General features: G+C 31.6%; 1 protein-coding gene and 1 pseudogene across 2 annotated transcripts; one reads left to right on the top strand and one right to left on the bottom strand.

Annotated features, from left to right (window-relative positions):
* Window positions 1-7,104: 7,104 nt before the first annotated feature.
* On the bottom strand, window positions 7,105-113,085 carry LOC118198613 (ATP-binding cassette sub-family C member 8-like). Of its 2 annotated transcripts, XM_085822328.1 has the most exons (32): window positions 112,318-113,085; window positions 102,688-102,870; window positions 102,280-102,336; window positions 90,847-91,047; window positions 82,770-82,919; window positions 81,983-82,126; window positions 81,520-81,654; window positions 74,768-74,930; window positions 64,231-64,271; window positions 58,901-59,038; window positions 58,559-58,684; window positions 58,146-58,344; window positions 53,343-53,448; window positions 50,235-50,330; window positions 45,774-45,939; window positions 43,981-44,118; window positions 41,308-41,508; window positions 40,822-41,146; window positions 40,253-40,518; window positions 38,731-38,891; window positions 36,027-36,096; window positions 33,671-33,828; window positions 33,198-33,290; window positions 30,300-30,402; window positions 25,324-25,437; window positions 21,426-21,552; window positions 19,003-19,124; window positions 17,363-17,550; window positions 14,250-14,353; window positions 11,515-11,564; window positions 10,864-11,010; window positions 7,105-9,218 (listed from the first exon to the last, which is right to left on the bottom strand). In XM_085822328.1, exons 1-32 carry the CDS (start codon window positions 112,876-112,878, stop codon window positions 9,072-9,074), a joined length of 4,980 nt encoding a protein of 1,659 aa, XP_085678454.1. In that variant the 5' UTR covers window positions 112,879-113,085; the 3' UTR covers window positions 7,105-9,071. The 2 variants fall into 2 exon arrangements, with proteins under 2 accessions (XP_085678454.1, XP_085678459.1); XM_085822333.1 differs by lacking the exons at window positions 7,105-9,218; window positions 10,864-11,010; window positions 11,515-11,564; ... (1 more) ...; window positions 17,363-17,550; window positions 19,003-19,124 and adding an exon at window positions 19,147-19,876.
* LOC146999348 (uncharacterized) lies at window positions 92,424-93,305 on the top strand (annotated as a pseudogene).
* Window positions 113,086-144,179: the final 31,094 nt, after the last annotated feature.

Below are 144,179 nucleotides of genomic sequence, written 5' to 3' on the forward strand. Positions count from 1 at the left end.
TCACCCCCCAAAAAATATATCCAGTATGTTTTCCATTTGCCTATATGGAAATCTAATACATACATATCATGTCTACAGATGTTCTTGTTTTACTTTTATTTTCACAACTGCTTGTTGTAGACAGCAGACAGTAGTTTGTACTTGCAGCTATAAAGATGTATTAAATGACACAAATATTCATGTTTTAGCATTTTTAAATTGTAAAAATCAGGTTTATAAATATGGCAAAATCCAGCTTTTTGTATGATCTCTTAGTTCTTTAATTATATTACATAAAACGAAAAAAAGTTTGACATCCATGCAATAAAATTGGTTGAAATATATAATTTCAAAATTTGTGATGTTGCTGCCTTTTTCAAGGGGAAAGTTAAAAAATAAATTGGAATATTTCAAGGTGGAACTTTTTTTGTTTAATAGCATTCAGTAATATTCTTTCATAACTTATTTCGGTATAACAGGCTTTAATTTATAATTTTGTTACATAGAGTACACCAAAAGAATTTTCACACATGTAAGATTTTAGGTGTTAAAAATATATCATTTCTGTGCAGTTTTGTTACTTTAGAAAAAAAGTACTCTAGAAATAGTTTAATTTATGAAAATAACACTTTGAGTTGGCTGCGTACCAATACTGAAGAGCAGTTGTTTTCTAAAACCCACAGTTATGATTATCTTCTTGAAAAAAAAAAATATAAATATTGATCGATACTCTGTTAATATCAGAAACTTTCTAAACTGATCTTTCATTTTAAAAATGTACAGATACAAATATTTCACTTTTCAAAATTGTGTATGACTCCCGAGTATGATCCCAAACTTTAAATATCTCATTAAAATTTTATTACACAGGAGTCAAACCTTTTGTGTGTAATTTTTTAGAATAGGCATAAACTTTCATTAGATATAATTATAGAGATTGAGGGGCTGTATAGGAAGTGTAATTTGTATGACATTGATTTTTAAAATTTAAAAATGCCATGGATATTTTATTTATTTAAAGCATTTTTCTCCCTATATGTCTGTGACCAAGAGTTATGAAAAAGCTGGTCGTCCAAAGACTTCCATGTACACTGCGAAAAAAAAAAGGGGACAGTTCTATTTCCCGTTCTACTAGGCCGATTGATGAAATTCAACTTGTGCTTTTCATGTCTCAAAAGCGCAACCTAGGATATGTATTAGATTTATATGTAGCATTGTTCTAATATAAGTATTTTGACATAAAATTGGACCTTTTCTGAAATGACATGCCATTTTATTTCCATACAGTCAAAAGTCGTTAATCCGGACTCGTCAAGACTTCGGCGATTCCGAATTATCGATTTTTCCGGATTATAGATCATCAGTTTAAATCTGGTAAGATAGCATGCAGAAATTATAAAATTAAAAATATGAAACCGTAATTTATGAAATAAAGAACAATAATGATCTAAAGGGTATCAAAATTTACAAAAAAAAAAAAAAAAAAAAAAAAAAAAAAGCTTAATATTTATTTGTTTACTTTATTAAACATTTCTTTCAATGTAAGTTGCTTCGTTTTTTATGTGATAATACATTCCCTTTAATTCTATAAACAGACATAATTTCTTGTTCAGTTACAAAGTTCCGCTGTTCAAGTCCTATAATTGCTGTGTCTACCGACTAATTTGTCAATTGAAATTTTTTCGTTTTCAATAACCTCTGTCACTTTCTTCGCTATCGGAAGCAAATTATAATGACGAGGAATTTGATTTAAATCATATCAAAGACGGAGTACATCGAGATGAAATACTACATTTAGTAAGGAATTATAAGCCAAATAAAAACATCTGCCCTGAAGATAAGGATAGTGCTGAAAGATCAACTTCCAATTCATTGCACGCTGTGGCGTTCAAGATAAACAAAGTTTAGATAAACAAAGTATATGCCTTCAATTCCACTTTTTGTTTAATGAACTTTGAAACATACTTTCGCTTTGTAGATCCTTTACATATTAATAAATATATATCAGAAATTCTATTTGACATAATCGAAAGTTCAAGCTTACTTTTATAAAATTGCTCTAACAGTCTGCAAAAAATAATAAGCCGGATCCAATTCGAAGATTAAGGAACTACGCAATCTGCAACATTAACTGAAATAGATAATTAGATAATTTTAGCTTAGCTTATGCCGTCCGTTATACATTAAACGTGCACTCGTAAACGTATTTTGCGCACGCACACAAGCATATTCGCAGCCGTAAAGGTCTTACGTGCATGCGTCAAAGCGACGCATGCGCAGAAAGTTTGTAGCTTCGAGGTCCGGATTATAGATCATTCCAGATTATGGGTGTCCGAATTAACGACTTTTGACTGTATTTCGATTCTACGACTCAAATTCTGCCAAATTGGCAAGTTTTGTAAAAATATCGCGCAAGTAGTTTTTAAAAAATTAGCTCTCAAAATTTTAGTTCCTTAATGTTAATTGAATTTGGTATATATTTATTAATATCTCCTTTTTTCAGAATTCCAAATAAAATCATAAAAACCCATTTTTTATGATTTATTTTTAAAATTTGTATTTTTAAATATTTTTATAAATTTTTTGAAAAAAGTTTTGAATTATAGCGTATAAAATGTTTACCATCATCTTAAAATAGATGTATTTCTAAGTATACCTGAAGAAAATTAGAGTTCTTTATTCAAAATTTCCTAGCATATATATATGAATTTACATATTGGCACTTCTTAAAATTTGGCATATTTGTTATAAGCGATAATAACGGCAAATGTACTTTACGCACTTTGTTAAAATTATTTGAAATAATGAAGAATTTCTGATACACAGTTCTGCGCGCTAGACATAAAAAGGTTTTTCTTTTCCCCTAGAGGGTTGTCATCGCTCGCTTTTAAATCGTTGAATTTGTTAATAAAAAATTCATTAAAGTTTTACAAAATATGAAATAGATAAAAAAACAAATTCCAATGCCCATATTCGGGTGGAAACGTACATTATTCAAAATTGGATGGCTCTAGGTGCAGTTGTTTTATCAGAATGCACAAAACACATATACATTTATGCAGATTCTTCATTTTTTAATTTGTTTAAATATAATACAGGGCGATAATATTTGGTGGCAACAATTTGAAAAGTGAATCGGACATTTATAGCGAACCAACGCAAAATGCCAAAACGAAAAAATAGTCCTTCAGGGAAAATTGCCTCTTTGGACTAAAAAGAAGAATATACCTTATCCAATTCCTTAACTGTTTTGTGAGTTTATATAGTAGGTTGTCCAGCATGTGTCCTGCTGGCTTAGCCTGACTTACCAGAAATTTTTATCTAGCCTACTGACGTTCAAAATCTAAAAAAAGTCAGAGACTTAACAAACAAACAAAACAAAAGTCTGATGTGCTGAGCACATTACCTCTCACCATTTTCATGTTTTAAATAGCAAGGAAGTTTAAGTAAAATATCACATCTGGTTAATTATTTGTGAAAACAATCTAATTTGTTGCTGCAATAGAAAGGTCTGTAATACAAAATTTTGGATTTTATTTTATTTGATATAATTGGCCATTTGGTTTTTCTAAATTTATGCCAATATAAAAAATGTTTTCCCTTTCATTTTTTAAAATCAAAAATTGTATTTAAATGGTAGGTTGAATAGCATATAATTTAATTGGTTTTTAATTTAAGAAAGTTAAGTATTTGTAATATATTTAAAATAGTTACTTTGAAATAATCATCATAATTTAATTTTTTTCTATATTTCCATAATATGTGAAAAAATCTAAATTTATTTTAATTTGTATATATATCCTCTGCTATATTTAGGCATCAGTAAACAATGTTCCTTCAAATGCAACGGTATTGTTTGGTTTATTTAATTACGGCAATGCCTCGAGGGATATCTGTCTAAGGGGAGGGATGCCTTTGTGTAGGACTTTCTAAAGCAAACTGTATACATGTTACACATGGGCAAAACCATGAAAACGCCCATGCAGCCAGCCCGTTTGTGGGATTTGAACCTTAAACCAAATTAGCAATGTTCAGCAACTTTACCACTTAGCCGCTAATATGTTATGTTGATTGCTGCAGAACTGTTATAGTCTTCATGTAAAGTACCACAACTGACTTTTATTAAAAACTGTTATAGGCTTCAAATACCACTTCTGGTTATGCAGTGTAACCCAAAATCTAATCAACTCCTTTATATGAGTGCTGAAAGTTGAAATATGAAAATAGAAATTTTGGAAGTTTGATATAAGATTTATTGTGGACCAAAATATCTTTACACAGATAGATGGACATCATTGTAAAAATAGTAAAAACATGTGTAAAAATAGTAAAAACATTCCTAATTCATGCTTATTCACTGAAAACTCGCTATCAAATTTTTGGACCGAAAACATGACCTCTCTTACCCGTTTATTTAGATGTTATTCTATTATGCTTTAAGGGAGATAAAAAGGTGCCTTAAAGCAGGAATTTGAATTATATTCACTATTTCATTATTATATTATATTCATTATTTATTTCATTACAAAAAATTGATTGACAGCTTCTCTAGCATATCTTTCTAGTCTAAATGTGAAACTGGAAACAAGATATCAACTTTTTAGTAACTGTATCAGTGTGACCAATTATTTATGCAGAAATAATTATTATAAATTAAGTTTTCTATTTGACTGTTCCCTAAAAAAAGAGCCATCTAAAACAGTGAAAAAAATAATGAATAAAGATGTGCACGTTTTAGAATACATGAAGGTACAGTTAAATTTCTTTAAATGCATCTGGGATTGTTTTCGCTTATGTGTTACAGATGGAACTAAGCTAAAGTGACAAGAAAAAAACTTTTAGAAAAACAGATTCTAAGCCAAACATATCAGAAAACAGCTTGATTAATTTGAAAATTATAATTAATCATTTGATTAATTTCACTGTTTAGTTCACATATATTGCTGTTAATAGCTGTTTGTTTTTAAGGATGGCAATAATAAAAATAAAAGCAAGGTCTTTTCTCTTAAGTATGAAATTCAAGTTACATTTAGTAAGTTGGGAAATAAAGCAATAAAATTGAAATCATGAATACTGTTAAGATGGTTACTTCGTATGTATTTTTACTTCTTGTAGCATCATCATCGTAAAAATTATTTATTTTCACTTTTTGCATAGTTTTAATACATAAAGTTTAAATAATTGTATTAGTATCCATGCTTTATTTTAGAAATATTTATTAAAATACACTAATATAAATTAAGGAAAATTCTTAATAAATTAAAAAAAAGAGTGACATTTATAAACTTTATATAACAGGAAAAATTATATTTGTGTTTTTATTAAAGCAATAAAAATATTATAGATTGATAAATGTAGACAATATGTCTTTAGTTTCAAATTATTATTTTAAATGAGTAAGTTTAGTTTGTTAAATTATAATAATTTGCAGAGCTAGAAGACATTATATATAGATAAAATGAAAGCGAGGAAAATTAAATTTTTTACAGGTACCAGGTTGATATGAGGAAGTTAGTCTACATGTTGCTGTTATTCATTTATATTAGAAGTGGAAAAACAGGTTTTAGAAAATAAAGCAGAATAATTATTAATCTTTTTTGGATGCAGATTGTTTTTCTGTTTATTTATTTTCTGTTTGTTTATTTTTTGAGCTCCCAAAGCTATTTTTTTCAGCAGTTCTTTTCAAAAGAAGGTACTAAATTCGCTTTTCTAAATTTCCAGCTCGATTTGATTTTGAAGGGGGGGGGAGAAGGATTGTAGAAATAATATGAAGAAATATAATGTATAGGAAAAAAATTAATCTTAAAAAATGTTGAAGCATTATTAAATTACAGTTCATTCTTGTAATTACACAAAATGTTGCTAAGATTAATCAAATCTAAATGACAAACACAAAAATTAAAAATATTTATATTACATCAATATTATTTTTACATAAATTGTATAAAAATATTCAGAGCACCAAGATTTTTTAACTATCATGAACCATTAGTTAAAAATAAAAATCTAGTATATAAATATTGATTTTAAAGTATAAATAGGAACATGGTATACATTACATTCTATTCTATAGAATATTTCATGGAGTAATTAAAATTAATTCCATAAATAATAAAAATTCATAAAAATAAAAAACACTTGCAATCAACTGACATATTTAAATAAATAATGTCATATACGAAATAAAAGTTTAACGAATTTTCATGTGTGCAGGCATATCTTTAGATCATTAAACTAAAATGAACTCCATTAATTCAATCATGGAAAATTTACACATCCGAGTCATTTGTACAAGAAATAACAATCTTTTTGTTATTTCTTGTACAAATGACTCATTTGGCTGTAAATAACAAAACAACATTTGCATATACAGGAGTGCAAATTTCTATGACTGAAAATGCTTCATATACTTCAAAAGAATCTGCTAATGCTGCTGCAATTTCACACACTTCAAAAGAAATACCTCAAAGGAATCTGTAAACGATATATAAAGATATATAATCTTGTGCTGGATACTCAATGCTATTCTCATTCAGTTATGATAGGATTTCCCAAGTTGCTTATGTTTAGTCATTTGCTTATGATTGTATTTTTCTTCATATTAACAGTACAACTAAATACACCACCACGTTTTAAATAAAAGCCACCATATGAACTAATATTATATTTTACCACATGGTATATTGCACAAGCTATATACAAACTGCAATCATATTTTTCTCAAAAATTATTTTTCGAGACACATGCATGCACTGCTACTATTGATACCTTGATTTTGGGGAATTTTAATCAGCACAGAATATTCCATAGCTGAACAGTATTTTTTTTTTTTCCCTTCTAAAATTATTTAACAAAAATAACAATTTTTATATAGCTTTAGGCACTTGCATCAGTTTATGATTTACATAAATCACAAAGCCATAATCATGAGTAGTGAGTGCTAAAGTGTTTATTTTATTAAATCATGGCTCAAGAAATATGAGCAAACTGGTTCCACCATATATGTGAAACAAGTGAGATAGCCATGCTTTTGGCAAAGCAAAGTAAATGCACAAGCCATTATATATGAGACAGAATTGCAAGAATTTAAAGGTTATTACAAGAGGAACTGGATACAGTAGGATGGTGCCATATGTCCATATATGGCAAAACAAAGAAAATGTGCAAGTTGTTAGACATAAGGCAAAGCTGCAAAAATTTGAAGGCTATGACAAGAGGACTTGAATGCAGCAGAGTGCTTATATTTCAAACATGTTCATAGGTTAAAGAAATATTCCTCAGTAACCTGATTTCTTGTAGAGGTGGCAACATATGGCCTCCTAGGACTATGGATCTTATCCCCACCATCATCTTTCTAAGAGGGCTATCTTTAAAATCATGTATACGAAAATCAAGTGACCAGTTGAATAACTCGACTGAAACAAATTTTCATGATATGATAGCCACAATTCTGTGGGCCATGTGTCAGTTGTTTTTTAAAACTTAGTTGCAAAAGTGCCTAAGATGTGAAGGAGAATATCAATGATATTATTTTTAAAAAATAAATTACCAGATATATTTACTGTTAAGTAAAAGCTTATAAGACACCTTAACTATATTTATTTACAAACATCCAAACATTTATAACCCACACTGTATTATGTAGTAATATTTGAACATGTTTAACATGCTTCAGGTTGGGAGCAATTGATGAATATTTTTATTACACCTTAAAAACAAGTTATTCATATTGAACCTTGTTTTCATACAATAAAGTACTCATGGTTTTTATTACCGGGGGGGGGGCATAATAAAAATTTTAGAAAACTACTAACTTTAATTCATATAAGAAATAGTAAATTATTTATGATGATGTAACTCATTTTATTTTAAAAAGATGCTTTAAAAAGATGCATAAAAAAGTAATAGAAGTACTGAACACTCTTTTGGAATGTGCAATAATGTGAAAAGCAATAATGTAAGGTTTATGTAAAATCATTTGGTAATGGCGACATACTAGAAATAACATACTCTAATATGCAAAGTGAAAAATCTAAACTAGAAAGTAAAGAAACTATTGACAACCTTGGAAACTAAATGTTCACTGAAAAAAATGCTATTAAGTGGACTGATATTGTTCTGTCTGGCAGAAAAATATACTGATATATCTGAAAACATGTTAGTAAGATTGAATCCAGCATTAATGTTGTATTACTTGCAGTAAAATTGTTAGCAATGAACATTTTAAAAGCAATAATTTATGAAACTTCGATAAAAAATAGTTATGCCTAAACATGACAGAAAATATTGAAAGAGACACAGGCACAAATCTAATGCATCAAATATGCAAGGTTTTCATATATAATAAAAACAGTATCAACTTTTTCTATTCAGTGAATAATTTTTTAATAAAACACATCTGAAAGCATTTTTAATATAAATAATGTTAAATAATTTTAAAAGCATATTTATTTTGCATCTTTTACAGAAGATATTTGTTAGAATATACTTGCACTGAATTAACATAAATATGCATGAAATACTCTCTGAATAATAAAAATAGAAAAATAAATATATTTTTCTCCATAATTTATATACAGAGTAAATGACACGTATTTGTTATGAAAATACAAACTCTTAAGAAAAGAAAAATTAATCTCAGATGCACAGCATCAAATTTCATACAATGTATTAAAAACAGATTTTGAATTTTTTTTTTTTTTTTTTTCCTGTGGCCATTATTTTCTAATTCATTTAAAACTCACACACACATATACCTGTATAGTATGCATGTTTATAGTAAATGCATATCACTAGTTATTTACAGTGATTTTAATATACCTTCATCTATATACATTTTCTTTGAACTAAGACAATGCCTATTTTGATATTTTATGCTAGAATTTGCAAAAAACATTGATGCCTGGTACAAGATTTAATTAAAAATCTTAATGAAAGCTGTTAAAATTTGCATTTCTTTGCCATAGTTGCACTTTGATAGTTATATATAGCCACTAATGGATTAAATAGATCAAAAGAAATTCAGATGAAAAAGAAAAAAACTGATTTAAATGAATGATTGTAAAGTTCTGTACATACATTAAAGAAAACCTTCAATGTTGTTGATGGCTAGCTTTAATGAGAGAAGCAAAAATACTGCCTTTCATTTCCTGTAGTTCTTTGGGACTTCCTACTTCTGCTATACGACCTGCATCCAGCACCACCACTTTATCAAAATCCAAAATACTCTGAACTCGATGCTGAAAATGAATATTAATACTTATAATTTTTAACATGTTACATTAATACTACTGCTTTTGATGGTATATATAACTAAACATAAAGATGAAATAAAATATTCAACTCTGAAACACTAAAAACTGTAATTCTCGAATATTTTATTTTTTAAATTTAATTAATAATTTTAAAAAAATTAATTTAATTTAATAGGCTATTTCTCGTATAGCCTATTAAATCATGCAGATTTTTTCTCCATTTCATTTAAACTTATTTCCTCGAATTTCATTAGAGATATATTTCTCATTCAATCATTTCAGTTCTCATATTGCAGCAAGGCAAAATTACATAAAAACTCTAAGCATCTTCATTAAAACTGTAAAATACAGAAAAACCTAACACAACAAATTGCATGCAGATTAACTAAAGGCATTAAAAACCTTAACTGGAACATAAGAACAACGTAATTCTATCACTTTTAAAGCAAAAAATGCACAATTTACCACCATATAAGAATTAAAATACTGGCCTCACCAAGGCGGGTTAAATGTGTATATATATATATAATAACATGACTTAGAGTAAGCTTCAATAGATTGATGATGGTTGATTCTCTGTGCTGGGGAGACTTTACTGCATAGTTAGAAAGATGACACTTGGCGTGGCTGAATCAAATATAACTTATGGATATGAACTAATTATCAAAAGCATATTTTACATCATACATGATCATAGGCACAACACGCACTCCACAATTTTATACAGAGTATCACATTTTAGATAATGGCATAGTTAATAGCACAATAAAGCAAACGAAGTGCAGCAGCATCTTGACTGCAGGAGAACTGAGGCTAAAAGTGCACAATATATATATGGAGGCTGATCAAGAGAAGGTTTTGGTTTAGTTTAGAAAGGTTTCAATTCGAAATTTTGAGTTCATGTTCGAGTTAGCTATGTTATCAGCATTATGCAAGCCATGCAAGATGGACTGATCTTAAAATGACGCAGTTTAGAAAAGTTATTATTACGATTTTTAGAATAGAGAGGAGGAATTATGGGGTTACCACTAGTTTAAATTATAATTTTGGCTTATTTATTTTTTATCTTACATATTCCCGGCCATGTCTGGCCACAAGTCATTTCTTCGAGTATCATGTTTCTAACTATGCAGTAAAGTCTTCTCATGATGTAATGCAGAGAACCATTGTCAATCTGTTGCAGCTTACTCCAAGTCTTCTTATTACACCACACACATATATGTATGTATGTATGTTTGGTAGGGCCAATTTCAATGAAAAAGGAAGGTCCATGCATGTTACAGCAGTCCCATATACAAAATTTCAACTTCTACGGCTACTTGTTATGGTGTTGTGCGAGATGTAGACATGTGTACGTACAGACATCACAAAAAAAATTTCTTCTGAATCCATTTTAAATCAACATGCCATTTTGGAAAAAGGGGTCCTTTATTAAAAGGGGTCATATGTACAGATGTCATGCAGAAATATCATTAAAATGCATTCAAGAGCAGTCAGTTTTATTGAAATATGATACCCAAAATTTTTCACGATAACAATACTTTCTTTACTTTGTACAAGGAAATAAAAATGGGAGATCATATTTAAAACAAAAAATTTGGAAAGTACCACAAATATATTAAATACTCACAGCTATGGAAATAACAGTACAATCCCTGTAGTATAATGCAACAACATTTTGAAGTATACTGTCAGTCTCTGGATCTAGAGAAGAAGTTGCTTCATCCATTACAAGGACTTTGGATTTTCTTATTAGTGCTCTTGCTAAGCAAAATAGCTAGAAAAAAATCAGAAATTAAAATTACCCACATTTGTTGCTACTGGATATTTGCTAGTAACAATTAAGTAGTATTATATTCCCAAATTGAGGGGTATAAACTAGAGGAATTGAATAACTATTGAAAAAACATCCAATACACAAGGAATTCCAGTGGGTATTTTCTTTATCCTACTGAAATATATCCTATTTACTACCCTACTAGAATTTCATTTTACAACATTAAGAAAACCACAACTATGTTCTATTCTAATTAAATTAATTATCTAATTTTTAAGGACATACACATGTGCTGCAAATGGAATAAACTACTTTTTTATTATCTGCGATTCTCTTAGTATTAAAACAGATTAATAAACAATAACATAAATACTATAAAAATCCACTTCTTTAACAAAGTATTCTTTCCCATAGTGAATCAATTAAAAAAAATACACCAAATCTTTAAAACCAACAAATTATTCAATAAATATTAAAGGTATAAAGCATTAATTCTTTAATTACCTGATGCTGACCTGTGCTCATATTAGATCCTTCATCTGATACATGTGCATCTGTCAACAAAAAAAGAAAGAAACTGAATGAAAGAAAATTATCAAGAACTGAGAACAAACTACATTGTTTGCCAAAGGAAAGAGAAAATTGTATCAGTTGTGTATGTCAGTGAGGTAATTATTCAAAATTTGCATACTAAATAAATAAATACTATTAAGTTTTTTATTTTTAGCCCAAAGGGGCAATTTTGCCCAGGAGGACTATTAATTTTGTTTTGGCATTTTGCTTTGAAAACTTAAATGCATTAAACACTTTTCAAATTGTTTCCAGCGAATATTATCACCCTGTATTATATTTAAACAAATGAAATAATGAAGAATCTGCATAAATGTATGTATGTTTCTCTCGTTTTGATAAAACAACGGTACTTAGAGACATCAAATTTTGAATAACATATTCTTCCACCTGAATATGGGTATCTGGAAGCCCAAATTTGGAAATTGTTTTATTATCTATTTCCTATTTTATAAAACTTTAACAAATTTGTGATTAACAAACTCAGCGATTTCACAGCAAGCAACACTGTACAAACAACACTACAACACAACATTTTGGCAACACTGTATGGGGGGGCATTTTTAACTCCAGCACAAGAGACTGTATATCAGAAATTCTAAAGATATGCTCTTTTTAAATTATTTTCCGATATTGCTGTTGAATTGAATTTTATGGTTTAAGTGTGAAGAACATGATATTTAATAAATAAAGTTAACACATGAAATGCTAAAAAAAAGCCCCTGTGGGCATGATATAAAATCTGAAAATTTTCAGGCCCCCCCTTTTTTTTAAAAAATATTTTTCAGGCTTTTTGCTTTTGTTTTTAACTTTACTGTAGGAAATCATTTATAACAGTTGACGAAACTTTTATATTTTGTTTTTAGCTGAATATTTATATAGTTGAAAAATATTTTAGATACTATTTTAAGTATCTAAAATATTCAGACAGATGCAGAAATTAGGTATGTGCTAAAGAATAAAACCAAGTTATATTAAAAATCCACTTTTGAAATTTTTCCACTTAATTTATATATGCAAAAATTTCCACGAAGTGACAATTTTCCCTACAGATCTTAAAATATGGAATCCATCAAGTAATTTTAAAATTAATATTTTTTTTTAAGATTTGCTGTTTTTGTCAAATCCATTGTTTGAATTTGAACCACTGTATTTCATCACGCTTTAAATATGATTATAGAAATAAATGATCAAAAAGATGAACGATTTGCTCTATATTTTGAGGAGAATTATATTATCAAAATTTGCACTTTCTTAATATAGGAGCTCAATTAACTCAAAATGATAATTCAAAAAATATTTGCATTTTTTTTTTTTTTTTTTTTTTTTTTTTTTTTACATTTTAAAAAGCATTATTCAATACTACTTGTCATAATGTGGCTGATCGTTATAACTTATGAACTACTGTTAGGAAAAGTAATAGTTCACAACACTAGATAATGACCTTGTGGTCCTACATTCAAAATATTAATTATATTTTTACTTCGTAAGTTCATAAGGTAAATATTTCAAAATGATCTAGCAAATTTATCAAATATTTATGGCACAAAAAATACAATTCCTGTTTGACTTTTATTTTCTTCATATTTAATTTTGTAACTGTTCAGATTGTGACTGAATTAATTGTAACAGAATATTAACTAAAAATATAAGTTTGAATAAGGAGAATTAGAATTTGTCTCACATGTGTGTTTTACTTCTATACTATTTTTAAAAAATATTTGACTCTACACACAACTTAAACTAATAAAATACTTAATAAAAAAGAAAAGAGACTAATAATTTTCTGTTCAATTTTGTTCTAGCAATTTCCTGTAACACCCTAACAATTTTCTGTTCAATTTTATTTTAATTTTCTGTAACAACGTGTTCAAATTTTATTTTCTTCATATTTAATTTTGTAACCGCTCAGACTGTGATTGAATTAACAGTAACTGCATATTAACTTAAAAAAAAAAAAAAAAGTTTGAATGAAGAGAGTTAGAACTTGTCTCGCAAATGATTTTTGCTTGTATTCAGTTTTTAAAAAGTATTTGAGTCTACATGCAACTTAAACTAATGTAAACTAATAAAATAACTTTAAAAAAGTGATCTAACGCTACTTTCAATACCAACCTAAATTTCTTCTTTCTTAGCTGTGTTCACAAGCTGTAGTTTTAACACTGTTCAGTAAGCAAACGTAAAAGGAATGTTTTTTCTCACTGTAGAATGAATACAAAACTAAAAGCTTTTATCAATGCAAGTATGTATAAAAGAAAGCCCAATGAAATTTTTTATCCAACATTTTTCATTAGCTATCGATAAATATAGATCATTATTACATTATTTGACTAGAATATTTCCTTAGTAAATCGACATTTACAATTTTTTTAAGTTTAACTACATAAAATTGATTTGTGATTTTCTTTTAAAGTTATTCATGAAATATTTTAAATAAACCAGAATAGAGGGATTATGAAATCATTTGGTGATTAGATATAAACTCATCAGCATATCCATATTTCTTGAATTCGATTACTTAAGGATTTGAAGAAAAGCTAGTGAATATAACTCATTTGGCATGCTATCAAATTTTAAATAAAGATCATATAAAAAGAAATTTTATTAAAAAATGAAAAGAATATAGGTATATTATTACATCTAGGTAGGAAATAAGAATAAAAAAATACCTAAACCTCCAGGCAATGCAGCAATAATATGCTTCAACTGAGCTGCTTCAAGAACTTGCCAAAGTTCTTCATCCGAATATTCTTTCCCGGGGTCTAAATTCTCTCTGAAAATAGTGTAAACTGTTAAAAATTAATACACATTTAATATTATTTAAATAATGTTCACAATATATAATATATGTTCAGGAAAACATGAATTATTTTGGAAATTGCCACTTTATCAATCGTTAAAATTAACATAGGATGATGATTATGTCTAGAAAACTTTTTCACAAGCACCCCCCCTACAGGCCTTAGCTGTCTCAACCACACACTCCTTCCAACATCTTTTATCTGCATCAACTCCTACCCAATTTTTAATTTTCAAAGGATTTAAGTCTTTTTTAGTGTCATCTAATCATCTAGTTGTGGTCTTCTTTTAATTTAGGATCCATCAGGTTTTTTGAATGTCAAAATCTTAGCAGAGTTATCTTTTGGGCTTCTCCAGACATGGCTCAGCCATCTTAATCTAATATTATTATGTATTACTTGTGTTACTTGTGGTTGCCTATAAAGCCTGTGCAGTTCAAAGTTACATCTTGTCCTCCAATGTTCTTCCCGTATTGAGCTAAAAATTGCTCAGAACATTTTTTCTAGAGGTCCAAATTTAACAGTTACCAAATAAAATGATTACATTGGCTATTTAGATGATTCTAATCTTTATGGCTTTCTAAAATTTTAAGAAAACTCTCTTAATAAGACTCACACATTCCTTTACCACAAAGCCTCATCTCTGCTATTAATTCTTTTTAAGCTCTAGCATTACCAAATCAAGTAACAGCTGAAGTTTTACAGCTGAAGTAATTTCATGTCATTTCAGTTTGATTTTTAAAGGCTCATTTCTCAAAATTCTATGCACATTCCACAACCATATGACAATGTTGCACTCTAAGTACCTGTTTATTTCTATTTGTCTATGGGTAATAGTTGATGAAAATGATAATAAATTATTATTATTATTATGAAGCATTCATTAAAAAAGTTTGATAAATAAGAAACATAGAAATAAAATAGAAAGAATATTGTGTGATTCATATTTAATACTCCTTTTTCAAATACAAAATCTTTTTCAGAATGATTTGAGACTAATAATAACATAGACTACACATTTTCAGGTAGGATGGGTTTTTCACACCACTAAGAAACACACAGAATCAAAGTATCTGTATGTCTGGATGAATGAGCAGCTGAAAATCTGCAAGCTTACATAGAATTAGCAACATATCTGTAGAAAGAGTCACATAAGCCAATGGTCATACCAGATAATTATCATACAGATAATTAAAATAACTGTATCAAATTTCTACATCTTTGAATTTAAGCTGCACTTCTTATTTACATTTTTAAACACATAAAAGTAGGATGAAGCTTGAATATGAAGAAGCTTTGAAATATATTAGCTTGCTTGTTAGATTTATATTACTACATTTTAAGTAATTAAAGATATTTCTTATTTTTTAATACCTTGAATATGAAGAAGCTTTGAAATAAATTAGCTTGCTTGTTAGATTTATATTACTACATTTTAAGTAATTAAAGATATTTCTTATTTTTTAATACCTATAATTTTTCAATACCTAAAACCTTTTTATTGGAGAAGTCAAACAACAAGAATCAGTGTAATGCCTGTAAATTTTGGAGGACTAGTTTCAATGGTTTAAACACAGAATCATCTTCTTCAGCTACCCAAGTGCAAATGAACGAGAATGCATTTATTCAGCATGTTATTTTAACATAAAACCCTCTTCACTTTTTTTTTATTATTTTTGCAGTTTCCAAATTTAAACATCCACTGGATGAGGGGGAATTTGAGTATGGCTATTTATTCTAATTTCAAAATCTTACTTCATCTTAAATTCAAACCAATTTCTTATGAATAGTTTCGTGACAAAAAGAGACAAGATATTTACCTATAATCTTAACTGTGACTTTTGTTAAGAAAAAAATCTATTTTTAACTATTGTTCTAATCATGCATTCAAATGTGCTGTGAATTCAATGTGATGCTATTACATGGCCCATTATTTTACAGTTATGTTACATTTATGATGATTTAATTATAACGGATTAACATTTCTTTACAGTGAAATAAACATGAAAACAGATACTAATTCAGAAGTCAAACAACAAAAATCAGCGTTAATTTACAAAATTTTCACAGGACTAGTTTCGATGGTTTTACCGAACCATCATCTTCAGCTGCAAAACCGCAAATGAACAAGATAGGAAATAATGTTTAGATAAGATAAGAAAGCCTGGACAAGAATAAGCAAGTGGCGCCATCTGTTGGCGAAACCAGAACTAAAACATAATTTCTCTAAAAGCTATAAAGTCGCATATATTTTGCAGAAATTTAACTTTTGGGTTGTTTACTCTCCCATCAATAAAATTCCAACTTCTATACTCAAGGACCCCATTCCGGATATGAATTCCTGGGGTATTTATAGGATTCCTTGCCAGTGCGGTTTAATTTACATTGGCCAAACTAAGAGAGCCTTAAAATTTCGCGTCAAAGAATATGAGGCATATGTTAGAAAAAAGGAAACACAGAAGTCTTCTGTTGCTCAACATTGTTGGTCCGAAAATCACACTTTCAATTTTTCTGCTGCCAAAATTGTTCAAAAAACATCTTCCATTGGAGAACTGGATTTTCTAGAGGCATTTCACATTCATAAAAATCTTTCTGTTCTAGTTAACGATCCTAATTCCAATCCAACTTTGCCTTCGGCTTTTAGAGAAATTATGTTTTAGTTCTGGTTTCGCCAACAGATGGCGCCACTTGCTTATTCTTGTCCAGGCTTTCTTATCTTATCTAAACATTATTTCCTATCTTGTTCATTTGCGGTTTTGCAGCTGAAGATGATGGTTCGGTAAAACCATCGAAACTAGTCCTGTGAAAATTTTGTAAATTAACGCTGATTTTTGTTGTTTGACTTCTGAATTAGTATTTATTCGGCGTGTTATTGTGTCTTAATTATGAAAACAGATAACTAAATTTTTCAAAATTGGAAACAGAAAATATATATTTTAAATATTCAATAACATAAAATAAATCTGCTTAAAAATGAGGTTTACCGAACAGTTCCAGAAAATATAATGGCTTCTTGGGGTATAATCGAAAGTCGAGATCTAAGAGTTTCAAGCGGTACCTTCATGATATCAATGCCATCAATCTCAATTTTCCCTCCAGAAATATTAACCATTCGAAATAATGCCATAATGAGAGATGACTTCCCACTTCCAGTTCTTCCACAAATGCCGACCTAGACATTATATAGATTAAAGTTTAGCACTGAATTTTAAAAGAATAATATGATAACTAAGATTATGAAATTATAAAGAGACAACAAACAAAATTTTTAACAAATTAACCTTTTAACCAATTTCCGTGCAGATGCTTCAAATACACCTTATTTTCATTTCAGTGGAGGATAAATAGGTCGAATAAGATATTTAAAAAACAAGCCAAAACTTTGAATGGAGCATATATTTATATATTATATGTTTGCCTCAGAAAAATAGCATGTTTTCACACAGAATGGAAGACAAAAATTAGAAATCTTCTATGGCATCTATGCAAAATGAAGATGGCCCTGCTGAACATATAATTCAACGCATAATTCTTTTTACACCCTTGTACAAAGTAAAAGAAGTATTGTAATCGTGAAAAAATTTGGGTATCATATTTCAACGAAAATATCCAGCATGATCGCTCTCAAATCCATTTTGATACTTTTTTGCATGATCTTAATATGTGACATAGAAAAAAGGATTCTTTTCCAAAACGGATTTAAAAATTCCTTTTCAAAAGGGACTTTTTTGTGATGTCTGTACATACGTATATATATATATGCATGTATCTCACATAACTCAAAAATGATTAGCCATAGAATATTGAAATTTTTGTATATGGGACTGTTATAATATCTAGTTGTGCACCTCTCTTTTTTATTGCAATTAGCAGTACCAAACATATATAGTAATAAATATATATAGTCCAAAGTGCTTACCCAGTCGCACTCATTGGTCACAGACATATACTTCAAATCACAAAAGTATGTTAAATGAAGAAAATATTTATATTTTGGAAATGCCAAATTAAAATAATAATAATAATAATTAATTTTTGACAAATAACAAAATTTAACTTTTAATGTGGTCTCCCAGTTCATATACTTATATTTGGGAACATTTTATGCTCATTATGAAAAAATAAAATTATAAAATGTTCGACTCTGTATGACAAGAATTAATTGGGATATTTAATTTCAAAGTTCGCAATTTTTGATGTCATTTTTGTCTTGCCTTGAGGGACCTGTTATTCAAGTTAGAATAATTCAAGGAAAAAATTTTAAATGAAGTGTAACAAAAAATATATATAATTTAATAGATTGTAAAAAGGAAGTCATGTGGCATCCACATTAGATTTTTTACTTTAATAAAAATTGATTAAAACGATATGAAATCACAGTTATGCAAACAAAATAAAATAATATCTAAGGTTTAATGATATTAATCAACAAATTCAAGTAGCAATTTTTTCACATCTCCTTCATCTCTTCAAAATTATTCATTGTAACTATCAAATATTATAATCATATAATTATTATCTAATGAGTCATCATTAAATATTAATCTGTGAATTTTAAAGGATGTAAAATTCAGATTTATTTAATGAATACACTCATTATATTTTAATTAAATTATGCACATACCTTTTCACCTGGCTTTATGGTAAGTGTTATATTCTTCAGTACAGGGTCACTATTAGCATCGTATTTCATAGTGACATTCTGAAATGAAATTGTTCCTTTACTTGGCCACTTAGCATGAAGACCTAAAAGGCATCAGGATATATATACACAGTTGTGATTAAAATAATATTCCTGCATAAATTCTGCATAAATTATCAAATACCATTCCTTAGACACAAAATAACTATAAGTGCAAAACATTTGTGCAATAATTATTTTATTAATATTTAGCATTGACCTTTATGAATTGTTTACACTCTGTCATGGTAACTGGAATATGAAACTTTTCAAAAGACCTTTGTCATCTGTTAATTATCATAAATGCAGTTGCGTACTTAAAACCCAGGCTTGAGACTTTCTGTTCCATTTATATGTCTCACATTTATTGTATTCAATCTCACTTTTTTTATTTGGCAAAAATATCAATTCTCATTAATAAAATTTTAAAATACATTTAGAAATATTGAGAACTAAAACAGAATGTTATAAACTGACAGAAAAAATTAAAAAAGTAATTTAGCTTTCTTTTCAAAATCACATAATTTTTAAAATTTCCACCTCTAGAATAGGAGATATTTTAAATAAAAAAAAAAAATCCAAACATTGGCAGATGTATAATCAGGGACTCCTCATGTGGCATATATGTCTATAGTATATCAATCCACTGTTTCAATCAGTCAAAGTCTGCACTCTAGGAAGACCCCCAGCTTTTGATGTATCTTGCAGGAACTGCCTTGCATTCATCCTGCACTGAGTCTGACCATTGCTTGAGAGGCTTGTCTGGGGTTGTCTAGTTCTTCTCAGAGGTGCCCAGTTGCATTTTAACATCAGGGCTCTGTGAAGATTAATCCAGTTAATAAATATCAGCTTCTTCAGGTCACGAAAACACAACTTATACTCTATAAATAATGTTAATTTTACTCCACCAGTCCATAACCTTAGCTGTCCATAATCGCTGTGCATTAAAACTGCTTATCTACAATAATCATCATCTTGATGGAGAAAAAATCATTCCCAACTGTTCCTAGAGGGTTTAGTGCACAGCTATGAAGAATATATACATCCTAATGTTATTTTTCTGGCCATAAGAACAAAAGAATCCAGAACAACCACAAGAAATAATCTCATGATGTCTTCACCATTAAACTTGACAGTACACACAATACACATGGATATGAAGCATTTGCTAAACCTAACTACATCTATATGTTTGTTAGATCCTGTAGCAAGACTATTTACTCCAAAGAATTTGAACCACCACTCTATCATGAACGGTAATGCTCTACACCATAGCAATTGATACCTGGCATAGGCTGCTCTTGTTCTGAGCATGTTAGGTGGTCATACAACATTGGAAACCCATGTTTTTCAGTTCCTGGTGAACAATCCTGGTGCTAGCAGTGACATCACAAGCACTGAAGATGATTATTGCCATAGGGAACATATCACTTTTCTTCACTGCCTTTTCAGGGTTGGATTGCAGTTGTCATTAAATTTATACCACCTATGACATCATTTGCCTACCATTACATTTTGTAATGACATCACTCATAGTTGATTTAAATACATGTAGCAAGGTCCAAATTCACTGGCATTCATAGAACCAATGATCATGGCATGCTTAAAATCATTTAGCTCTTTTGACTTACTGCATACCTACTGTACATATATGACCTAGTAGCAGTACTTTTACCTCATTTGATGACATTTCAGACCATGATAACTACCATATTTACTTCTCTGGAGCACAGTTCAGGTAATGTTTATTTTAATAGCATACTCTCATAAATAACAGATTTTTTCCTTCTAATGTCCACTAATACTTTTCAAACACTTCTGTAAAACCAATTCTTGGATGCAAGTCTGTGAACATGAGCTAATATTAGAATATAACTGCTTGAACATTCCTTGTTTTCAACTAAAGAAAACAAGCATTAAAGGCCTTGTTAAACAAGTTACCTAAGGATTTCAAAGTTATTTATACAGCACACACTGATCACATTGTAATTAAGTTTTTTTAAATATCTATCAACAGTTAACCCATCAACAGTTTTATAATAATAGCAAGCCCCACACTAGTCAAGAACTAAAAATTTTAATACAGAATTTACAAACTTTGTTGAAAAAATTATAGAGGTTATTTTATTTCTGCTAAATTTCTCTAAATAAAGAGGAAATGTAGTTCAGGTTCTTTTAAAATATTAATTTCAGAAAAAAAAAGCTTATAAAAAAACAGAAAGGCAAGGTTATGTGCATTGTATAAAATAATAATTTTGCATAACACACAAGATTTTTTAACACTGAAATACTTTCTTAGATAAAATGAAGCATTATTTCTGTAAGTTTAAATGTTACAGAGGAAAACTGAAAATTACTAATATTACCTGACAAATTATTCACAGCTCCATTTTCAATAGGAAGTTTAGAATAATTTCGCACACGTTCCACTGCACTCATATACATTTCTGTGCTTGCTAAATTCCTTACAACCCAATTCAAATAGACTGGAACCTTTAAAAAAAAAGTCTTACACTAAATTTACAAAAATAAACTGCAGATTATTAATTTCAGTATTCATAAGAAACAATAAAACAGCTTTATGTAATGCAATTAAAATGCTTTGTTGTAAATCCTGCACTCATAACAATATTAAAAATAAACTGCTGCATATAAATATATTTATAACTGTAAAAAATGTTTCCTATAATACCCTCAGCCTTCAAGTTTTATATCAAGTCTTCAGCACACTGACTGATGAGGGTTATACACTGCAAGTCTACATAAATCACACTACAAGTCTACATAAATCAGACTAGGCATAACAGTTTCATGTGATTGACAGTATATTAAGGTTCTCTTATAATGGGTGTTCATAAGATTTATTGCCCAGGGGTGGAAATAATGAAAATATGTATTACAACATCAGGTGCTTTAAGTGCATCATTATTAGTTCTTGATCTTTAACCCTTTGACTACTAACAGGACATATAATGTACTTAAAAGGTACTTAGAATCTTCTGAATGTTGGCTTGTTTGTAAAAAAAAAAAAAAAAAAAAAAAAAAAAAAAAAAACCAAATGCTAAATTTATGACACAATTTGTTTACTTGGATAGAAAATGGGGTAATTTTTTTTTAAATTTATAATCAAAGAGTTAAATATAGACAACATTTTGAGAAAATACTGCAGCAGCACTCAGATTCTGTTCAGCAAGACAAAAACCAGTTCAAGGAACAAAATGTAACATTGCTCATAAAGGTTGATCACATCATTAGTGCTTGAGTAGAACTAGAGAAAGGCAATTCTAGTTTTTTAAGAGAAATGCGATAGGCATTTGTGCATATGGGGTTTTACAACTGATAGTCTTCCCTATACCCACTACTCATAAAGAATAGTGTGGTTTTCCCCATGTGAAATGTGTATACAAGTCAGTTTCCCATAGAAAGTCCTTCACAAAGGGATCCCTCACCTTAAGCAGATAGCTCTTGAGGCTTTGCTGTAACCTCACAACACCAATAATACTCACCATAAGGAATACTTACTTAAAAATATGCCATTTGGTGTATGAAAGTCTTGAAAAAGGTGTTGATCTGGTTAGTCAAAGTTCTCATTAGATCAAGCAAATGGCCATGTGCATGTACAGTGTTGATCTGGTTAGTCAAAGTTCTCATTACATCAAGCAAATGGCCATGTGCATGTATGGTATCAACTTACGCGCAAAACGTCTTACTGTATTGTCTATGGAAAGTAACTGGAGTAATAAAAGAAACTTCTATCTGCTGCCAGAAAATCTATCAAAAAGCATTCTATGAACGCATAAAATCTTGTAATCTGTTTCTCAACCTTTCAATGCACCACGAATGTGGTCTGAGTAATATTTTGATAGTACAAACTCAGACCTTTGCATCTTTTGAATACATCGTGTCATTACTCAGATCTCTGTATCTTCAGACAAGCATAAAACTATATAGACATGACATAAAACATAAGACAAATGAGCCATATTTTCCAGAATAAGATATCATTGAACATACAATGAATTAAAATGAATGAAGAAACAGTCTGTTGGCATCAGGTATACAGAACAGTCCACAAATTTCTTATAGTCTTAACCCAAATAAGCATTTTTAGAATGTTCTAGAATGTCATCCGTGAGAAATAAGGCTAATAATAAGCTCTCCTACTCCATGGATTAGTTTTTGTGAATGTAAGGCTATAGGCTTTTCCTGCTGCCTCAGTAGCTTAGCCAGAGCTTTTGCCACATGCAGCAATCTGTTTCTCAACCTTTCAATGCACCACGAATGTCAGAATGACTGAAAGAGAAATAATTAAAAACTGTGTGTTTCCTTTTGAAATAAAACTTTAATTACAAGATTTTATGCGTTCATAGAATGCTATTTGATAGATTTTCTGGCAGCAGATAGAAGTTTCTTTTATTACTCCAGTTACTTTTCCATAGACAATAGACTTCTTGAGCATAAGTTCTTCATTATTTAATATTAAATGTTTCTTAACCAATTTGCATTCAAAAAATTCCCCTCATAAGATGTAACATAAGGTCATCCCAAAAGTCCTGCCATTTTCCAAATTGAAGCACATTTTCTTCTAATTTTTTTGCTACTATTCATACAGACTGGCCTTGATTAAAGTGGATGTTTAAATATGGTCCTTTTCCCACCCACTGCATAATTCTAGCACCTGCTGCAGCATAAAATGCCAAAAATGGAGAATTCAAAAGTTCATTTGTGTCATGTTATACTGTTTTATTTCAAAAAAAAAAAAAAAAAAAAAAAAAAAAAGCTAGCCTAGCTAGACTGCTTTTGTAAATTTTAAAATTAGACAGCTGTAAATTTTGTGCTACATATGGAAAATGTGCTATCTTTGATGACACAATTCAAAGGTAGTTTGACACTGGACTTGTTCTAGACAGCTATCAAAATTACTAATGAAAATCCACATTATACATTTCAGGAATTATCAGAATAAATATTCCAAAAAGTATAATACATTATCATTTGAAACAGATTGTGTATGTAAGCTCCTACGATATATGGGTACCTATACAACCATACCTCAATACATTTAACACAGCAGAATACGTTTGCTCAATTTTTAACATGTGATTCTGTCAAGAGAGAAGAGAAACATGACAGTAAAAAACAAAATTTCAAAATAACAACCTTATATTTGGTATAAATTTTAATCAAAACTCTATCAGTTTCAAAGGCATGATCCTCTGCTGACAAAAAAATAAAGAAGCTCCTTTTTTGAAATGATTCATTACCGGATATGAGAAGTGATTACTATACAATAATGCTATGAGAAAATGATCATGGGGTAATCCAAAAGAATCTCCTTTAGTAATGTCAAAAGAAGGATGTATCCCAAAAGCGTAATGCTGTATATATGACAGAACTACAAAAGAATTACATACTAAGAATTGTTACCTCCAAATCAGACAATAAATTCAAAAAGATAATGTTCCCAAGTGGCACTTATGAAAGCAGAAATCAAAGGAAAGCATTTAGAACTGAATAAACTTTGAGGTATTGTCTTCTACAGTTACAATGCTTCACATTTTGAAGAATATCAGAGAAAAACCTACTGAATAAGATATTTTGTGTCACCCCCTTCCCGAACATTCACTTCACCAGACCCTCTTGGATTTTCACCTCTTCATGTTACTACAAAATTCTCTGAAGGGTCTGGAGTTCACTCCTTTGGAGATTGTAAAACAGCATGTTGATAACTTCTTTATGAATAAACCTAATAAGATCGTTTTGCAGGAGAGAGGGCAAAAAGTCATAGAATAAAATGTTGCTTATGCAATTTAATGAAAGTTTCCTGTGTTTTTATACTGTTTCATTTGCATTTATCACAAAAAACTAAAGAACTTTACAAATGACTCAATATGTTTAACATGAAAAATGTCTTTTCCCTCTACCCTGCTCTAGCTGTGCTACTGTACTACTGTAAGGGAAAATAAGATAACAAAAACATAATATTACTATAAATACTATGAATAAGTGAATTTGAATTTGAAGCAAAATAAAATTAGCTTTCAATATAATGATCTCCGACATTTGAAATAAACAGAACCTTAGGAAGTGGTAGCAAGGGGAAAAAAATGGATTTAATACACTCCCATCTGCTGGATACTTTTTGCAGTGATTGTTGTAATAGAACAGAGACTAAGTAAGTTATTATTATAACAAGTACAAATTGTATTTATATTTTAAATCTTAATTCATTTATTTAAAATATATAAAGAAAATTATACGTACCAAAAGTGTGTAAGTCATAGACATTCCAACAAATGCCTCAGAAGCATGACCATAAATTGATGCTAACATAGAGGATAAAGTTGCGACAAAAAGAATAAAACCTCCCAAATAATCCTAAAATCAAATTTTTCTGATATCAGTAAGTAAATTTTCATAATTGATTTTATTAGTTATATAACAAAGCTTTCTCCTTTATTAAAAGATTAAAAATAAAAACAATAACATTACTACTAATTCTTTCATACTAAATCCTTTTTGATACAAAATTACGTACAATATAGAAAGCTACTGCTACTAATTTTAAATCTAACAAATGAAGCATATCAAAGAAATCTAACCGTATAAATTAAAAATATTATTTTCTCAACAATAACATATTCCCTCTACCTATCCATATTACAAAAGCAATAACATGACTGACATTTATTAAAGAATGCTACTTATCTTACTCTTATTCATTATACATGATCATTTCTGCTAGTTTTTAATGCATCTGATTTCGGTTTGGATGTATATTGGAAGAAAAGAAATCAAGGTACAAAATGAGAGAGTCATTTTTTAATTAAAATCAAGAAAATACCACTCATTCATGACATTTTGAGGAACTTTGAAATTTCAGGGCTAAACCCATAACGCTCGGAGGGTTAAACACTGCAAAAAGCATTGAAAAATACATTTATTGCTGCTAAAATAAGTATTTTACCTTTCTTCTACTTAAGTTAGTGTTCAAAAAAGCAAAATGAAATTCCTTTTTCATATTAAAGGAATGAAATGCATATAAAATAAATATAAATAGATTGCTAAAATGTACAATACATACTCAGTAAAACTGTAATCACAATAATCTTGATGCTACTAATGTATTTTATACTTATATATTAAAATAGATTATATAAACCATAATAAATTATGGTTTATATAAAATTATATAAACCATAATTTATTATGGTTTCATTAAATATCCCTATGAACTCAATATCCACAGAGAAAATATAAATATGAGTGAAACATGTAAGTGAAGACACATAAATATGAGTGAAAGTTAAAAAATAACTGCACTTTCACTTCACTAGTAAAAACTAACTGCACTTTTTACTTTCACTATAACACTTCTTGAAGTTTATCTCATTGTCTTCTGCCCATGTTCACTACCAACTGGCTTATATATAAGCCATATGGCTTGTTCTAACAGACCGATGACTCAATGAAGCTGTGACTCAGTTTTGATTAAAGGAACCCTGAATTCTCATACTGGAATCAATTTTGGTTACTATACAAAAATATACTATCAACCTATGGGAGATGGTTCCTTTTTATGTATAGGTAGTGAGCATGTTAAAGTTGATGGTATTGTGATCATGTGATCGCAATTTGACCTGGATTCTGTTGCTTCTGTGCCACCACAAACACAGCCACTCTGCTACTAGTGTGTATCACACAGAAACAAAGAGCAATTATCCAATTTCTCTCATTCTAAGGTCTATCAAGGGCTGAAATTCATCAGAGATGTTTAACATAATATAGAAATAGTACTGCATAGAAATGTGTGTGAGTGGATCAAGAAACTTTAATGTCAGACAAACATGATGCACAAAGATGGAGCGGAAGACTCATCAAACTCCACCACTGATGAAAAGAGTCAGCAAGCTGGAGAGATAGTGCTGGTGAACTGGCAAGTTACCATTGATGATATAGTGTGTTCTTTATAGATTAGTCATGGTTCTGCCTATCAAATCATCCAAGATAAGCTCAGCTTCCCTAAAATTTGTGTCAGATGGCAGCAAAGCTTATCACAGAGCATAAGTGCAAGACCTTTGCCAGATCATTGAAAACGTTAACTATTTGGAGTTTGAGGAGCTGTAGCCCTGATTATAATCTAGATTTCATCTCTTCCCACCATATCATCTCTTTGGACTGGTCAAAGATGCTTATGAGGTCAATTATTTTCCACTGATAATATTCTAGATGAGGAAAGTGATGCATGAATAGTTGCACAACCACTCAAATATCCTTTTCTTGCAAGGTATATGCCAGCTTGTGGACCACTGGAACAAATGCATTGAAAAGAAAGGAGACTGTGAAAAAAACGATGCACTTGCTCAACATCTTTGTGCAAATGAACTAGAAAAACAATAGTTGTAATTTTTGATTTTCACTCATACTTTTGATGTAAATCTTTTAAAATACTGAATAATCTTTTATTTCTTCTGAAAACGGAAAATTTATGGCTAGTCTAAATTATAACTATTCAGCTAGACATGAACTGTCATTGTATTATTCAGTTTCCTTTTACACATCTGATTATTAAAAAAAGTTTTAATGCAATACTTTTTCAAGAGATTATCAAATCAATAATAAATGTTTCTTTAATATTTGGTTGTTAATTTGTGCATATAGTGCATATCAGTTTAATACAATTTAAATGCAGGAGAAGTCAAAATTTTACAGGAAGGGAAAAGTCACTGCTAAAAAAAAACTTGCAATTTATGTCATAATGAAAGCATAGTGAAAGTACAAAGGCTTAAAATTTCAAATGGAATAAATACAAGCTTTTAAATGATGTAATGAAAGGATATTATTTTTATAGAATTTTATATTTATGATAATAATTTTTGTATTTTATAATGACAATTTTATAATTAATGCTTATTTACTTTTGTAATCAGCAGAAATCAGCAGAAACATTAAATTTATAATAATGAGCAAATTTTATGCATTACATTTTATAAAATTTTAATACTCAATCCTTCAGAAAGTTATCAAGATCCTGAATTGTATATACACTCTTGATTGTTTTTAAACATAAAGTTTTAATATATATGGAGATACCTGAATCTCATCATATATATTTCATAATTTTATGATCAACAAAATATATCCAAACAAGCATTTTTATAAATTATGAAGACTGTATGAAAAGTACTGAAACTAGTACAGTCAAAAGTCTTTAATCCGGACGTCCATAATCCGGAATGATCTATAATCCAGACCTCAAAGCTACAAACTTTCTGCGCATGCGTGAATGCATAATGCATTGACACATGCGCATAATACCTTTACGCATGCGCGTTTAATGTATAACGGACGGTATAAGCTAAGATAAAATTATCTAATTATCTATTTCAGTTAATGTTGCAGATTGCATTGTTCCTTAATCTTCTAATTGGATCTGGCTTATTACGTTTTGCAGACTGTTAGAGCAATTTTATAAAAGTAAGCTTGAACTTTCGATTATGTCAAAAAGAATTTCTGATTCTGGAGCTGCCAAAGGACCTACAAAGTGAAAGCATGTTACGATGTCCATCAAACAAAAAGTGAAATTGCTGCAAAAAATGGATAAAGGCATATCCTTTGTTTCTCTAACCATTCCGAAATCTGTTTATCAATTTCACGTTGCTCTCCAGGGGGGGGGGAAGATGTCGCGGCACGCAATGAACTGGAAGTTGATCTGTCAGCACTATCCTTATCTTCAGGGCAGATGTTTTTATTTTATTCAGCTTATAATTCCTTAGTAAATGTAGTATTTCATCTCGACGTACTCCATCTTTGATATGATTTAAATCAAATTCCTCATCATTATAAATATCACGAATACCATCAAATAGTTTTCTGGTTGCAATATTCTAATTTCGACTATGCGTAATGTATGCTTTACGCATGCGCACGTTGAAAGAAATGTTTAATAAAGTAAACAAATAAATATTAAGCTTTTTTTTGTTTTGTTTTTGTAAATTTTGATACCCTTTAGATAATAACTGCTCTTTATTTAATAAATTACAGTTTCATATTTTTAATTTTATAATTTCTGCATGCCATCTTACCAGATTTAAATTGATGATCTATAATCCAGAATCGCCGAAGTCCCGACGAGTCCGGATTAAAGACTTTTGACCGTATAAATGCAGTTTTAGAAAAACTTTTTGAAAGATTAAAAGTATATGAATAATAATTCACTGCAGTTATAAAGATTGTGCCTTATTTATTCACAATTCAAAAGAACAGAGAACAATGAAAATCAAGTTCATTCAATATTTCTTATGATTAATAAATAATACTAACAGACCAAATTACCAATACATCATATGTATAAAAAACATTAATATGAATAACACCATTTCAGTTGCGGAAATTATATAAGTTTAAATAAGATAATTTTACTGGTACTTACTTCCCGGTACTTTCTTCATCCACGGTTTCATCTATAGCAGAACTACCCATTTTTGGCATACTTTTTAATACACACATGACAATAATAATATTTAAGTGCATACAAATTTATATGCTTTATATTTAATAGTTACTTTACTATATAGTATCCTCTGGCAGTACAAATGTAAATAATGACTTTAATAAAATAAAGACTTTTGTGTTTTTTCCCTAATAAATGTTTTTTTATTGTTATTATTTATGTATAGGAAAGTACCTAAGAGACATAAAAAGAGCCAAACATATGTTTCTTGCCAATTCACAGAGTTGGCTACTTTTTATCTAGGTACAGACAATTGCAAAATACAGTTTTTCCTTATTTTTAAAAAATGATAATAAAATTGATAAATTTATGCTTAAATGCTTATTTGACAACTGATAAAAGTAATTATTTTACAATATTAAAATTATCCAATTTTAATTACTTTTTTTTTCAAGCTCTGGAAATCATAAATAATTCAGCATTTGTCAATAATAGTTTTATACATCATGTTTTATTTATAGTTTGTACAATCAAACAATAAACACAAATAATAATAAACACAAATAAATATATTTCTAATGTTTATCTAAGCATTAATATATAAAAACAAGTAACGTTAAAAAATTATCTTTTACATACTGCATCTCTAATGATTCTACACATTGGGGGAAAACTAACAGGATCATTATGTGAAGAAAGAATGAAAACTTTTTAAAAAGCCTAACAGAAATTTTGTACTTATAAAAAATTTAATACAATACTAACAAATTGTTTAAGGTATACATACAAGTGAAATGCCCAACCAGCAGTTTGCACAATTGACTAAAATAAATGCAGCATTATTGACATCTATACATGTCATAATCATCTCTGTAAAGCGATTTTCTGCTCTGCAAAAGAATAAATGTATAAACTGAAATGAAAACAACCACACTAATTCATAAAGAAAAAAAAATACTAAATAAAACATTACCTGGAAAATCAAGATATATTTAATCAGTTTATTTAAACAAAGAATATGTATTTCCTAAATACAGAAATATGATAAAAAATACATATACAAAATCTGAAAGTGTTCATAATGGTCAACCAAAAGGGATCACTGAAAGTTTAAAATGGTTTATCAGTTGAGGTTAGTAACAGAGCTGACCCAAGTGGAATATTAAAACATTTTGTACGATATCAGATTAATTACACTTAGAGTAACATGGGAATTTTATATATTGGATTGGCAAGAAAGTAATTTTGGTTTGCACAAATAAATAGCATTGTGTTTGTTTTATTATTCTTCTGTCAATCTTATAATTTATTTTTTATTTATTTATTTATTTATTTATTATTATTATTATTATTATTATTTGCTTTCCAGATTTGGCAGTTGACACTTTTTAGTTGCTACAGAAACAAATTCACTGTATTTTTGTTTACAACTGTTAATTTGCATTTTAGTAGGGCACTCATAGATTAGGCTTTTCATACTGACCTACAGTAAAAAGTCCAAACACAAGAGATCCGGTGATCTTGGTGGCCGAGCTATGGGACCATCTAGACCAAGCCATCACCCTGGAAATTTCATGGTTCGTATAACCATCCATCTTCTCAACAATCCACAGTACAAAAATGCCATTAGGTGCGAGGACCTACCCTTTTATAATATTTACAATGCCAGCTAGCAGCATGCAATTAGCCTAAACTTTCTATGATGAATATTGTTTGCATAGCTGCTTCTATCACCCCATAAAGTTTTGCCCACTTTTTTTCAGATTCATCCTATATATGAACTATATATATCCAAATGGTAAATACATAATGAAGTAAGTCATTGTCAGTGACCTTTTTCAGTAGGCCACTATATCAATAATTCTGGTAAATCTCGAGGTGAGGAGACACATACATAGTATTTTTGGCATTCCACAGAAGAAACAAAATTTACAAGTTTCAGCAGACTAGATGACCACTTACAAAATGTCACATCACCAGCAGTGCCGAGATCATGTATTAGATATTTTTAATTAGGGTACAATGAAAGGTTGCACATGTGCCATCCCTAATGAAGAATTAAGATAATCCATTAAGGTCATAAAGCCCTCACAGGAGATTTTCTGTAACATGATTACCATTTGAGTATATGATGCACAAAAGACAATTTACAAACTGAAGACTAAAAAATATTGACATTACAATATTTTGCCTGCTCTTAGATGCATTAATTGTTTTTCAATAGGGAATTATTATTGCATTATGTTAACTATGAAAAATAATGTTATGCCTTTTTAGTCATCCTTAGCATCAAATTAAAACCAATATCATATTAAAATTACAGATAATTTAAAAATCGCATTACAGATATTGTTACGAAATGTACAGGCACGGTAAGATGGCCTCCCCGCAAAGCAGTTTTAGGGTTGCCATAAAATGACAAAGGAAAACAGGGTTGCTACATTTGGTGAGAAATTGCCCATTTGGCAACAAAATCGTCGATATACCATGGACGGATGGAGAACATTCTGGAACGAATTCTTACCGGTTTAGCTCAGAATGTTCTCGAACACAAGCAAAAAGCTATATAAACCTTGCTGGTCTGCAGTCAATTAGGGTGTGTCTCGTCTAGCGAGCTGATGGTCAGTCATTGAGCGAGTGTCTCGAAGTCTAGCGCCAAGTTGATTGGTTGTCGAGTGCATCGAGAGAGTCTTTTAGTGTATCGCGAATTAGTGCATTGTCGAGTTTTGTCTTAGACTGTGCTGAGTTGAGAGCTATACTCTTGTGTATCATCGAGTGCATTGCGAGTTGTGGCATGGAGAGTCTCGAGAGTACGTGGAGTTCCGAGAACGACCAAGCAGAGTCAGGAGCTGTATTCTGGTGCTTTGCAGTGAAGCTGTCTCCACCGTTATTGCCTGACAGTGTGAAGGCTGTATCGCTGAACGTGTCAGCATGTTTATAACAGTTCAATGACTATAAAAGTGCTTTTGAAGCTATCTGATTAATATTGGTAAATAAAGTGCGTTTTGATACTTCATCATCAAGTGTCATCATTATTCACTGCAAATCCATACAAACCCCGTATGTACGAACGTGAAGGAAGAAAATAACGTAACAATTGCTGTCAGAAGTAAGAAAGAACGCAACAATATTATGTACGGTAAAATTCACATGCAATAATCATAAAATGAACATTTTATCAAATAAAAGTTAAAAAATCTAAAAAATAGTCAAATAAAGATGAACTCAGTATATTAAAGTTTTTAATTTTTGGTTAGTGTGACATACCAAATGTTGACCATGGTGACCATAAGATGATACCATACAGTGGAGCTTGTATGGTATCATAATGATGACAGAGGACATATAAGCAGTAATCAGTTGTTTTCTAAATACAGTACATTAACATAGGAAAGGTTCCTTATTGTGCACATCAAAAATAAATACAAAATGTTTGATGCTCCTCAGATGGAAATTCAACAAAACACATTCAAAATAACAATTTTAAAATGTTAGAATTTTTTAAAAGCTAATGTCAGTCAGAATTACAAAAACATAATTCTGAACCTACTGTTAAAAGTAGAAATACGAATTAAGGATGATTAAAATAAAATTTAAAAACAAAATAAAAAATTAAAAGTTTATTTAAAACATAATTTTTAGACTTCTGCAAAATAAAAGCAATTGATAACAAAAGTGCACAAACCTAAATGCTCTAATAGTTGATAGTCCAGACACAGTTTCCGAAAAATGAGAATAAACTGGAGATTTTGTAATGCAATCCAACCTCTGAAGTTCTCTATTAGAAAAACAATTTCCTTAAGCACATATTTTCAAAAAAATTTGGAGAACTCTCACAATTAATATTTAAAATAAATACTGAATTCCTCACACTTTTTTCGTCACACACAAGTACAAGAGGTAATGTTTGTTAATAGGCAAGTCATAAAATGTTTTCTTAATATGTTACATAACACCTTCTACATTTAGTACATACTGTCATCTCTATTTGGCTTCCTTTTCAAATTATCATGATTATTTGCTTTTGCTTTAAATTTAGGTAATCTTGCTTTATTTAGAAAGCAAAAGGTAAAGAACAAGAATTTAAGCATTGTTCCGACTATAACTTCATTAGTTTAGCTTAAAAATTGCCAAAATCATATATAGAAATAGTCTCACCTTGATGTAAAACGGAAAAAGTGCTGCAGGAAATAATAAATAGCAGCAACAGGTACAACAACAACGATAAAGTATGGTGTGACAATCATGTCCACAACAATGGCAGACAGGCAAAGTAATATAAATCTCAACAAAATTGGTAATGTTACAGGAAGTTTCTGGAAATAAATAAATAAAAATATCAGTGAGAGTGAAATGAGATTCTTCCCATACTAAAATACAATATTAAAAAAAAAGGCATTTTAAAATTTAATATCATGATTTTTGAATAGGCATGTATCTAAAACAAAATGACATAAGAGCATATCCATGAATAAAAAAATAATATTATTGCATTATATTGCTTTACATGCATTACTAGCTACCCCTGAAATCTGGCATACAAGTTCTGAATGAAAATAAAACTAATGTATCAACTTTAATAAATACTAAAGATTTATTCTGTTTCAATTATCTTTTCCCTTGTTTCACTACCTACTTTTATCATTGGCTTGTTAATGCACTTTCAGAAATATTTACACAGACATTTGGAACATTTTATTTTAAAGAAAAGTACCATAAAATTAAAAAAATCTTACCTCCTTTCAGTCTCCCTGAGAGTTTTTATGTTACTACCACTCTATACTGAATCATTTTGAATCGGTAATTATTAAATACATTTGCTTCCCATCAAGTTTTAAATCTACATGTTCAACTTTATAATTCCTTTATGCTACAAAATCTGAAGCCCCATTTATTTTTTATTTATTTATTTATTTATTTATTTATTTTTAAGATACGATTAGTATATTCTTTAGTTATACACTATCTGGCCAAAAGTATACAGGCAGCCATTTAAAGAAGTGGATCTCGCAGGTGACATAATTTGATGTATAATCAAAAGCTATGCAGTGGTTTGTTGCTACATAGTGGTATATGTTGGTAGTAGTTTATCAGGTCATATTTATGCGCTTGTGAGACAATCAGTAAGTCAAAGGAGCTTAGTGACTTTAATTGTAGCAATATAGTAGGATGCCACCTTTGTGGGAAATTAGTTCATGAAATTTCAGACATTCTACAGGAATAAAAATCCGTTGTGGGTGATGTAATCATGAAGTAATAATGTTGAGACAGTGAAACTACAGAAAAACGAAGAGGCATGCCAAAAAAAATTAGTCATAGAACTCTGAAAAGGTTAGTGAAACAAATTCACAAGTCTTTGTTGGTTGAAATCACTCAGGAGTTCCAAAGTCCATCAGGAACTGGTGCTACCAGCTAAACTGTTCATCCAGAGTTAAAAACAACCTGGGATTTCATGGTCATTCAGCCATTCACAAGCCGACTATCACTCCCCAGAATGTGAAGCATCAATTGCAGTGCTGTGGAGCTCATCGTCATTGGACTGTGGAGATATGGAAAAATGTTCTTTGAAGTAACGGATCTCACTTTACAATCCGACAGTCTGATGGGCATGTCTGGGTTTGGCAGATACCCAGTGAGTGCTTTTTAAGTGACTGCATTGTGCTGACTGTAAAGTTTGGTGTTGACAGCATCATGATGTGGGGGTAATTTTCATGGTTTGGGCTGGGTCTGTTAGTTCCTGTGGTTGGAAACATGAACTTTGAAATGTACATAGACATTATGGACAAGGTTCGTTTCCCAACTCTATGACAATATTCCAAGGAAGGCCCATTTCTCTTCCAGCAGGATAACTGGTCCGTTCACATATCGAGATTTGTGCAGCCATGGATTGACAAAATGTGTATTCAAAACTTAGACCGGCCTTCTCAGAGGCCCCGATATAAATCTCATAGAAACCCTTTGGTATGAATTAGAATGCAGATTATGTAGGTAGCCAAATTGACCATCTTCACTGCAAGCACTCACTTCAGCTAACCGGAAGTCAATTATGGTCACCTATCAAAAACTAGTGGAAAGTCTCCCCAGACATGTGCAGGCTGTCAACAATACAAAAGGGAGACCAGCATCATATTAGTATATGCCTCATGACTCTCCGAGTCCATACCACTGGGTGTTCGGATACTTTGAGCTAGATAGTGTATAAAGAGTACATATACTATATTAATCTTCTAAAGTTAGCAGAAACAGCAGAAATCTATGTTTCATAATTCTTATTACATTATCAATTGAATTGAAATGAGCTTCCTTTTACTGAAATTAATACCAAATTCATGTTAAATCTCATAAGTTACATACATTATTAACTTTTTAATTGCAGTATTGTAATTATATAAAATTTTACTTAATAAATTTTGTTTAAGTACATAAATCAGAGTTAAGCAAATTACATCACAAATTTTTAATAATGATATGTTCTTAAATAATAGATGTTTAAAACTATAAATATATATTAAACCTTATCAATAGTGCTCATATCAGAAGAAAACCTATTAATAACTCGGCCAACAGGAGTAGTATCAAAAAACCTAGAATTAAAAATAGGGATAGTTAAAAAATGCTGCATTACATAACATATTTATATCATAAAATGAATTAAAAACAGATCACAATCTTTTCACTATATTTGCAAACAAAGAAAAATATTATTTTGCTTTTTTAAATACTAGTTAATGGAAATACATTTTTAGTGAAAATAAAATGCAGAACATAAAAAGGAAGACTAAATAATATGCAAGTTGTCAACCAAGATATGATACAGAAATTCACTGAGAGGTAACATGCAAACAATCATGGCTCATTTGTGATTTCATAGACAGACTATACTGTACACAGAGTCAAAAAGAAAAACACAGTTCTATATCTTCAGTTCTTCTAAGCAGAAGTATTTTGACACAAAATTGAATGGTTTCTGAAATGACATAAGGATTTTTTTTTATTATTATTATTTTTATTTTTTGATCCTTCTCCTTAAATTATGCCAAAGTGCCAAGTTTTGTAAAAATTCCTTGGATAGTTCTTCTAAAAAACATTCTCAAAATTTTATCTCCCCAATGTTAACTGAATTCGGTATATATTTATTAATACCTATTTTTCATTAATCTTACTTGATTCCTTCCTTCAGAATTCTATCCAAATGAAGTTCATACATTTTTTATGATATATCTTTAAAATTTGTATTTTTAAGTAATTTTTATAAAATTTTCAACAAAATTTTGAATTATAACCTATAAAATTCTTGTCATCTCCTTAAAGTAGCTATATTTCTAGGCCCACCTGCAAGAAATTAGAGTATTTTATTCAAAATTTTCCATTTTATGTATTGGTGTGTTTTGAAATTTGGCATATTTGTTATATTCAATAACAACACCAAATACGGTTTATTCATTTTTTCATAATCTTCAATGAATTGCAACAGTTATTTTGAAACTTAAATAACCAAATAAACTTTTACTGAGGATCATTCATCAAAAATTTCTTTATTTTCAATTTTATTAATATTGCCCTATATATGCATTCAATACTTCTTTGTACGTCAAACAATATGTAAAAAATATAAATGAAACATGCTGTATTCTACTACAGAAATGTTTAACAGTGGCAAAATTTACTAGATTGTAAGATTTTTATCTTCTTTTCTGTGTGTAGCAAAGGCAACAAATAAAAATGATTTTGAAGATGATTTATGTCCAAAGATATTTCCTGGCATTTATCACATAGTAAATTTATTAAACAAACTCTTATTTATGTTTGAAAGAGCCCTTAATTATCATTTAATTATCATCAAAGATGCTTTTTTCCAAAGCAAAATATATTATTATGTAAACATACAATTTAGAATAAACACAGTTTTAAAAGTTAAACTATTATTGTTACATTTTTTTGTTACATTAGAATTGGTTTAGGATCTTCTGTAAAATAAGTTAAAAAATTTAAAAGGTTTTCCTTTTCTGTGGACACACTGCTAATTTTATATCAATCAAAATTTTAAATTAAAACTTCTAATATTTCTGTTACCTCTGCCCAAAAGTACACATTAAGTAAATACATCTGCAATTCAACCATTGGCACTGTATCTATCACACTCTTCCCAACTGGATAACTACACTAGGCTTTGATGAGTTACTGTTTTTCTTAGTTTAGAAATTGCACATTAATTAGGTTAGTTGGTTATTTAAATATAGTAAAGTACATGGAGGCTATCTTCCTAAGGCAAGGAATGCCTTCATGAAGGATTTTTCTATGGAAAAGTGGCACCTATTCACATTGCACATGGAGAAAATCCCGAAAATCATGCAGATAATAATTAGCAAACACACTGAATTGGAATGCAGTAACACAGTTGGAATTTCCTCTGCAGGAAATTTGCTATAAAACGTTCTCTAAAAACAAATGACTGATTATAAATAATTGATATCACATTGTACAGAACAAAAAAACAATTTATTTGCCTTCATATCTTTCACATAAAGCTGACATAATCTTGTTTGATTCTATGTTTCGCTTTTAAACGTAATATGGTATAAATAGGTACATTAAAATGCTGAAAAATAATTATTATTTAAAAAACAAAACTACGAGCTGAATCAATTAAAAGAATGAATGAAATATATATATATAAAAGAATTTCAATCTACGCTATTGTAAAATTTTTTCATTATCATAAAATTTGACTTTCTTGTGGACTGCAATGAACACAAGAGGTAGAAACACAAATTTTGCAAAATGTTAATAACTACAGGTAAAACAACTTTTTAAATGATTTGCTTTGTCATATTGATAAACAATCCACTTTTATAACATGTAAAATAAATAATATTAAGGAAAATTACATAAACATGATTAAATTTTAAGTAAAAAACTACACAAAGTAACTTTATATAATATTAAACATATATATATATGAGTGAATTTTTCATTATACAAAGTACAAGAAAAGCTTATAACGACTCTGCATTCTTAAAAAAATAATTTCTTGATGTGAAAACACTATGATGGAAATGGATTCAATACGGTTTCATCAGTAAGATACATTTTACACTACTCATGGTAATGGAATGGTTACTACAATAAGTGTTCATTACAGTCACCATCAAATATATTAACATTTAAATTTAAGACTGACTGCATGAATGATCAACTAACAAGAGTCATGTACTTACTTTAAAGGGCACTGAACGACATTGAACAGCATATTATCATGCAGCACTCTAACAGCTTTCAAAGATGTAAGTTGAGCTGCTAAATTTGTTACAAATGCTAATACAATACTTGCAGCAGACAATACAGCATAAATTTCTATGTAATAATGTATTTCTTCCATCTGAAAGTAAACAAATATTAAAATACAGAAGGTACACTTTATACAATGACTTTATAACAAGCTTCTTATAATATTAAAATTTCTTCATAAACGTTTAAACATTTTGTAAACAAAGAAAGTTAACATTTATGGGTCATATGCTAAGAAATTCGAGAAAGAAAAATTGGATCAAATAAGCAGTTACTGGTATTGCCCAGCAAAAGGGAAAACAATAAAGACTTAAAAAGTAACTATCTCTTTTATTAAAGAAGTTTTTCTAAACTGCTCACTCCACTAAAATCAGTTGAAGACCATGATATTATTTAATGACATCTTGAAACGATTTAGTGATGAAAATCTCTTATAAATCCAAAAGGTCATTTTTCTAGTTTGATGGCTAATTTAAAAATTTTTATTTAAGAATTTATATAAGCTAGCAGAGCTTATAAAAATGCGAATATCCACTTGATCAACTTAGAATTGGGTTACTGGCACTGAAGATGTAAAAAAAAAAAAAAAAAAAAAAAAAAAAAATTTTAATGGAAAACCTCATTAAATTAACTTACAGGCAGAATATAATTCAGTACAAGGGATTAAAAAAATAAAACATAACAACATTAATGAAAATAATTTATGAAGACATAATGTAAAAAAAAAGAACTGCTTTAAAGAAAAAAACATACATCAACATCATTAAATAGTGAAATTTTAAAGAAATGCATACATTCAAAGCTATAATATTTAATTTGCAATATAATTTTATATTTTCTGTCTTTTAGATGGCAATACCTATTTTCTTTAGATTAAACCTACAAGAAAAATTGTGAATATTTTCCTATTTTCATTACAGAAGTAAATAAGTAAATGATAATTTTTTCAAATTGGAAATCTTAAGCTTAATATGTACCAAAAAAAATCAGAAATACTCATTTCTTTCCAGAATATTCTAGATCTCTGTTTAATAGACGATTTGCATGTTAATATTAAGAGTCATTTGCAATCATTTTAATTTTGCAGTTTTTCTAAAAACTGGAAAAGACGTATGGGTTGCAGAAGAACTTTAAATTCAATAACTCACATATTGTAATCAGAATTTTTTCCTAATTTTTAATTTATAATTACAAAATTACAAAAACAGGGAAAAAAATTATGTTAAATGTTTAGAATAGAATAATTTCATACACTAGTGACAATGATTTATGAAAGTAAATATTTAAAATAATAAGCATTTACAATTCTAAGTAAAAGCATAAATACATAATACTTTAGGCTCTTCTACTCCAAAATGAAAATACAGATTTCATTTTCTATGTAAATTACAATCGTAAAAATCTGCAATTTTATTAAAAATGGTTTTAGTAAAATTATGATCAACCTATAACCTTAGCATCATCCATGAAATCATCTTCCTCCAGGTCATCTTCATCAACTGATGATTCAGACCATGCAGAAAGCCAAAAATCTGTACCCATCTTCATAGCTTGAGTGATAACAATCAAGAAAATAACAAGCAGAGAAAGTGCCAAGGTGCAGGCTCTCATATAGGTCAGATAAACTTGTTTGGAGATTTTGCCTTTCTCTCTTTCTTCCTCTTTTATGAGTTTTCCATCAGGCAGCTGAACTTGTTCACAAGCCCGAGCAATTTTATCTGCAAAAATAATATTTTAAATACAATTTTCATAGATATATTGTCTGGCTGTTTCCATATAGTGTCTGTTACATACTATATGATTTTCTTGAGCATTAAAAAAGCCATACATAGGAATAAATATAGCTAATTAATACTGCTTATCAAATTTAATACATGTTAATCCTAAAGTTAGATTGCCTTCAACAATTTATGAATAGAAAAACACCCAACAAATAGTTGTGATAGTATAAAGACGAGGTCAGGGAAATCAACTAAAAATATAAAAATGAAATAGTTTAATTACGCATAAATAATCCTCACCATCTGTTTCCTCATCAAATTCATCTTCATCTTCCTCTTCTATGAGATCATCTGTACGAGTTGAAATTCGAGAATTCAGTCTTGACGGTGGACATTTCCAAGAACGTCTAACCACACTAGCTGAACTAGCACTAGATCGTGACCGCAGACTTTCAACTGATTTCATACGATTAAGGAGTTTGTGACCAGTATCTGGGTCATCAGGGTCAGCAATTGGAGGCAGAGGATCATCATGATCACCCCAATCATGGCAGGGGAGGGGACTAGATGGATCATGAGACATTTGTCGACTTAGGGACACCATCCTTGCACGAGGTTTAATGTCCTAAAATAATAATAATCCATTTTTTTATAATTAATTAAATAATTACAGAAATTATGATAATTAAAAAATCTTAAAAGCTCCTTTTTCATCAATTGAAAATTGGCTGAGCCATTTACTTTATATTTAAAATAAGAAAAAAGTATGTACATGCAATATTTTACCTGAGTAGAGACGGTACGGTACAGAGTTTGTCTTGACAGCAATCGGACAAGCTTATGTCTTTCTCTGGAAGTTCCATCGGCAACATTTTCAGTAACAGGTTTTCTAGGTCTTCTCAAATTAAAATTTAAATCTTTTAAAGATGCTTGCAGTTCTTTAGGTGGTCCTTGCTTTTTAATACTTCCATTTTCCATCAGTATTACCTATAAAAATAAAACTTCATTTTATTTACATTATATTATGCTTTGCTCAGAAAAATTATTTGATAACAATTTGAAACTGCAATTGAACATCACTATAATAAACTTTAAGGGATCAAAAGTTTGATTTACTGTATCTGGTCTGATAACCCCGCTGGGGTTGCAAATACTGGCTTAGTATTATACTATTCTGACTTTGCAGCTCATAGGTATAAAATACAGAGAACTTGTTCCTAGTGCCAAAAGGGCAGCCTATACTGTCCCAGAGGGTAGTGTCACAATATATTCAAGTGGGTAGCATGGTGGCCAGACTGAGGTTCACTAAATAGCCACCTCATCCTTCATAGTCTCAGTGCCCCAAAGACTGGTAACTCTGAAGAGGCAGCTCAGCATTGGGTGACAAGACAGAGTTCAAAAGTTTAAAAATCCTTCAGTGGCTTGCAGTGGCCTCCCATAGGCATTGTGGAAATAAAGACTTTTATTACCTTCTCTAGAGGTCTCTTTGACTTGACAACCCATCTCCTGCTTAATACAGAGACAAGGTGTAGTGCTTTTAATTAAGGCAGAACACACAAATATTTTGATTGATTGATATCTGATAAGAAAAAAGATGAATCACCTCACAAAATAATGCAAAAACTGGTTTATGAATATCATAGAAAAATTGAATAACACTGTCATATCTCTCATAAGATATTAGGCCCACCAGTGGCCGAGCGGTAAAGTCACTGAACCCTGGTAGTTCGGTCCGAGGTTTGAATCCCACGAATGGGCTGGCTGCATGGGCGTTTTCGTGGTTTTCCCCATGTGTAATGTGTATATGATCCAATTTTCCTTAGAAAGTCCTCCACAAAGGCATCCTTCCCCTTAGGCAGATAGCCCTAGTGTGCTTTGCTATAATTAAATAAATCAAACCAAACTCAAAAGATATTAATTGCAACTTTAAAAAATATTCATTACAGCTATTATGATGTGCAATTATTTAATTTCTTTTTTGTTGTATTGCAGTTTTATCATATGTTAACAGTTTTACACAAAAAGTTTTTTAGCATTAAAAATCATGGTTTAGATCCATTCCTCTAATTAAACATTTTCATCTAAAATACTCATTTACAACTATCAATAAGCATCAACTTTGAGCACTGTCTGAGAGCTCAGTCAAGGAACTGATTCAAGCTCTTTTTCTCAATGAACCAATGGTTCTTTGGTTCAATATGTCACACAATAGGATCTCCCCACAGAGATTGGTGTATAGCTTGCTACAGTTACATAAAATAACATAAAAGTCTTGGAAATTGGACAGGACCTAATTGTTCATTTGTTTGTAAAAGCCACATTCATGACAGCAGGGTTTAATTGTAATTAATTTACGACGTCTAGAGAGTTCAACAAATTCAGAACACTATGATCATGTATTAAAGGCTAAAATAATGAAAAATATTCATATAATGAACACGATTATCAAATTTACCAACTCTAATGCTAAATATAATTTTTAATCAGAGGAAAAAAAAGCAGCTTGAAAATGGCTCTAGTCTATTCATTTCATTCTTGATATTTTAAATTCTTTATCATAGAAGTAATTTGCATAACTTAGTATGAAAATTATTAGCACTTTTATAGCTAACTGCATTTTTTGTCACATGCTTTTGAAAACACGATTTTATAAGTAAAAATCACATTCATTTAAAAGCAAGTGTTTTCTTAAAGTTTAAAAGCAAGTGCAAACTGTTTCAAATCATACATAAAAATTAAATAAAAACATAATAATCCATACATTTCAAAAAATAAAAATGCAGTTCATATGAAAGACTTTAAACAACTCACAGGATAGATCTTAAAAACTTTCCTTCTGATTCTGAAACTGAATTCTTCCAGTTAGTTGAAAAATATTTCATTACAGTACTTATAACTAAAGTGTTTATTCTGGAATATACTGCATTCAACCACTAACTGAAAAATGTAAATTAAATTTGAAGAGTAAACGACAATGTAATATGTAGAAAAGCTGTGTTTGATTGCCTTTGAAATCAACAGTATTTTTAAGCATAAATGAATAGCATTCTTGCTAATTTTTAAGTAGCATAATATTCTGATACAGAGTAAAAAAAAACATAAAACACAAAACCATTTCAAAATCCAAAGCTGGTATAAACACAAAAAAGCTATCTGATAACATGTATTCAATGCTTAATTGAATTATACACAGATTAATGGGACATCCTTTCCTCAAAACAAATAAACAAAATATCCTATTACATTTATCCTTGAATACTCATTTTCACCTGAATTCATATAACTAGCTAAACAAATAAAATATAGTTTACAATAATGAACTTACTGAAGCAATCAGAACTACCAAAATTATTACAATAATAAACTATCAATAGAAAGTTCTTAGACATTTATTTTTTGTTATGAATAGGAAAATAAGATTATAAGAAAAGAGTATATGAGAAATATAAAAACACTTACTTTAGTTGCAGATGACAAAAATTCTAATTTGTGGGTGACTAATATCACTGTTCGATGCCTTCTGAGCAGAAGAGTTTTAATACCATGTTCAAAAACATATGCTCCAACATGAGCATCCAAAGCAGATAAGGGATCATCCTAAAACATCAGAAAAATTTTCCTCAGTAACATTTCAACAGTACATGTAATTTAAAACAGTTGTTTATTTCATATGCTTTCTAATTCAAGTAATTCAAATTTCACAGAAACTTTCTTATTCTTAAAATAGAAAAGATAAAATAGTTTAAAAAAATCAGAAATTTTCAAGGATATGCAATTTATCATTTTTATATATTTCATGTAATATTATATACAATTTATTTATATTTTTATTTTAAAATGCCCCAAACAGTGCTTTCCAGACTATAAACAAACTATATACAGTGTTAATTGTGCTCAAACTATGGCTAATAAATAAAAAGGCCTCAGCACAAGAATTTAAATCATATGGCACATGAAAATGTAGAGAATGAGGTATTAAATTTGAAGTAGCTTTCATCCAGTTTTGAATTAATCATATTTTTGTCTGAAAATATAAAATGCAATGACTGAAAATCTTTCTTACTCAGACAATCATGCTATTAATTTTAATTTTTTATTTCTTTTACAGTCAACTCACAATTAACAGAGGGCATATTAACTGGGCCAGTCTAAAAAGAAATTAAGTTTGTTTATTGCAGAATAATGGAAACTTAATAATAATAATGGTAGAAAATAATTCAGGCATTCGAGCGATCTGCCAATGTCTGGACAGTCGGGCATTTTGGGAGACTTCGATGCGAAAGAGTTAAATTATTAAGGTTAAGTCAGTAGGAAGAAATGGACTGTTTTTTTAGTTTATATACTTCAGGTTTTCTGTTATTTCGCATCAAATATAATATAGTTGGTATTCATAAATACAAATCTGATTGTTTAATCAAGCATAAGATTTGAATGTTTTGTAATCATCATGTCTGCCATGAAACAAGCATCCTTTAAATTATGAGTATGTCATCAACTTTAGATGAAAAATAGGGAAAAGATGCCTGATGCTTTTAAGAATAGATCTCTGAAGTTCCATTTATTAAATTTAGGATTAATGCTTGATATTTATCTTTTTGGAAAGCAACAAGGATAAATTATTGATTTCATATCGTAATAATATATTTCAAGTTTTGATTAGGAAAGTTACACTAGTAGTCTAATCACTAAATATTATATAAAACTGTAGTATGTTACTCCAATAATTTCGAAGTCACCTCCTATTGTCTCCAAGTTCAATGAAATTCAATAGTCAACTAACTGTACATGAATAATGAATTTATGAAGTCCAAAAATTCAAATTAAAAATTTGCAAAGTAAAAATTTTTCTGAGAATTAATCTTATTTAAAACAAAAATAGTCAGTAAAATACGTTATTCTGACTTTCAAAATTTACACTGCTTGCATTTATATCACAGTAAAAAAGGAAAATGCACAGTAAAATTATTCCTGTTTTTTTTTTTAAATTAATAACTTGGTACAGAATCAGATGTCCAAAATGCCAGGATAATATTATCAAGCATAATATTGATGAATATATGAGATGATATCTTACAAAAGCTTAATATAAAAAGTTTATAACTGTTGTAAAAAATTATTTAAAAAATAAATAAGATAAAAATTTTCAGAAATGTAGTTTTCAGATAACATTTAACAGTTTATGCCATTTTAATTCAATAAGGAAATGGAACGTAAGAGACACGATTGCATAATACAGTATAAGATCTATGTACCAGTATTACAAGACGAGCAGGAGAGTAAAATGCCCTCGCCAGTGCAATTCTTTGCTTTTGACCACCACTCAAATTCAGACCTCTTTCGCCAATTTCAGTGAGATCTCGAGCAGGTAAAAGATCAATATCTGGCTGTAAGGCACATGCTTGAACTACTTGATGATACCTATCACATTCAAAATACATGTAATTTAAAATATGATACAAAAATTTTAAAATTTATTAGAACATTATTCATCATACAAAAATCAGAATAGAACTTATTATTACTAACATAGTTACTAATCATCACAGAAATAATTTCGAGTGATGTATTTTAAAATTCAGTATTACTAATATTTTAATTAAAAAATTTTTAAAGATATACCTCAATAGAAGTATGAGGCGAGAATTTTTTACTGATGTCTTCATTTTTTCAGTTTAAGATTCTTTTACCAAAATAGCAAAGCATTTATTAAAAAAAAGTATCTTTATAAAATACAAAACAATGATAAACAATTATTTCAAAAAAAGGATAAATTAATTTTTTTAAATTTTACTTTCTACTGTTAAATATTCAACTGCATTGCAAACTGCTATGTTTTGTTACAAGATCAGCAGAAAGCATTTCATATTTAAAAGGCAGGCAATTTTTAAGTAAATTTACATATTTATGTACTCATTACAAAAAAAGAAATTTTGAAAGCATGCACACAAACATAGAAAGATTAAAAAGAATGTAAGAATTACTTTGCAATGGTGTTAGAAATCAAGGGGGGGAACAATAAATTCAGCAAGTAGTAGTCAATTTCTAGGCCCTTAATTAAATTTTGTCTCAGGGCTGGTAGCTTCACAAAATGTTATGTTTTGTAAATACAGTAGAATCCCTTTCAACCGACAGTAATGGGACCACACCAATTCCCGATAAAAGATTTTTCAGGATAATTGAATATTTATTCCTAGAACTTAACTGTTCATATTTTGTGATGCCATATTACAGCATGCAAAGTCCGTAAAGTTTTAATCTGTTGTGCCAAAATTAAATAAATAATATCGAAAATCACGCAGATTATTTAAAATTAAAACACATATCATGACTTTATATTTTAGATAAGAAAAGTTTCACACATTTTAAAACTACTATATTTATTGTCAAAGAAAGTTATTTGATAATAAATATGGCATCTTAAAATTTCATGGTATAAAGACATGCAACTTTGGGTGTTAGTCTGCTTGCAAGATTGTCAATACAATTTTAAAAATTCGTTGTGTATAAAACAAAACTTTATAACATCATACACCAACACAGATGAACATATCTCAACAAATCCTATGAAAATCTGAAGTCCTTCAGCAGCTTCTAATAACATCGCTTTCTTGCTCTGCATGCTGGGCTATATCTGCATCCTCCCCCTCCTCATCTTTCTTATTTCTCAGTACAAGTGCAATTATTTTGTCATCATCTTGAGAGTGATGGAAGCATAATTGTCCAAAATCCCTCCAAAAACTTGCACCACCTCTTCAAAAAGACTAATATTCTCCAAATATGTAACTAAATCCAAGTTACTGGATGTGCTTTGAAATCAAGAGAATCTTTGTCATTTGACTGATCATTTACCAGCATGATTACTGGCCACAATTTACACTAACAACGACGTAAAGTAACATATTTTATATCTTCCAAGGTTAGTCAAATGTAATATGCAATATGCATCAAAGGCAATATGGTGTCTTTCAGTGTGAAGTTTCTGAAAGTCATAGACACTAGCTTCAACTTTCACACACTGATGCATAAAAAGGATCAACAGTTCCTTTAGATAATGGATCATTCATTGGATGTTAGGTTATTATTCATTGGTGGGCTAGTTAGATTGAGTATCAGAAACATAACACATATGTTTTCCAAATTTAAGCATTCAGATTGTTAGTCCGTTACACAATTTTTTTTAAAAAATCTCATCGACTGTTTAAATTTATACTTTCAAAAGCGTCATTATTTTGATACTGCCAGTTAACTGGGTGCCAATTACGAGGGATTTTACAGTGTTTAGGAATACAGTATTCTGGAAAAATAAATACTGTTTATTTCAAGAATCATGTGGTATTAATTTAAAAAAAAATTCAAAAACAATAATCCAGGTATATATATATATATATTAATTGGTTAATGATAATTAATTTTGTTAACCCAGCCTCATAGAAAGACCTTAATGGTCCACATGCAGTCTGACAGCCACAAACTGGTCTCATAGAAATGAATAATAAAACCTAATATTTTGAATAAAAAAGCATGAAGTCTAAAATAGTCAACATAATTAAAAAAAGGACATATTAGGTAGAGATGTAAAGATAAAACATAAATAACCAAATAAGCTAATTCAGTGAACTGAAAAAAAATAATTATAAGCAATTTTCTTAATTGACAAATTTGGAATAAGTGATCTGTTTGGATAAAATTTTTTCCACCACCACAAAAGACATTAGTCAAAATAATTCAAAATCTAGTTTGTGATCTAGTTTTGAAAGAAATCAGGTGATCTTTTGTGTTAAGAAAAATTTAAGTGTAGCTAATATAGAACAAGTTAAAGATAAAAACTGATAAGATTAGTCTACTTATGATCAGACTAACGAAAACTGGATCAACAACAACAAAAAAATGTAAATATATAAATAATAATATATCAATATATAATGTTAAAGCCTATTTTATAAAAATAATAATATATTGGTACTAGTTGATTTTCATGGTTCCTGCAATAAACCATCAGATTGTGTAAAAGAAAGGTAACCAAACAAAGGGCAACCATAAATACTTTCACTTTTGACTTTTATTTGCCAAAACTGATGAAAAATGATAATAAACAATAAATAAGACAATAATAAATGATACAAAATTCAGTACAATAATATATTTGAAATAAATCCAACAATAAATAATAAATAAAATAACAAGTCACTGAAATAAATGCAATAATATAATCAAAATTCATGAGAGTTTGTTCACGTGGGTAAAAAACAATGCTGGCAGGGTACTTTCACAACAACAGATACCTGGTGAGTAATGCTGTGAAAGTGGTAATGGCTTTCTTGCACAGGTTCCAAATCCGGAAGCAAGCACACTGATATCAACGATTGTAGACTACATAGTAGGTCTACAATATATTCAGATTTATGATGAGCCTATAAAACAGACAATCTTGAAAAGGCTAATTACAGTCATTTAACTGTGAATCACATATTTAATTTTATTGATCCACCAATGGATTCTTACACTCAAAACATACAAAGACTGCATGGATCTAGTAAATGGTGAAATAAAAAGGAAAAGGGTACAGATTAACATCGTCTGATATATATCATGAAGATATGGCAGCCACAAATTATATGCAAGTAGTTTAAACTTGGTGATAATCTTGGTGCTTTTATGATAATAAAGGCCATGAAAATCAAGTAGTACCAATATATTTATATAGTAAATATAATTTTTATAGAATAAATGTATGGCCATGTTGTGCTGATTCATCTAATTTATCTAACAATCAATTTTATTTTAAAACAACTTTCCTTTTATTCTCCTTCAACTCACACTTTCTTGCCAGAGAATATAAATAAGCTAGTATGCCTATATTCAAAACAAGGAGAAAGCAGTAGTATTTAAGAGAAGGTTTTGGAAGGTGTTTTGAGACTGTGTTATGGCAGCTTAAAGATCATGTTGTTATCTTTGATTTAATAGCCATTAGTTTTCTGTGATGTTAAGCATTTCTAACCATAAGGTTTGTTTAACCAACTTTTAGAAGTTAGAGCCTGCCTGCATGTTAAGGAACCTGTCAAAGGCCATTACAATAATTTAATTATCTTTCATTTGACGTTACTTATTACGTTTTGAATTAAGCCAAAAGTGTTGGCTTCTGTACCATCAGTTGGTGCCATCTGTGAAATTTATATTGTGTTAACAAACGGTTCTTTACACTCTTTTATGGACTTTGCAATATTTAAGACTTGAGTAATAATTCTTCACACAGTCTGCCAGCTCTCATTAGTTTATGTTTGCAAAGAATATGAGATGCTATAATCTTTTAACCTACTCATTCAGTAGAAAGTGTATGAAATCCAATATGAAGCTGCATTAAGTAAATATAGTGAAACTTTTCATGGTGACTACTAAGACACTTCTGAAAGTAATCAGTACTTCCACTAACAAAAACAAACATAGTGTTTAATGACTCTCTAAGCCAAACTTCCTTCTAAAAAGTCTAAAATCAGCTGGAATCACCAATGGTTCATCTCTTAGAATAGGTTCATGAAATTAAGTATTTATCCTTAATACAGAAATTAGACAAAAATAAATAAATAAATAAATAAAATACAAGACTAAATTAAAAATAATTAAAATTTCTATACAAAAACAATTTAGGTAGATATAGTTATTTTTAATAAATCTGTGTCATTTTTAAATGACACACAGTTACATAAAATGATTACCGTCTTCCATCGTATGGTTGTCCAAATAAGATGTTTTCTTTTAAGGTTGCATTGATAAGCCAAGGTTTCTGTGGTACATAAGCTACTTGCGGTGAACTGTAAATTAAAATTAATTCAACATGACGTTTTGATTATATTTATTATAGGCATGAAAGCAACTGAGATTTTTATTTAATTATGGGTAAAACTATTTTCAGTATATTAATTAGATATTTAGTGAATTGCATGGCTTACTAATATACTGAAAAATATCCAAATGCAATTAAATATATCCTTAAAAATTAACATAAATAATAGCATTAACAGAGAGAACAAGCACTAAAATAGCCATCAAGTCAATGAAAAGTATTAGCATTTTCATAAAGTCTTCATACCAGTATTTTATCATTGTAAGAAAGAAGAATTTCTTATTCTAAATTTCAAACAGCTAATTTTTCATCATATATGGCTAGTTGCCAAGGAAAGCTGATTTTATCAATTCTTCTAACATATTCATCAACTGTACACTTTTAGCTTTTTTTAACATGTTGATTGCCATAGAACTTTTTATGATTCTAGTCTAAAAAGCCATTTACAGAGTATTCCACCTACTGAAAAAAAAATCTGCATCTGATAAAGCCCTGCAGAGTTTGTACCAAAGCTAAAAAATGCCATGAAACACAAATCTGAAAGAGTACAATCTTTCACTTTGCATGAAAGATTGTTTTAAAAATTATCACAAACCATAAAAATGTTATTCCGCTCGAATAAACTTTTTCTTTTTGAAAAAACTTTGTATAATTGTATTTTCTGATCATTTAAGCCAAACCTGGCTTTTTCTTCACTTTCCTGAGGCCATCTATTCATACTTACACTGTTATACTACTCCTTTCCTCATAGCTGCAGGAGACCACTGGGTGAGCAGCTTTGCCGCCATGAAGACTTTCAGCTTTATTGCTCACTCAGTGGGACCTCATCTTGGGTTTAAAAACTCAAGTGAATGGGCTGGGTCTATGGTTAGTTTTCGTGATTTGCATCCCATTTAATGCCAATATGAACTAGTGTCTCTTAGAAAGTCCTCCATGAAGTCATTCTTCCCATTAGGCAGATAGCCCTAATGAGCTTTGCCATATTTAAATACCACCACCACCTTCATATAACTACAGTTGAAAACTCAAAAAGCACAATTTCTGAGCAAAACAAGCAGTAATATCTAAGAGTTAGAAAATTGCTTTTTCTAGTTCCTGTTTACAGTACACATTCAAGAGTTTAAAGAACAGAGGCGTAGCTAGAGATTTCAGCACCCGGAGACAACTGAAGATTTTGTGTCCCCTTCTGTGTGCCAAGAATGGAAAACATTTCATTCTACAATTTCTTAATTACAATTTGGCGCCCTGTCGATGCTGCGCCAGAGGACAGATGTCCCCCATTGCGCCCCCTAGCTATGCCACTGTTGAATATTTTCTCATGCAAGCAGAAAAGATGATACTTAATTTGAATGAACTAGATAACTTGAGTCTAAAGAGTACAGATTTTGCAAAGGTACAATATTGATTAGGTAATTAAAAACACACCTTTCAAGAAATTAGCATCTTGGCCATATTGCACTAATAATGTAACACCTTATGAATGTATAATATGTAAAACGTAAACCTCTTTTCAAGCATGTACTCTTTTGTGCCTTGTAAATTTATAATTTCACACAGAAAATAATAACATGATACAAAGTGAATTCCTCATTAATATATTGTAAATTATGCAAATATTTGTGATTATTTGCATATAATTTTGTTTTCATGTGATTTGTATTGTTATGCATTTGTTTATTTTATCTATTTACTTACTAATTTAATCAGTGTATTTTGTACAGTAATTTCACTAAACGTGCATTTTATTTAATTTTGCTTTTAACACCTTTTTATCATGTATGCATGTGCTTAATTTACTCATTATTTTGTAAAACGCTTTGTTCTGAGTTAAATGAAATTGGAATTATAAAGGATAATTTAAGTAGAATAGGAAATGTGGACACCCTAAAAAAGAGACATTATTGGCATCTGACTAACTTCTTGATTTTGCAATCCAGACTTTGAGGATTGTTTTTGATTCTGATATTTATTTCAATATTCAGGCATTTACTTGTATTTATTTCAATGCTCCTCGTAATTTATTCCAATCTGTCACATATTTTAGTCTTTATACACATTATTGTTCTTATGCTTAAACAAAGTTTATAAACTATCAATTAGCTCTAGATGAGAGAAATTCACGTTATTAAGTTTGTCCCTTTAGCTTTACCTAAGTAAACTTAAAATCTTTACATGCAGGGTGATCCAAAAATTGTGCATATTAAATTTACAAAAATGTAGAAATTATTTCAATGAATGACATACCTATATTGTTACAAGTAATTTACCACTTAAAATTTCAGCTGCAGTTTATGCTGTTAACTTTAAAAACTGTTTGATGCAAGACCAAGATGAATTTTGATGATTAAGCATTTCTTCCTAATTAAAAAATCAGACTGTGATGTGATTTCTCTCATTCTATTTGTTGGCAAATGTACCATTTTAATCCTATTTAATCCCTTTTATCTGGCTTTAGAAGAGATAAGGTGCCTCTTAATTTTTATGGTGAATGCTTCCAGTTTCTCAAATCAGATTATCAAGTAATATATTGCTGTCTTGCTAAGTTCATGAACATTTTAAAAGGTTTTTTTATATGATTTAACAACATTTCTATACAAATGCATTGCAAAGTAATGCTCAATCATAAAAATTCATCTTAGGAAAACTCATTTTCCATCTTGACATCAAACAAATGGTTTTTAAAGCTAACAAGCACAAATTGCAAATGAAATTTCAAGCAATATATTACTTGTAACAGTATAAGGATGTTATCCAGTGAAATGATTTGCCATTAATATCTATTTTGGGGTTTCCACAATTTTTGAAAGTTTGATGAGTGCAACTTTTGAATCACTAATACAAATACACATACATACCCCTACAAAACAACAAAATTTATATTAAAAAAAAAACTGAATTTTTGAAAATTAAGAATTATTTTTACTTTATAAAATATATTTTTAATTGGAAAAAAGTGGGATTTAAATGGCTCATAACAAACCTATTCCAGGAAACTGATCCACTTATTACATGAAGCTCACCAAGAATGGCAGATAAAAATGAAGACTTTCCACTACCTATGGCACCAACAACCATAGTTAGTCTCCCTGCAATAAAATAAAAGAATTGGAAAGGTTTTAAAGATTTAAAAAAATATGCATTGCTAAGTTTCCTAAAATTTAATAAAATATACTAAAAGCAATATTCAGCTCCCGCAAAAATTTAAAATTTTACGACAAAGAAATTTGTAAGTCATATTCTAGCATTAATTGTTCTTTTTCAAAAGATTTTGAAGGACTCAGGGGGGGGGAAACAAAACATGGGAAAAGAGAAATTTTTAAAATACTCACCAGATCCATCTTTTCAGTTTTAATAAACTTGCACTCAGTCATAAGCAAATATATAAATAACATAATTAATATTTCAGCTGTAGAAATCAGGTATTTCAGAGTACAGAAGTTTAAGTAAAGATTTTTAGTTTTAATTGTATACCCAAAGTATATTTATAGCATTAAAAATACTAGAATAAACCAATGCAAATACATCCTTTATCTGAAAAGTTTCAGAACAAAGGTCATAAAAAATATAAAATTACATTTACCAAGTAATGATCCTAGCTGCTATCACAGCAGTCCTCTTGTCTATCTATAAATCTTTGCGTAAAATCATATGACACATATCAAGATTCAAATTCAGCTCTTCTAATATCATATGCACAGTTACATGACAGTCTTCTTGCAATAACTGCCTTACATGCTCCACATCTGCATTGGTATGTGCTGTAGACAGGCAACCAGTTCTGGGATCATCTTGTACTGAATCTCTGCCTTCATGAAACCTTTTGTGCCACTCGAAAACATGACTTCTTGAAAGTGCTTCGCCTGCATATGCTTTCTTAATCATGTTCCATGTTTCACTAGGAGTTTTCTTGAAGGCTTAGCACATAACTTAATGTTCCCTCCTTACTCACAATCAGAATCCATTGTATCACCTTAACGAATGCGAGAACAATCTGAAACATTGTGTTGCTAAGCACAACCCTGCCCCCTAGTAAGTTTGTGCAGAAACATGGCCAAGGTCATGTCAAGTAAGAATACATACCAGATAACATAAAAACAACATTAGTTACTTTTTAGTCCTGCAAACTCAGAAATAATAATAAATAAAAAAAATGTCTAGAACTTTTCTAACAAAGAATTCAGTCACATATCAGAATTTATCATTTCAATAAGAATAGTTTTAACACATTCATCATTTGACATTTTTGTTCCTGAATCAAATCTTATAAATAATGTTATTTATTCTCACATCTATTGTTCCCTGAACTATCATGATGTTAAAAATCATATTCCCAGTGCAATATTCATTTCAATTCAAAAATTATTTGCAGCAAAACATTATTTCCACTACCTTCTCCCTGAATTATAAGCTTGGCAATATAGTAATGCAGCAAGACTCAGTACATGCCCTCATTTCTCCCTCTGTATTGCTGGCTTAAATAATGAAAGATATCCTTTTCTGAGAGGAAGGGGCTTTTGCAATTTCTATTGAAGATACTGAAGCATACTAGTTTCAGAGATTTTCAAAGGAGTAGCTTCAAAACAGAACCTTTTTCTTCAGCTTCGGTCAATAACTGGAGCTGAAGGATTTTATGTATGCGAAATGCCTCTAAGAAACACAGTTCCCAATGGTTTGCCAAGAAGTTCTTTTTGAATAACTTTGCCTGCCGAGAAATGGAAAATGTAATTTTTTGACCAACAACATTGGATAATATCAGATTTATGTGTTTCTTTTTTCCTAAAACAAGTCTCATGCTTCTTAGTGCAAAATTCAAAGCACTCTCAGTCTGATCAATGTATATTAAGCTCCATCAGCAAGTAATACTATACATACCCCAAGATTTAATATCTGAATGGGGTCTTAAAGAATGGAACTCAAATTTTGTTTGTAGAATTTGCTCTCATCTTCTAGGTAACAATCCTCTTGAAATCTTGATAGTCTGGAAAGACAGAATAAGAGTCTCTTCCCCACTTTACAGAGTTTCTGCATCAAAACTGGGATGCGTCAAACCTAACAACAGGGTTTTAATAACTAACATGCCAAAATCCCAACTGACTGGCAGCTCTGTTGTTGATGTAAAAGTTTATTCCTGATTGTTTTCGTGAGTTTGAGTATTAGGTTTTGGTTTGGATCTGCAAAAAACATGATGAAGAAGATGAAATTTAAAATGAACAAGATATAATGCTAAGTTTCAGCAAGATCTAGAAAGGTTTAACAAAAGATTAAAATGTTTGCCCAAAGCTGAAGGGAAGTAGATGGTGAAAACATTTTAATTCTTAGAAAGTTATATTTTTAGTTGAAGCAAAATTTTGCAAAAAAGCAAATTTTTTTTTAATTCTACATAAATAGCAATAAAATTTTTATTAAAAATATAAATCTATGTACAACCCAAAATCAAAAATATTATTTTAATTTAATGCAACTTTAATTTAATTAATTTCTTTGTCGTCATTGCTCAGTATAATCAACCGAGAGCGTTTTTTCGGTGGAATGAGATCGCTTTCACTTTCAGAATATTTTCTTCATTTAAAGTTCTGACACCTTTTTCTTTTCTATCTTTTTTTCTTTTCTTTATATATACATATATATATATATATATAGGTTTTACTGGGCAATTTTTTCCACCACACACAGTTTTGTCGGCATTGATAACTTAATCTGCTGTGTATCCCTGTTCTTCTATAATATTTTGAATTTTTTCAGGAACCATCCTTAGCAGCTTCAAAATCAGCTGATGCAGATTCTCTTTGAATTCTTATGCTGTGAATGACAAAACGCTTTTTGAAATTTTCGAAGCAACTTTTACTTGCCACAAAATCTGGGTTGACATCATCTTTACAGTGCTTGTAAATTTCGAGTGCTTTTTGTTTAATGATATTACCATTCAACGGATTTCTTTTTGACAACTGTCATCAATCCAAATGCCGAGTGCCTTTTCTATCTTCTCAATTATTGGCGCCTGCAGGCGAGATGCATGTTTTGCGGATGTCAAAAATCCTGCAGCAACTGCACTTCTTATTTCATTTTTTATTCCATTAATAGTCCATTCTTTCTTTCTTTCATTAATACTCCAGACTGTTGCTTCATTCAAATTAAGATGTTTTCCAATGTGAGATGTCTTTTCTCCTTTTAAAAGACGACCCAAGATTTGCATCTTTACTTCTAAAGAAATAAATTTTCTCTTAAACATTCTTTTTTTATCTTTATCGGACATATTTTGGGACATAATGCAAAAAAGTTATTCTTTAACACACTGTGGCTCCATGCAGACTGATGACCAGTGGCATGAGACGCTTTTATTTTCAGGCCACGTAGATGAGGATTACAATTTTGGAAGCCGAACGTTCAAGTTGTACGTTTTGGAGCCCTCATTGTGACCTCGTGTCGTTCATCTTCTGCGATAGTGAGGTTCCGTCATTGTTATCTGATGGCTTTGGTCTTTTGTGACTGGTTAGTTAGTATTTCTGTTGTGCTATACTTTGACAGTCATGGAAGGAAACGATTTTCACTTGTTATTGGTTAAAAATTTAATGGTCAGTCTCCACTATGTGGCTCATCTTCCTTAGGATTTTTGTTTTTATCGTAACCGGATCTTGGAAGACGACTGGCAAGACTTACAAAACAAGGATTCTTATGTGTTAACTTTTAAAAGGTTGACAATTTTTGAAAGGTTTACTTAAAAAGACGGGAAATAGGAATGTTACTTCCACTCCCTTCAATTGCCATTTCAGTGTGAAACTCTACTACTTTCCACATGTTACGAATCTTGTTACTTTTACATCTACTGTATGCTTGTCAGGTGATATCATCTATATCTTCTGTTCAATCTTCACAAGGAACTGACAGAAACAAACATGCAATCGAAAATCAACATCTCTTTTATCCCGGGATAGCGTATTTATGCAAATACCCATCACACGCAAGCTGCAAGTTTGCCTGAGCCGACAATGACTATCCCCACACCCTGAGGGTGAGAAAGCAGAATTTCTCTGATTGATATTTGAGTCAGAGCCTTTTTTTTTTTTTTTTTTTTTTTTTTAAATACCCTACAGATCTGGCCTATATTTTGGCCACCATCTTCTTATGTTGGTGCTTTGCTCAATATGGAAAAACCTTGTGCGAAGTTCCTTAAATTTCTTGGAATTTCCTGGCGAATTTTCTTATCATGTTAGAGCAAAACCATGCTGTAGGAGGGTTCTCGCAATTTATGATTCATGTTATAGGGAAACCGTGTTACAGGATACCGTGTTGTAAGAGGGCTACCTGTATATTAACCAAGTCTATTCATGTTGAAATCAGTAACAGTTAGTTATTTAGAATATTCTACTTATGTAAAAAGTGACATAATTTCCTGGCTTAATCATTTTTTTTTTTTTGGTATTAATGCTCACCCTACCCCAATTCATCTTGTTGAAAAATAATAGATTCAAGGTATTTTATTAATAAATAAATAACAATAAAACAGCTTGGAAAAAGCTTCTATTTAGCTAATCTTTTATCATTTATGATTACTGATCACATAAATGATTTAATGCAGATAAAAAGGTATTTATAGCAGTTAATATTTTAAAGGTAAACATTGAAACACTTGGTGTTTAACACATGAGTAACCTCTCTCTCTCTCTCTATATATATATATATATATTCGAAGAACTTAACATGGATATTTTAATGTTTCCTTCTAGTATAAGTATATTTAAAGTTTTGAAACCTTAAATATATATATACACAAATAGGAACATACCAGTTGGAATTTGAGCATCAATGTCTCTCAGCGTGGGTGTATTGTAAGCTATGTCGTAAGCAAAGTAGCCTTTCTTTATGGTTAGAAGAGTATTTTCTTCAGTGGGAGAATAATTATAAAATTCGGGAAGAAACACTCCATCACCTTCTTCTGAACCAGATAAGCCTCTGCTTTCAAATGAGCTTTCTTTCACATGCAACTGAAGAAATTAAATATCATGTTGTTACACGTGCAAATAAAAATTTTAAAACAATTTTCATATGTAATTAAAATGTACAAGAAGTTAATGCCAACAAATCCTTAACATTTAAAAATAAAATCAGAATGTAATAAATAAACAGCATTAAAAGTTTTTGAATAAAAAAAATGAAGGAAATTGTTCAATATTTATGAACAAGAATTTTTAATCTTACCAAAACACTTCCACTCTCAGGAATAAATTCAACTCGAGCTTCAGGTACATCTGAATCATCTCTCCAAGGAAGTGATAAATCAACTTCTGGAAGCATTAAAAAATCAACAAGACGTCTTGTGCTCACCTGTACAGGAAAATATTAACAAAGTTTATAATGTATGGAAAGAAAAAAATAAATAAAAAAACCTTTATTCATGGCTTATATAAAGAAATATACGGTACAGTGCATAACAATATGTCAACTTTTCTAATTGTAAAAAAAACAAAATCTGGAGAACTTTAAACTGAATACAGAAATATAATTTATGAAAGCTATTAGAGCAAAATATATTTTCCTCACCACAGCATTTATAACCATAGGTATCACAAAAGGAATTATGTACAAAGGCACAGTCAGTTGGTTAAACAATGCTAAACCAGTGAACACATCCGATGGAGCTAAGGGCCTACCTTCAATTTTTGAAAACAGAGAAAATGTCTGAAAATGAAAAATTATGCATAATTAAGAAAAATATAACTGATATAGATAACAGTAAATGTTACTTCATGTTGTTATTGTAACAGTTGTCAGGTAATAAGAAGCTTAAAAGACTCACATTTTTTTACATTAATTCATAATTAGATTTACACAGAGAATGTACCTGTACTTCAGGAACTGCAGTATACCTAAGCCAAAGCTCAACCAAGAAATTTTAACACCACAGGCAAATCTCAAAATTACCGTATATTCTGGCATATAAAGCACAGTTTTAATACAAAAAATAAGATCGAAATTTACAGGTGTGCATTATACATTGGATATAAAAAGCATAGATTTAAAAATAAGGAAAAGATGAGCATACAAAAATTATATTTCTACATGAATCTTAATGCTGTTTGTTTAAAATAAATGACATACCTCATAAACTTGGAAAATTTCTGTTTATCTGATAACATGAAAAGTTTGTCATAGTCGTCTTCCATTGTATCTCCAGGTACATCATTGAATTCTATTTTTTCTTCACTATCACTATTATTCTGGTCCATAAATAAATAATCATTTTCCATTCCATATACATTGATATATACATAGATATACTATATTCTTAACGACTTGAATTATATCGGATTTAATTTTATTCCATGCTTTTATTATGCACTCACACACTATTTCCAGGCTGAATGACACATTTGGCCTCCTTTTCCGTCCTTGCCTTCGATGTTCCTTTAAAAATCATGGTTTCAGATGACTACAGAAAAATAAAATATCTAGCTGCTGATTCCATGAATTCAGGTTGGAAGTGCATTTTTACCTCAAATAATGTCTCCCTTTTCTTGAAACACTAGAATAACATTCTAGTACACACCTGCATTGAACACAATGAACTCTCTTTGCAGAATTATTTACTTCCTCAAGCATTTTCCTGACACACATATTGTTCTCCTTACCACTTTGTCAATTCAGTACACCATTGTATGAAAGCTCGGGAAAAATCTTTGAATGAATGACTTCCAAAAATAACAACATCACACATGTATCTTTCAAGGTTTCTTTGCAAAGAAAAAGGTACACATTAAATACAAAAATATACCTAAAAACTAAAAAATGCAGTTTGAAATTACTGGTGCGTGTTATACGCTGGAATCTATGGTATATGCCCGAAATACTTTTCATAACATTTGTATTAGCATTTGCCATTGGGTTGTTTGTAGAGCCTTAACACATTTTTTTCTGTTTTTCAAAGGCCATTTGTTATATAAACCACGACCAATCAATGATATATTGTTCAATTACTTCTTTTTAATTTTTAAGGAGCTTTATAATTCTTCATTCATAGAAAGACCTGTCTATACCAGTGAAAAATCGAGCAAGGTGCCCTTTTACAGCCTCATCTGAACTGAATGTTATATATACCACGCAAGGAATTGTAAAAGAGAGTGAAGCAAGTATGATGGTGCAAGGTCAGGCAAATATGATGTGTCAACACATCTCCATTCAGTTTCCAATAACTTTCAACTGGTCACCAAACTTTTGTGTGGTCTTGCATTGTTCTGACAGAACACTCCTTTACGATTAATAGGCTCTGGACATCTCCAGATGATACATTCATTCAAGCTATCTAATTGCCGACATCACATTAAAACAGATTGATTGGCTTTTTGGGAAAAGCTTGAAAAATGAAATACCTAATGCATTGCAGTTCATTTAGCTGGCTGGTGAACCTAAAATTCACTAAACCTTCAACAAACATCATCTGCAGTCTTTCATGCAATGTGTAATGTGGGTTTGACATGTCATATAATGTGGGTTTGAGTCAATGTCTTTATCATTAGTAATCTTGGTATCGTTCCCTATCTGATAAGCAAAAGATCAAAAGCACCAACATGAAATTTTGTAAATCATCACTAGCACTAACGTTCTTTTAGTGCATTGTCACTGGAAACTTTAGGTAATTTTTTATGAGCATGATGTGTGCTCTTCCTTTCATGGAAGAGAAAAGTATAATATGCTGAAAATCCAAAATTTGTTCTGTGAATTCTCGAAACCTCAACAAAATTATTCAATTTTTTTTTAAAGAAAGAAGCTAGTGTTGTCAGTTATCAAATGGTATATCAATAACATAGATGCAAATGACTCCAGTATTTCTGAAAATGAACTAGTCCCATCTATTGTAAAAATACATCAGATCTTTTTGAACAATGCAATTTTAATTCTGTGCCTCATTTTTTTTTTTTTTTTTTTTTTTTTTTTTTTTTTTTTTTTTTACCTAAGGTAAGAACTTGCTAATGCCATCTTTAGCATAGCTCTGTTACAGAATCAATATGGCATAATCATTTAAAAAGAAACCAAATAATAGATAGAAAGGAAATATTGCCATTATAGTAAAATCCCAGTTCACTAGTACCCATGATCAATGCAAAAGTCTCTAACACATCTTTCAAATAGTACATCATCCATAAATGAAATATAAATTCTCAATTATACTCATAAAATTTTACTTGCTTAAACTTTAAGAAGTAGAACATTTAATTATTTTATAACAGATCTTAATTTCCAAAATTAGAAATGCCTGAGCCCTATAAAAGGCCATTATAAAAAGTTGAACAAAACAAATTAATAAAAAAAAATAAATAAAAATAATCAAAATCAAATAAAACACGAAGAGATAACTCAAAACTTCATAAGTTAAGTAATGACAAATAGTTAAATAACTAATTAAATCATCTTATTGTCTCATCTTATTTAAGGCTAAAGATGCTAGACATTTATATTTCAAAATTGAATAAATCCGACAAGTAAATATTCTTATATATGTAAGGATACAACAGAAGACACTTAAAAAAATACTTTTAGGATAAAATAGGAAATTTAAAAAATCTAAGGTGCTTTATTATATGATATTTTCTGAAGGTAATTTGTTCTTTACTACTTGATTTTTCTTCTATGTAGAAATTACTGTAACATTCTTTAGGTTATTTTACTATGAAGAACAGAAAAATTTCAGTATTCACATAATTTTCTAACATAAACTGTATTTTATTTTTTCTTTTCTAATTTAGTTCACTTTTCTTCATCCCAGTCCTCCTTTTTTTAAATATATAATTTTGTTTCTGTCACACTCTTATGCTATGCTTCAAAAATCTTGAAATGCAAAATAAAAAACAATAATGTAAATAATAAAAAGTACAATTACTCATTTAAAGGAGAAATTTTCCATTAACATAAACCTGAAATACACTACCCAACATTGAAAATGCTATACCAAGAAGCAGTGGCCCCCAAATCATGCAAATTTCAGGTCCCCTGGCCACCGTTCTGCCCTGATCTCTCACATATCAAACCAATTTGAAGACCCTGTCAATATCATGTTCAGGAGACGAACTGTGGCAAGTAGTTCACAGGGAATGGAGACCCATTCCTCAAGATACCATCTGTAGTCTCACTGATTCTGTACCTAGAAGTGTTGCTTCACTATCACAGTCCAAGGTAGTCCTATAACCTACAAAGCCAATTTACTGTTTTATGAATTTCTAACACATGTAGAAACTGGCACAACTTTTATGTATTCAATGTATATATTTTGCATTACATGGCAATCTACTTAAGATTATTGTAACTTTGCTTGATATGGAGCACAATCTTATGTATCCTATGTAGCAATTTATGCAAGATGTCATTGTCAGGTCGTCAGGTGAGGTTGTCATTGTCAGGTCATTGTTGTTGTTGTAAAATAATACAGAGAATGCAGAGTGATTATAGGAATCCACCAAATGGCAGACCAAGAAACATAGAAGTATGGCTTGCCATCAATTGGATTCATACCTAGTGAAATTCATGTGTAGGCATCATGTTGCCCATGATAATACCTTTAAATAATTATTAGTAGAAACGGCTGAAATAAGACTACTAAAAACATATGAAAAAAATAAATTATTCTAATATGCATATACCGGGTGGCATGTATTGTATCTGCCAATTTGAATTGTCAGTACTGTTACATGTACATGTATGGGCTGTTTAGCAATGGCCAGTGCAGCTGCTTCTTGCAGCATTGGAAGTTTCTCTGTGTCATAGACACTGAGAAAGTTTTGCAGCAAAACAGTAATGACAGCAAGAGCTATGAATGAGAAAGTCTGTGGATACAATTTAGTTCCAACAGGATGGTGGTGCAATGCCAAGCATAAGTATGGCAGCATTGCAATACACATTCCCAAATTATCTGATTTTCTGCTTTGGTGATTTGATCAGGTATCCTGCTCCACAAATTCTAAGCTACCTCCTCTGAGGATTATATAAAAGAAAGTGTATTGGCAAATTATTATCATTTTCATAAAATTCACAATGATAACAATAATGAAATTCATAATGATAACAATAATGAAATTCATAATGATAACAATAATGAAATTCATAATGATAACAATAATGAAATAATGAAAATGAACATTTTCATTATTTCATTATTGTTATCATTTTCATAAACTAATTTTCTGTAACTTTCCTGATTAAGAACAATTACTGTCATTTGGTCTTTCACCCACTACCCTATTGTGGTGGCACCTCATTGTTTTTTACACTGATCAGGCATCATCCTGTTCAGTTTTACCTTAAGTCAGAAGCCTGGTCAGAGGTACATAACAGAGCCAACTGAGCTGACAAAGTTCTCATTCTGTATTATGCATATCATTTTGAAATAAAGATCACTTATTGTTCATCATTGCTGTCTCTCTCTGTTTTCCGAGTTTCATCACTTTCTAACCACTCCTTCCCGGTATTGCATTTTTTCAATGTCAGGTAGTGTAAAACAAAATGCTGATAGCAGTTGTATAGTTAAAATTAAAAATTCTGGTAGATTTCTGAGCTTTTAAGTTTGAAGGAATGAAATATATATTCTTCAGTGTAAACAATTGTTTCTTTATTTTTCAAAGTTAAAAAATGTATCTAATATATCAAATTTATCTAATAATTCATAGCATTGTTTGAAATATTTAGAACTAGTGCTCCCTAAAGATGCAGCACATAGTATTATTTATATGCATTACAACATATGGATGTTTCAAGCTTTAATGCTATTCTGAAAGCCCTAAAAAGAATACACAGAATGCGAATTGTTGGAATTTTCCTAGCTTCAGTTCAGCTGCTAAAATTCCAAATTTCTTAAATTGGAAATTATAAAATAATATACATACCACCAAAGTAACAATAATGGATGAAGTCTGTGTGATAAATGCTGAAAAATATTACAAATAATTATAAATGAAGCAAAAGAAATATTGTGAATTAGATGTATAAGTATTTAATATAAAATAATAAATTACAAAAAAAAAATTCAGTATAACTTTTAAAATGCTGCAGCACTTTGAAGAAAAAAAATGCCTTATGATGTGACACAAAAATTCCAAACATGAATCACTGAAAAAGATGAAATATATTATTTGCTACTTAAGCTACAGATAAGCAATTTTTTTTAAAAATTATTGTTATTCCCATTTCTTTATTATAAAAAGGGTTTAAAATCTTCAAAATTCTGTATTTAAATTTTTATCAAAAAAGTATTTTTACATTATCATTAAAAGTACTTCATTTTCATAACGGCTTTACGATATAGAAAAAATAGCATTGGTACAATTTGGGCTTAAAATATATGCGAGACTTGTTGCCAAATGGTATAAAAAGCCATATAAACAAAATTTACCAAATGGTGACTGATGAAAAATTTCTAATCTGCATGTAGGTTTTTTTAAATGAAATCTTTTGCTAGTAAATTAATAATTTGTTAATGCTAAAATTTTCAATATGATTACTTTTTTCAATTTGCTTTTATCCAAATCCAGAATGATTATGGAGATCCAAGAAATGACAGAACAAGAAATATAAGGCTATGGCTCACCATCACCTGGATTCCTACCTAATTGAATTCATGTTCAGGTATTATGTTGGCGATGATGATATCATTGTCATACCCAGAATGCAGAGTGATTATAGGAATCCACAAAATGGCAGACCAAGAAACATAGAAGTATGGCTTGCCATCAATTGGATTCATACCTAGTGAAATTCATGTGTAGGCATCATGTTGCCCATGATAATACCTTTGAATCATTATTAGTAGAAACTGCTGAAATAAGGCCACTAAAAACATATGAAAAAAATTAATTATTCTAATATGCATATACCGGGTGGCACATATTGTATCTGCCAATTTAAATTGTCAGTACTATTACATGTACATGTATGGGCTGTTTAGCAATGGCCAGTGCAGCTGCTTCTTGCAGCATTGGAAGTTTCTCTGTGTCATAGACACTGAGAAAGTTTTGCAGCAAAACAGTAATGACAGCAAGAGCTATGAATGAGAAAGCCTGTGGATACAATTTAGTTCCAACAGGATGGTGGTGCAATGCCAAGCATAAGTATGGCTGCATTGCAATACACATTCCCAAATTATCTGATTTTCTGCTTTGGTGATTTGATCAAGTATCCTGCTCCACAAATTCTAAGCTACCTCCTCTGAGGATTATATAAAAGAAAGTGTATTGGCAAATTATTTTCAGAAAATTGACAAAGACTAACTACCCTGAGATAATCACCAGGATACCCCCACAGAAACCTTCTACATCATCTTAAACAATGCATCCAAACAGAAGAAGCATATATTTATATACATACAGAAGTTATAAACTGTAAAAATACTGAAGAAATTGCTTTTGAATAGGAAACAATGAATAGAATACTAGAAAGTGTATGTGAATTTTTTTTTCTTATTTCACTAATGTTGTTTTTTTTTATCTCTGCAATGCCACTCTAAAAAACAAAATTCCAAAAATTGCATTCTGAGGGGAGGGGGAACAACTAATGCTGGTTTTATGTGCAACATTAATTTTTTTAAGTTCATCATTTACTTAAAATAATTTTAAAAGAACTAAAACAATTCATATATGCTGAGTCTTCATATTTAAAAAAGTCAAATAATTATACAGGCCTTCGAAATTAAATTCAGAAGCAAATAATTTCATGATTAAAGACTGTTATACGACTTAAATCTTAAATCTGGTTATTATTGGATCATACAAAAAGTCCTGCAGTTTTTTGATAAATAAATACCAATGAAGCAGTACAAAAACACCAGAAACTTTCCTTCAGTCATATAAGCACCATTTTATTCTATGACTTTTTGCCATCTTTCAGCCAGCTAGAAAATTCCTTTTTAAAAAAGGTCATAAAAGCTTACTCATAAAGAAGTTTTTGCTGCTGTTTGACAGTCTACAAATACAAGGAGTCAAATTATAATGAATATGGGAAGTGACGCAAGACATCCAAGCCTTATTCAGTTCATTTTATATGATAATCATCGAAATGCAGAACCCAGCATTACATAATGGAAGACACGTCTATAACTGGTCAGTTTTGGGCATGCTGCTCTGATTTCTGCTTATGGAACTACCTTTTCGGAACATTATTTTCTGAACTTATTGCCTTATTTGGTGGCATAGTGTGCAATTTCTTTATAATCCCCCCATGCCCAAAGTGTTACTTTTTTGGGATTGCAGTGCTGCTCTCGATGTTACAAAAGGAGTTCATTTGGCTTAACCCATGATCTTTCTCTTGGACCATTATAGTATAGTATTCACTTCCCATCTTTAGTAATAAGCTGTATCAAAAAAGGAGCTTCGTTATTTTTGTTCAGCAAAGAAACATATGCTAAAACTCCAGGAAGCATATTCAGCTCTGCTAAAGTATGGGATACCTACACATCATAACAGCTTACGTAAACATCTTCAAATGATCATGTACTGTACATTTGGGAATATTTATTCTATCTGATAGTTCCATAACTATATACCTTGAATTTTCAATGACAGCTTCTTTTAATAGACCCTTGTTTAAAAGGATGGCCGTGTAGAGCAGGCATCTTTTTTAATGTTGAAATTTCCATGACTGAACATCTCAAATTGCTTTTGAATTCAGAAACTGCACTTTTCCCATATATAGCACAAATTTTATGATTAGTCTACTAACATTTTTTTGTAATAAAAGAGCATATTATGATGAAAATGAGCTTTAAGACTCTCTATTCTTAGTACAGCAATGAAACATGCGAGAATAATTCAAGCATTTGTTATGCCACAAAATATAATAGAATTATTATGCAGTATGAGCAAGGAAGACTATATTTTTTTTTTCCTCTTTGAGAACATACAGACTCCCCGTGCACCACATATGTACAACACGGGGCTTACAGAAGTAAGTTTACTAAAGCATTAAAAGTTACATGCATAAATAAAACATTAAAAGTTACATGCATAAATAAAGCAAACAAAAGCAGAGAACAGCAGTCTGGACTTCACGAAAACAGATAAGTTCACTGGCCAAATCACTCCGAACATTTTCAAATCGTTCTGTAAGCATAATCTAGGGCCATCAAATGTAGGGCATGAGAAAATCAAATGTTCCACATCCTGAGGAACTCTTTTTGGTCATTCACATAAATTGTTTGATCGTAGATTAAAACAAAACAGGTAACTTGCAAATTTACCATGACCAGATAAAAACTGAGACACTTTAAAATTTAACGAGAGGAAAGACTCGGAATTCAGTTTATGGTAAATAGAAGGAAGGAACTTTTTGGTGATTTCAGCATTACAAGATGAAATGTATTCCTCATTCCACATAGCTAAAAGCTTTTTATAATGAAAGGACTTCCAATAATTCTTTGGAATGCTAATATTGATATCAATGGGTAAATTTAAGGCATCTTTAGCTAAGAAATCAGCTCTTTCATTTCCATAGAAACCATGATGAGCAAACACATAAGCAAAGCAGATATCAATACCTCTAATTCTAAGTGAACTAACAGTTACTAGGGTTTCGATAACTAATTTATTGCAGCTGGTAATACTGTTCAAAAGTTGAAGAGAAAAAAGAGAATCAGAACAATTAAGGTACTTTGAGGATGTTATATGGTAGGAAGACGACCATAGTTAAACACCTGCTTCAATCAAATTCACTCCTTATAAGCAATAAGAGAATAATTAGAAGCAAATTCAATTCAGTTTGAAAAACTGCAGAACTTTCAGGATGATCCAATATAAATTCACAAGAAATTTTCCAATAATAGTTGCAATTATGATTTTGCAACTATTAATAATAGCAAAATCTTAAATGTTGTAGGGATTTATATTTAGTTTTACTAATAATTTAAATTTTAGTTCAGACTTTCCTATAAGCCTTCATTCCCCTAAGTGTCAGTGCCAGAATAGTTAAATTTGGTAGCGTGCATGACGAGAATGCAAATTCTACCTTGAGGAGAAAAGTTTAAATACTGAGGTTTTAGAAGGGAATTGAGAGAGTTGGGCTCGAGCAGCCGTCTCTGCCGTAGGTACAATCACTGATTGCTGGTTTAAGTGGCTAAAATGCATTTATCTGCTGCCATTAGTTATAGAGAAGGTCGAAAGTCGGTATCTCGCCGAGCCCTTTAGATTAGTTTAGCACTTGTTAAACATTTCAACTTTTGATTTTCAAATTATCTGCTATTCAGTTACCGCCCAAGTGGAGGCAAAGTTTGTTAGCGTCAAGTTGACGCCGTGTAAATTTTAAAGAGTTAATAAAGGGTTTGAACCCTTTCTTCTGTGCAGTTTCCTGTTACTCCTGTATCCAGCTAGAGGTTAAAGCACCTGGACACTACATCTGGCGCCCGAACTTATACGAACCAGAAAAAAATGGCCAACGAAGAAGTATCTCCTGAAGACTCAGAAGTAATAGATCCAATGATGACCTCCCATTTAGATTGATTTGGCTTCCTAATACAGACGATGAGGGCAGCAATTAAACCAACAGTGGTATTTGATGGCAAGAACTCCGTAACTTCATTTTTCGAAGCCCTCGAGACGCACTTCCTATTATATCCAGTACCAGAAAGGCAGAAAGTAGCTATTGCTTCAAGTGCTCTCCGAGAACAGGTAGAAGCTTGCTGGAAAGCCACTGGGAAATTCCTACTTGGCGAAGTTGGATCACTCACCTATACCTTCAACAATTTCAAAGAGGCACTCCTAAAAGCATTCCCAATAGTTAAAGATCGTGCCAAGCTTGAAGCAGAATTATATATCTTCTATCAACAGAGGTTTGATGAATTAACCGAATTTATCCTGCGAAAAGTCAAGCTTGTGAATATGCTATATGGTAGGAAACCTGACAATGAAATTATCGAAATCATACTGCCAAGATTATTACCCTCCATTCAAAACTTTGTGGAACTCAGTAATCAAGCCGTCAACGAACAACAATGATAAGGATGACGCCAAAATCCGCCAGCGTAACCAGAAAACAGCAAGACAGAAAACGCCTTTAAACAAATAGAGGGGTTTGAGAATTTGAGGGTTCAAACTCCTGAAGCATCAAAAAATCCCTCTAAAGTGTATATGAATACTGTGGTAATGAAAAATTCTCAATTGCCTGTAATACAGGTCCTTTTAAATAATGTTCCTGTCGAAGCACTCCTGGATACCGGTGCAGAAGGAAATTTTCTAAATCAAAACTTTTATTATAAATATTTTAGAAAAGTTAGATTATTTAAAAATAATACGATGGAAATAATAACCGCTCAAGGGAAAGTATGCAAATGTATCGGCAAACTGTCGCTTAATGTGCAAGTTAAGGATGAAAACCTTAAACTATTATTTTACGTAGTGAAATACTTGCAAAACTAGTCATTCTAGGAACACAATGCCTTAGGGCCGCAAATGCGAGAATTGATTTTTCAGCTAATTCATTTACGTTTGATATGGATTTAATGGTGGTGAAAGCTGCTGAGAAGATTCCAGAAATTGACCTATAGCATTTAAAGGAAGATGAAAATGCCAAGCTGCAAGAATTGGTAAGTGAGTTTTCATCATTATTTTCTGATAAGCCTGGGAATACACAGACAGTAACTCATTCTATTGAATTAAAATATAATGAACCTTGTAAAGCCAAACTGTACAGGTATGACAAAGAGAAAGAGGCTATCATTGAGAAACAAGAGATGTTAAAAAATAAAATTATAACCCCCATAAATAGTGAATATGCAAGCCCTGTTGTGCTCTGCAGGAAAAAGAACAATTTACCCGCTACGGATCCCAAAGCATATTGCTTTGCTATAGATTAACTAAATTTCTCAATAGTTTAAAAAACTCTCAAAAAACTCAATAGTTTAACTAAATTTCCGGTGTATCCTTTACCCGTGATTGAGGAGATTATTAGGAAAATAAAATCTACAAAATTTATGACTACTCTTGATCTCACTTGCAGTTATTTTCAAATTGCCATGAAACTAGAAGATGTAAATAAAACTGCTTTTAACATTAAAACAGGCACTTATGCGTTTCTATGTATGCCTTTCGGACTATGCGGGGCACCTTCAACTTTTCAACATGCCATGGATATCATTTTAAGTCCTGTTCTTGAGAAATCCACTTTAATTTATTTAGATGATATCATCATAACTAGCAGTACTATTGAAGAACATATAAAAGACCTTCACGAAGTTTTCTCATTATTGAAAGAAGTGGGATTAACTGTAAATGCATCAAAATGTAAATTTGCAACCAAAGAATTAAAATATCTAGGTTACAAATTTTCAGCTAAAGGCATTGAGACTGAGGATTCCAAAATTAAAAATTACCCTCCGCCAAATACGGCGAAGAAGCTGTCATCTTTTCTTGGACTATGTTCTTATTATCGTACATTTATTCAAAACTTTGCTAACATTGTTGAACCTTTACTAGTGTTAAAATGAAAAAAATCGAAGTTTATTTGGACAGCTGAGGCAAACACAGTCTTCGAACAATTGAAAGCAGCTTTAATTAATGCCCCGGTATTAAAGTTTCCGGAGGGAGATGATAATTTAGAGATTGCAGCCGACGCTTTAGATTATGCCGTGGGTACAGTGCTAATGCAAAATCAGCATCCCCTAGCATTTTTTAGTAAAACTTTAAATACCACACAGAGAAATTATACGCCGACCGAACGAGAAGCCATTAGCCGTGTTAATGGCAGTTCAGAAGTTTCGGGTATATTTCGGAAAAGCGCCCGTCACTGTGCATTCAGACCATGCTGCCGTAGGTGACTATATTCAGGAAGGAATTTAACTCCTAGACTAATTAGATGGACCTTAAAGTTGAAAGAATACAACTTAATTATTAAGCATACACCAGGTAAAGAAAACACTGTGACCGATGCACTATCAAGAATCAAGATGGATGACAATGGGGATCAAGTAGAATGCGCAATTTTAACATCTAAAGTTTTAGATTCCCAAGAAACTATCCTTTCTGAATTGAGGAAGGATCCGAAATTCGGTAACATCTATGCTTATTTAAAGGATCCAGATAACTTTGAACATCCAGACCTTGCTGCAATTAGAAACAGAGCTCAAAATTATGAGATTGTAGACAACTTATTGTTTTATACTAGGTCTACAAATGAAAACTTTGAATATAGGCCAGTCATCCCAGCTGCCCTACGGCTAAGCATTCTGAAAGAGTTGCGCGACATCCCGACAGCTGGACACCTCGGTGTAAGGAAAACGGTGCATAGAGTACGCGAGACAGTGTATTTTCCGCAACTACAGAAAATAGTAACTGCTTACGTGAGGTCATGTAAATTATGTCAGCTAGTTAATGATGTTAATTATAGCCCAGCCGGATACTTAAATAGTATTTGCGTGACTTTTCCTAATGAAATTTTGGGAATAGATCTTCTTGGACCCTTTCCCCAAAGCGAGTTAAATAAAAATTGATATCTTTTAGTAATTGCTGACCATTTCTCTAAATGGATAGAAATTGTTCTGTTAAAGTTTTTGCACAGGTATATCTTAAAATATGGTGCACCGTTAAAAAGTAATAAGTGACAATGGTAGGCAGTTTGTAAGTCAAATTTTTGAGGACTTATGTAAAGGACTGGACATACAGCATATGAAAATGGTCCCTTACAGGCCACAATCTAACATCGTTGAAAGAATGAATAAGAATATAGTTAAAATAATTAGAAGCTATGTTAAAAACTATCACAAGCGCTGGGATAGCTATATCGACTAGTTAGCATATGCTTTGAGAACGGCCAAGCATGACACAATGGGAAATTGCCCGCTGAATTATTTTTGGGTAGAAAGATTCTAACCCCACTCGATAAATTATTTTTCGTCCAAGAAATGGAACCTGAATTTCAGCAGGCGAATATCCAAAAACTAATTGATGAAGCATTGAAAAATTCAGATGTAGCAAGAGAGCGGTAAAAAGTATATTACGATAGTAAACGCCATGAAGCAGATTTCAAAGTGGGGGATAAGGTTCTAAAAAGAAAATTCACCCTCTCTAGTGCTCCAGAAAATTTTGTGTTAAAGTTTGCACGTAAGTTTGAAGGTCCGTATATAGTGCAACAGATTGTCAGAGCAGTCATTTATATCACTTTAGATTCGGGGGAAAGAATAAAGGCCAAACCGGATCAATTTAAAAAATATTATGACCGGAAAGATTTTGATGTATTAAATAGTTTTTTTGAAGGCTTACGAGACAGAAGAGGTGGCAGTAACAACAGCAGTTCCAGTTCCAGCAGCGATTCCACTCCGAGAAAAAGAGGAGAACAGAGGAAATAAGGCCGGAAGCAACTCAAAGTGTGCCACAGAAAAGAACCCCAAGACAGATGGAAGCTCCAGTGAGAAAGAAAGTTAAGAATACAGAGTCTGCCTGAAGAACGGTCCCAGCCAAGAACAAGGATAGCTGTGCCAGGACAAGGTCTCGCAGCTGACAACAACGGAAGACAGCAAAGTCGTGGTTTACTGAAAGATCGACAAGACCATCTATGGGTAGAATAAGGAGACCTGCCATGGCGCAAGGCTCGCAACACAGTCCGAAGCAACCAAGAATGTCCATGCAACAGTCTTCTACAAAGTATGCTCCAAGGATCAACTTTCCTGTTAATAAACGAAAAAACCAAGAGCCCTCAACAGTTCAGTTCAAAAAGCGGATGTATAGAGGAGAAAAAAGAAAGGATCAACCCCAGCCACTGGAGAGAAAACAAAGAATACAGATTGCAAGTGTGAGCAAATCTACTTGGAATCAATTATATAATAAACACATGATGGAGTACCAGTCAACAAAACACAAAAGATAAGTGAATTTTCAATAAATCCTATCTGTTGGTAAAATTACATGTTAATCTTTTAGTACGGAGTTTTTATGTTCAAGTTAATTGCCTCAGTGAAAGACTAAAGTTAGTTTAAGTTTTGTTTGTCGAAAGACTATTTTAGAAACGCCAAAAGTTCTGGCCATATACAAGCAACTTCGTATTTTTACTTCTTAATGAAAATTTGTTTTAGGTTCGCCCTTCTGGCGAGAAGAAAGAAGTCATGTAACATTTTTTTTTTCCCTCTCGTTTTATTCTCTAGTATGCTAAAAGTATGTGATTGTAAAAATGTGAAAATATCTATTGTGCTAAGGTGAAGTACTGTAAATGCATTTTAAATTCTAAAGGAATTAGAATAATTATGTAGTGTGAAAAGTTAATGAAAGAAAATCCAGGAAATTAGTCAAATTAAATCGTACGTTTCTGAGTGAAAGCTTGCATGTTTCAAGAGCCAGAAGAATAAGCTAAAATTAAGCATGAAGGTGGACGAATACTTGCGTTCCTTGAAAAACCCCAATGTTCGGTAAAATTAAGAAAATTACATTAAAGTCTAAAGAGTTAGAAACTCGAGAAAAAGTTAAATGCTTGTAAATGCAAAAGTGTTCTTTATTGTGTGTTTAGAAACATGTATTTATAGTTATTCCTTCTAGGAGAAGTTTCAGTACCGTAATGAGCAAGAACTATGTAGTCTACAACGAAAGGAAAACACATTATTTGTATTGTAATTTAAATTAAAGTTCAGTTCTTGTATGTAAGCGAGGCTCAGGGTTGTTTTTCTGGAATTTAAAAGTTTGTATCAGGTCTTTAAGGACCTTTATCCAAGTCTGCTAAATTCTGGCATCGGCAACTGTAGGGATTTATATTTAGTTTTACTAATAATTTTAATTTTGGTTCAGACTTTTCTATAAGTCTTCATTCCCCTAAGTGTCAGTGCCAGAATAGTTAAATTTGGTAGCGCGTGTGAGGAGAATGCAAATTCTACCTTAAGGAGAAAAGTTTAAATACCGAGGTTTTAGAAGAGAAGTGAGAGAGTTGGGCTCAAGCTCTGCCGTAGGTACAATCGCTGATTGCTGGTTTAAATGGCTAAAATGCATTTATCTGCTGCCACTAGTTATAGAGGAGGTCGAAGGTTGGTATCTCGCCGAGCCCTGTAGATTAGTTTAGCACTTGTTTAACATTTCAACTTTTGATTTTCAAATTATCTGCTATTCAGTTACCGCCCAAGTGGAGGCGAAGTTTGTTAGTGTCAAGTTGACGCCATGTAAAGTTTAAAGAGTTAATAAAGGGTTTGAACACTTTCTTCTGTGTAGTTTCCTGTTACTTCTGTATCCAGCTAGAGGTTAAAGCACCTGGACACTACAATGTAATTCTTAATATTTTAATGCGGTAAATTTCCCAATATATCTCAGTTTTATACATACAATAGAAAAATTGTTGCCAGGTAAAAATATGTAACAAAACTGAAAATATTTTAATTGATGAGATACTTCCAAAGTGGATATATTTCAAGAATTAATAAAAATAAATCAAAATTTTTTGGTGAGAAATTCAGAATGGAATACAACTCACTATTAAATGCAACACAAATAGCATCACTGCGTAATATTTTCAACTCCTTGTCACGAATCTTTTTAACTAAATTTGCATAGGTTTTCTCCCATCCATAGAGTTTCAAAAGTTTAATCCCTTGTAGAAGTTCTGTTGTTTTTTTCAGTCGATCATCTGAGACATCCTACATAAAAGGATTATTTGTAAAAGATGTAACAATTTAAAATAAAAATTAAGAGCATCCATCAATAAATGATTAAAAATCAACCTTAAGAATTAATTTCAAATTAAAAAACTCAGTGAATTTCACAGCATGAATGACATGCCTTTGTACCTTCATATTTGGGTGTGTTATATTACTAACATCTTAAAATTTTAAGTTCAGACAGTAATATTAAGTCTCTAAATGAAGGACTGAATTATTTTATTCAGCATTATAATTTAATTTGGATTTAAAAAAATCACAGGATAGAACAAAAATATAATTAATTATCAATTAATGCAGTTTTGCATTAAAATCCTGATACATCATGTTTAATGTTAGATACATAATGAAGTTTTTATGAAATGTTTCAACTATTGCATTATGCTGCCATGCACTTATTTCTCCTGTGTTAAGGGTTGCTGCTATAGAAAACTTAAGTAGTACCTTTTACTTATCTCCCACAAAGTCTCACAAATAGCAAGCTCTCAAAAGTACTTAGTTGTTCTCAGTAAAGGACAAGATGTTTACTTATCTTTAAAATTAAAACAGTCCGTAACAAACTGATTAAAGCAACAAATGCATTTCTAAATAATTTAAATATTTTTCATTTTTTAATAATAATCTAATTTAATCAGTTTAAAACACATCTAACTTATGATATATCTGACTGATAATTTTTATGAAAACCAGCAGCAATAATATAAATTCTAGTAAAGCAGCAGTATTACTGTAAATTATAGTTTCTAAGACCACATATTACATACATTAGCACAAATTCTTGTTATTTAGACCATATGATAATCACAAAAGTAAATGCTCTCTCTTTCTTGTCAATTACATTTACTAAAAACACCATAAGATTACAACTTAATATGAATAATTATCAGATTTACAAAGATGATAATTATTAGACTTGCAAAATTATGTAAAATCCTAACACATTTTTTAATTGCTTCTAAATGGTTGAAATGAATTTTTGCTCGAGTACTCAGCAATAAGTAATCAAACACAAGAAAAGAATGGATTCTAAAAATCAATATTCATTTCAATTCTAATAACGTAACATTTTTAGCTTTTTTGCAAATAATATATTTTGGAATTAGATATGGAAATTGAACCCAAATTTTCTTACTCAAGTTTGAGATACAGAATACAATCCAGTGTATAAATGTATGAGTATTTGTAAGGATGAATAGTACAAAGAAGTAGAAATAGTAAGACTGAAGGAAGGAAAAGCTTCTCAGCAAATGTGAACAGAAGAAAGCTATAAAGAATAAGAAATACAGATATTGTAAATTAAAAGGCAGAAATTAAAATTACTATGACAGATGAGAAGAAATTTCAATACACAGATGTATCATACAAGTTATCAGTTTTATGATTCAGATTATTCTCTGGTCTTTTTCAAGGAGCAGCAAGAGAATTAGCAAGAGAGCTGCATTTTTGAATTACATCTGGATGAATTGCAAAATGAATAATAATCAAATAATTAAACTGAAAATGGATTTTTCTTTAAAAATTAAATTAAGGGAATTAAAAAAAAACATTCATCAAAATAAAGCCTGCCTTAATATAACTCTTAAAGGAAATATGCATGTTACAGTTTACAATAAATTTCAATTTAAGTACATACTGTGTTTCTCTGAAAATAAGACCCAGTATTACATTAATGTTTGCTGCAGTGATTTTTTCAGGCAATATCTTATTTTCTATGCACAATATTTAACATTTGTTCATATTCAGGAAACACACTTCTTCGGGTTCAAGAAATACTGGACATAGGGAAATCGATGACTATTCACATTCAACTATACTCACATTCAAAAAACATTAAAATTGAATAAATCATTTACTCTAATACAGTTATGTTCTTCTGGAATATCATCATCCAAGCTCCAATCACGAGTTCAGGCCTGAATTTTTTGTGACTTCATTTCATACAAGACCATTGGCCCTAGCCTCTCATGTTGAACAACAAAGCTCTCCTCAAACAAGCTCTTGCACATATAGTCTGCTCATAGAGCACTAGCAACACAGCCATCCATTATTTTACCCCATGTATTCTTTAACCAAGTCGCAATTTCTTGTAGCTTAGGCTTCAAAAAGCTTCCTCGTTGATTTCTCTCTATTCTATTTTCAATGTAGTCATTGATTTTCATGCACAGATGGTCTTATGGCTTATTTATTGCAATATCAAGAGTTTGGAGATATGCATTCATTCCTGCAGGAATCATTGTTTGATCAATTCTTTTTTCTGCAAGGAAGTTCTTCATGGTTTTAGTGCAGTAAGTGCAGTCAAAATCCCACACTAGCATACCTTTTTGGCCACCTTGCATGCAAAACAAGTGGTAAAAATAAATCAACCCGCTCTCTCATTGCTACTTGTGTGCACCCAGCCTTTTCAGGCTAAAACTCACAAAGACCTAAAACACATTCGAATTATTTTCTAGCCTTATAGATGATTAAAGGCAGGGTTTCTTTTCTATCAAGAAGAATTGCCAAAATACATGTAAAGTGTGCACTTTCATAACTAGTGGAAGGAATGTATATATCAGAGGCACTCCTCTGATCTAGCTTGAGACCCTTGACCCCAAAACACTGCAGTTTCATCCATAGAAATCACACTCGTGAGTATGTACATGGAGAAGTTGATGCCATCAGTGAAAAATTGAATGCAAGTGCACGTTTAATCATTTCAATTTAGAGTCAGTTCATACCACTGTGCCATCCATCCAGTGTTGAGATGCTTTGAATTCCAATTCAGGAAACAATGATTGGCGACTTGATCTACACACACATTTCTTGGCATTTCCCTCGCAGACCTGTTGACTGAGGTTATTGCCCTGTGATCGCCGTTTTTGGACCACTTGTAGATCCAATTTCTTCTCTTTGCAAAAAGCTGTAAGAATTTTATCTCTGGAGTCTGCCACAATTTCTTTCTTGAACTCAACAGAATAGCTTTTTCTTTTTACACTCATTTTTATCCGAGCATCAAACTTTAAATTTATTATTAAATCAAATGCTAAACGTCCACCACTGATGCGATATATTAAATACTGAAAAATCTAATTCATTGCAATCACGTCCATTTGCTTCGAATGTGCATGTGTGTTGCATCTGCACTCGGTCATTCAGCAATAAGGTAGCTGTTTGGCTACCGAGTAATCTGGCAGACGATCTTTAAGGGTTTATATTAGAAGTGCCCTGAAAAATAATGGTGGAGCTTATTTTTTATTAGGTATAATTTTCGAGGAAGCACTGTAGTAATAAGACTAAATATATGGAGAAAGACAATTTAAATTTAATTTTAATTTTGAATCAAAACGAAGAATTCTTTGGAGAAATTTTAATGAAAGTTTTTTTATGTATTTCATAATATATACATGGAACACTAAAAAGGTAAAAATATCCATGTAATTAATTAGAAGAGCAACTATAAAAACCAAAATTGCTAAAGCAATGCAAGCATGCCAAAAAAATAAATAAATAAATAAATAAAAATAAAAAATCAATATTAAAAAAAAGCAATTATTGGCAAAAAGAAAATAATGAGCTTAGCATTAGAATAAAAAATATAGTGGTGGAAAAAATGCTTAGAAATAACCAGTAAATATTCAAAAATTAAATTCAAATTTCATTAATTATGCAGCTCACAACTTTTGTATTCTGATTATTGGTGAAAAAAAATTGCATTCTGACTTTATGAAAAGGACTAATTAAAGTCAGCTTTTTTCCATGCTATCAACAATAATTTGTTTTATTTTCTCTTTATATTTTTAAAATTTAAATACGCTAATACTAATTATTATGATTTTCATAATTTAAACTCATTTTCCTAGAAGATTCAATCTTAACTTTTTTATTAATTACAAAAAATATTACTTTTTATTTTTAAAGGGATAATCAATGTTAATAATTGAATTTAAACATATATATATATATATAACAGCAGATGTACTTAAAAACTTTATTTGCAAATTAATAAAAAAAGACTATTTTTGAAAATTTCAGAATGATCCAAACAGTAATCTCCATTTATAGCTCTTAAGTTATTATTTTGTTTCACAAAATTATTATATTTATAGTTCATGTGACAGTTATAAAGAAAATTTTAAAAAAATACTTTCTGAATGCAGAATTAAAAAATCCAAAATGATATACAAATTTTAAAAAAGAAGAAGATTATGTAAAAAAAAATGCACTACAATTCTTTGAGTTTAATGTATAGAATAGATCAAATTAATATACATGTATCATACTTAAGCAAAAGTCATTACTAATTATTCAAGCAATTCAGAACTCATATGTATTCTATATTTATAAATTATCTGTGAAACAGTCTATTGTATTTACAGATCCATTGTATTTTCTATTATATTCTATAATAATTTTAAACATAAATAAAATAAAATTGATAAATAATTTCAAACATAAAATTAAAATTTTAAACAACCACTTATTTAAGCCTTTGAAAAATACAACTTTTTTCGACTAGTAATAATGATACTATTTTATGCTCATATTATTTTTCAGGGTTCCTACACATTTCTGCGCATGGAGACTAAATATAATTTTTATTTGAGTTATGAATTTTTAATTTGAATACCTGAATTTGAATACAAAAGCAAACTGATTTTTGCTTTTGTAATAGCATTCTAAAAATAAAACAGATCTGTAAGTAGACTGCATTATTATAAAAAATAATCTAACAGTGAACATAATTATAAAACAAACTTGAGAATAAACCTGACTTTGTAAAATCCGTAAAGTTATGCTAGCTGTAAGCAATAAAGTTTTACATTAATTTTTACATTTTTGTGTTTATATTGTGTTCACAGTAAGGATTGATGAAAGGCAATAACTTACTTTAAGATGCAAAGATAACTTTTAAGGGTCAGCGATTAGTTACAAATAATTAGATTAGGTAGATAGATATTCTTAGTCATTATAAATCTACATGGTCACTATGAAATTTTACTTATTTTATTTTTAAAAAAATATTGATTACGAGAGCACTATTAAAATTGCCATTGAAAAACATTTTTTAGTTTAAAACACATATAATTTATGGCATTAAAATGAATATTAGGATAATTATACATTGAAAGTTATAAAATATTTATGTTTTGCCGCAGCAACAAACAAAATATTTATGTGTCTTTTTAATTTGAAAACATAACACATTTTAACTTCACACTAAAGATTTCTGTTATTCTAAAAAACTGCATGTACAGTCAGGGCCGATACTACAGCCAGTGTGGCAGAATTTTTATAATTTAGTGAAGCACTGAGCAACAAAATCTAGAGATGGCAAAACTTTTAGAATTTAGGGCAGGCCCTGGGCAGTAGAATTTAGGGGCGGCAAAAGTTTTAGAATTCAAGGAGACAGTAGGCAGCAGAATTTAGGACCCACAAAAATTGCATCAGGTGCGAAAATGCCCAACACCAACCTTGTGCATGATGCATTGAGACATAAGAGATGAATCTTTTAAATTGTCAGTTTTCAATTTCTTTACTAATAGAAAAGTTCCTTTCTGTAGATATTAAGAGATATCAGGATCATGTTAAGAGATTTTAGGATTAGAAGTAGGAAATTCAAATAATTGTTTTCATTGTTCTACAAAAGGTTCTCCAAAAGTGAGAAATTCATCACAAACTTCCTGTTAAATACATCCATTACATGCTAATACCATGAAGACATTTTTCATTTTGTCACATTTTTTTTTTTTTTTTTTTTTTTTTTTTTTTTTTTTGTAATCTTCTGGAGTTGTAGGTCTATAAATCTTGCCTTCAAATCATTCTAAGCCTTCTGAAGTGCAAGGCCTAAAATCCGAAAGAAATATTTACCAATTTTTGTAACAGTAAAAAAATAAAAGTTGTTTGGAAAAAAGAAATCAAAGAAAAGTGTAAAATGAATTTTATAGAAAAAACTGATACACATTGTGAGAATTCAGAGATAATTACATGAGAAGAAGCTCTTACCATGAAAAAAATATAAAGAAGGCTTTTTAAAATATAATTACAATAGCTATTTTGGCTTTTGCTAATATAGCTATGTGCTTTAAAATATAATTATAAATGCTAATTTTGCTTTTGCTAATATAGCTGTTTCGGAAATTATGCTTTAAGCATTTATTATCTCATTCATTCTTCAGATTCAAAATATTCTAATAATAAGTGATCAAAATGGAAAGTAGTGTCACTTTAAAATGCGAATCCACAATCAAAATGGCAGTCTTAAAAAACACATAAAAATGTAAGATAATTAAAATTAAGAGCCCCCTACCAATTTTGTCCAAAATTGAAGAATCAAAAATCGTTTTTAAGGCTCAAAAATCATCCCCCCCCCAAAAAAAAATCATTTGTGCTACATGAACATTTTTTCAAGGACTTTAAAGGAATGTACAATCCCTGTTTTTATAGAAATATAAAAAGCTTCCTAAAACACATGCACCATAATTTATTTAATTTAAAAAAACAAGCTAATTTTTTATTAAAACAGCATTTAACTGAACTACATTGCAAACTTTTACATACAATACACAGTATAAAAGGGAAAAATACTTACTAATGCTTTTTCCTGAATTCGTGATAAAAGTGTACAAATATAGTACTGAATAGGAACAAGAAATATCACAGTAGCAGAACCTATTAAGGCACTGTAACCAAGCTGCACATATAAAAGAATTAACAGCAAGATAATCTGAAAAAATGGTAAATTTTTATTTTAATTAAAACCAAAAAACAAAAATAGTCATCTGACACAGCAACTACAGTCTATTTATGTTTGTAAACATTTATTTCTAGAACAAACATTTACACTTGTAAACATTTATTTCTAGAACAAATGTTTACATTTGTAAACATTTATTTCTAGAACAAGAAATTACAAATATTTTAAGGACAGAAACTGAATTCAGAAACCCATAAAATCAGAAATATTAAGATGTTAATAGTTGGTATGCCAAGTGGTTCATGAAGTAACAATAAATAAAATAGACCACTTCAGTTTAAAATGCTTAAAATCCTACCTTGAATGGAACAGCCCAAAGATAATGCCCCATTGAAAACACCATCATCACATTAAAAGCATCAACAGACATATGATTCACAACAGCTCCTGTATCCAATCCAGCAGATGAACTCATTTTCAAGGCTTTTTTATATACAAGGCACTAGCAGTACATTAAAAAAAAAAAATTATTAATGTTACAAAATAAGTACATAAATATTGTATATATTTATTGCATGTAAAGTCAGACTTTAAAAATTAAAACAATAGATATAAACATACATATATATCTTTGCAGCTATACTATGTCATTACTTTTTGTAATTCAATCTTGATGACTCAAAAAATATTGATGTGGCAACCCAGCAATGTGCATCCTCTTCCCCCACACAAATTAATTTTATAAGCCATACAAAGAAGTTGTGGTGTCCACATTAGATTTTTGTTTTTTTACTAGAAACAAATTTCTGTGTATATGAGCAGAACAAAAGTGTGCACGTGTAGTATCGAAAAAGAAGAATGAGATAAAAGTAAGCAGCACTAAATACATTATTTAACTACACATAAAGATCCCAAAGAAACATTTCTCTGCAAAGTTGCCAATGAGTAACAACTTTTTGGTGGCAGCATGGACAAAATATAGAACCAGAATCAGAAATAATATCAAAAAATTCTTTAATATTTTTATTATTTTTTATATAATTATTTTTTCCATTTAAAATTTGCCACTTACATGCATAGTTTATTGAAATAAAAGTTCTTTTGTATAACAGCTGGTCAATTTTTAAGCACAAAATATATGTTACCTGCAGTGCTGTTCTTAAATGTGTCCCTTCTGCAATTGCCAAATGATTGAAATTATTGGAGAAGGTACTCTGCATGAAAGTTGATATAAGAACAACAACTGACATAACAAAGCCATTTTGTAGAAACTCCCAAGATGTAGGATAATATGGCTAAAAGAAAAAAGTTTAAATCTTTTTAAAAATTAATATTGAAGAAGAAATAATTGAGGTAAAAAATTTAAACTTTTTTGCTACTTAAGGTAATTTTTACAAATACAGGAAAATATAAAACCTTTCACAGAAATATTCATAGAATACTCTTTATGCATTCTCACATTACAAATGCTTTAAACTTCTATACCTATACATGGGTATGAAACCAATCATTTACATAGAAATAAGATAATCAACTAACAGATATTGTTGATTTCATTTTCTGCTATTACTATTCATATTTTTTAAATCACAATAATTAAACAAAAAGTATTTTCACTGAAAGCAAAATAATAACAAAAAGTTATAAATATTGTAAATAATCTCTTTTTGTAAGACATTAACTACAAGGGTTGGAACTTTAATAGTGGCAACACAGCTGAAAAAACGCTACGCAACAAAACCAAAGAATATCACATATACCACACGTGAACTACATACCTTGTGGTGATGACGATAAGGAGCGCGCCTTGCGCCCTCCGATAAATGTGGCAACCCTAGAGAAGTTTCTTACGAGTAGCGAGGAGAGTGAAACAGGCCGGCTGTCGGGGAGTGTGCGCGAAGTTCCGAAATAAAGCTTAATTTTTATTGTGCACTATGTCTTGTTAATATTTATATTATGTAGTAAGAAGAACATAATCTGTGATATGGAATGCGATTGGATTGGTGGTAAAACATATAGGTAACAATATGATATGGAAATCATCATAACAGGAAGTCACCATAATGGTAACCCGGACTGTGTTAAATCAGGCCGTATGAACAGTTCTCAAGCACTTTCGGTTTTGACTACAAGCCATCACTCAAGATCTCCAAACCAGAAGTAATGGATTACATTGGTTTTCATCCTCCGAATCACAGATGCGTAGTAATTATAGATCATTTTATAATTCTGTTTTCTACTTATCATTTAATTTTATTTTCTTTAGTTACATTTTTGCTTTTATTTTGGCTTAAAAACCTTGCACAATGTCTGATGTTCATGCCGACCAAATTCCGGTTTATAACCAATCAGACCCATCTTTATAGTTTATTATGTGTGAAAGTACCTTTACTCTTGCCACCCCCAAACCTATCACAGAATCCATTACTAAATACAATTATGTAGTTGCTCATCTTCCTCCAGATATTGCATCATTAGTGCTGGATTTACTTATGAAACCAGACCCTATTGATCCATATACAAAGCTCAAAACTGAGTTAATAAATCGTTCAGGAGAATCTTCTCAGCAAGAAATTCACCAATTATTATCTGGAGAGGAATTAGGTTCTCGAAAACCTTCCGATTTGCTTAGAAATATGAAACGTCGAGCAGAATCTTTAAATGTTCCTGATAACTTAATGTTAGAATTATTTCTTCAACGTTTGCCTTCGACTGTTCAGTCTATTTTGGCAGCGGTTTCCAATTTAACTGTAGATAAAGCTGCAGAAATTGCCAACAGAATTTTAGAAGTAAATCCAACCCCAGGGACTTGTGCCGTTTCTCGCACAGTCGATCAGTCTTTTGAGGATAAATTATTTAAACAAATAGAAAAATTAAACAAACATATTGATCGCATTTCTCTTTCTCGTGGTCGCTCGCCAAATCGCGGAGATTGTAATATGGAAAGAAGCAATTCCAAAAGGAGAGATTATTCTGTTTGCTGGTATCATAGACATTTTGGGAAAAAGTGTAGAGAAGACAAATGTACAAAACCTTGTTCATGGCAGAGAAACGAAACCAGCAAAGAATAGAGGCGACTTATTCTTTGCCTCAAGTTTCCCGTCGCCTGTTCGTTCGTGACAGTAGAACAAACCTTTCATTCTTGGTCGATACATGACGTGTCCTTACTTCCAACAAATAATTCTCAAAAACGAAATTCTCCCCAACAAACACTTTTCACTGCTAATTCTTCCACTATTCATGTTTATGGTCAAAAAACACTTTCTTTGGATTTCAAATTAAGACGACAGTTTACATGGACTTTTCTTATAGCAAATGTTAGTACACCCATTCTTGGAGCAGATTTTCTCCATTTCTTTGAATTGGTGCCTGATCTCAGAAACAAATGTCTCAAAGATTTAAAAACGCAGTTTAAAACCATCGGCTGCATGAAAAATGCAAGCATTTATTCAGTAGAAACTGTATTTAGTGATACATCATATCACAAAATTTTAAAAGAATTTCCTTCAATTACTAGATTACCAGATCCTAACCAACCTGTTAAACACAACACCGTTCTTTATATCATAACTAAAGGTCCACCTGTGGTTGTAAAACCTCGTCGGTTAGCTCCAGATCGCTTAAAAATAGCAAAACAAGAATTTCAAACTATGATGCAATTGGGGCATTTGAGACCTTCGAGCAGCAATTATACATCTCCACTTCACATGGTTCCAAAAAAGGGAAGTCTAGAATGGAGACTTGTAGGAGATTATCGAGCATTGAACGCTCAAACAATAAAAGACAAATACCCTATTCTATGCTTAGCCGATTTTACTGCTGCATTGCACGGTACTAAAATTTTTAGTCATGTTGACCTGATTAAGGCATACCATCAAATACCAATTAACCCAGCCGACATCCACAAAACCACCATATGCACACCATTCGGTTTATTCGAAAGTACCCGTATGCAATTCGGCTTATGCAATGCATCCGCGACTTTTCAACGTTTTATAGATGAAGTCACACGAGATTTAGAAGGTGTTTACGCTTTCGTCGATGACTTGCTCATAGCCTCTAAAGATTCTGAAGAACATAGCAGGCATTTGAAAGCTTTATTTTCCAAACTTCAGGAATATGGACTTTGCATAAATGTTTCAAAATGCACCTTTGGTCAAATGTCTATTTATTTCTTAGGTTTTCACCTTAGTGAAAATGGAATTGAACCTCTTCCTGACAAAGTCAAATGTATTTTAGATTTTCCTCAACCTACCACTCTCGCTCAGCTTCGCCAAATTTTAGGCATGTTTAACTTTTACAGATGTTTCATACCTAAAGCAGCACATATTCTTTCTCCTTTAATAAAATTGTTAGAAGGCTATATTAATAAAAAGAAATCTCGTTCTCGTGTTCAGGATTCATCCCCACAATTAAAATGGAACAAGAATGCTGAACAAGCCTTTATTGCTGCCAAAAATGCCATTGCTCAGGCTACCCTATTGAGACACCCTATTCCCGGAGCCCAGCTAAGCATCTGGGTAGATGCCTCAGACGTCGCAATAGGCGGCACACTTATGCAGTTGTCTCAACAAACATGGGAACCTATAGCATTTTTCTCTATGAAACTCAATAAAAGTCAACAGAAATGGTCCGCGTACGATAGGGAATTATTTTCAATTTATTCTGCAATTAAGAAATTCCAACACATGTTAGAGGGCAGAAATTTTATAATTTATACGGATCAAAAACCGTTAATATACGCTTTTAAACAGAACCCTCATAAATGTTCACCTCGACAAATGCGCCATTTAGATTTTATTTCTCAGTACTCTACTGATAATAGGCATGTGCAAGGTTCAAAAAACATCATTGCTGACGCTCTTTCAAGAATCGAAATTGATTCTATAACAAAATCTCCATTTTTGGATTTCAAAAAATTTGCGGAAGCTCAACGGCATGATCCGGAGGTACAAGACCTTCTCAAAAACAATACATCATCTTTGAAACTGGAATTTAAACCGTGCCAGTATTCTGATGGTAATATTCTTTGTGACACATCAACGAATGTTTCTCAACCATTTGTTCCGAATTCCTTTCGCAGACTCATCTTTAATCATCTGCATAATCTGTCACATCCAGGAATTGCAGCTACTATGAAGCTTATTTGTTCTCGTTATGTATGGCCCGATATGAAACGTCATATCAAAAATTGGGTGAAATCCTGTGAATCTTGCCAAAAATCGAAAATTACTAGGCATACTAAAGCACCACTGGGCACATTCTCTCTTCCTGATGCACGTTTTTCAGAAATCCATATGGATATCATTGGACCATTACCTCCATCAGAAGGCAATGTGTACCTTTTGACTCTCATAGATAGATTCTCCAGATGGCCTGAAGCCATTCCCATCCCGGATATGAAAACAGAAACCATTTGCAGAGCCATCTTCAACTGTTGGATATCTCGTTTTGGCTGCCCATTGATCATAACAACAGACCAAGGTTCTCAAATGAGATCCGCACTTTTTGAAGAATTTACGCGCATTTTGGGTACGAACAGAATCACAACAACAGCCTATCATCCAATGTCTAACGGCATCGTTGAACGATTTCATCGACATTTAAAATCTTCTCTGAAGGCTCGCGAGACCAATAACTGGACTGAAACACTACCAGTTGTTATGCTTGGTATTTGAACAGCCGTAAAGGAGGATCTACAGTCATCTTGTGCTGAACTGGTGTACGGCACAACTCTCAAGCTGCCTAGTGATATGATAACGTCATCTAAGATATCTCCGTATGACACTCAATTTATAACAAATCTTCGGCATAGAATGCAACAATCAAATCCAATAGCAACATCTGCACATTGCCAAGAAAAGTGCTATGTAAGTGCTACCTTAAAGTCGTGTACGCATGTATACTTACGTGTCGATCGAGTAAAGCCACCTCTGTGCCAACCATATACAGGTCCGCATAAAGTCCTTTCTAGAACGAACAAAACTTTCACAATTGATATTAACGGTCTGAAATCTACTGTGTCTGTAGACCGTGTGAAACCAGCTTATTTGCTTTCGGACTCTAATTTACCTGAACTGAAAACAAATAAAGACTTAAAGACAGTTCAGCAGAATAAATCTGCAAACGAACTCTCTAAGACACAAACTGTCACCAGATCGGGAAGACATGTTCACTTCCCTAAGAAACTTGCTTCTTACATAACAATTTAAAAACTTTTTTTTTAAATTCATATCGTAACATATTTTTTGTTATTTCATGTTTATTATATGTGTCATTACTTTGTTATATATTGAACTGCATTTTGATCTTTTCTAATTTTGTAATCATGAAAAAAAAAAATACCCGACAGTACGGATCCTCTGAGATAATTTCATAACCTGATGTCGTTCCTTTGAATAGTCATCAAAGGAACTGGGGGGGAACTCTGTGGTGATGGCGATAAGGAGCGCGCTTTGCGCCCTCTGATAAGTGTGGCAACCGTAGAGGAGAAGTTTCTTGTGAGTAGCAAGGGGAGTGAAACAGGCCGGCTGTTGGGGAGTGTGTGTGAAGTTCCGAAATAAAGCTTAATTTTTATTGTGCACTATGTCTTTATATTATGTAGTAAGAAGAACATAATCTGTGATATGGAATGTGAGTATTGGTGGTAAAACATATAGGTAACAATATGATATGGAAATCACTATAACAGGAAGTCACCATAACCTACCTTACCTCTCAGCAAAAAGACTCGTCCTGCCTACGTCACGCGCATGCGGAGTGACGCGAAGAACGAATCCTTGTATTAGCTCGCGGTCTAAAGTAAGTGTTGTCAGGATGTTTTCAAAACAAGAACAACGATGTTGGATAAAAATTGAATGTGCCAGAGGTCGTACAACACGACAGTGTCATCAAGGGCTTCAAGAGACTTGTGGGGAATCTGCATTGCCTTACAGAACCGTAGCAAGATGGGTGAAAGCATTCAGTGAAGGATGCCAAAACGTGGCAGACATGCTGCAGCCAGGTCGTCCGAGTGTCAGCGATGCAGACATGCAAGCTGTTGCCGCACTAATGGACAGTGATCGCCGCCAAACGATTCGTCAGCTGGCCGGACAAACAGGATTAGCGCATACGACTGTGCTGCACATTCTGAAGGAACGCCTGTCCATGAGAAAAATTGCTTCACGATGGGTTCCATATCAATTGACGGAAATGCAGAAATGGCTATGATACGATGCTGCCCGAACACACCTGGAGCGCTATGAGCGCGAAGGAGATGCTTTTTTACACCGTATCATTACGCTGGATGAGACTTGAGCCCGATCGTACCAGCCAGAACTGAAATGCCAATCAAACGAATGGCGTCATCACGGGTAACCACGACGTTTGAAATTTCCTCAGAACCCCAGCAATGTGAAAGTTATGGTGATTCTCGTGTACGACTGTGATGGTGTCATCCTAACGCATACCGGCCGCATGCAGCGCAAGCTGTGACTGATTTGTTCAAGCGATGGGCTTTGAAGTGCTTTACCATCCACCATACTCCCCAGATCTAAGCCCTTGTGACTATGACTTAATTCCTAAGATGAAGGAACCACTTCGTGCCACTCGATTCCAAACTGTTCCTGAGATTCTTGCGGCAATAGACCAGTCCATTCAAACTATCAACAAAACAGGCGCTGCTACAGGTATTCTGCGACTTCCACATCGTTGGAAACGGGTTGTACACAATGCTGGCGACTATATTGAAGGACAGTAAAACATGGTGACATGAATCACTTTTGTATTCTTGTAAATAAATAGTTGCCACTATTAAAGTTCCAACCCTCATATTTTCTAAATAACTAAACATTAAAAAAAAATAAGGCACTTACATAATAGTGTAGCCACCTTAATGCAATTTGGCAAAATTTACAGAAGGGGAAAAAATTATCTTTTTGTTGTAAAAATTATTTATTACATACATATTATTAAAAAATTACCTTTTTGTTGTAAAAATTATTGATTACACACATATCTTACATTTCAACTATGTGTTTATCCCAAAAAATACCAAATAAACTTCTATCTCTCTCTTTCTTTTCCTGGTGAAAATTTCTTGTTGTTTGCTTTGAGAAGAAATTAAAACAACTGTTGTTCAGTGATTCAGTTCAGTAAAATTGTGTAGGCCTGCAGAAATTTTACCATTATTTCTTCTGTTTTAGGTAAATGCCAAAAACGCCTACTTTTGAGTTTAGGACAAAACATAATCACTATTTCTCTAGTAAAACAGCTGGAACTTGGAATACAGTAGAAGGAACACATACAAAAATGGCAATATTGGTGGATAAAAAATTGAAAGACTGTTGCGTGCATGACTAACTAAAGAACTATTATGTGCGTGGCTGCCAGAGTTTGGTATATTTTAAAACTATGGAGATCTCTACTAAGATAGTTGGAGTAATACATAAGTATCATAAATAACATCTTATATAATAATTTTCAGTACTTTCCAATTATCCGGTTTTAACAAACAATAGAATTGCCACATCTCTGGTGTACTTCTGAGCAGACACCCAAAAATAAGCAATTCATGCATGCATGTAACATACAAGTGTTTAAATACACATAGATTTTTGCTTTTTATAATTAACCATCATTAATTAGGTTGAACAATTTACACCAATTGCAGAAATGTTAAATATCAGCTATAGAGATTTCCGATAAAATGTCTTGTTTCTTATAGAATAATACTTTTTTCTTTTTATTTATGACAAAGCAGATCCTCTGAATTGTAAAAATTTTTCGCCAGTTAATTAAGTCATTGATAAGCTAGTGTGGAGGTGAGGGTAATCAGAAAGTACTTTAATTTTCCTATATTTCAAAACTATGTTAGTAACTTTGTATTTTAATCTTCCCTTTTTAATAAATTAGTTTTAATGTATAAAATCTGAATGACATTTTGCACAAAAATAGTCAAAATAGGCATATTATGGCTTTATTCAATTCATTAAACTATGTACAAAAGAATGAATAATGGTATCTGATTGTTATTTTCTGAAAATGCTTTCACATAAATCTATATTGTAATTAAAAAAAATAACAACTTAAATTTACCACAGATATACTATGGTAAATAAACTTTTAAGTTACCATTTTTAAGTAACTAGAAAAGCAGAATAAGTAATATGAAATATTCACATTTTAAAAACATGTTTCAGAAAGTTACAGTTAACATTGTTATTGGAGGTAAAGAGATAATACCTTCTCTGCAGTACCATGAGGAAGTGAACCATCCTTTACAGATGCAACATATGCTAAAATAACACTGATAGACAAAGGACCAATGAGATTCACAATGTCACCCATAATTTTCATTATTCCACCAACAAACAATGTCCTCCAAAATGTGAACCAGTAGCACTTCCACAAAGAAACTTGCCTTCCCTGTCTTTCAGCAGATTCCTATAAATTTAATAAAAATTTGTGACACCTATAAAATGACACAGAATAAAAAATACATATAAACATACATATGTATTTCATACATATAATATACAAACATTAAATTTTTTAACTTTATATTAATACCCTGAAAAGAACATTTTGATGAAATATCAAACATGAATACTACCCCCCCCTCCAGAAAAAAGGATAGAAGAAACTGAAGTCTCCATCCCTCTTTTAATCATCAATTTCTGTTTCCTGTCAATCATAGAAACAGTACAATAAAAAGAACAAATCCAAAGAAAGAAAAAAGAATGATAATAAAGAATATTTTTTTTTTAAAATAAGGCATATTATACAACTGCACATAGTCATTTTGGGTACTTTTCCATTTTGCCGGAGCAAACGATAAAGTCGCCAATAACGGTACAATTGATGCCAAAAGGAATATCTTCACTGGTAACCTTGTGGAGAACTCTTTATTATTATTATTTGTCCGCTGCCCCAAAAGAGGGCGCTACCAGCTTTCTCCCTCTTCCACTCTAGAGGAAAATTCGAATTGGTTACTCGGTTCCTGGCTGCTGTCGGTGAAGCACGCACTCACCTCTCTTTCCCTCCGTGATGTTATCGTAGCTGTAATATGACTTTCTTGATTCTTACTCATGCGGACTTGCGAACTGAAAAATGCTCATCTTGTAACTACATGCAATGTGATGGTGTATAAGTGAATATATGTTAAAATATATATCATCCTAGAATTAAATATAAATGTTAATAGTACCGAGTCAGATTTTGTTAACATTCAACGTGCAATCAAAAATGGCATCCATTAACAACAGCCATAAATGGTAACTCGTCAAGTTAGTGAACACGTGCCTCCTGTAACCTGCTTGCATCCTCAAGTTCTATGATTATAATGTGCTATGAAGTGAAAATTATTTCTGTTCACGCAAACTACTAGCGTAATCCATCATTATTTTCGTGTCATCAGCAATATAGTGTGAAAAACAGTTGTGCCTGCTTAACAACGTGCTTATCATGTGTCTCATGCAAATCGTCAAAATGCTTTGAAGTGATCCCCATATAAATCGTACAACGTGGTTACATATCATAAAATAAGTTTTTCCGGAATATTTTTTCTATAAGTGAATTGTGTTGTGCTGAATCTGCTGCTGACTGAGCAAATATTTCTCGTATAATTCGGAGGTAAGCCACGCAAATTCTTAGTATTACTTATGCTTATATTCGGATAGCTTACCTGCAAAAGTGTTTTTCTCACGTTAATGTTTACATTAACTTTATTTATTTTGCACTAGTGTCGTATGTGAACTTATTAGTGACTGATTATTGTGTATTTATTTGTGTCATATTGGCTATATTTGTTTTTGTGAATCATGGCTCCACCACAACCCATCGCAGACGATCTTAATATTTCACGTGTTTCCGTCAAACCTCCCCCATTTTGGAAGGTCAACCCTACTTTGTGGTTTGCACAACTAGAGGCCCAGTTTGATATCGCCGGAATCACTGTTGACTCCACGAAATTCAATCATATTATATCTGCAATCGAATCTGATATTCTCAATAGCGTTTGTGATATCGTTTTACACCCACCTGTGACTGGCAAATATGATACACTAAAAACACGCTTAATTGAATTGCATTCTGAAAGTGAGGAGTCAAAGATACGTACACTTCTTCAAGGGCTAGAACTTGGCGATCAACGCCCATCACAATTACTTTGCCGTATGCGAAACCTCGCTGGAGAAACCGTTCGAGAACCTTTGTTGAAATCCCTATGGATATCTTGTCTCCCGTAAAATACACAAAGTATTCTTGCTGCCTTAAGAGATGATCTTCCAAAACTAGCAATTGTAGCCGATAAAATTACAGATCTCACAACTCTCCCGCACATAAATAGTGCTGCTACGGCATCTACCTCTCCCACTGAACAGCAAGTTGCAGAGCTGGCAAAGCAGGTAAATGAACTTTCGCTAGCCCTCAAAAACAGCCGTGAGCGTTCCTGTGAACGAAGAGACTATTCCAAACGCAACAGTAGGCGTAATAGATCTAGTGGACGCTATCGACAGTATAAAGAACCGTGCAACAACATCTGTTTCTACCATACTAATTTTGGTTCCAAGGCACGAAAATGTGTTTCTCCGTGCAATTTCCAGCAGTCGAAAAACTGGATCGGCGATCGCTTGCCGGCCAACGTTGCACATCAATCGAATTCTTTTGGCCGATTCATCCTCAAAGCTGACTTTTTTAATTGACACCGGAGCCGATTTATCTGATCTGTCATTCCCAAGAGTTACAGTCAGCATGCCAAAATACCAGCTGCATTGGAACTCTTTGCCGCTAAAGGCACTAAAATTGCAACGTATGGCACCAAACTTTTGATCACCAATTTAAACTTACGTCGCTCATTTACTTGGCCTTTTATCCTGGCAGACGTCAATCAACCCATCATAGGTGTTGACTTTCTCACAAAGTTCAACTTACTCATAGACGTTAAAAACAACCGTTTAATTGATGGACAAACAAAACTATATTCTTGCGGTAGACTTCCTAATGTGAACCCGCTCAGTACTAGCATTCATATTTTGATGGGTAACTCAAAATTTGACAAAATTCTTGCCGATTACCCTAGCTTGACGAATCCTTCGCAAACTTTTGAGAGGCCACCAATGTCAACGATTTTCCATCACATTGAAACTAAAGGACCTCCTATTTTCTCCAAACCTAGAAGATTATCTCCAGAATTACTTCAAGCTGCACGTCAAGAGTTTGATTTTCTTTTATCAAAAGGCATCATTCAGCCTTCAAAAAGTCCTTGGGCAAGCTCCCTGCACATGGTTCGTAAGGCTAATGGCGACTGGCGACCGTGCGGGGATTATCATCGCTTAAATGCCGTTACAATTCCGGATCGCTATCCCGTACCCCATATTCAGGATTGCACTCAAATGTTTTCAGGAAAGAACATATTCTCAACACTTGATTTAGCACGTGCCTATCATCAAATTCCTGTTAACCCTGCAGACATTCCGAAAACTGCCGTCACAAGCCCTTTTGGTCTTTTTGAATTTTTGGCTATGCCGTTTGGTTTACGAAATTCAGGCCAAACGTTCCAACGTTTTATACATGAAGTTTTATTTGGATTGGATTTTTGCATCCCTTATTTTGACGACATCCTTATTGCATCGACTAGCGAAGAAGAGTACGTCCGTCATCTTCGGCAAGTGTTTGATTGTTTGAATAAACATGGTTTGACATTAAACCCTAACAAATGTGTACTCGGAAAACCATGTGTTTCATTTTTAGGTTGCCTCATTACTGCCTCAGGTGTAAAACCCCTGCCTGAGAAAACAAAAGCAATTGCCGACTTCCCAAAACCTACCACTATTGTCGAGCTCAGACGTTTTTTAGCCATGATAAATTTTTATCGCCGCTTCTTACCAAAGGCAGCCGAGACCCAAGCTTCTCTGAATGAACTCTTAAAAGACTCACGTAAAAATGATAAACGCCCTGTTCCTTGGAACGACGAACTTAATCAGGCATTTGAAAAATGTAAACACGACCTTAGTAATGCTGCAACTCTCTCCTATCACTCTCCTAACCAAAAGCTGAGTGTTATGGTCGACGCTTCTGACATTTCCATCGGAGCTGTCTTAAACGTTCGACATTCTAATGACTACCAGCCGCTAGGATTTTTCTCACGTAAGCTGTCCCCTACAGAACAAAAATACAGCACGTATGACAGAGAATTATTAGCTATTTACGCAGCTATTAAGTATTTCAGACATAATCTTGAAGGTCAACACTTCACTATATTTACTGATCACCGATCTCTAACTTATGCATTCACATCAAAATCAAATTCTGCTTCCCCGAGACAAATTCGGCATTTAAATTATACAGCTCAATTCAGCACTGATATTCAGCATATATCAGGTTCCAGCAATGTCGTCGCGGATACTCTCTCACGTATTCAGGGCATCGATGCCAATGCACCACTGGAGTTCATGCTTATTGCTCACTCGCAAGCCACTGATGAGGAGTTAAAATAGTCGTTTTAACTCCTCATCAGTGGCTTAAGACCCAAACTGCTCGCTGAAATTCCATCAAGACCCAAACTGCTCGCTGAAATTCCAGTCATTACAACTTACTCGGGACCTCCAACTATTGTGCGATACCTCCAACAACAGACTGCGACCTTATGTACCACTTGAGTTCAGGAAAAAAGTTTTTGATTGTTTTCACAACTTATCGCACCCAGGTATCCGGGCTTCCAAAAAGCTCATACAAGAAAGACTCGTTTGGCCATCCATGCTAAAGGACATTGCCAACTGGACTCGTTCCTGCATTATGTGCCAACGTTCAAAAGTTACCCGGCACACACATAGCCCTTTGGAAAAAATTGCGATGCCATCCGAACGATTCGACCATGTCCATATAGACATCGTCGGTCCTCTGCCACCATCTGACGGTTATCGATATCTACTCACCTGCATTGACAGATTTACTCGTTGGCCTGAAGCTTTTCCCATTCAGGACATCTTTGCTGACTCTGTGGCTCGACAATTCATCACCGGTTGGATTGCACGATTTGGTGTACCATCAGTTGTGACTACTGATCAAGGTCGACAATTCCAGTCACACCTTTTCGCTTCTCTGACATCTATGCTTGGAATACGCCGAATTCGCACTTCACCATACCATCCTTCCGCCAACGGCTTAGTGGAACGCTTACATCGCGACCTGAAAGCAGCCCTGAAGTGCCGTAATGACACCCGTTGGACTACTTCACTTCCTCTTGTGCTTCTTCGTTTGCGTTCTTCTTTCAAGCAAGACCTCGCAGGTACATCCGCTGAACTTGTCTACGGCACACCCCTTCGATTACCATCTGAGTTCTTTCAGCCATCCTCTGCTCCAGTCGATCCAGCATCCTTTGTCCAGACTTTCCGAGAGGCGATGAAGAAACTCTCTCCGACTCCTACTTCGTGCCACAACAAATCTGCCTCTTTCGTGCACCACGCACTGAGCACTTGCACTCACGTGTTTGTGCGAAACGACGCGGTCAAACCAACACTCACTCCTCCATACGATGGACCCTTCAAGGTCTGTGCACGTAACAATAAGCATTTCACCATTCTCGTGCGCGACAAGGAAACCGTCCTGAGCATAGATCGTCTGAAGCCTGCTTTCCTCGAAGCTTCAAACACTCAGGTTCCTGTGACCAGCGATCCTCCTGACGCCCCGGATCCAACTGCTACTCCGGATACTCCTCCTTCGACCGACCTTACGCTTCCTCCCAGTGCTCCACCAGTCGTCACATGATCGGGAAGACGTGTGCGCTTCAACACCAGATATTTGTGAACTGATTTTTTTCATCGTACCTTTGGTACTCGGGGTGAATACTGTGGAGAACTCTTTATTATTATTATTTGTCCGCTGCCCCGAGAGAGGGCGCTACCAGCTTTCTCCCTCTTCCTCTCTGGAGGAAAATTCGAACTGGTTACTCGGTTTCTGGCTGCCGTCGGTGAAGCACGCACTCACCTCTCTTTCCCTCCGTGATGTTATCGTAGCTGTAATATGACTTTCTTGATTTTTACTCATGCGGACTTGCGAACTCAAAAATGCTCATCTTGTAACTACATGCAATGTGATGGTGTATAAGTGAATATATGTTAAAATATATATCATCCTAGAATTAAATATAAATGTTAATAGTACCGAATCAGATTTTGTTAACATTCAACGTGCAATCAAAAATGGCATCCATTAACAACAGCCATAACCTTTTACCCTTCATTTTCAAAACAAGTCATAGCCATTTCTTATCAAATTGATTGTTTCTTTCAATGCTGGCATACAATTACATAGAATTTTTACAATTTTATGCACTAAGACCATTCGCGGTAATTAATTAGGATGCAATCACATCACTCACTCGAAGGCGAAACTATAGAAAGGCAAAATCAAGAGTTAAATTCATCAAATCTAATGAAAATGCACTAGCGAATGAAATCATCAAATCTAATGAGAATGCACTGCGATTTTACATAATTTCTGAGTAAGCTATTTGTACGAATTGAAATAATTCTCGCATTTAAACTTGTATTCCATAAGATTTAATTTAAGATTTAACTTGAAATTAATGTAGATAATTACTGAGAGAATTAGGTTTTTGTAGCGTAGTTTACGTGAGATACGATCACTTGGGTCATGTGATATGAACTGGCGAATCAGGATGTTGAACCATGATAGCATAGTAAATTCTTAAATGTCTTTTTACAACTTTATTGTCTTTATTTATTAGCTTTTTACAAAGTTTTAAACCATATTAAAATGTTTACGCCTTCAAAATAAAAAATTCTAAGAACTAACATTTGTTAACATTTTTTATGTGTATACTGTATGCAGTCGCCAACAAAGTCTGCTTGGCGAGATTTGCGCCGGCGAAACGGAAAAGTACCTCATTTTGTAGCCATATCTGAAGTGAAAGATAAAAATCCTTTCCAGTATTGAGAATTTAATAAAACTGTATAGGAGGAAACAACATTAAATACCATCTTGCAAGTTTAATATTCATGGGATATAAGGTTCTGGTACATCTTTGTTATAGCAGCCTCAGAGAATTCAATCGCCAGTCAACTGAGATATCTCACCAAAATCTGGCTGAGTGTTTTAATATCTCACCACGTAATCATATATTAGCACTGTGTTGCATTTCTGCTCTCACCATATGCTCTTATATTATTAATTTTTTATGCGGTTTTCGAATTTGCACTGTTTATTTAAAATATATACATTCCTTTTTTGTGTTTGTGAATATGATGTTAACAACCTTTATTTCACCAAGTAATGAGGTGGATGCCATATCATTTTTTCAAGAGAGAAGCCTTTTATCTGACAAACAAATGTGCAAAAATGGCCACAATATGAAACTTTAAGTTAACAATGAAACCATTTGGAGGTGCAATGTTAAAAATTTCAAAAAGAAGGGAGGCTGCATGTTGAAAAAGGTTCAGCAGTTCCAGAATACTATTTGCCAGTGCTATTAGATTTATGTATTCTTGAGCAGAGGATTTGACGTCCATGAAATGGTGTAACAAACAGCTTAATATGTATGAAAGTGCTGCAGTTGAGTGGATAAATTAGATGCAATAAAATAATAATAAGTATAAAGATAAGAATTCTTAAAAAATTCTTAGGAAATAACATGTGATTATTATTGTCGTTATTATACATTGCGTTGTTTATTTTTACATTTGTGCTTAATGAGCTTGGCAAAATTACATCCAAGATCTTGGTGCAAATCTAAAATCATCAAATATTGTTGAGGTCTGCTATAACAAAGAAGTACAAAACTTGTCTATGAATAACACACTAGGCAGCTTATTAAATATAATGTATCTAGAAGGATTTTATGCTGCTTTTTCACGTATACCTTTTAGCCACTGAAATAGATAAAAAATGCAATACCACAGCCTTGACAGATTCAGTGTGCAGTAAAGATAACTGAAATACTAAATAATAGCCATCATATTAGAATGAATTAGACAGATCTTGAGAAGTGATTTCCAGAGAAAAGTGTAGCAGGAAAGGATTAACAAAACATTCACAATTGAAATAGAATTCTGATGAAGAGTTTTGAGGGGCGAATATAGAGAAAGGTAGTAAGGTGAACTGACTGCACACATAATCTGGCTGGATACGATAAATTGGGAAGAAAATGGTGCAGAATAAAATTACCAAAGATCCTGATAGAAAGTGATATTTGCAAATGAAGAGCAGACAAGGTAAGACATGAAAGACCATTTTGAAGTTTAACTCATTCTGCTAGCTATTTAATTCTCCAAGTGGCCAAGTCATATATATACATACATATATTAAAAAATGTTAGAACCATTTATGCACATGAACATGCATTCTGAAATGTGTCCAGATAATAAAGTAAGTATAAATACTGTTCTGTGTCATAATCAAGAAAATATCATTTACTAATAGCCTATTTGAGAAATTTAGGGTTTGAGAGCCAAATCCTTGATTATTTAAGGAAGTATTGGATGCAGAAGGCTGGCAATGGAACTTACTTCCATTGCTAGCCAATCAAAAAAGGACACTCTTATTACTGCTTGTGAGATGAGTAACAACCCAGACAGAGGTGCCACTTACTTCTAAAGGATCATTAAATATCTCATTAAAGTGAAAAAGAGAATTTTTTTTTTTCTATGTGGTAAAAACTCGAGTATAATATTTCAGTGAACAGATAGATGATAACCATGAATAAATTAGAATCATATACAGAAGTATGCAGGGGAATTTGCATGGGAGCTACGAGTAATTTTTTTGTGCCTGATGTAAAACCTCTCAAATATGCCCAGTAGAATCCTTTCCTCAGCACCATGTGTTCCTCATGTGAGTGCAATATTAACAAGCATAAGCTAAACTTTTTCTCACACAAAATGATCCCTCCTTGGCAGGAGTAAGCAAGCATCCATCAAACTCGAATGCTTTGGAAATTATTTTAAAATCTCCTAGAGCAGCTGTTCTCAAACTTTTGACTAATGCGTACTATCTAAACAAAAATTGAAAACCTTTAGTACCACCACTACAAAGTACTACTATCATCACCACTCTTGAACAAAGCTCAGATTGCATAAATTTATGAGTGTTACAGAGAAAACTCAATTAGGATGTTGGGGTTTTAATTTTTGAATTCAATAGTTAAAAATACTTTGCTTCTTTGCGTACCACCTATCCCTGTCGTAAAGCATAATATAGAGGCTATTCACACATTTTTTAGATGATGTATATTGTATTCACAAAACAAAATTACATAAAATTGTGTTTTAAATGTTTTATTTGACATCCCTTATTCTGAACTATCTTTCAACACCGCAATTTCCAGTAATAATGCCTTTTGAAGTGGCAGAAGAGGTATTCTATTCCATTCCTCCCGAACAGCTTTCCAGAGTCCTGTTGGGGTTTTGGGACAACGTTTGGATAATGCAGTTTTTAAAAGTTCGAAAGCACAAAAATCATCAGAAGGTGGCACATCAGAAGATTTAGTAGGGATATCAATGAAGGGTGTGGCCTTGATACCAGTTTTTTGTTCCATTTCTTTTAGGAAATTTACAGTGAATTTTGATGTGTGACTGCTAGCTTTGTCCTGATGAAGTCTCACAGACTGATGGCACTGTGGGTAAAGCGATGGTATTTCATTCAGAAATATTGGCAATAAAATATGTTCCTGATAGTATTTGGAGTTAATCTTGACATTTGTTTCCACTCTCTTTATTTTTAACTTGCCATTATAAGAAAAACAAGCAACAATCATTAATCCCATAGAAAAACTTTCTTTCGATTCTTTGAACCATGTACTTAAATTTTTTTCTCCCCTTTTATGATAATAAATGGCTCGTTTTTTGTTACAATCATTTAAATACACCCATGCTTCATCTACTGTGACAATTGTTTTCCATTTTTCTTTGGATAAGTGTTTCTCATATAGAATTCTGCAGCGTGTCCTGCGTTGAGCAATATGCTTTGGAAGAAGACGATGCACATTGCGTTTTTTCGCTTTCTCAAGATTTAAATCAATGTTTATCATTTTGTTTACAGTGGACACCGAGCATTTTAATGATTTTGCAACAGTCCTTTGACTAGAGGGATTTTCTTTTAACATTAAACAACGTGCCTTTGCAATAGTCGAATATGTCCGTTTTTTCCTTGGATACTTGTTTGGAATTTTTGTCCCACTTGAGGCTCCAATTTGACGTTTTTTGCCTTTTTTGTTGATGATATTACCTGTCAACGCTTTAGATATTACAAAACCACGACTTTCACATCGTTTTTGGATACTGGAGTATGCTTAGTTCTCTTTGGAAAGAGTGCAAATGTAGTTGAACCACTGCTTTGTTAAATTCGCCATTTTGAATAAAAACAAAACTTTCAAGCCACAGACGATAATTTTGACTTTTAAAAACATAGTACAATTGCAATTACTTCTTTTGCAGGAAACGATTTTTTATTACCGCTTACCAAAATCATCTAAAAAATGTGCGAACAGCCTCAGTAGATTTTAAAATTAGTGATTGGTCTATACTAATCACAGGTAATTATATTCTTTGACTCCTAGAAAATCAAACTAAAAAAAATTAATCTGTTAAAACTAAGAACAGTTTAAAAGCAGAACTCGGTAATTACTATTAACCATACAGAAGATTTCAGAAAGAGAATTTCATGAGTGCTTTAGATGTTTTCACAAATAAAGTCATTAAATTAAACCATTAAATATTTAAGATCAACTTGACATCATAAGAGTGAAAAAGAACATCATGTTTTAAAAATATACACTAACTGATTTAGTTAGGTGATTGATTTGGTTAGGTAGTTATTTGAGTAATATAAATATTTTAAACTTCTAATTACTGAAAAGTTTAATAAATTACACTTACAAATTGATATTTAATTAATCAGAAAATAACTTAAAATAGCATTTTTCAATCTCTAAAAAATACTTTTAGCAAACTTAATTACTAAATTCAGCTAATTAAAAAATAATTAACAAAAGTATAAAGTAGTATTATTGTCAACCCTCTTGTGGCAACCACTTGTTAAAGGGATAGTATTTCCAAGAACAAGAATAAACATCAATACTGAACATTTGATCTAAGACAATCACTTTGGTGGAGATCAGAATTACATGAAACAATGTGTGGTTGTCTTAAGGTTGGTTCATTGTACATAACTATGTGGTTTTTAGTAAGCATAACAATATAAAAAATGTAATGATTAATAACAGATAATACAAAACATGAAAAATATAGCATAATATGACTCCATTCCTATTCAAATGCAGCAATACTTCAAGGCATCACAAAGTACAAATGCTGAAGATACCACACAGCAAGAATCAGCATTAGGAAATCTAATTCACTAATGGAAGATGTTTTTTGAATAATTTTGACTGCAGAGAAATGGAAAATGTATTTCTTGTCCAGCAATGTTGGGCAAATGCATTTCTTTTTTCTTTCCCTATGTCTTGTGCTCTTTAGCACGAAATTTTAATCTACTCCAGGAGTTCATACCTAAAATGATGTCTTTGAGTATGGAACTCTAAATTTTATTGGTAGGAGAAAAAAATTATACAAACACATGATATAGACCGTAATGTTGAATTAATGATCAATTTATTATGTTCTTTAACTGTTATGCAAAATAATATAAATAATAAATTACCTTTTCCTTTATAAAAACTTCATTAAATCTTCTGAACTGATGATCAGCCTTCTCATCCTATTAAATATAAAGCAGCAATTTTGTTTTGCATTATAAAAAACAAAAGAATTTGTGATTACATTTCTTAAAGAATTTGAAACTCCTACTTTCATTTTAAAACACAAGTACCACAGTTCTAATACATCAAGAAAATGCACAAAAGAATAAAGTAATTTTAATTCATGTAAACAAATGATGTTATGCAGTCTTTTTCAAAATTACTACTTAAATAATAATTTAATTACACTTTTTTCAGCCGTCATATTCTAAATTTATTTTTACCCTAACTAGAAACTTGGTAAAAACTACAAATCAAATATCCCTTATTTAAATAATCATTTCAGTTCAATAAATTAAACCACCTCTTACCTCTGGTAAACCTTCTAAATCTGCTAATTCCAGTGGCCTTTGATAACCAAGTTTTAATAATGGCAGCAACCATGAAAATGTGGCTCTGGAGAAGAGGTTAACATATGGATGTAGATACTGAATATTAGATAAGTCAAATTTGTATTCAGGTTCTTTATGATATGGTTTATCACACAAATACTTCTGAAATTAAATAGAAAGTAAAGCACTTAAATATAAAGGTAATTTTTAACACCCTTCAGAAGATAACATTGTGAAAAACTTAATAGTATATTCAAATGCTTATTAATTTAATTTAATGCATATTTAACTCTTGACTACTGGCACAAAGTATGATAGACTTACTGTCCATTTTTATTAAAAATGCTTTTAAATCTACTAATATCTGTTTAAATTACTTTCAAAGTTAAAAAATAGTTTTATTTTAAACTTAATTTATTGATACTAGACAACTAGGTGTATTGATACTAGACAACTAGTTAAGGGTTAAATACCTTGAATATACGCATTTTGTCTTACATGTGATTTCCTATTCTTAAAAAATTATGCGATTCATGTTAATTTTAGAATTCCTAAGACTAAACTAATTTAAACTGGTACCAAGAGAAAGTTTTGACGTTTGTAAATGAATAGAGCATTTGTGATAAAGGGGGGGGGCACTTAAAATACATAGTCAGCCACAAGTTCTTTTGAGTGGTTTAGTTGTAGGGCTGTTAAGAAAAAGTCTTATAAAATCCTATAAAAAGAATCCCACGTTAAACATCTTTAAAATCTACAATTGAGGGCCAGTTTTTTTATAAACTAAGATCTTCTGTAGAATTTTATAAAATTTTAGAAATGGCTTCTGAAGAGTTATATGTATAGAGGTTCTACAGAGATATACAGTGACATTCTATATAAATGTATACGCAGATTCTATAAGAATTTATAGAGGTGTTAAAGCTCCAATGTATAGAATCTTGCAGAATGTGTATAAAATCAACTAACAGAATTTTACTGAAAATATTAGGTCAAATTTATAGAAAATTGGGCCATAATTATAAATATGCTTCTTATTTTAATTTTTTATAAAAGAGCTTATAAGTTCTTTTGAGTATTTAAAAGCCTTATAAAATTAAATTTTCTTAAATTATAAAAATTTATTCAAATTTAAAAAAAAATCTTTTGGGTCTAAAAAGGCTGATTTAAATTTTTATTTTGGATTTGAATTTTTTAACTTAAATTTTGATATGAAGTATGATAAGGAGGTGCGGGAATTAAACAGATATGATTTTTTTTCCTAATAAGTTTTTTTATAAAGTTAGGAGTTTTTTAAAGTCCTTGACCTGTTCAACGGGAAATTCTTCCTCAAAACTGAGATGGAATTGAGCAGTCATATTGTCACCTATAATGTGCTCAACAACAGATGCAAACCTGCACCCCTCACCCAGATAAAATTCACAGACTTATTTTTATGTTACTTTCAGAAAAGTAAGATAAGTCACAGCTACTATAAATTTTTATAGTCAGGTAACTTTGCTTAATTTCTTGTAAAATATATATATATACATAAATGACTTGAATTTCTAATGAAATTTGAATTATTTTCCATATGCTTTATAGCCCTACTCAACAAAATGTTGATCATCCTCAATTATTTTGCTAATATCAAGAATAATTAAACATTAAAATTTGTAATAATTTGTTAGATTTCCTGAAAAAAACTTAGTTTTAAAATGCACACTACTACAGACAAGAACAAGTAAAATACACACTCTTATAAATCTGAATTTTTAACTTAAAACAGTAACATTAATATGAAAAGCAGTCTAAAAATTTATGTCAAATTTCCTAGTTTCTAAAAAACAGAAAGGGAATATGTTTTTACACAGATCTTAAACATTTTCTTAAATACAGTACAAAGTCCAACAACTGGACTCGTTGGGACTTCAGCGATTCCGGATTTGGTATTTTTCCGGATAACAGATCATCAGTTTAAATCTAGTAAGATGGCATTTAGAAATTATAAAATTAAAAATATGAAATCGTGATTTTTGTAATAATGAAGTATTTATGATCTAAAGAGTATAAAAATTTACAAAAAAAGCTTAATATTTATTTGTTTACCTTATTAAACATTTCTTTCAATGTAAGTTGTTTTCTTCATTTTTTGTGCTAATACTATCTCTTTAATTCTGTTGACAGAGATAATCTCTTGTTTAGTTACATTGTTGAAGTCCTGTAACTGCTGTTTTGAGAATTCTGACTAACTTGTCAATTGAGATTTTCTCGTTTACAGTAACTTCTCTGTCACTTTATTCACTATCGGTAGTGGTATTTTCTGGATCTACAACCACACTACAGATTTCACCATTCATTAATTGATTGATGATAGAGAAGCATTGCCATGACAATGAAAAACTTCTTTTATATCATCTTCATTTATTATTGTTTCTCCACACTTCTTTACGAAATCCGTTAAATGGAAAATTTCTACTTTGTTTTGCGATATCCGAAAACCTTTAAAATTAGCGGTATTCATCATCAAATTTAGCTATCCTTCACTATACATATTTGGCTGTGCACCATGGGCTTGGTGACTAATGGCAAGGTTCTTCTGTTAAATTTTATCCTGCTTCTATCATGCACTGAGACAATTAATCTGAATTATATTAGTTTAGTTATTTATTATACTTATTTCTATGCTTAAGGCTTATCAGAGTTCTGAATAAATAAATTCCCACATATACTTAAGCCTTATTGAGAGCCGGCACTAGATATCTTATCGCCTGATGCAGTCTCTGTGGGTCCTAAATTCTGCCACTCTGTGTGTTTAATGTGAATAACAAATCAGTTATTTTTAATTCAAATAGCCATAAATGCAATCTTTGGATCTATGAGTATCATCAACAAAATCTATTTTTAGCATAAGGAAAGAAATTTTTGGTAAATTTTGTGTCAACAATTTTTTGGCGCATTTAACTTAAATCGGTAATCATAGCCAAGCGTAATGTCAACATAAAAGCTTACCATACTCCTTTATTATTCAATTACTAACATAAAAAAGTTGTTTAAGCATTGCTACATGAGTCATTACTGAAGTTGTCATGTTTTGATAAACATGCAGTGATGAAAGGAAAGTATAATAAATAATGATTCGCTAGGTTGGGTGTCAGATCAACAAGGTATCTATGTAGAATGTTTCAGTTTAAGATGTTTTCCAAGCAGCTATGCAGCAACGGAGCCAAATTACTGATCGTACAAATTTATGCTAAAATGATTGTTTCTTCAATAGCAAGGTATTTTGTTGAGTGTGAAAGTGAAATTAAGAATCGTGACTCTCCAGATGTTTTATTACGCGTGGAGGGGGTATCAAATGCGCATGTGTAAAGCCTAGAGAAAAACATTGTTGGTGGTTTTGAGGTCCGGATTTTAGATCATTTTGGATAATGGGCATCCGGATTTCGGACTTTGTACTATATATACTGTTAAACTAGAAATTTTATCCCTGAAATTTTAGTAGCATTTACAATAAATATAACAGCATGCTATATCACTCACAGGAGATGGGGATGGTCTTTTCAAGTTACACAACATTCATTAAGACACAAAGCTTCTATGGCATAACAGCACAAAAGTGCTGTCACAATTATGAATTTCAGTATCATGAGGAATGAACCCTCATCAAGGATTCCAGGTTGCCCATGTGAAAATACCCTTCCAGACACCTTATTCAAGTTGCCAGTCACTCATCAAGTGGTGAAGCTCTTAATCCTGGCAAACAGTTGCTAACTTGCATAAAGGTGACAGCATCTTTAAAAGATTTTATTAAATCACTCGAGAGGAGGGCACATGAAACTTCCTTGCTTTTATGCCATGAAGTAAAGAATTAGATACAACAATTATGAATTCGTGATGAGCTAAAAAGGATGGATTAAAACATTGAGTTTAATATCGTCACCATTAGTTTTTTATAGTGGCATTTAATCTTTCTCTTCCTATGAGTTTATCACGTTTGGCTGTTTGGGGTCTTTATGATTCATGTTTCATCTTTTTTAGAACATCAAGTAAGAAGGCAGTGTAACAGACAACAGCACTTGGGAAAATTTCTTGAATTCCAAATAGCCCCCACAGCTGTTGATTGCACAGATCAAAGAACTGTTTCCATCTAGATTATGAGCTGTTAACCATCATCTAAAAAGCCTTTTCTGATAAATAATTTATTTTGGTGCCTATTATAGTAATCTGAGGTTTTACAGGAGGAAAATACACTTTTTTTTATAATTCTAGGGTATATAAATAATGCTTAAATATTACCATAACCTACTGAAGTGCAATTCCAATACAGTACAAAGTCCGTAATCCGGATGTCCAATATCTGGATTGATCTATAATCCAGACCTCAAAGCCATAAACTTCTTTTCTTTTTGTATGCTTTAAGCCTGCGCGTAATGCATTTACGCATGAGAGTTTAATGTATAACGGGCGGTATAAGCTAGGCTAAAATTATCTTTACTGATTCTAAGGCATTTCAATTAATGTTGCAGATTGTGCTGTTCCTTAATTTTCTAACTGGATGCACCTTATTATTTTTTGCAGACTGTTAGAGCAATTTTATAAAAATTAACTTTCGATTATGAATTATTAAACTGAACTTTCGATTATGTCAAAAAGAGTTTCTAATTCTGGAGCTGCCAAAGGATCTACAAAGCAAAAGCATGTTTCAATGTCCATCACACAAAAAGTGGAATTGCCGCAAAAAATGGATAAAGGCATATCCGTCTCAAAATTAGGTGAGGAGTACGACATTGGAAAGTCAACTGTATATGACATAAGCAAAAAGAAAAAGGAACTTTTTAAATTTTTTTTGGATTTCGACACCCCACTTGCAATGAATAACAGAAAAAGGGATCATTATGCTAAAAGTGACGATCATAACAAAGTGACGATTGAATGGGTCAGACAGCGTCGCAGCAAGGGCATGCCATTGACGGGTAAAATGCTAATGGCTCAAGCCAATATATTTCATGAAGAAATGAACTTAAACACTGAGTGCACATATTCAACAGGTTGGTTAACCAAATTTAAAAATCGCCATGGTATAAGACAATTAAAAATTTCAGGTGAAAAGCTTCAGCTGATACTAAAGCTGCTGAACAATTTGCAGATGAATTCATTGAACTCATTACTAGTGAACAATTATCTCCAGAACAAATTTACAACGCTGATGAAACTGGTCTTTTCTGACAATGTGTACCGCGAAATACCTTGGCAACCTCTACAGAAAAGGCTCCAACTGGTGTCAAAGATTCCAAAGTGAGACTAACAATTTTAGCGTGCACAAATGCTGCAGGAATGCACAAGTGCAAACTTTTTGTAATCAGAAAATATGCACGACTTTGAGCATTTAAAGGAATAACAATTTTTCCCATTATATATCGCACAAATAAAAGAGCATAGATGACACAAGCGTTAATGAATGATTGGTTTGAAAATCATTTTATACCCGAGGCTTGGAGACATCTGAATTCGGTTGGTTTACCTGATGACTCAAAAATAGTCCTGATTGTTGACAACCGTTCGGCGCATACTTCACCTAAAGTTTTGGTGAAAGATAATGCATCTGTATTATTCCTCGCTCCAAATTGTACATCTATCATTCAGACTATGGATATGGGAATAGTGCACTCGCTGAAATGCAAATATAAAGTAGCATTATTAAAATCTACATTGAATATCTTGAACAATGGCAAGACTATTCAAGACTTTTTGAAATTTTTTAGCATAAAATCTGCTGTGTGGAGCATCGCAAGATCGTGGGAGGATGCGTCTCCAGATACATTAAAAATGCCTGGCATAATTTATGGCCAGCTACCATATTTCATGGTGAGGACGATGAAGATGATAGCCGAGAATTTGAAGGTTTTCAGACATCGCAAACTAAAGGTGAAATTTTCCAGTTATTGGATTTTGAAAAAGAAATATGGAGAAGTGGTAATAAATGAAGATGATATAACAGAAGTTTTTCATTGCTATGACAATGCCCCAATCATCAATCAATTAACGGACAACGAAATCTGTAGTATGGTTCTAGATTCAGAAAATACTGCTTCCGATAGTGAAGAAAGTGACAGAGAGGTTATTGAAAACGAAACAATTTCAATTGACAAGTTAGTCGGTATTCTCGGCACAGCAATTGCAGGACTTGAACAGTGAAATCTGTTGGGATGAGCCTTGGTTGATGATCTGTATCAGTTGAAGCACAGTAGAGACCTGCTCTGCCGTACAATTCATTGGAGATGCCGCCGATAGCTTTCCTGGAAAACTGTGCTCGAACTGCAGTTACGTCTTCTAGAGAAGGACTGTGGATTCTGATTCCAACTTTTGAAAACCTTTGATATGGCTGCTTTTGCGAACTCAGTGAGATTTGCTATCTTTGAAATTGAGGCCCCCTACTAAATGGGCACCAGCAATAAGCCCTTTTTCAAATGGTGAAAGATCTGTTGTTTTCCCTATTTTACTTCATTAATTGAGAAAAGCACTCTTACACTTTACTTATACTAGAATTCTAACCATATGTAACACACGTCATAAAAAAAATTGCATACTTCCTCCCTAGCATGCATTCAAATGAAAATCTCAAAGGTTTCGAATTCATTGGCGAGTGTTTGTATAATTGATATACAGTCAAAAGTCTTTAATCTGGACTCGTTGGGACTTTGGCGATTCTGGATTATCGATTTTTCCGTATTATAGATAATCAGTTTAAATCTGGTAAGATGGCATGCAGAAATTATAAAATTGAAAATATGAAACCGTAATTTATGAAATAAAGAACAATTATGATCTAAAGGGTATCAAAATTTACAAAAAAAAAAAAAAAAAAAAAAAAAAAGCTTATTATTTATTTGTTTACTTTATTCAAAATTTTTTTCAATGTGCGCATGCGTTAAGCATACATTACGCATAGTCGAAATTAGAAAATTGCAACCAGAAAACTATTTGATGTGTACTCGTGATATTTATAACGACGAGGAATTTGATTTAAAACATATGAAAGACGGAATACATCGAGTGAAATACTACATTTAGTAAGGAATTATAAGCTGAATAAAATAAAAACATCTGCCCTGATGATAAGGATAGTGCTGACAGATCAACTTTCAGTTCATTGCGTGCCATGACGTCCCCCACACCACAGAGCAGATTGAAATTGATACACAGATTTTGGAATGGTTAGAGAAACAAAGGATATGTCTTTATCCATTTATTACAGCAATTCCACTTTTGCTTTGATGGACATCGAAACATGCTTTCGCTTTGTAGATCCTTTGGCAGCTCCAGAATCAGAAATTCTTTTTGACATAATCGAAAGTTCAAGCTTACTTTTATAAAATTGCTCTAACAGTCTGCAAAACGTAATAAGCCAGATCCAATTAGATTAAGGAACAATGCAATCTGCAACATTAACTGAAATAGATAATTAGATAATTTTATCTTAGCTTATACCGTCCGTTATACATTAAATGCACATGCGTACACGTTTATGTGCATGCGTAAAGGTATTATGTGCATGCATAAAGGCATTACGCGCATGCGTAAACGCATATGCACAGGCATGAACGCATTATGCGTTGCGCATGTGCAGAAAGTTTGTAGTTTTGAGGTCCAGATTATGGGCATCCGGATTAACGACTTTTGACTGTACAGGGTATAACCTATTTTTAGAAAACAGCACAGAACACAAAAATCAAAGAAATACCTCATTTTGAAATAAAATAAAAACATTCCTTTCCTCTGTGTGGTAATAATTAAAGTTTCTGATGTATCAGAGCAGATTCATCAGTTTTGACAGGAATCTACTCGGTATTCAGAAGAGTAGAAGACTATCAAATAAATATCTAGATTACATTTAATTGGTGTGTCATTTTGCAACAATATCAATAGGAATCGTGGCTTTAGCAACACAGGGTCCGATAGTTCAATAACCATAGCTAATATCCACCTAGAACTTCTGCTACATTTATGAATGTAAGCAATATTATTCAGAGTTAAAGATCTGTTTTTTGATTTGTTTGACTTCTTAATTTGAAAAGGAATTTTGCTCTAATAAATCGCTGACAAAGTCAAGATGTGACCTAATTAAATACACTTTTAAGTTTTGATAATTTTGATGGTATTGTATGCTGTCTTAAAAAAAAATTAACTAACTTTTTTTTAAATTTCCTAACATAAAATATTTTGAAGGGTACTTTGCAGACTGTATTACTTTTCCAGTCCAAACACAGCAAAGAATATAAAAATAACAAACAAACAAAATAAAGTACTGTCATATCATTAATACAAAGTCATAAGGCTTCCCATTCAAATGATAGCATTGTAGATTGTGTGTGTACTAGCAATTCCACTTAGAAGAACTATTAATAGAAAGAAAAATAAGCTTACAATCTGTGTTTTTCTTCTGTTCTTTTGCATGAAAGTTTCAACATGCCTCACTGAAGAGAGTTTTCACTGAGAGAATTTCAAGCCAGTTTCCAAGTTTGAAAGACGAAAGATTGCAGCTTTTAAAGACTGTAAATTATTCTTCCAAGAAACCAGTGCCAGTGTTGAATTTAAAGCTGCAGTGGTCTGCATACAGAATTGGTTGGTGCAAGAGGGATGGATTGATGAGTGGGAATAACCGTATCAGTTTTGTCATACAAAGATTCTAACCTTACTTTTAATAAATTCCAACCACTAGACACATAATTTTTTATTCAAACTCAGTGGGTTTTCTAATAAAAATTGATATAATTTCGGAAAAAAAAAATAAATAAAATAATTTCGCTTCATGCTTTTTTTTAATCTGCAGTTTACAAAACAAACTTTCTTTTCTTTAATCAAATTTATATAATTTAATTATGTTAGAAATCTACAATACCATTCACAAAACATATATATATTAAAGATTTAATTTCACAGAAAATTCCACAAATTAGTTTAAGTATCTTATTTTTTTTCCTTCATTAAATACTACTCTTTTTTTTTAAATGACAATGATGAAAACAATACTACATTACATATTTTTAGGTTGGAACATTTTAATTGCATAAATCTTGAATACATTTAAATGAAAACAGCTACACATATAATGGCATGTCATCAAACGTAGAAGGAAAGAACAAAAAACTTCAGAATAAATTTTATGACAGTCTTTAATTTACGAAATAGAACTTCACATTATTTAAATTAGACAAATTTGATTATACACTAACTTCATGCAAAAACTGTGGAGATAAATCCATAATTCTACACTTAATGCACAGTATTAGCTAATGCTCTGCTGCTGACAGCTATTTAGCTGGTAAATACTTCTGCATACTGTTCAAATTTGACTAACTGCAATTTAATAAAATCACAGCAGAATAAAAAAATAACTGCCACTATGCATTATAATACTCATGTAAACTTTTCATATCTCTGGCAACTAAAATAAGATTTTTTTAAACAGAATGAAAAGAAATTCTAATATTATTTAACACAATTATACGTGAACAAAAATGGACTCAGTGTTCCTATATACATAACATAGAAAATATATTAGGTCAGAGATGAAAAAAAGTTTTTATTTATAAAGAACGCATATTTCAAAAATATACAATTTGAACTTACTTGCACAACTAGAAGAGTTGCATCAATAGCTGTTAAAAGAGAATACACAATAGTTGCAGCCCATGCAACTTCCAATCTCAGATGATAGATGTTAAATCCCATACCATACAGTGTGATAACTTTTGCTAATTTAATACAAATGGCAATAGGCCAAAACAAAAAAAGTAACAATAATAATTTAGGACGGTTTAATCTTTCAACATAATGGTAAAATAAAATAGCTGCCACTGAGCAAAGGAGCGATGAGAAAGGTGAAATGATATTATGATATTTGGGAAAATCGTTCAACTGATTTACCATTATTGCTTCTCCACATTCAATTAAATTAATACACAAAAGACAAAGCATGAGAATCCACCTTGAAGTATGTTCATGATATCGCACCAACTCTCGATCCTTTTTTTGGATTTTCATACATTTCTGCCATAATATCAGTAAAAATGTCATCAACACAAGCATAATATTTACAAGCAGATTTATAAAATCCACATAACATTCTTTTTTAGACGAAATTCTTGCAACCGTCCAATTACTCGCAATACCAGGATCAGGACAAAACATTTTAAAAGTAATTTAAGTCGTGAAATATTCTAAATCTAAATTGTCACAAGTTTTTTATTCTTGCTCCACAGTCCAAAAGAATTAGTTCGATCATGACACACCATAATAAATTATCAAGGAGCATTCAATAAACGGGTGTTAATGAACGCATGGTAAGATCGCTCACTTAAATTCATAGCAGACCGCCTACACTGAACTCATTTTCGTCTGGTCAGGTCTCTGATTTATTACTGTTGCCATTTTGAAAGCAACAACAATATTCAGCCGGGATTCTTGAACTTGAAAAGATAGAAAAATCCTTTATTTATTTTGAAAGTAGAAGATTCACAACTGTTTTCCTTTATTTAATGTTCATTAGTTTTTCAGTCTTATTAAAGATCTACAGTTAAAGAACTTTTATTAAAGAGAGTTCAGAAAATTTTCTGCTCTCGAAAATACTATAAATATGATATATTTTACACTATTTCGTTTGGTGAAAAATTGAAATAATTTGCATTTGGAAAACAAAATTTTAACTTAGATAAAAAGAAAAAGGAAAATTACAATTGTAAAGCTAGACAGAGAAGAATTAATGGTAGTATTTCCTAAAAGTCTGGAATCTAGCAAATATTTTCCTGCTCTAGAAACCTGGAAATAAATCATTCTCAGCTTCTTTTATTATTTTTATTTTTTACCAAATCAAAATTTTGAAAGTATCATTCTTAAAAGAATGAACTATTACTTCTAATTATTATGATAAGATAAGGTTGGTCTTAGAAGATAGCTTTACTTTACGCTGAGCTTCTAGATGTAGTACGTTATCATCTTCATATTACACGTGCTGAAGGTCTCCGACCGCATTTGACAGAAATAATTTATTTAGTAGCTCGTCTTCCATAGAAGTTGACGACCCAGATACAATTCTCCTTAGCAAATTATTCTTTGAGATAAAGTAGTTCGGCAAGACTAATGTACTGAACTTCAGGTTAAAGGCATCAACGCATTTCTCAAAGAATTCAAGGACTATTTTCAAATTATGTGCATTTTTCTGAACCGCTAACCATCAAATTAAATGATATTGCTGTTTTCGTGTCCATATTACATGGAACAATGGTTGCCAGAGCCTGCTTTGAAGAGAGGTTGGACTTTTATTCCCCCTCGAATTTTGAGGAAAAGCCTCCCAGGGGGGAACCTGGGGATCTAACACCCTTCTCCTCTCCTCTAGCCACTATATCATTTGGGCGATTAAATTAAATGATATTTTTCATTATATGTTTCCCAATGAAATTAAATACTAAGTCAAATTTTAGTAAAAAAAATTACTCGGAACACTATCTACTATTTTTCAATGTTATTGAGATCAAATATCGCAATGAAAAATAAATCCTTTTGGAAACAATTTTCTTAAATTCATGTTCCTAAAGTGAATAAATACCAAATATCAGGTGTTGTGCAGAGTGCTGTCTTTTACCAGTTTAGTTACCAACTCTTCCAGAATGCACATGTACATTTTAGGAACTCTCCTAGATTCCCAGTTCAACTATTAAAATTCCAAATTTCTAAATTTAAAAGTTATGAAATGAGATGCATAACACTAAAGTGATAATAATGAGTGAAGAGTGTGTGGTAAATGTTGAAAAACATTACAAATAATTAGAATGAAATTACAGAATTATTAAAAATCTGTAGCATGTCATACAAAATAACAATGAATAAAAAATTGTTAAAAAAGTCTTCATTATAAATTTTAAATGCTGTAGCAAAATGCATTAGAAGAATAAAAGTTTGCTTTATAAGATGTTCTACAGAAACTACATGAAATTTATTGAGTTTAATTACTTTCCTAAAGAAAAGAATTACTGTAGTAAAAACGTATTATTCATTATCTGTTAATAAAGCTACAGATCAGCAATTTAAGAAAAAAATCTGTTAATAATTTCCTTCTCATTTATATAAAAAAAGACTTAATCCCTTTCTTTTTTTAATAATCTGTGTTTAATAAGCTTTCACGAAAAACTTATTATTAAGAAAAAATTTTAATGAGAAGTAGTTACATACTTTAATAGTGTTTTTGGCGACGTAGGTAAAAAGGCATTGATGCATAAAAAAGTGACATTTTGTTGCCAAATGTTATAAATAGCCAAGAAAACAAAATGAAATAGACGATGATTGATTATAAAATTTCTAATCTGGATGAAGTTTAGGATTTTTTATGAAATTCGCTGCTATTGAATTAATAAATTTTTGTCGCTAAAATTTCCAATATGTCTTTTAATTTCAATTTATCATGGTCCATACCTTAAAAGTAAAATAATTATAGTTATCCTGGCAATAGCACATCAGAAAACACAGAGGTATGCCTCATCATCACTTGAAGTCTTATAAGCATCATGTTGATCATGATCAAGGTCCGTAGAAAGAACAGGTTAGCTCACTTGGAGTAAACAAACGAAAAGCCAGCGACTCGTTCGGCTGTGACGTCACTGAAGTTCGCTGTAGCATCTCCTAATAGTAGTTTCGTATTTCCTTTGAAATATTTTCTATTTTTCATCGGAAAAGTAAAAATTCTAATATTTGGAGTTGAAACTTAACTACCTAAAATATTGTTTACAGTATAGAATAAGTTTTAATTACGAAAAGTTCCCTCAGTAATTTATTGTTTCACCAAAAATCTTCCAAACTTCCTTACAGAATTTTGCTATTCAAGATGCAGCTGTTTATACCGATACTCATTTTAGCTTCAACAGACTGAAAGCCTACATTTCACAAGAACTGGAAAATATGTAGTGTAGTCAGAGCTTAAATTGTGCCGGCTCCGGTACTTTTCAGTTCATGGGATAAATGATAATTCTAGCCGGAGCGCATTGGAGCCCTACATAAGAAGGCTCCGCCACTTCTTTTATGTAATTAACGGAACTACAAATTCAGTCGAAATTTAATCTCAAAAATTTTATTTTTAGCAGCAATAAAATTATATTAAAAATTGCTTATTAAATGTTAATTTACCTCTTTACATTTTATTGAATTATTTTAATAAATAATAATCAATTATTAATTATTGGTTAGATAATAATTAATAAATATTAATTGCTAATATTAATTAAATAATTATTTACTAATTTGATAATAATTAACTATTTAATTTTTAAATGATAAATGATTTTAATAGTCATTTTATTTATTTATTTACTCTTGTTCCTCTTTACTAACGGTTTTCCATAGGGTTCCGGCACTTCTAATTTTAGAAATTAAGCCCTGAGTGTAGCGATATAGAAGAAATTCAAATTAAGAATATTTATTCTATGAAGCTGTACAAACTTGTCCCTAATGTTTGGAATCTAATTTGACTGAAATTTAAATTAATTTTTTGCTAAAGCCTACTTTCGGTCCAATTGTTTCTGCAGTACTTGTTTCATTTAGAAATCTTAGTTTACTTGTGGCTTTTTTTTTTTTTTTTTTTTTTTCAGATGAACTCGCATGAGCTTTTCCTGTAATATATGATTAATTTCAATAGACTAAAAAAGAAATTGCATAAAATTATAAGTCGATAGATTCTAAAACTTGTTTGTAATTTCTTGATGTACAGCAGCAACAAGAAACATAAACAAATGAACTATTCAAGCTATAACTGAAAGGAAGTGTAATACTTAATCAGCAGACTTTTTAAAATCAGCAGCTGCATTATGTAATTCTATATAAAAATTGAGACTTAATTTTAATTTAAATCTTAATTCTTTGAATATTACTTTTTAGCAAATAAATAAATAAATAAATTTTAAAAAAAATTCCAAAAGTATTCAGACAGAAGATGTTAACTTTTTATATAAAAAATGAGTAAAAGATATTAAAAGAATAGTTGCATATCCTCTATTATGTTTTGTTATTAATATTGTATATTTAGAATTTTATCTTTTAGGTTTCTATATTTATTTCACTTATGTATTATATCTAATTTATAAAAATAATAACGAAATGAAACATGTAGTCATTTTTTGGATTGTCATCCTCATTTTTTATTTCAGAGAAGTGAATCCTAGATATTAATAGGTGGTGTGGTGTGTGTGATTATGGCAAAGCCTCGAGGGCTATGCGCCTGAAGGGAGGGATGCCTTCGTGGAGGACTTTCTAAGGGAAACTGGCTCGTATACTCGTTACACATGGGGAAAACCACGAAAACGCCCATGCAGCCAGCGCGTTCGCGGGATTTGAACCTCGGACCGAATTACCAGTGTTTAGCGACTTTACCGCTCGGCCGCTAATGGGCAGATATTAATAGGACTGAATGCTGTATGCGTTTGTTTTGGTATCAAAAAAGAAGTATGTTTACATAATAACTTAAATATTATATTTCATTTAGCATATTCAGTTCAACCATTCTATGAATAAAAAAAAATAGAGTTATCAGTTTAGTTGTGGAAAAATATTATTCATACACAGATAAATGCACTCATAAAAACATTATGCAGTTTATCTTAACGTCATTTGACTGTCATCGTACTTTCTGTGAACACATGGAAAAAGGGTGGATGTTTATTTAATATGATGACCTGTGTACAATATCCCCACAGACATAATGATTACATTCGTAGATACTAGCAAAATATAATTCTGCAGGTAAATTTATATAATTAAATGCAAAAGTCAAAATTGGTACTAAATTTTAAACACTACATTCAACAAAATCTTAGTAAATATGGATCTTAATTTTATAAATGAAATTTTGTATGAAATATATCATGGTGCACTGTATAGTAATGGAATGCAAATTTTAAAACTATAATAAATAAAATATTTGATTAAGTTATATTATTCATTCATAATACAAATCATAACATATTATAAGTACAGATAGAAAATGAAATTTTATATTTTACAAGAATTTTAGCATATTTGTTTTTTAAACGTTTCTATATTCTTAAATCATACATTTCCTAAATTTTGATTGCATTTAAATGCATGCTGTGTATTACTCTGTTTTCAAATAATATGAAAGAAAAAAGCCTTAATAATTAGAAAATTAATATTGCTGAAGGAACTGCTTTACTATCTTTGCAAAATTACTGTAACTAAATTATCCAGAACTGAGAGCCTTAAGTATAATAATACAACTTAATTTGCTCGCCAAATGTATTGTGGACTTCTCATATGTTGCTTTCTGTACTCTGCGGTGTTGTTAGTCCTTCTTATTGCTTACATGTACCCCGTGTATTAATGATATTGTATTTCTGGCATGTACCATATTAACAGTACAATAGGCTCAAATTCTAAGTAATTGACAAGGCCCATCAGCTGAACATTGGTGGTTTGACTTCAATTCCTAAAGAAAAGGCTGGTTGCATGGCCATTTTTCCATGTGTAAAACGAGTTAATTAATGCAGTGAGCTGCATACACATAATTTAAAACTATTTAAACATATTTATATGCATCTGTCACAATTCACAACAATGTTCAAAACCGTTGGCATTTAAATACACCTAATAAAATGCATAGAAGTTTCTATATATATTAATGAATAAATTAATTTAAGTAACCCGAAAATTCAAAATAACTTGCATCAAATCAAAAAACACTCTAAGTTTCTATACCTATGAAATAATACATTTTGCTGATTATTTTTTATTTTGCCTGCATTATTGGTGCATAATGCAATCGCGCAGTGCGTGCCAACCATTATACTACATAAATTTAATTATATTTGAGAGGAAAAAAAAACGAATGAGTTTCTACAGTCGCGCACAAGTTTACATTCAGCTTAAATCAATGCAAAAATCTATGTTGATCTGAGGTGAGAAAACTTCAGTGACGTCACAGCCAATAGACAGCGAGAACGCATTTTCGTTTGTTTACCCCAAGTGAGCTAACCTGTTCTTTCTACGGACCTTAGATCATGATAACGTCTTCCAGTTAAAGTAATAGTTACTGAAATGCAGCCAATAGAAAAAGTTTGCGAAAAATGAATTGTTCAGATATGTACACACAGGTTTGTGAATGTTATAATTACCTATACGAGTTACCAGCACTGTCAGACAGCAAGTGCACGCGTACGTGTGTGGTATGCCTACACTCAGGGAGAGCTAGGAGTCAGATAATCAGTAGATTGCAGATCATTGGTCACTATATTTGGATCTTGCGAATTTAAAAGCTTTCAGTCAAAACAGCTGTGTTGCAGAACCTCAGCAGGCTCCAGAGGTAGCTAGAATTGTACAATAATTAAGATAGTTAGCATTATTAATTAATTTATTTGTTAAGGAGCAGAATAATAAGTACAGCCAGAATTGTGAGTAAGACAAATGATGCATACAGTTTGGTTCCAACAGGCAACTCAATGGTAAGCAAAAGTATGGCTGTCAAGGGTGGACAGAGATCAGAGTCGTAGCTAGGGTTTTCAGCGCCCAGGGACAACTGAAGATTTCGCGCCCCCTACTGCTTGCCAAGGATGGAAAACATTTAATTCTAAAATGGCGTACCATCAGTTTGGCGCCCCTTGGATTCTGCGCCCGGGAACAGATGCCCCCCCTTGTCCTCCTCTAGCTACGCCCCTGACAGAGATTGGCACCGTTTTCGCCCACCGGCCATTGTTCGCAAGATGCAAAAGTGTCCTGGAATGAAGATAAAAAGGCTCCTGGCGCCCTCATGAAGTTCAGTTTATACCACGAAGAATGCATCCTTCACAAAGAAATCGAGACTGCCATGTGGAGACCTTTATTTTAACGAGTAGTTACCATCTACCTGTTGCTACGTGGCGACATCATTATGAAATCATCGGAGAGTCGGGAGATGAAAATTTCCTACCTTTTTGCTATGCAGCAATGAATGAGACCAAATGTTTTTGAATTTTCAACGAACTAACGAAGACAGGGTTAAGATGTGGAATTTAATGTTTTCACTCTTAGTTTACATTTCTATTTTTTCAGGAGGCTGTTATTAGCCAAAATGGGCGTTAGCCCAGAAGAGCTATTAGTCACGAAACGATACTGTACGTCTAATCAGTTTGAACAGCTTTCAAATAATTGGCACCAAACATTATCACCCTGTATTATATTTAAAGAAACTAAATAATGAAGAATTTACATGAAGGTATGTATGTCTTTCGTATTGTAAAAAAAATTACCAGAGTAATCAAATTCTGAATAACGTAGTCCTCCACCCGAACATATTGCACCTGGAAGCCCAAAATTAGAATTTGGAATTTGTCTAATTACCAATTTTTGTAAATTTTATACAATTTTGCAAAACGTTATCGGAAAAATTTCAACAATTATTACTTTATTAAAAAATTCAATAGTTCAAAGAGAGCAGTGGCAGCACTGTACAGAATAATACATTTACAACTCCAACGTCGGAGACTGTCTATCCGAAATTCTAAAGATATGGTGTTTTCAAATATTCTTAGCCCAAATGCTCTCGAAACGTGTATCTATAAATGAAAAAAAAAAAAAAAAAAAAAAAAAAAAAGCCCGTTTGGACGTACTATTAAGTCTAAAAGATTTGTTTTTTTTTAAATCTTTTTTCAATGAGTTTACTGTTTTTTTGCTATTAGAATTCTACATTAATGATAATGTTTCATCCTTTTCTAAACCATCGATATCAGGTGATAAGGCAGACCTGTGACCACCGGCACTTCGAAAATTTCCCGAATTACCGGTAGCTTCTATCTCTCCTATATAACTGTACTCGGATAGGCATTCGTAAATCCTCTGGTTTCCTGCTTTAGTAATTTGATTTTGCCTTTCTTTCATATTTGACAGTTCCAGCTTATTACCTCCTAGTTTTACTTAAAAAGAGAGTCATCGGACATCATTGGACGAATTAAAGGCTGCCATTAGTGTGAAGTATATGCTGCTGTTGTACGGGAAATGTTCAAACACATGATGGAAGCTTTCCCACATCGCCATGACAATGCATCCAAGCCGAAGGAGGTTATTTAAAGAAATATCTCCATTATTCATATTCTACACTGTATAGAATGTCTGAGCAGCATTTTGCAGTTGAAGAATCACATAAAATTATTGCTACTAGCCCTCTCTGTTTTTTTTTATTATTATTTCGGGTTAGTATAGATGATATATACCCCCTATACTTAAGGATTCTCCTGGCCTAATTAATCGCCTTGCCATTCGGACCAATGATATTATTAGAAATCTTCGTCGGATATAATGAGTGTGTTCAGTTCAGTGATTAGCTTGAGAGCTATTGACCGAGTCGGTAGCTGTACTTTAGTGCTTTGCCGTCAAGCTGTCTTCATCGTTATAGCCTGATAGCCCGAAAACTGTGTTGCTGATTGTTTCAGCATGTTTATCATAGTTTTTAGACTACTGTAAAGAGTCTTTTGAACTTTCCTGTGAAATACTGACGAATAAATTGTGTTTTGATTCTTCATCAAGTGTTGTCGCCAATCACTTCTGTTACTCTGCATACAATTCCACAAACGTACTGCTCCGTATCCATTAAATTCCTATGTCGGCTTGGCTTACAAAAACGATTTTGCCCGTACTTATTATTTTAAGTACCCTTTCCTAAGTTACATAATACCTAAGTTAATAATGATTTTAAAGTTATTACTTTCATAGTATTCATTCTCTGAAAATATAAGATCCCACATTGAAGAGATGTTTCCACCCGTGTATTATCTAACACATGAACCTGTCAACACATGACTTGATGATATTTTAGCTAACCAAGGAAATTGATATATTCTTTCTCGAATGTAATAGGACTTATGCAGGAAAAGCCATATTACAGGGAAAGAACATTCTGAATATTAATATAAAAATCAAAAACTTTCACCCGGAGAAACGATGCAGACAATGTTATAAGTATCAGCGATCTGTACATATTCAACTTCTCTATTTTGCAGCTAGGTGGAAAAAATGTACTCAAAAACACAGAAGTAATTCCTGTGAGCTGAGGAAAGGAGACACCTCCATTCCTCTATTCTGTAAAGGACCCCATGTAAGCAGCTTTCACACATATCAAAAGTAGCAGAAAAAACTTCAGAAGCCGAAACCTAATATTACTTATTAGCGGAAGCTTTATCTACTTATTATTATTAAGCCCTCCAGCAGCCGAGCGGTAAGGTCGCTAAAACACTGATGTTTGGGTCTGAGGTTCGAATCTCGCGAACGGATTGGCTACATGGGTGTTTTCTTGGTTTTCCTCATGTGTAACGTGTATACGAGCCAGTTTCCTTTAGAAAGTTCTCCACGAAGGCATCCCTCCCCTTAAGCAGATAGCTTTCGAGTGCTTTGCCATAATCAAATCCGCGACCACGATTTTTCAATCTTTTAATCTGATTCATTTAAATAAGAATGATTTAAACCATGAGATACCTTAATAGAAATATTAAATATTTTTATGAAATTTTTCCAGCTGATATTTTTAGTCCAAAGGGGCAATTTGCCCTGAAGGGCTATTATCTTCGCTTTGGATTTTTACGTTTGTTCACTATAAATGTCGGATTCACTTTTCAAATTGTTTCCACCAAATATTATTGCCCTATATCATATTTAAAGAAATTGAATAAGGAAGAATCTGCATAAATGTATGTATGTTTCTCACATTCCCGTGTACAACGGTACCTAAAGGCATCAAATTTTGAATAACGTAATCCTCCTGCGAATATGGGCATCTGAAAGCTCAAATTTGGAATTTGCTTTATTATCGATTTCATGTTTTGTAAAACTTTAACGAATTTTTGATTAACAAACTCAACGATTTAAAAGCGAGTAATGACGACACTCTAAGGAAAGAAAACAACAACAACAAAAAAAAAAAAAAAAAAAAAAGGTGTCCTGCGCACGAGACTGTGTATCGGAAATACTAAAGATATTCTCATTTTAAAATTATTTTGCGATATTTCTGTTGAACTGAATGTTATGGTTTAAGTGCGAAGAACATATTTAATAAATAATGGTAACACACAAAACGTTAAAAAAATGCCCCTTTGGACGTAATTTAAAATCTGAAACCTTTCAGATATTTTTTGTAATTGCCTATTTTAAGTGGTTAGAGTAAGAAAATTTAAATTTTCTCTCATTTTAAATTGTCTAGCCGTACAGGATTTTTAATAGTATTTTTAAAGATAATTTAGCGGAAGATTTTTTAAGTTTGTTAGAAGACCTAAAACAGCGCTCTTCATCCTCCACTACATGAAGCAGATGAATCAACAAATACGGAAATGCTTCAGTTCCTGCTGTGGAAACAATCGTAATAGCGACAGCAAGGACAAAGTATCACCGTTAGAACAGTAGCCTCCAAATAATGGTATTTCGAAATTTTACCAGGCATTAAAACGTAAACGTCTTCAAATTATTTCTGTCCTACCAATAAAACACAATTGTTTAAAGCGAAGATTGAAAGTATGATTAAAATATATGTACTTTGATGATGAAAATTACCAACAGCATTAGCCATTCTTTGTATACATATAGATAATTTCTGAGATAAAACAAAGATAAAATAAACATATTTATGACGAAGTAGAATATCTAAAATGATTTCTGATACGAAATACTCGCTGAAAGATAAGGATATCGTGAGAAAGTCAGAAGGATAGAGAATGAGATTTAAAAATAGATATGTTTTATGTTGCAGCCAAAGCCCGGTTTAAGGCCATTTTTCCTGCCATTGGCCATCTGATGCGGTCAAAATCGAACCAATTTGTCATCATTTAAAGATTACGGCTGGTAGTTCGGAATTAAATGGACTAAAATTTATGTGACATATTGAAATGTATACTAAACTAGCAGCTTCGCTGCCAGCCTTCGTCTGGCTTTTAAATGTACCAGGAAAAATGGCTGAAGGGAACCCCAAACCTTAAATTTAAAAACTGCGTAGAATTTTACTCTGCAGAACAACTTCATAAAAAAAGTTATTACGTATAACAAAATTACAATGAAATAAGCAATATCCCTTAATGCAAATATTAATTATCCAAATAAATAAATTAACCAACTTCCCTTTGCAAAATCTTAAGAACTCAAATGGTATAAAGGAGGTTAAGAATTTTGTTTTCCTAAAAAATGACTCAAAACTTTTCAGTATCTTAAAAACAGTGAAATGAGCAATAAATAACATAAAAGAATACAAAAAAAAAAAAAAAAAAAAAAAAAAAAATTCTGAAAAGCAAAGTATAATTAAAGATATTTTGGTACTTTTCCCTTCCGCCGACGCAAATTTCGCCAAGCAAACTTTATTGGCGACAACATGCAGTATACACATAAAAAATGTTAACAAATGTTAGTTCTAAGAATTTTTTATTTTGAAGGATTAAACATTTTAATATCGTTTAAAATTTTGTAAAATGCCAATAAATAAAGGCAAAAAATTTGTAAAGAGACATTAATTTAAGAATTTACTATGCTTTCAAGGTTCAACATCCTGATTCGCCGGTTCATATCACGTGACCCCAAGTGATCTCATCTCACGTAAACTATGCTACAAAAGTCTAATTCTCTCAGTAATTATCTACATTAATTTCAAGTTAAATCTTAATTTAGAATACAAGCTTAAATGCAAGAATTATTTCAATTCGTACGAATAGCTTACTCAGAATTTATGTAAAACCGCAGTGCTTTACTTCGCTAGTGCATTCTCATTAGGATTGATGAGTTTAACCCTTGACTTTGCCTTTTCTATATTTTTGCCTTCGGGTGAGTGTTGTGATTGCATCCTAATTGACTTAATTACCGCGAATGGCCTTAAGGCATAAAATTGAACTATCTGGTAAAAATTCTATGTAATCGTATGCCAGTATTGAAAGAATTAATCAATCTGATAAGAAATGACTGCTACTTGTTTTGAAAATGAGGCGTAAAAGGTTACCAGCGAGGATATTCCGTTTGGCATCAGCTGTACCATTGTTGGCGACTTTATCGCTTGCGCCGGCAAAACGGAAAAGTACCGATATGGTATCTTATATTTTCAAGAGAAAAAAATTACAATGAAATAATAAATCCCTTAATACAAATATTAATTATCATAATAAAAAACTAACCAACTTTCCGTTGAAGGAAAAAAGATCATGCAAAACTTTTCAATATCTTACAAACAGTGAAATAAGCAAAAAATAACATAAAAGCAACTCAAAATAACCATAAAATTCCTCGCAGAATTTTACTCTGCAGAACAACTTTATCAAACAAAAATCAATAAAAATGTATTATATATATATAAGAATGACAATAAAATATGCCAATGTCTTAAAAACAGTGACATAAGAAATACGATGAAAAATTGTTGCCAAACCCATATTTCTAAAAGAATGAAACTATTCAAAATAATGCGATTTCATCAAAAATCTATCAACAACAATAAGACAGGAAAATTGTTGCCAAAATCACATTTTTAAAGATGTGAGATGTGAGAAGTGTACTCGGAAGCTTCATTTAAAAAAAGTTTTAAAAATAAAAAATATTATCATTTTTCCAAAATTCTTTTTGTAAAAGCAGTCGCAAGGATGAAAGTTTAACGTGTCCAAAAATTAAAGAAAAATAAGCTATACATTTTTAAAAATAAACTTTTTTCGAAAAAATCCCGTTGAAAAGGTGTTAAGCTCCTTTTGATAAATAAATTCGTATTTAATCAATTTATTGAAACACGAAATTTATTTTAAGTTCGTAAAATAGCTAAGTGACTACGTTTCATGACGATGTGAAAATGGAGCGTGTAGAATAAAATCTCGCGTTCCTATAGCCCATTATGTCTCAAAATGACGTGATTTCGTCACAAAACATAAAATTAAAAAAATTCGAATTCGAATTTCGAAAAAATCGCTTCGAGGTACACTGGCTCTTGTCTAGATGCACCTATGTACCAAATTTCGTAGCCGTGGGTCTATTAGCTTACGCGCAGCGCGAATGAAACACACACACACACACACACACACACAGAGAGAGAGAATCCTTCTTTTATTATATGTAGATATACCTGCTTGAGTATATGAGCTAGCTATTTTTCGACAAATTTCTCTTTTTTCATTGACAGAATGCGAAAAGTTTAAATATGTACATAAACTTAAACTTTTAATCCATTTAATTCATATTATTTTAGAGCATGTTTGTGAAAAGTTTACTAAAATTGCTTTAGTAATATTTTAAGTTACAGATTTTTCGAAACAGAAAAGTTGAAAAAAATTAGTTTTTTTCAAAAAATAGGTTTAGTGTGATGAAAGCACAAGCAAAATGAAGAAAAAAATATTGCCAAATTTGAAATTAAAATTGCAAAACTAATCTTATTTCCGAGGGCTTAATAACAAGTAGAAAGTTTCTAAACTATCTTTTGAATATTACTAAAAGTATTCAAAAGAAAAATTCTCAGTCTAAAATTATTTAGAGTAGTCTGTATTCCTTTAAATATCAACTTCCGGGGTCTTAAACAGAAACTTCACATTCACGGCGTAGAACAAGAATATCCATACTTTGTTTCAAGGCACTGGAGAGACAAACCCAAAGTATTTGAAGAAGCTAAAATAAAAGCTGTAAAATGAAATAAATAATAATAGTAATAAAAATACACTCTTAAACAAAAACAAAAAAAAAAAAAAAAAAAAAAAAAGACGCACTAAAAAGGGACGAAAATCCGAATGGGACGAAAATCGGTAGAAGTAATGTACACTGCTCAAAAAAAAAAAAAAAAAAAAAAATGGGACAGTCCTATATCTCCCGATCTACTGGGCCGATTGACAAAATTCAAATTGCGTTCTTCATGTCTCGAAAGCGCGACTTAGGATATATATTAGATTTATATATAGCACTATTCTAACATAAGTATTTTGACACAAAATCGGACTTTTTCTGAAATAACATACCAATTTTTTTACATATTTCGATTCTACGACTCAAATTACGCCTAAATATGAAATTTTGTAAAATTTGGAGCAAAATTTACGGAGAAATTCACAAATTTATGTTGGCACTTTTTTGTCAGTTTGCGCCAAGAATACTTCACTTGGCGAACTTCTTAATATATGGCAACCTAGTTTCCTTAGGAAAAAAAGTCACCATCGTTCCTTTTTTCCAAATAATATTCTTTATATTATATTTTTAATTATAATTTATTAAAGTAATTTTTTCTTTTTCGAATTTCATTTTAATTGTTTAAGTTGCACTTTTTTTTTCCGAATAACTGTTTTAAAAATTTCTATTTACCTATTCGAACTGCGTAAATAAAGGTGCAGCGTTTATTTTTTTTTCAAATAGTTTTCTTTATATATATTTTTCGTCATAGCTATTATTTTAGGTCATTTTTAAATTTTTATACTTTTATTTTAATTGTTTGTGTTGCATTGTCTCTTCAGATAATTGTTTTAAAATTTTCTATTTATTCCTTCGAACTGAACATTTTAAATATATTTATTAATATCAATTTTCCAGAATTTGATTTTATTTATTTGAACTGCGTTTTTTTTTCGGAAGAATACTTTGTAACCCAGACTACGATGCGTTTGAAAACTGCATTCTATATTAAAAGGTGTGGTGTGGTGTATTTAATTATGGCAAAGCACACTAGGGCTATCTGCCTAAGAGGAGGGATGCCTTTCGTGGAGGACTTTCTAAGGGAAACTGGCTCGTATACACGTTACACATGGGGAAAACCACGAAAACACCCATGCAGCCAGCCCGTTCGCGGGATTCGAACCTCGGACCGAACTACCAGTGTTCAGCGACTTTACCGCTCGGCCGCTGGTGGGCCTACTATATTAAAAGAGAAAATACAGTAAAGCACAGTTTTACACGCCTATCAATGTTCCGTTCAGAAAAAATATATATAAATAAGAGAGATGTATAACCGATATTTTAACTTAGGATGACTTGCATACACTGCTTTAAACAGTTTTATCATTGTGCCCATTGCTTTACACAATTTTATCCTACATTTGGTTTCGTAAAATGTCATTCATATTTTAGTCAAATATTTTATTTTTGAAATCGCAAGAATCAAATATCATAAGATTGAAAAGTTTTAAATTTAAAAAAATACGAATACTAAATTTTACGAAAAAAATTTATTTTTCTTCTCTGTTTCTTTAAGCACTCTGAAAGTATATTGAAAAGTATCCAACTTTTCGAAACATTTTGGTATTTCTGACAATCATTTTAAATAAAGTTATCGCCTTCCATTTCATAAAGGCCCACAAACGGCCGAGCGGTAAAGTTGCTGAACACTGGTAGTTCACTCCGGGGTTCGAACCCCGGTAAACGGCTGGTTGCATGGGCGTTTTCGTGGATTTTCTCATGTGTACCGCGTATGACAGCTGGTTTCCCTTAGAAAGTTCTTCACGAAGTATTTCGTCAGAGCCTAAAGGCTCTGACGAATCTGATAAATCAATCTGATTTATCAGATAAGGCTGATAAATCGAAGTCGAAGGCTGATAAATCAGTCTTTAGAGGCTAAACATTTTGAAGCTATGAGATGAAAGGAAAGACTGGTTTCATCAAAAGGTTTTGGTTTATTTTATTATGACAAAGCACACTACGGCTATCTGCCTAAGGGGAGGGATGCCTTCCTGGAGGACTTTCTAAGGGAAACTGGCTCGCATACACGTTACACATGGGGAAAACCACGAAAACGCCCATGCAGCCAGCCCGTTCGCGGGATTTGAACCTCGGACCGAACTACCAGTGTTCAGCGACTTTACCGCTCGGCCGCTGTTTCATCAGGAAGGGAAAAAAAACATCTTTAAGTGACATCCACATACATCACTGGATAAACTCCTGAATCTTCAAATAATTCGAAATCATGGGATTCACCATTTATCATACGATATGATGTTCTATAACGTAATTTATACAACCATATAGTTTAAAACTAGTTGCTCTTCACTTTAATCTGCAATGATATCGTTTTGTCTTTCCTGTTAACACAAGCTCAATTGATGGTATTTGCTGGTGTACACGTCCAACTGTTTTCTCTTTGAACACCTAAATTCTTTGAAGTATCCTGATAGTATATTCGAAAGCGTCCAACTTTTTGAACATCTTGGTACGTCTGACAGTCAAATTTCCCTGCAAATTTTTTCTTACTTTTCTCCCTAATTTTCTTCTTTCCTTCTACAGTTATTTTCAGTGCTCACACAAGAAAATTAAGATTTTTCGACTGCTAGACTTCCATACATTTTGCATTCTTGTCAAATTTTTAAAACATCAATTATATGAATTGCGTTTCAGCTAAAGACAGCTTTTCATTTTCTAGTCATTTTAGCCATAAATAAAGTTTAAAGCGAAGTCCAAAGGATAAATATTTTAATTAAAAGATTTTTGCTAAATGACAAAGAAATAAAACAGTCCAGCAGGGTTTATTCTGTACCACAGAGTAACCCGATTCTTATACCGACTGAAACAATCTAAATCATATTAAATATTATGTTTTTTTATACAATCTATAACGCGAGAGAAAAATTAGCTTCTTAAAACATGCTTTCTAAGAGAATTAATATAAAAATTTATATTTATATACATATTTTTTAAAGTTGGGACTTGAACCAAACTGTCAGACTTTTAAAGCTTATTTTACATGGTGGTTATTATTAATGTTGCACTTTGAAATGTTCATAAAAGGAAAACTACCGGACCAAATGTTATCAAACTTGGGAATCGTGTAAAGGAGGTTATGGGAATTTATTTTCGGCGGAAAAAAAAAAAAAGAGTTCAAAAACTCAACATCAGGGTAAAAATGGCGCTGTATACAATATTGTTAAATGAAATAAGACACGAAAACATCTGTTTAAAATGTGTTTAATATTTTCCGAAAAGTGTTACAAAGCATGTTCAATGTAGCGTCCAGCATTTTCCGAAAGCAAGTTAAATCATGTTACTGCATTCTCAACAGCAGCTCTTAGCATATCAGGTTTGGTTTTGGTTTGGCTTATTAGATTACGGCAAAGCACTCGAGGGCTATCTGCCTTAAGGGAGGGATGCCTTCGTGGAGGACCTTTTAAGGGAAACTGGCTCGTATACACGTTACACATAGCATATCAGGAGGAATGTTATCAGTGTATCACATTTTTCATTTCTGCCAAATTGTTTAGATTATCACCATAAACAGTGCTTTTGAGATAACCTCATAGACAAAAGTCACAGAGGTTGAGGTCTGGTGGGAAGAGGGGAAGTGTTGGCCTATAAGACGTTTATTCGTGAAATGTTGCCTAAGTAACTATGCGACACTCTTGAGGTGGTGCCCAGCCCTGCATAAAAATCGTAGTATCTAAAATGCCACGTTACTGCAGTTCATGTATCACGAAACATTTTAATATTGGCTCTAAGTGAGCTGCAATCGCAGTGGTCCAGCTGTCGACTGCTCTTCAGAAAAAAATGGTTCAGTTATAAAACTAGCTGTCATTCAACAGTAAACGGTGTGAAATGACTGTTATGCAATCGAATGCAGTAGGAGAATGCAATGGAACTAGATAGATAACATGAGCGATTTCTTTGGCCCAAATCGATTAAAAGCGTTTTGAATCAGTATCTTCATGTTTTAGTGCCGAATTCAGGCTTAAAAAATTACAAATTAGCGATCTGTAAGAAAACTATTTCCAGATTGTACGCACTTGTGAGAGTGATTTGCGATCTCACATTTTATAATCGCTAATTCGTGGTTTTCACGGACGAAATTCTCACTTACAGGGATGGCGCACTCGACATTTATCGAATTTAACGTCTATAAATGGTAATTTGCCTACTTCAAAGTTTCTTAAGGGTATACAACATATTAAACCCGTTTAACAAAAGGTTAAGTTAGATTCCGACCCATATTTCGTTTAACAATATTGCATACAGCGCCATTTCCCCCCCTGGTGGTGAGGTTTCGAACTTCCTTTTTTTCGCGGAAAATAAATTCCCATGACCTCCTTTACACGATTTCCAAGTTTGATAACATTTGATCCAGCAGTTTTCATTTTATGACCGTTTCAATGTGGAACTTTAATTATAACCACTCTGTATATTGTTAAATTTTAATTTGAAGCTATGCGTTATATGTATACCATGCGTAAAATTTTTGCTTTTATGGAAAAATAAAAAATCGAAGCAAATATACTTAGTATAATGGACCAAAACTGAAAACATTTCCCCTCCCTCCGAAAATAAAATATTGAAATTTCGAACTTGAATTTACTGGGTTATCGAAATATTTCATTTGACTTATCTTCTAAGTCCTAGTTCCGACAACAATTCCGTCAAAAATTTCGAATTACTTAAGCTAAAGTAAAAGATTTAGTATATATTCACTGAATGTTAATAAAGTAATCAGAGTGTAATAAAAATAGATTATAGAATTTACGCTGATGTAACTTTTTGTCTGACTGCACAACATGTAATGGAAGAGAAGGTTTGTAGAGATCTGTTTTTGACATGCCTCTAAAAGTAGATGTCATATTAATTTTGTCTCTTCAATGTGAAAAAACTTTCCTTTGAGAGGCAACTTTAGTTTTTGAGAAAGAAAAAAAATCACAAGAAGACAAATTTGAAGAACATGCAGGACGATTGAATATACATACTTATTTTCCGAACACAAGCGATTCTCCGACTGGTTATTTAATAATGAAAAGATGCATTGTCATGCAATACAAAACATTTGGAATACGTTTTGTGGCTGAATAACGTAAGATTAAAAGTCATCTGCTTAATTCCCATCCATTTACAAGTCAACTACTCGGGCAATTGCAGAGTCGTTTTGATCCTGAGCTTGTAAGACAAACCTAATATCACTGGATTTAAACGCTTCTTTAATCTTCCGAGAACGTTCCTTCTTTAGTTCATATTCCAAGAATATTAAGTGAATACAATTATTGCCAAAGAAATTGAATATTCATTTGCACTACGGCTTTGTAGTTTACTAACGAGTTAACAAAACTTAAATTCTGCTTTTTGTGTCAAAGAATACAACAATATTTTAAATATTTACTAATAAAATATTAAATTGGAGCCTCATCAGTTGCCTAGCATTTGAAAAAGAAAAGATTGTTAAATACTAATTGTTTGCCGCTCAGTCTAACCCAGGCTGCATGGTTGGTTTTCGTAGTTTTTTAGGTTCTCTTTACAAAGATTCTCTATGAAAGCATCTGAATCAAATAGCTCCCATGTTCTTTCTATGTTCAAATAACCAACTAACCTAGTTTAAGCGCGATTTCCAAGTGAAGTTACTAGTAAAATCCGAATACTCATTAAAAATCATGTAGCTAGCCAATCGGGAGTAACATGAAAGATACGGCGCCAATAATTGAAATGTTGTTACGGTACGCTGTTTCTTAACTTAGATGGTCATTCCTTAATTAAATAGCCCACCAACGGCCGAGCGGTAAAGACGCTGAACACTGGTAGTTCAGTCCGAGGTTCGAATCATGCGAACGGGCTGGCCGCATGGGCGGTTTCGTGGTTTTCCCCATGTGTAACGTGTATACGAGCCAGTTTCCCTTAGAAAGTCCTCCACGAAGGCATCCCTCCCTTTAGGCAGATAGCCCTCGTGTGCTTTGCCATAATTAAATAATCCAATCCAATCCTTAATTAAATATAATTGATTTGTAAATTCTACTAGAACTGACGGTAAGAATTGAAGTGGAAATAAGTAATAAGGTGTGCAATCTTGATTAATATAAAATTAAAAATATTTGCATAGAAAAATGTTTGCATTCAGACAGAAAGTTTTTTGAAATATTTGCAATTACTTTATAAGAAGGATTTATTAATAACCGTAATAATTACTTATTATATTACTGATGATTAGGATTCAGTTCTTGTCAATTACATTCCAAATTAGAATTTTAAGGATATAATGAAAATACGCTACGCACAAAAATACATTTTAGGGAAAAAATGAGTTGATTTTTATGTTTTAAAACTTCTTAAATTCATTTAGTAAACATCGTATCCTCGTTGTTTATTGAATCCAGAATGTTGGTGTCGTTTATATAATTATTCTTACTTGTCCATAGAATCTGCTGACTTATCCAGCCATTAAGTAGCTGCAGATCATTTCTACATAACCATTGAACTTCCATTAATTCAGTCTCTAGAGGGTTGTATGTTTATATCATAATTTGACTTTTATAAAAAATGATTATTCTAAATATAATTTTTCTATAAAAATATATTGTGCTTTAAAAATATGGATAATAGTATCAGCCGCTCTTTCAGCCACTTCAAAAGCAACAGTTTGTTTAGAAATAAATTATGCAGTTAATGTCATAAAATTCAAATAAATATCAAACGAAAATTCTCAGTTTTAGACAATTCGATTTAAACGAAGTAAAGTAGCAGACGATAAAACGCCGAAGGTAAAAATTTACTCTTACAAAAACTTACTCTTAAATTTTTTTAAAAAAAGAAAAGATACGAGAGAAATTAAAAAAAAAAAAAAAGTTAAAAATTTGAATAATTTCATCTATAATTTAAAAAATAGCCTTTCATATAGTATTAATAAATATTTATTACGCATCATTGAGGGAAAAAATGTCATATAATTAATTCTCCGTAAAATTTTACTTGAAGTTTAAGGTTAAAAATAGCTGTGGCAATTCAGTGTAACAAAAATCCATAGACCACATTTGGCGTTATTATCGCTCAAAAAAAAAGTGCCAAATTTCAAAACGCGAAATTATGTAAATTCGTGTATATCTTAGAAAATTTTGAATAAAAAAGTCTAATTTTTTGCAGATATGCTTAAAAATACACCTACTTTATGATGATGGTAAAAATTTTATAGGTTATAATTCAAAATTTTTTTCGAAAAATCTATAGAAATTATTTAAAAATAGAAATTTAAAAAATAAAACGCAAAAAATGGGTAAATTTTATTTGGAATGAACCAAAATTTCGAAATGTGAGAGAAAAAAACAAAAAAGTTTAATAAAAAAAGAGATATTAATAAATATTTGCTAAATTCAATTAACATTGAGGAGCTAAAATTTTGAGAGCTAATATTTTAAAAACTATTCGTACGATTTTTACAAAACTTGGTATTCTGGCATAATTTGAGTCGTAGAATCGAAATATGTAAAAAAATTGGTATGTTATTTCAGAAAAAGTCCGATTTTGTGTCAAAATACCTATGTTAGAATAGTGCTATATATAAATCTAATATATATCCTAAGTCGCGCTTTCGAGACATGAAAAACGCAGTTTGAATTTTGTCAATCGGCCCAGTAGAACGGGAGATATAGCACTGTCCCATTTTTTTTTTTTTTTTTGAGCAGTGTACATATACAGAAAAACAAACGATTACAGTTTGAGAAAATAAAATGGATGATTTATTGAAATGATAAAGCTTTACAAAGTGAAAAAGTCAGTAACGCGTTTGTCCACCTCTGGCCCTTATGCAAGCAGTTATTCGGCTTGGCATCGATTGATAGAGGTTGCGGATGTCCTCCTGTTGGATATCGTGCCACATTCTGTTCAAGTGGCGTGTTAGATCGTCAACATCCCGAGCTGGTTGGAGGGCCATGCCCATAATGCTCCAAACGTGCTGAATAGAGAGAGATCCGGCGACCTTGCTGGCCAAGGTAATGTTCGGCAAGCAGTAGAAACATGTGCAGTGTGGAGGCGGGCATTATCTTTCTAAAATGTAAGTCCAGGGTGGCGTGACATGAAGGGCAACACAGCGGGCCTTAGAACTTCGTCGACGTACCGCTGTGCTGTAAGGTTGCGACGGATGACAACCAAAGGGGTCCTACTATGAAATGAAATGGCACCACAGACCATTACTCCTGGTTGTCGGCCTGTCTGCCGGAAGACAGTCAGGTTGGTATCACACCGCTGTTCGAGGCGTCTCCAGACTCGCCTTCGCTGGTCATCGGGGCTCATTTCAAAGCGGGACTCATCACTGAAGACTTTTCTACCCCAATCAGTGACATTCCAGTGCGAATGGGCCCGACACTACTGCAAACGGGCTTGACGTTGTACAGAGGTCAATGGTAGTCGGCGCAAGGGGCGTTGTGACCTCAGCCCCCTTTCTGTGAGCCGTCTGTGAATGGTCTTTGCGGTCACTGAAGCACTAGTTGCACGTACAATCGATGATAATGATGGATCTGGGGCTGTGAGTGCCGCTCTGACGATTCCTCAGTCTTCACGTTCTGTCGTTTCTCTAGGCCTACCGCTTCCTTCTTAACGCTGTGTGAAGCCATGGTTCACCCATTCCTGCCAACATCGTCTAATAGTGGCATCTCTCCTGCTCAAATGTCGAGCTATTGGCCAATAAGACCAACCGGCTTATTTGAGCCCAACTACACGACTGTCTCATATTCTGACATCTGCGCATATCGTTCGCGCGAATGTTCTGTATGCGAGGCATAGTTACTGTCTACCAGAGTACACGGAATGAAATTCGTGAAGAATTTATGACTTGGAATCGTAATTTCTCCTCTTAAATATACTGCCAACTGCGCAGACCAGATGCGCTGTAGCAACAACCGTTCACTCATTGTCAGTCAAAATGTAAAATTTTGCATTTTCCGTCGAAACCTGTATGCATATCAATTTGTGTCCAATTTGTTTCATATCTTCTCGGTGAGCCGTGGTGCGTCTTTTTTTTTTTTTTTTTTTTTGTTTTATTTTGTTTAACAGAGTAGTTTCAAAAATTTCATCATAATTGACGTTTAGAATTTAATTGGATATCTTGAAAAACTTAAAGGAGGTTGAGTTTAAACTTTAAAGGTCCTGAGTTTGGCAGACACAATTGGAAATTATTTTTAACTTTTGGATTTTAAAGATTTTCACCAGATGTTGCTCCTAGCAGATGAAAAGTGTATTTGTTATTTAAAGATCCCCCATAGCACAAAACATCCTCAGGATGTCCTATTTAAGTCGCAATATCCCGGGACATACTTAGGATGTCCTAAGGATGTTGATTCTCAGATGTCCTGAGGAGATCGTAATTTAACATCCTGAGGATGTCTTATTTAAGTCGCTATGTCCCGGGATATGACAGGATGTCCTGAAGATGTTGATTCTCAGATGTCCTGAGGAGTTCACCAATTTCACATCCTGAGGACATTCATTCTGCATTGTCCGGAGGACTTTCGTTGTCAAACATTTTGAGGATATTTGTTCTCAAATTTACCAGTTTTAATTTTTTGACATTGCACATTTGAAACTTGCACATTATTTTATTTTTCATATGTATTTTACTAAGTTGTTTCTAAATGCTGTACATTAAAAATATTGATATGATTGATGATTTATTCTTGTTATTTTGTTATTAATTTTAACTGCTATTTTTTCTGACGTTTTTAAAAATTTATTTAGTCATGGAAAAGATTTTTTTTCAATGGATTAGCATTTTCTAGAATATTTTCAAAATTCTGAATAACATATATTTTTTTTATAAAAAATGTATAAATTACATGTATAATTACTTACAGATTACAAACCCTACTACAAATATAGGTAAAATTAGATATAGATATATTTAATTACGGAAACGAATTTTTTTAAAATTTGGATATAGAGACATTAGGTATTTTTTTGGAAGCAGGAAACATGAAAAATTAGCAACTGCCTTCGCCGGGAATCGAAGGACGGACCTCTGGAATACTGGCCCAGTATGCAGAACCACTACACCACGAAGACACGCTAGGTGTGGTGGTGGTGTATTTAATTATGGCAAAGCACACTAGGGCTATCTGCCTAAGGGGAGGGATGTCTTCGTGGAGGACTTTCTAAGGGAAACTGGCTCGTATACACGTTACACGTGGGGAAAACCACGAAAACACCCATGCAGCCAGCCCGTTCGCGGGATTCGAACCTCGGATCGCACTACCAGGGTTCAGCGACTTTACCGCTCGACTTACCGTCTCGGTGGGCCGAAGACACGCTAGGAAAGCGGGAGAAATACCTTATATTACTTCTCTTTTTAAAGGCCGACTTTTTTTTAAGGGGATCCAATCACTAAATCCTGGGTGTGGATATACCTCATCCAACACCTTTTTAGTTCGGGCGCCACTGTAGAGACATTAGGATTTTTTTGGGAAGCCGTAGAGATGAAAATTAGCAACCGCCTTCGCCGTGAATCGAACCACGGACCTCTGAAATACCGGCCCAGCGTGCAGAACTATTACACCACGAAGGTACGCTAGGAAAGCGGGAGAAATACCTCATAAGGAAAATTTTTTTCCTCTAATTACAGGACAGAAAATGTTTTTCAATCGCGCGATCTGTTATTGATATTGAATTACAGTCGTGCGATAATTTCGCAGTAAAGATACATCTCTGATGACTATCCAAGATTCTAGAAACTTTGGTCTTATATTGAGATGGTCGTCTTATAGAAATAATGCTTAATATCAATATTTATTTATAATCTCAGAACTATTGGTCACTTTCAGAAGTGGTCGTTTGAGAGGCGATATTCTATATATTTATTTACTGATACTCTCAGATTCCAAAATTTGTTTATATTCTCAGAAATATTGGATGGAAGGTGGTCGTCCCATACATGCAAAATTTTACATTTCATTAAAAATGAATTCGGCATTATTTAACTATTTCCCTATTAATTAATTAATTAGATAAAAAAAATTAGGAAATAGTACTGTTTATTACGGAATAATGTAGGAAGTTCTACAGAACTATATTCTTTCGCGTCATTGCACATTGTATCCGGCAAACTACTAGTTCCTCGTATTCTTCCGCAAATCCGTAAACATCTGTCTGATTTGAAACGAAATCCAAAATGGCTGCGCCATGAGGTTAACTTGTATGGATATTTTTTGTTGCATGAAAGGTAAGTTCAGTTGCAATACTTGTATGTTTACTTTTTTTTGCTTTTCGAATTTATGTCATTTTGACAGTTAAATGTTTCACAGCTTTATGAATTGTTACCATTCTGTCGTGAATTACGTGTATCTCAATGGCTGGCTGTCTTTTCAAATATCTAATTTGCCCTGCTATCCAAATGTTTATGACTGAATTTTTTTTAGTCTAGTTTATGCATTCAGTTTCAAAATAATATGTGTGATCAGATTGCTTATTATTTTATTGCAGCAATAAATTTATGTTAAATAGTTTGAACAATTGTATAAAAATAAGAGTTTGCATAGTTTTGTCCAAAATATGTATGGTTGAAACATTATCTTAATCTAGTTTGTAATTCAAGTTTTTTTGGGGGTACTGTTCTGTTATTGGGACCAGAATCGGAAATGTATGAACCTGTGTTCGTAAGTATGTGCATAGATGTGTATATGTAGACACACAAACATACAAATATACAAGCATACATAAATACAATTCTGAACCCGGTCCTGATAACAGAACAGTACCTTTTTTTAATCTTTTTTGAATATTTTATAAAAGGATTAAGCATTTTTCAAACTGCATATCATTTTAAGATTCGACTTGCAGGAAGACAAAATATGGTCATTCAATCAAATGCTTATGATTGCTTTTAACATTTTCTCATAAATATTGTTTGCATTTTTATTGTATTTTAGATACTTTAGTTATGTAAAGTGAACATGAGAATATTAGGAAAGCTGAAGAATATGAATAGCTACCATAATACATGTATTTTTTCATCGAGCCCATTGTTTTAGAAACCAATGCACCATTATTATATGCTGGCTTATTTTATAGTTATATGCAGTTTAATTTTATGTTCATGTTACTGTAGTATTATCATTATAATAAAAGTATTGATAATTTTTGTTGAATCATGCAAGTTGCCTAACATTTAGAATTATTACTACCGAATTTTACTGATAGGTTTTTTTCGAGTTGACATAATCTGTCTGATAAATAAAATAAACTGGTGTTTAAATTATATGCATTTCTCTTAATGTTTCATTGAAAGTGAGATGGAAATATAAATGCTATCCAGAAAAGTGAATTCTTTTTGCCTGAAATAACAAACTGTACTAAATGATTAATGTTTACATCATTTTAGAAATGTCAATATTAGTTTCTCCCCCTTCTTTGATTTTGAAATAATTTATAATAAAATAATATATGCATAAGTGTAATTAATGTAAAGTGTCATTCAATAATATAATTTATTTTTACTGATATTTTTATATTTCTTATCTGGGTTTTCTTTTGGTGTTAGAAGGAGGAAAAGACTGTAATGTTTTAATTAAGGAAATAATTAAAACATTACAGTCTTTTAAATAACACAGTTACAGTAATATTTATTGAAGCAATCAGTACTGTGTGATTGCCAGTGATTGAATAATGTTAAAATGCATTGTTCATAAGGAAATTTGCTTATCTTTGTGTTATAGATTTTATTTTGACACAAGCTGAAATTTGAATTATTAGAAGCACTTTGAAAACCCGAATTATTTCCTGAATCATTAATCAGGCCAATATATAACATACAAATTTTCATACAAAATTATTTCTTTGAGCATATTATAAAGAGCTCATTTAATTTTATTATTTGTACAAATTTTAGACAAAAATAGCATGTAACAGTTAAAGATTTATTGAAGCCTACTTGTTACTTGTGGTAACAAAGAAGTGTGAAAGATATTGTCACATTAGCGAACATGACGATCATTGATGCTTAGTTTAGTAATTTAATAATATATTGAGAAATGCTGGGAACTTTCAGAAGTAGACATTTCGGAAATGATGGGCTTCATAAGAAATTTACATGGTTTTATTATTTATTCTTTAGTTAAGAATGGATTTTAGATGTTCATGTGAAAGAATTCTGTTTAATTATATGTGAAAGAATTGTTAAAGTTTGGCATTTAAAAAAATGAATTAATAATATGCAATTATCTTTTTATTATGCATATATTACTATATATTTCTAATGCGCTATGTAAATGTCAGTGCTAAACAATTGAGATACTATTTTCAGGGCAATCTTTTCTTATACATGAAAATTTCTGATACTTTCTTATCATCTGCTCTCACAGCTTCAACTTATGCTAAAACAGCAAGAGTATGTATGCACACAATAATAGCAAACTATGAATATGCATACCACACACATGTATTTACATGCTTTATATTTAATCTTTATTTCTGAATAGTATTCCATTGGATGAAAAATATGTGAATATTGACCCAATGTATATATTTTTGTGTGTGTGCATCCTAAAATTTCTTGTTTCTTATAAAGTGCTTATTTGAATTACTACTTGTGAACAAACAGAGCAGTAGATATGAACCATAAACTAACCATTTTGCCAATTTTCACAGCTTTGCAGATAGTCAGAAAGCACCAAAATTTGTAATAATGTTAAGTTTAAATGATGTTCTATACTTTTGTGTTAATTTTTCTATTCTATTAATTCTATTACTGTGTTATCAAACTTTCTGCTGGAATTTCAACTGGTTAAGATGTTATTACCATGTGGAGAAGAATTTGGTTTTCAAGCTAGAAAAAATTGCAGCTGAAGGATTTTGTAGAAGGTCAGTCAAACTGTTTTTAGTTAATTATAATTTAATTTTGGGTGAAGAATTCTCAAATTTATTTATCATAAGTGTCTAAAGGTCTTCTAAATTAAATTCTGCTTGTTTTTGAAATTTTTCATGACATTCATTCTTTGATTATTATTATTATTTTATTTTTTTTTTTTATTATTATTTACTAACTTATATCCAGGCACATAATGTTGCATTTAATGCCATACCTTAAATATTGTAAAATGTTAAAATAATACATTTCACTTAAAAATGTGGTTGTGATAGTAAATTTTCTGTTACATTTAATCATATCTATAAACATTGGTATACATCAATCTGTATATTATTTTGTGCATTTCTTTTACATCCAAGATCTAGCATATGACTTGCTTTTCAAACTGATAAGATGGTGTAATAATGTAATCTAATGGTTAAAGTTTATTATGGAATGGGCCAAATTTAATAAATTATTCTTTGATAGAAATTTATTCATGTGTTCAGTGTGTCTCATCTCTTTAAATTGCTAAAGTAAATTTATGTACTTGCATTTAGGAATTTTGACTGTATAATAGTAATTTTGTTTCAGTTATTATAACATGCAAGGGAAAAAATTCATTCATAGCTCCGTATTTAAAATTAGTTAATTAAAGTCCTTAATAAAGAGGGACGTTTTGTTGTTTTTAATGTCGATAGAGTTTAATTCAAAAATATGCCACATTAAGGGTTACTTTTTAACCTAATTTAAAATTTTCATTACTTTAACATGTCCAATAATTGTTATTTTAACTCCGATATTGTAATAATATCAAAATTCCTTACTTTTTGATAGGTAATCCAAATGTAAAACAAGAAAAGAAAAAATTAAAATCTAGAAGTATATTTATTTCATACCTCTAACAAATAAAAACAACACAAGCACTTTTTACTGTCTCTCTGCATAGTGTGGCATGTCCCGTAAGACTGAGATTTGTATGGTCAAATCCATGTTTCAGTTAAAGGAAAATGCATGCACAGTCTTCTGATTTTCCCTTCGATTAAGGATTCTGTATGTGCTAGCATAAGAAATATATTAGTTAATGCAGTGTTATACATCAATATTTGTAGATAATTATTGTGGCTATGTTTATTATAATTTTGTTCTCACTGTAATGGCTGGAGTGCCTAAACCATCATGCTGTGTAAACAAAACTCAAATCTTCATCTCTGCATACTGCTCCACTAGTGTTTAAACCACTGAAATGGTATCTTTGGTAGAACATCTTTGGTAAAAATTTACTCTACTGTAACCCTTGGCGAATCGTTTCTTTTTTTTATATCAAGATCATCACCTGAGAGGATCGGCACTAATTTCAAGGTGGCCGCTACACAAAACCAAAATAAGAAGTCAAAGACATACACAAACTCTGTGTCCATGTACACATCGACCTATTAAAACAGAGAACTGCACAAACTGGGCATTGTGCACTGCCTTAACTTTGTCCATGTACACATTGATCTATTTTCACTTTAAGAAAATCAGAAAGTTAAAAATATCATAGTTACCAGAAAAAATTCGCCACTGTCTTAACACACAGACAACCAAAAATACACAAACAGAGAGGAATAAGTTACCAAAAATACATATTTCCTAACATAAAAACATTAAACAACAAATCTTCTAACAAAAATTAACACACAGAGACAAAAAAATAAATGAAACGTCATTTTTTTAACATACCTTTTTTTTCACATGCATATGTTTAGGCTTCCCACCACCATCCTCCAGGTAAGCAATTCAATTAAATTTTTCGTCTCTTAGTCACCTCAGACATACTCAAACGACGGTACCCACACAAAAATAATAAATAGCATGTTCAAAATACAAGACCATACCACTTCCGTGCAACCAAACACAGCAATTGAAAAGAATGGTAAGAACCAAAAACCTGGGACCATACAAAAGGTTTACTATTAAAAAAAGTAGCCCAAAACTAAATTTATCACAGCACGTTGGCAATATTTGCAGAAATAACTCCTTTTTATTGACAAAAAAAAAGTTTTTTTTTTCCCCAAAGGCTACTTTCGCCAACATTATCAACATTAGGGTTACCGAAAAACTTATTTGACGCAATGGGCTTCCACATTTCACAAACAACCAATACCACATTGCAATTTTTTTTCAGACAGAAACCAAGGTGTACCATACAGTAAAGATTAGCCACATCTTCATTTACTACTGTTACAAGTACTTCTTTGGTAAATTTCTGCGGTCAAATTCAAAAGTTTAAAATTGCATTAACATGATCAGATTCAGAGTCATAGCTAGGGTTTTCAGCGCTCAGGGACAACTGAAGATTTCGTGCCCCCTACTACTTGCCAAGGGTGGAAAACATTTAATTCTAAAATGTTCTAACATCAGTTTGGCGCCCCTTGGATTCTGCACCTGGGGACAGATGCCCCCCTCTAGCTACGCCCCTGATCAGATTTTATTTTCTGCATGTAGCTAACAATTACTTATGTGTTGTCAGATAAATGTTACCAGATGCAGTTAATTATTTTTTACTTGCCAATCTCACGAGACAAGTTTTTTTTGCTCCTGCAAGACTTTACTTTGTGTTGCAAAATAAATTCATTCTCACTCTTTTTGGACTTGCCTACACATTAAATTTAAAATAGTTTTATGAATAGGTAAGATATGATTATCATAATTTTGTTTCTCTCTTTATCTTGGCAACTTTATATGTTGATTCAGTATCCAGGTTACCTACCAGTGGCTGATTGATAAAACTGCTCATATGTTCAGCTGGTGGTTTGAGTTTATTTTCTGACATAAAAAATTTTAAAAGGCATCCCCCATGTTTATTTTACTATAATCGAAAAATCAAATAATTGCTACTCTGTTTATAGGTACTAAATGTTAAAATATTTTAAATGCTTCCTTTAATTTGCATTCTAATAGTCATTTGTTTAAATTTAATTATGAATTATATTCACATATAGTAATTGTGAGTGTTTTTTTTTTTTTTTTATTATTATTTTAGGTGCTGTGAAAGGCAATGACAGAGATCCAATTTATCAAGAGTTCTTATATACATAAGAATACATGGATATAAGATTGTTTTTCATGAATTCAAATAAAATGTGATAAATTGGATTAATAAAAACTATTTTGAATTTTGAAAAGTGTTTTTCCTCTGTTAATCATAATATAGTGCCATAAATTTCTGAATGTGTTTATTTTTCATCTAAATAAATAGCTTTACAAAAATTTGTCATATTAATAGATATTGCATAATTTAGCATTATTATAAATATTTATTATAGCAGATTTAGCTGAACTACTTTTTTAGTCTCTTTGCAGATGAAGTCACAAAGGTAAGTGGTTAGATATTTTTCTGTATTCCCCATTAAGTAATTTTATCTGGTAAATTACTATTACTTATATACTAAAGGTGAAAGAATAAGCTTTCCTTGAAGATACAAAAATTTGCAGATATTTCAAAAAATTGGTATACGTAAAAAAGTTCTTAAATTGCCACATATGCGAAACTGAAAATGTTATATATGAAATAGTTCAGAAATATAAATATTTTCACTATTTTTTAACTATAATTCACTGTATTTGTTATATATAATCACAGTTTAAGGTAGCAGTGCTTTTCTCACTGTGATTTCTCATGTATTTTGATTCATAAATACACGTACATAAATCCACGTATTTTGATTTCTCTTTTGAGACCGAATAAAAAATGAACTAAACATTCTCGTTGACATTGAGAGTTGAATAAAAGCTCACCTCAAAATAAAATGAATTAATAAATTTATGGAAAATTTTACATTGCATATATTGAGCAGAAAGAGTAAACTGAATATACTTAATGGAGTTAATAATTGGTAGATTTGATAGCAGAATAAAATGCCTTAATTGCATGGTAAACAGTAGATCTTTTGAAGTTTTTCTATGTTGTGTAAAATGCAGATTTAAATTTTTGATATTGATT

The sequence above is a fragment of the Stegodyphus dumicola genome, chromosome 1 (genome assembly GCF_044657685.1).
Source record: "Stegodyphus dumicola isolate Sdum_Otavi_A_Nest chromosome 1, ASM4465768v1".
Lineage (NCBI taxonomy): Eukaryota > Metazoa > Arthropoda > Arachnida > Araneae > Eresidae > Stegodyphus > Stegodyphus dumicola.

Coding starts and splice junctions, on each gene's coding strand:
- LOC118198613 (XM_085822328.1), bottom strand. CDS start 112,878: ATGTTTTGTCCTGATCCTGGTATTGCGAGTAATTGGACGGTTGCAAGA. Junction 50,331..53,342: donor GGATCAGTTTCCTGGAATAG/GTTTGTTATGAG, acceptor TTTAATTTACAG/TTCACCGCAAGTAGCTTATG. Junction 33,291..33,670: donor TTTTTCCGTTTTACATCAAG/GTGAGACTATTT, acceptor TTTTTCTAATAG/AGAACTTCAGAGGTTGGATT.